We start from the raw sequence: 126,701 nt of genomic DNA, 5'->3' as shown, positions 1-126,701 counted from the left end.
ACCCGGAGGCTCCAACTGAAATGCCTATAGGTCTCTGACCCACACCAGACCTTTCTTCCCACCCGCAACTACAGATCATACTTCTGTTTAATGCCGCAATTCTCCAACCCATGAAAGCAATAGAAGTGGTAATTTGCATATTCTACCCTTCGCTCCGCATGGACGGTTATATTTAAGATGAAATTACAAAGAAGAAACATAAGCAAGGAAATAAACCTCACTCCCCACAAATGGTTTTGTGCTGACTTGGATGTAGAAAGACCCATTTTATTATTAATGTTTAAGTGAAGCCTTTTGGTGCAAAAATTAACCAACAGATGAAGCCAGTGAAAGGTTTTCCAACTCCTGAACCCACTTGGCCCCTCTTTTGCCGTTTGTAACCATTGGAAGAGGTGTGAGTTCTAGTGTATGGTCTATCATTTTTCTGAGCTTGTGTCCCTGAAATACCCATTTACCTCTCCAAATCTCTCCTTATCTGTGGAAGGGGAATGACATTGCCCAACATTCAGACTCAGGGAAGTTGCAAGGATAAAATGAAAAAAGGCGGGGGGGGGGGGGGGGGGGGAGGGGGGTAGGAGAGAAGGATATGCAGGCAGCTTGTACATGCAGTTACCGTATACTACACACAGTTACTACCACAATGCTGTTGGTATTTATGGGAGGGCATAGTCACTTTTAACAGGGATCTTCAGAGAAGGGTCTGATGACTCCAACTTTATTATTTTTTTTTTAATTTTTTTTTCAACGTTTTTATTTATTTTTGGGACAGAGAGAGACAGAGCATGAACGGGGGAGGGGCAGAGAGAGAGGGAGACACAGAATCTGAAACAGGCTCCAGGCTCTGAGCGGTCAGCACAGAGCCCAACGTGGGGCTCGAATTCACGGACTGTGAGATCATGACCTGAGCCGAAGTCGGATGCTTAACCGACCGAGCCACCCAGGCGCCCCAGATGACTCCAATTTTATTTTATTTATTTATTTTTTTTTTTTCAACGTTTTTTTTTTTTTTATTTATTTTTGGGACAGAGAGAGACAAAGCATGAACGGGGCAGGGGCAGAGAGAGAGGGAGACACAGAATCGGAAACAGGCTCCAGGCTCCGAGCCATCAGCCCAGAGCCTGACGCGGGGCTCGAACTCACGGACCGCGAGATCGTGACCTGGCTGAAGTCGGACGCTTAACCGACTGCGCCACCCAGGCGCCCCCAGATGACTCCAATTTTAAAGAAAAACCTTCCACAGAGACCATCAGTTCTCAGCTTTTGGTTCGTTGCTAAGGTCACCCTCACCCCCAAGGAAAGGGTGGAAATGAACAATTAAGTCCCCTCTCACCTCACACAGATGTCTTGAGCTAAATTCACTTCTCTGGTTTCCCCGAGAACGAAAAGGAATGTTTTTTGTGAAACCCAAAAAGGAAGGCACATTAAATTTTCATCAGCCCGTTTTTATTAGTTACACCATTTTAAAGACAGGTTACATTATGTTCAATAGACTTTGTAAAAGAAAGGCGGGTGCTGGTAATATATCTTAGAAACATTTTGGTAAAAGATGTCTTAAACATTTGTTGCTTAAGAATACTTTTAGCAAAAAAAAAAAAAAAAAAAAAAAAAAAAAAAAGAGACCTCTGTGTGCCTCAGTCTCCTCATCAGGAAAATGGGAGATGATCAGTGAGCCCAACATGGGGCTTGAACTCACTAACTGAGAGATCATGACCTGAGCTGAAGTCAGACGCTCATCCCTCTGAGGCACCCAGGTGCCCCGGCTTTTGTAAAGCTCTTAAAACAGTGCTGGATGCCTTGTAAATTCTATGAAAGTGTTAGTTACTATTTTCTGTTTATTACTTCTTTCACCTATTTGTTTTCTATGTATTTTCTCAGCGATTGTGTTTGATCTCCAAGTGATTGTCCTGTCTTTGAAATGATAAAATGTGATTAAACATTATATATAGTGAGAAAGTGTAAGTGTGGGGAGAGAAAAATTTATTTTTATGAAAATGAAATTAAATGCATTAGAAATACTTCATAAAAAGCAACTTATGCATATATATTTTTTTAAAAAACAACTCAGGGGTGCCTGGGTGGCTCTGTCAGTTAAGCCTCCAACTCTTAATTTCAGCTCAGGTCATGATGTGGTTTGTGGGATCCAGCCAGATGTTGGGCTCTGTGCTGACAGCGGGGAGTCTGCTTCGGATCCTCTCTCTGCCCCTCCCCACCAAAATAAATAAATGAACATTAAAAAAATAAAAATAAAATAATAGGGGTGCCTAGGTGGCTCAATCCGTTAAGTGTCTGACTTCTGCTTAGGTCACGATCTCACAGTTTGTGAGTTCAAGCCCTGTGTCTGGCTCTGTGCTGACAGCTCAGAGCCTGAAGCCTGTTTAGGATTGTGTGTCTCCCTCGCTCTCTGCTCCTACCCCGCTAGTGCTCTCTCTCGCTCTCTCTCAAAAATAATAAATAAACATTTAAAAATAAAGTAAAATAAAATGCTGTTAAATGGTAGGCACGGGGTGAGAATCGTAACAATGGAGCATGATTCTACATTCAGTTTGCTTTTCAAACGTTTTGTTCCCCCTCTATTTTAAAGGAACCCAAATTAGGAATCATAGCGGAAGATTATCTATGTGGAAGAAATCTGAGGCAGAGGACCCGCATCCATATAAAAGGCCTTAACCCTGAAGATAGACATGGAGCACATGAATAGATACAGCGTGTGTCTGTTGTGTTATCAAAATTTCATAGGCAATGGGAGGAAGGATGCTTTTAGGATAAAAATAAAAGTCTGAAAAAGCTCTTTAGTGAGGGGTGCCTGGCTGGCTCAGTTGGTAGAGCATGAGACCCTTGATCTCAGGGTGGTGATTTCAAGCTTCACGATGCGCATAAAGGTTACTTAGGAAAAAAGGAGGAGGAGGAGAAGAAGAAGAAGAAGAAGAAGAAGAAGAAGAAGAAGAAGAAGAAGAAGAAAGCTCCTTAGTGAGAAATAGTGATTTATAAGGGATCTTTAAAAAATAATGTTTAGGGGCACCTGGGTGGCTCAGTCAGTTAAGCAGCCAACTCTTGATTTAGGCTTAGGTCATGATCCCAGGGTCATAGGATCAAGCCCCGTGTTGGGCTCCACACTCAGCAGGGAGATTCCCTCCCTCTCTCTCTCTCTCTCTCTCTCTCTGCCCCTCACCCCAGCTTGAACTCTCTCCTGTCTCTCTAAAAATAAAATAAAATAAAATAAAATAAAATAAAATAAAATAAAATAAAATAAAATAAAATAAAACAAAATATTAATAATAATGTTTAAAGCATATGTCATGATCCCTGATTTATTTAGTTTTTCAATTAACCCATCAACCACTATCCTGGTCTGGTCAGAAAAGAGGGCTCTCCTGTGTGGCAAGTGCAGCAAGCATAAAGGAGGATGGGTCTAAAAAAAGAGGAAAGGATTCACAGAATCCTTTAGACAGCGTTCAAGCTGACTATGGGAGAATGAATACAGATTTGCTGGATTGATAAGACTGAGACAGGCTTGGGGGAACAAGGTATGAGAAAGCAATGTGTATGAACGGTACTACAAGTAATTCAGTTCTGCTAAAGCTTAAAGTATAGACAAGAGAATATAGATAGATGAGAGTGGACAGATAACCAGAGGAGGGCCAGATATTAAACAGCTTTACTTAATAAGAAAAGGCATTTGGAATTGACCTTATAGGTAAAGCCAAGACATCAAAACATGTAGACTGTGGCAGTGACACGATCAGATCTACACGCTAAGAAGATCATTCTGGTAGTGGTGTGGGATTGATGGGTCAAAACAAAAGGAGGGAAATCTGCAAGAAAGTTATTTCAAAAGTCTCAGAAATATCGGGTGCTGAACTAGGAACGTGGGCAGACACGGCAAGGAGGGATATGGTGACCTTTATTAGTTTCCTCCCCACTTCAATCCCTCTTGGACCCACCCAAAGGGACCCAAGGATTGACTCTGCCCCCAACTGTCAGGGTCGGTCCTGAGTAACCTAAGCCAACCAAGGTATCACATCATTCTAAGCATATGTTTGTTTCATGGATGGCACATATCTCTTCTAGGACATTGGGGTTATAGAAAATATTTGCTGGGTGCTTCTGGGAGAGCAGCTTTTTCTCTCTTCTGCTAGACATGAACAGAGAAGCGTAAAGACCTAACTGTGGTTGGCAATCATGGGACAACCATGAGCTACAGTGACCATTTTACTTCCCATCTCAAACTAGCTTACAGGTGAATGAAAGTCAATGCTATAAATAATTACGTTAGGACTTTAGGATGAAGCAAACACTGTTGAAAGCCACAAGGAGATTAAAAAGAAACTGAGGCCCTCATGATATTAACTACTATTTCAAGCTTCAATTAAAGTCTACCTCATCTCTGAACTTCTTAGTTTAAAGTAAAAATTCCCTTTGTTTTAATTTCTCTTTAAGTATTTAAAAAGCATAAAGATAGTAGAATGAACCCTCATATTCCGCAAATCCAGATTCAACAATTGTCAAGATTCTGCTGCAATTCTTCATCTATTTTCCTTTTCTGATGAAGTATTTTAAAGAAAATCAAGGTATCACGTCATTTCTGATTATTTCTGATTATTTCAGTAGGCATTTCAGTGTGGACATGTTCTAATGTCACGTCATTGTGAACCTAACAAAAATTGTTGATAGCCTTTTGTGTTGTCGGGGAGGAAGACTGTCCTCTGCCTTTCACAGTTCTTCTAGCTGGACTTGGCATCAAATTGACATGAGACGGATTAAGAGGAGAAAATCAAATTTAATAGGTGTACGTATGAGGAATCCATACACACATCGAATTCCAAAGACAATGAGGCAACATGAAGTTTATATGAGCTAAGGAGAGGGGTAGGGTCTGAGGAGACAAAAAGTAGGAAGGCCACTAGCAGGAAGGTGAAAGGAGATGTTTTGGAAAAAGTTTGCTCTATTATACAGGTAAGTTTCTTAGGTAAATGGGAGTTTCTGTTAATAGCTCCCTTTCTGGTATGGGCTCTTCTTTCCAATGTATATCCAGGCAGTTGAGAATCAGGAAGAGGGCTTTTCCTCCATCTGCTGTGTTCGGATTATATTTAACTCAAAATAGTGTTCATGCCAAGGAGACCCACCTTGGGGCAGCCTGCCCTTGTACAGCACAGTGTCATCTAATATCCAGTACTTATCCAAATTTCCCTGATTGTTACAAAAAAAACTTTAAAATAGCTGGTTTGTTCATGTTGGGATCCGAACAAAATCCAAACAAACATGCAGCCGCTGATGTTTATGTCACATTAGTCGCATTTAATTACAAAATCCCTTTCCTCACATTTTTCATACCATTGACTTGTTGAAGAAACCATCACCCTAGTTTTAAGCCAGGTTTTAGTGGGATTTTCCATATTTGTCACCGAAGTAGTCTTACTAATCCAAGGGGAGAAATCTAAGGAGTGAAGAGATAGTGTCAAGAAGACAGGGGATTGAGCAGATAGAAGGGAAAAGGTAAAGGGAAGAGTTCGAAGTGATTCTTAGATTTCTGCCAGTGGCAACTACTGGGGTAGGAAAACACATATAGAACAAAAAGAAAGAAAGAAAGAAAGAAAGAAAGAAAGAAAGAAAGAAAGAAAGAAAGAAAGAAAGAAAGAAAGAAAGAAAGAATTAGACTCTGTGCACACCAAGACTGAGAAAGCAGATGGGAGGAAGGGAGAGAAGGAGGAAACTACAAATAAAAAGCCAGAAAGGTAGAAGAGGTAGAAATCAGGAGAGAGTGGGGTCATGGAAACCAAGGAAATTTCAAAAAGGATGAAACAGTGGAAAATGCCAGATACCTGTAGGTAAACCAAGTAAGATGAGGGTCTAATGTGCCCATTGAATTTGACAAGTAGGTATGACATAGGCAGGCCAGGCCCGAGGACCCAGAAGGGGTCCCATAGGACCAGCCAAGGGGGTCCTTGGCTTCACGTAGGATAGAAATCAAACATCAGCTTGAAGGAAGTGAGAGCATTTCTTTATTGAAGATAGAGAAAGAATGCAGATACAGACAGAGCATCTGGGAAATTGGGAAAGGAAAGGAGAGTGAGTCTCTCCTTTGCTTGGGGTCTGCGGGGTTTTTTGAGGATTGTGGTCTCATGTACGTGTCCTCTCAGGCAACCAGGAACAAAGACAAGCATCTAGGCATCCTCCATAAGTCATTTATGTCCTGCAGCCGGTGGTGGTTGTGTCAGGTATCTGGAGTCAGGGGTCTGGAAAACACACATGACAGTCTTAAAGTGACCTGGTCACTCCTCAGATGTTATCTACTGTGCTGGAAGCTTCCAAAGAAATCATGAACTCTTTGACCCTTACAAAGAGGACATACCTATTATAAGGCATGTGGGGGGGGGGGGGGTGCCTGTCCCAGCAAAAAAAAAAAAGGCAGGAAAATGAACAAAAAAGCAATTCTTCATGGAGTCCCCTTAGTTTCCCTATCTCAGGGAAACTTGTGCTCACTTGTGACCAGAGCAAAAATAGTTTCATCCATCACCTCCCATCACACACTCTAGAATATTCTAAAAAATATTCTTTTTAAAAAAAAGTATGAGTTGAGCAATGTGGAATCCTATTCCCCTGTGCACTGATATCAGACAGTTTACATAGCACAAAGAGAAGGCAAAAAACGAGTTAATTTGGATTTTATCATCCATCAGATGATTAGTTTTTTAAAATGACTATTGCTCACTCCATGATGGCTTGGATAATTGCTACAAAGTTCATCCCTTGGAACTTAAGTAGGAAGACAGTGAAATACTCTGCCTTCTTCCCCGTAATAAAATTCACTGAACTACCTAAGGCAAAGAAATACAGCTGAGGCGTGGTTTCAGGACTGTATTTCTAATCTGATAGGAGATTTTAAAACCAAAGAAATAAGCCTCCAGGAAGTCACTAGGGGATAAGCCAAACAAAAACGCATTTTCAGTTTTTCGCTTCAACACGTATTTTCAGTTGACTGACTGCCAGTAGCTGGAAAGCTGGTTCTGGCCTATGTCAAAGGCAGTGAAGTAAGTGCCCTTCATGGAGGTGTCCACTCATGGAAAATGGGAATCTACATCATGTAGGCTCGTCTAATGGTCACCCAGAGCAGCTTCTGCTGTTCAGGTGCCAGCTAGAGATAATCCCATGAAAGAAAAGCTGGCACCCGTACACACATGTTATTTTCTGGAGCCAATTTACATTTTGTGCTTTTGTCTATCTGAGCCAGAACAGCATAAACAATGCCAAACCCGGTTTTCTGATTATTTTCAGGCTGATTGAATCTGGCACATGACATGGTTTTATCTAATTAACCCACATGTGGTACAAAACAAAACAAATTTGAAATGGAAAGCTCTTTCTGCTTTTATTGAAAGACGGAGGTGAATATATAATTATTTTGTCCTTGTCTCTCAGCCAGATTTATAGTTGAGAGAGGAGGTCTTTTTCTACCAGATAGCAAAACAAGTTCTTTGTATTACCTGACTATTATAATTAGAATTTATTATGTTTGACATGTTCCCGAATCTGGCCCTTCCTTTTTCTCTCTCTGTTCCAAAAGGAGAAGAAATGTGTGGAAGACGTGTTCCTAATTGTGGTATAATAAGAAATATAGTTGATCTTTGCCCCTGGTTCCTGTCACAGATCTCCTAAAACCCTTGGAATTGCTTCAGCAATACAGAGGAGCATCTCTTGCTATCCAAACTGAGCTGCTTTGGAGCAGCCTGAGTTTATGCTAATGAGTGGCTTAGGGTGGGGTCCCTGGATAGCCTCAGGATAAGGGGGTCACAAAAACCAAGTAATTAGAAGGTTGCAAATTTCAGCCCCACCCACCAACCTCTGCGTAGGAGAAAGGGGCTGGAGGCTGCACCTTAGGCTGTTAAAAAGTGCTGAACTAGGAGATTTGATGAGCTTCCAAGTCGGTGAACTCAGGAGCATCCTGCACCCCAGTTCTAAGGGGATAGAAACTCCTGTGCTTGGCACTCTTCTGGACTTTATCCTATGCACCTCTTTATCTGGCTGCTCATCTGTATCCTCTATAGCATCCTTTAGAGGAAACTGGTTAACAAAAGTAAATGTTTCTCTGAGTTCTGTGACTTACTCTAGTAAATTAATCACACCCGAGGAGGCAGTCTTAGGAACCTCCAAATTCTAGCCAGTCTATCAGAAGCACAGGTAACAACCTGGACTTGTACTTGGCATCTGAAGTGAGACTGAGGTTGCAATTTTGTGGGTCTGAGCCCTTGGCCTATGACAGGTACAAATACGAAAAAGGGAAGATCAGAAAAACCCTGTGGTATTCAATCAGAATCAGTGTAAATTCCGTTTTATATTTACCTCATAGTCTATCTGTATAAGTTTCTATTGCTACTATAAAATTACCACAAATTCAGTGACTTAAACAACACTCATTTATTAATTGGCTCTTAGTTCTGTAGGTCAGAAATCCAAGGGAGTTCAGTTGGGTTCTATGTTCAAGGTCTCACAAGACTAAAATCAAGGTGTCCGTCAGGCTAGGCTTTTATCTGGAGGCTCTGGGAAAGAATCTGTTTTGGTCAGGTTGTTGACAGAATTTAGTTCCTTGTGGTTGTAGGACTGAGGTCCCTGTTTCTTTCTGGCTGTCAGACAGGGCCATTTTCAGCCACTGGAGGCCACCTGCATTCTTCAACATATTGTCCCTTCATCTTTATCTTTAAGCCAGCAACATTATGTCAAACCTTCTTGTGCTTCACATCTTTGACTTCTCTTCTGCTTCCAGCTGAAGAAAACTCTCTACTTTTAGAGAACTCACCTGAATAGGCAAGACTTACCTACCTGAAGCATCTGATTTGGGGCTTGACTGATATCTGCAAAACCACTTAAGAGCAGTACCTACATTAATGTTTGATTGAATAAATGAGAGACAAGAATCTTAGGGAAGCTATCTTTAGAATTCTTTTTTTCCCCATATTGTTATGGGAATCATGGGAATTAATCCCAATGGATTAAAATATCTTTATGGATGGATATGGAAGAGTGTGTGTGTGTGTGTGTGTGTGTGTGTGTATTTCCTATACATGTCTTTGAAAAGAGTTTAGAAACAATGATACCCCAGTAAAAATATATACACCTTGCACTCAAATGGTTTCTAAATATCATTCCTCACTAAATGGAGAGAGGGTTTCTTGGATAATTGTATGGTTAAAGCAGGAAAAGTACAAGATAAGCCTGGAACATCTTGTAACAGAAAGTAAGGAAGTACTCAAAAAATCATGGGGACATGTCAAAAGTATCAGGAGCCAGCATGAAGGGATTTCTCATTGGCCAAATGTGACAATCTAAATAAATAATGATAATAATGGATTATAACCCATTGAATAAAATAGATACCCATGAGTCCTTATTTGTATAAATGGATATATAAGGGAAAAGAGAAAACTCTTCCTTAAAGCAGAATGTCACCTAATAAGTGTTGAATAGATGATGGAGCCAGAGATTAATTTTGCAATCACAAATGACTCAGGAAAAAAATATCAGAGAATGTTAAAACCAGTGTGTAAAAGTCTGATGAGGAAAGGGATATTTACATAGTCTCAGAGTATCTTCCCACAAATGACAGACCAGTTGCTTATTAATTATTCATTAAGTATACAATGGAGAAATTGAACATGTACTATTTTCAGCAAACGATAATAGCATGACCAATATTGGAATAAACTGCCATAATACATTTCCCAATCTGATGTACTGAGGAAAAAAGACAACCTCTGTTGTATTTCTGCCAAAATGCATAGCTTTATTGGAATCTTGAGGAACCATCAGACAAACCTTTGCAAAGAACACTGCAGAATTACTGGCCTGTACTCTTCAAAAAATGTCAAGGTATGGGGCGCCTGGGTGGCTCAGTCGGTTAAGCGATCGACTTCAGCTCAGGTCACCATCTCGGGGTCCGTGAGTTCGAGCCCCGTGTCGGGCTCTGGGCTGATGGCTCAGAGCCTGGAGCCTGCTTCCGATTCTGTGTCTCCCTCTCTCTCTGCCCCTCCCCTGTTCATGCTCTGTCTCTCTCTGTCTCAAAAATAAAAATAAGGGGCACCTGGGTGGCGCAGTCGGTTAAGCGTCCGACTTCAACCAGGTCACGATCTCACGGTCCGTGAGTTCGAGCCCCGCGTCAGGCTCTGGGCTGATGGCTCGGAGCCTGGAGCCTGTTTCCAATTCTGTGTCTCCCTCTCTCTCTGCCCCTCCCCCGTTCATGCTCTGTCTCTCTCTGTCCCAAAAATAAATAAAAAACGTTGAAAAAAAATTAAAAAAAAATAAAAATAAATAAATAAATAAAAATAAAAATAAAACGTTAAAAAAAAATTCAAAAAATGTCAAGGTCACTAGCAACAAGGAAAAATTGGGAACAGGTCTAGCTTGAAAGAGACAAGAGGCACGACAGCTAGATTGTTCTAGACTGGATCTTTGATCACGAAGAAAGGGGGCATGGGGAAAACGTTTGCTCTTTGTTTGCTTAGTTATGAAGGATTTTTTGAGGCAAGTGGTAAAATTTAAGTGGAATATGTGGCCTAGATGGTAGTATGTTATCGATGTTAATTTTATGATTTTTATGTGTATACTATGGTTATGTCCAAGAGTGTCTCCATTTTTAGGAAATGCATGCTCAAGTATTTACGTGTAATGGGGCTGTGTGTTGCTGAAGGTTGAATTGCGATCCCCCAAAGAGATAATGTTGAAGATCTAACCCTATCCCTGTGAATGTGTCCTCATTTGGAAATGGGATCTTTGTAGATATAATCAAGGTAAAATTGAAGGCATACTGGTTAGGGTGGGCCCTAAATACGATGACTGGTGTCCTTATAAGGAAAGAGAGATTTAGAGGCACATGGACACACAAGGAAGGCCATGTGATGGCAGAGGCAGAGATAGGAGTGATACAGCTATAAGTCAAGGATTTCCAACAAATACCAGAAGCTAGAAGGCAAACACAGAACACATTGTCCCTCAGAGTATCCAGAAGGAACCAACCCTGTCAACACCTTGCTTCCAAGCTTCCAGCCTCCAGAAATGTAAGAGAATACATTTCCGTTGCTTCAAGCCACCCAGTTTATGGTACTTTGGTTACAACAGCCCTAGGAAACTAAGATAAATCAAATCACTTGCTTGCTATTAACAGCAGCAGCTTATGTATATGATTTTCTGAACTTGCATATTTAAGAGGAACTGAAAGAGCTATACAATAATGTATTTCCATGTACATGTAAAAATATTTGTTATTTCCCTAGGCACATATCTTTTATCCACATACCAATGGAAGTCTTGCAAGTGATGTCACTGTGTCTGCTGTGGTCAGAATATGTGTGTTAGGGTTGAAATCCTAACCCCCAAAGGTGATGGCATTAGTGGGTAGGCCTTTAGAAAGGCAGTTAGGTCATGTAGGTGGAACCCTCATGAAGGGGCTTAGTGCTTTTATAACAGAGATTGACAGAGCTTTCTTCGCTCCTTTTGCTATGTGAAGATACAAAACAAGAACTCTTACCCAGAAGGCCCTCACCTGACCATGCTGGCACTTTGATCTTGGACTTCCAGGCTCTGGAACTGTAAGCAGTACATTTCTGTCTATAAGCCACCCAGTCTGTGGTATTTTGTTATAGTAGGCCCAAACGGACTATGACAGTATCTTTTCATTTTTATTTTCTTACTGGATAGTATCTCCTTTAAAATGCCCAATACGATGAAGCAGAGTAAGATAGTGCAGAGGGTAGTAGAGAATTAGAGGAATTCAATTTGAAGCCCACTTTGGGAACTGACATAACACAGGTAAAAATGGCTAACCATGTATGACACACAGCAGTATGCACCCAGTAAATGTATATGTAAATATGTGCGCGCACGCGCACACACACACACACACACACACACACACACGTGTGTGTGTGTGTGTGTAAGAATTCTTATGCAATAGTTCTGAATTGCTTGCTTGAAATTAAAGATCAAGAAACTAACATTCTTCACAGGTTGTGTCAGGGTAAATAATGAGATAATAAATGGAAAATTTCTTTTTAACCTTGAACCTCTCCTGCAGAGAACATTTACATTATCCATAAAAATGCTACCATCACACTACTGCATGCTTACAATACTATTTATAGATCCAGATTATTGGGTATGCCATTGTTAACTTGTTAAGTAATAACTATATATATATAAAAAAAACCTTTATGATTTCCAGTGCAGAAGGATCGCATTTGGCCCTGAAGTCATGTAAAAGCAAACGGGGAAGAGTGGTTTCACACAGAGGGAAACAGGTTCAGAGAGTCGCATAATTCGCTCAAGGTCATGCCGCTTTTAAGAAGAAACAACATGGGGAACTTTCTTGTTTAAAATTCCTAAAGTACCCATGTCAGTCATCTCTTTGGAACACATCCTAGCCAGAAGTAAACACCTGGTTTGAAGCACAGATTGTTGATGGTACCAGAGAACGAATCCACCTATTACTATCATAACAGAATACTTTTGTTTGCTTCATTTATTTTCCCAGCGGGTTGAACATTCCTCTTGGCATATTCCGTAACTCAGGAGCATGGTTTTTTTTAAATTTTTTTTTAATGTTTTTTAATTTATTTTTGAGACAGAGAGAGACAGAGCATGAGCAGGGGAGGGGCAGAGAGAGAGAGGAGCATGTTTATTTTCTTGGATTAAATACACCCCCTAGAAGGGAATAACAGCATGATGATGCAAGGCCATTTGCGTCTGAAAAGCATTGCTGACACACACAACTAGGAAATACAAAACATTGGTTTTTTGTTAGGGTCCCGACTTCGTGTTTTGTGGCAGCCTCTGTGTGAGTATGTGAGGTTTTGAGACCAAATCTACTGGGTTGTTTTAATCTACCTTGAGCAGTAAAGAACCCCTATCTAGTACTGACAGAGTACGAATTGTGCCACTTTCCACACATTTTTCTTGTTCTTCCTACTTTACAGCCGTGATAAGTTATTGAATGCACAAGGGAGTATGGCTGATGTGGGCTTGCTCTTCAAAATACTTTTATTTCTATAACACTGTGCCACAAAACTCATGTCATCAAGCTGATGTCCCCATATTCCAGCCACAAGAACAGTGTGAGCTTCTCAGGGTCAGCTGCACGGGGGCCAAGCAGAACCCACAGAATCTCTGACAAACAGATTTCCCAGATGTGTGTTCAGAAGGAGTTTTGAAAGCACTGTCGAACCAGAAATTTCTTACATCCATAAACAATGTTTATATCCTTACCTTTTCCACATTCTCTTAAAAATTGTCAGGTATTCCATTCACGGAACAGCCTGTGTTTTAGTACACTCTGTGTGCATATTTTGTTATCCTTTGTTCACAGGCCAGCCGATGAGTCTGCTCTATGTGGTACAACACCTACTCTATCACAAACCTCAAAAAAAAAAAAACCTGAATTGTTGTTCTGCGAGCAGCCAGCACCTAGTCTAGGCCTAATGTTCTGAGAAATGACCTACGGGAAGCAATACAAAATATAAGTTCAAGACTTCTCCCTATATATATATATATTTTTTTTTTCAGTCTTCTAAGCTGTTGTTTTGTTACAGTTTAGTAACCTCTCTGTAATGTCCTTCTGGACAAAAAGCAAGCCAAGAGCTGCTCCTAAAGGAGCTGATAAGGATGCCTTATGAACTGTGTTCATAAGTGTTTTTCATCTACAGTGTTGATTCTCAACTGTGGCTGTACATGGAAATCCCTGGCAAGTATGTAAAACCCCCAGTGTCCATGCCGTACCCCAGACCAATGAAATTGGAAATCTGGGGTGGGACCCAAGCCTCAGTGATTCTAAAGCTCTCCAAGTGATTCCAAAGTATAGCCAACATTGAGAATCACTGAGCTAGAATATAAAGAGTTGGCACATCAACTGCAGTGTTGGTCAACAGCTTTTCCACCTTGTCTGTGATTGTGTTCCTGATCGGACTTGAGTTTCGGAGGTTCAGGTATGTCTGTTTGTTCTTACACTCTCAGTGTTCACCCCAACCACCAAAACATTGGCCTGACTCACTAATGCCCACTCCTGGATACCTATACATTCTTACTAACTCATGGGCCTAGATCTGGAGTAAGCAGGGAGAGAATTCTAGTTCTCCTTCAATATTGATGTTTCTCTTCCATAGTGATAAAATTCCTTCTATAATTTAAAACTAGGGAAAAGGACACCCAAATTCTCTTTTCTGTTTAAACTCACTTTCTAGGTAGTCTCATCCAACCACTTGACTTTAAAAACACTTTATAGAAGCCAGTATTACTTTGATTCCTAAACCAGACAGAGACCCAGTAAAAAAAGAGAACTACAGGCCAATATCCCTGATGAATATGGATGCAAAAATTCTCAATAAGATACTAGCAAATCGAATTCAACGGCATATAAAAAGAATTATTCACCATGATCAAGTGGGATTCATTCCTGGGATGCAGGACTGGTTCAACATTCTCAAATCAATCAACGTAATACATCACATTAACAAAAAAAAAAAGAGAAGAACCATATGATCCTGTCAATCAATGCAGAAAAGGCCTTTGACAAAATCCAGCACCCTTTCTTAATAAAAACCCTTGAGAAAGTCGGGATAGAAGGAACATACCTAAAGATCATAAAAGCCATTTATGAAAAGCCCACAGCTAACATCATCCTCAACGGGGAAAAACTGAGAGCTTTTTCCCTGAGATCAGGAACACGACAGGGATGCCCACTCTCACCGCTGTTGTTTAACATAGTGCTGGAAGTTCTAGCATCAGCAATCAGACAACAAAAGGAAATCAAAGGCATCAAAATTGGCAAAGATGAAGTCAAGCTTTTGCTTTTTGCAGATGACATGATATTATACATGGAAAATCCGATAGACTCCACCAAAAGTCTGCTAGAACTGATACATGAATTCGGCAAAGTTGCAGGATACAAAATCAATGTACAGAAATCAGTTGCATTCTTATACACTAACAATGAAGCAACAGAAAGACAAATAAAGAAACTGATCCCATTCACAATTGCACCAAGAAGCATAAAATACCTTGGAATAAATCTAACCAAAGATATAAAAGATCTGTATGCTGAAAACTATAAAAGCTTATGCAGGTAATTGAAGAAGATATAAAGAAATGGAAAGACATTCCCTGCTCATGGATTGGAAGAATAAATATTGGGAAAATGTCAATACTACCCAAAGCTATCTACACATTCAATGCAATCCCAATCAAAATTGCACCAGCATTCTTCTCGAAACTAGAACAAGCAATCCTAAAATTCATATGGAACCACAAAAGGCCCCGAATAGCCAAAGTAATTTTGAAGAAGAAGACCAAAGCAGGAGGCATCACAATCCCAGACTTTAGCCTCTACTACAAAGCTGTCATCATCAAGACAGCATGGTATTGGCACAAAAACAGACACATAGACCAATGGAATAGAATAGAAACCCCAGAACTAGACCCACAAACGTATGGCCAACTCATCTTTGACAAAGCAGGAAAGAACATCCAATGGAAAAAAGACAGTCTCTTTAACAAATGGTGCTGAGAGAACTGGACAGCAACATGCAGAAGATTGAAACTAGACCACTTTCTCACACCATTCACAAAAATAAACTCAAAATGGATAAAGGACCTGAAGGTGAGACAGGAAACCATCAAAACCTTAGAGGAGAAAGCAGGAAAAGACCTCTCTGACCTCAGCCATAGCAATCTCTTACTCGACACATCCCCAAAGGCAAGGGAATTAAAAGCAAAAGTGAATTACTGGGACCTTATGAAGATAAAAAGCTTCTGCACAGCAAAGGAAACAACCAACAAAACTAAAAGGCAACCAACGGAATGGGAAAAGATATTTGCAAATGACATATCGGACAAAGGGCTAGTATCCAAAATCTATAAAGAGCTCACCAAACTCCACACCCGAAAAACAAATAACCCAGTGAAGAAATGGGCAGAAAACATGAATAGACACTTCTCTAAAGAAGACATCTGGATGGCCAACAGGCACATGAAAACATGTTCAACATCGCTCCTTATCAGGGAAATACAAATCAAAACCACACTCAGATATCACCTCACGCCAGTCAGAGTGGCCAAAATGAACAAATCAGGAGACTATAGATGCTGGAGACGATGTGGAGAAACGGGAACCCTCTTGCACTGTTGGTGGGAATGCAAATTGGTGCAGCCGCTCTGGAAAGCAGTGTGGAGGTTCCTCAGCAAATTAAAAATAGACCTACCCTATGACCCAGCAATAGCACTGCTAGGAATTTACCCAAGGGATACAGGAGTACTGATGCATAGGGGCACTTGTACCCCAATGTTTATAGCAGCACTCTCAACAATAGCCAAATGATGGAAAGAGCCTAAATGTCCATCAACTGATGAATGGATAAAGAAATTGTGGTTTATATACACAATGGAATACTACGTGGCAATGAGAAAGAATGAAATATGGCCTTTTGTAGCAACGTGGATGGAACTGCAGAGTGTTATGCTAAGTGAAATAAGCCATACAGAGAAAGACAGATACCATATGGTTTCACTCTTATGTGGATCCTGAGAAACGTAACAGAAACCCATGGGGGAGGGGAAGGAAAAAAAAAAAAGAGGTTAGAGTGGGAGAGAGCCAAAGCATAAGAGACTCTTCAAAACTGAGAACAAACTGAGGGTTGATGGGGGGTGGGAGGGAGGGGAGGGTGGGTGATGGGTATTAAGGAGGGCACCTTTTGGGATGAGCACTGGGTATTGTATGGAAACCAATTTGACAATAAATTTCATATATTAAAAAAAAACACTTTATAAGCTAATGAGTTCCAAACTTGTATCATCAGTCTGGACATCTTCCTTGAACCCACACTTGAACTTCAACAGCTTACTCTACTTGGATGTCTAAACTCGACATGTCCAAAAGTGAGCTCATGACAATACCCTTCCTCACCACCAATACCAGAAACACCCGTCTCACAGCCTTCCCTAACTTCATTGATGGTAACTCTATCTTCTAAGGCTGAAAACCTACATATCATCCTTGACTCTTTTTCTACAAGTCAAATCCAATCTGTTTCTGTTCATCCTACACTTAAAATCCTGTTCATTATACTTTTAAAATATATCAAGAATCTAGGCATTTCTCACCACCTCTACTGTGTGTGTGTGTGTGTGTGTGTGTGTGTGTGTGTGTGTATGTGTGCACATGTGCATGGTACAAGCCAACATCATTTCTCATCTGGATTATTGCAGCTGCCTCTCAACTTGCCTCCCTGCTTCTACTCTTGCTTTCCTTCCTATCTATTCTCAAAATATCGGTGAGAGTGACCTTGTTAAAACATGCTATATCATGTTACTCCCCTGCACCAAATCCTCCAAATGCTTCCCATTTCACGCAGAGTAAAAGCCAAAAGCTTTACTATAACTTAAAGGACCCTATATGGTCTGGCCCCATATTAGGCTTTTATCCTCATTTCCTAGTACTCTCTCCTTCTGCTCACATCAAACTTTTTGTTGTTTATCAAAGACAGACATTCTCTCACTTCAGGATATTTGACTATATTCCATTTGCTCAAGGCTGAAATTCAGCTGGGTTTCAACATGGGGCCCTAGGGAATGTTTTTGAACTGTATTAGCCTTTATTGGGTGGGACATATGCTGTGATTGGTCAGTACCTGTGTCATATTGGTTGTTCAATGTTTTGAGTATCAACACGTTCTTCCTGTACCCTTGCATCCCTGAGATCCCTATTGAGAGGTCACAAGAAGATATTCCCTGGCCACCCTATCTAAAATTTCAAACAAATTTTACTTCCCATTCAATTTCCACTTTAATTTTTCTCCTTGTACTTGTATTAGTTATCCATTGCTGCATCATGTATTACCCCCAACATATAGTGGCTTAAAAAAAACATTTAGTATGTGTTTCCCCCAACAGTTTCTGGAAGGCAGAAATTCAGGAGCAGCTTGGCTGTGTGGTTCTTGTTCACATTGCACCAAGATGTCAGCTAGAGTTAGAGTCATCTTGATAGGGGCTGGAGGTTACACCAGATGGTCGTCTTCAAAGTTGGAGGAAACTACTTAAGGGCAAGAAGAGCAGAACACAAGAATCATTGGAGGCCACCTTGGAGACCAGCTACCACAATACGACCACTGGTCCCCACAGGTTCACATGCAAGTTATCCTCATCTTCTCCCAAGACCCCCTCCCCCCAAGTCTCATGCCATTACAGCATCAGCTCAAAATCTAGACTCTTGTTATCTAAAGCAAGTCTGGTGCAGGTGAGACTCCACACATGTAGTTCTTGTGTATAGCTCATCCAGTATGGTTTCTCTTGACCCGAGACCTGTGAAGTAAAGGGTCAAGTTATCTGCTTCCAACATATCCCACATAAAATGGTAGGATGTGCATAGGATAACCAGTATAGGTGTTTACTCAAAGGGGGAAAATGGGAGGAAGTTGATGCCATTTGGCTATAGCGATTCTAAAATCCAGCAAGATAGGGGTTGGTACTTTCTTGATTAGGACTCAAGGCATGAGAATAATTGTTTGTGGCATTTGGCTACACACTGTGGGCTTTAAGTTCTGCCCTTTGAGTTATCTTTCCTTTTCCATGAAAAACAACCCATGTATGTGGTTGCTGGTGTTCCCCGCCTGATCTCTGTCATAATGAGACTTTTCATTTCATCATGAATCTGTCCCTTTCAGTCCAAACTGGTGGTATTTCTGAAAATGCAATTGTCTTAAAAAGTCTGAGGGGTTTTTTATAAATCTTACTTGGGCTTATCCCATTGGACAAAAACCATATCTTCTCTTCTGTCTTCTTTGGTCTTCTGCCAGACTGTTAAAGGACAACATTTATAAGCTTCTGAAAGTTTTATTCTTTGACTGAATGGTTCCTTGAGATATTTATTTCCTTGGATCGTTCTGATGTCTTAACAAAGGAATTAATAGCCACTCTCGCATTTTCCACTTTAAATCAGGCTTTCATGATGGTTCTCTGATTTGATCTCTTCCTGGAGCCAATTCTCAACCTTAGCATAGTTTGCCATTTACAGAGGTTGAGAACTACCAAAATCAGCAATTCCTAGCTCCTTTTGGGGCAATAACCTTTCATTTAGGTTATCTCTATCTTCCCACATCTTACTATAAGCAGCAAGAATGAATCAGGCAGTACCTTCCACCTTCTGCCTGGCTATCTCCTTACCCAGCTCACTTAGATCATTAGGTACCTTTGCTTCCCATGTCACCACAGGTAACGGTGCTGCTATCTAACACCAAATAACAGGGACCCCTTCTATAGTGTTCCTAAACTTGTGCCAGCATTTTCCTCAAAGACTTTCCAGCCTCTGCCCTCAGACCAGTTCTGAAGCCAAGCCCATGTTTTCATTTTAGACTGCACCACACTTCCAGGTGCTATAATCTATAAGTTGTTTCCTGCTGCATTACAATTTACCCCAAATTTGGGGTAGGAAGCAAGAATCACTGGAGGCTGGCTTGAAATCTGATTACCTCAGTATTTAACAGTATCTAACACATTACATATTTTACTTACTTGCTTTGTGAGTTGCCCATCTAGAATGAAAGAATGTGGCAGAGGGATTTTTTTTTAATGTTTATCTATTTTAGAGACAGAGAGAGACAGAACAGGAGCAGGGGAGGGGCAGAGAGAGGGAGACACAGAATCTGAAGCAGGCTCCAGGCTCTGAGCTGTCAGCACAGAGCCCAACGCGGGGCCGGAACTCACAAACTGCGAGATCATGACATGAACCAAAGTTGGACACCTAACCAACTGAGCCACGCAGGTGCCCTGAGGGATTTTTGTTGGGTTTATCCACTACTGTAGCCTCAGTGTCTGGTTTATACTAGATACTCAAGAAATGTGTGTTAGGTGACTAAAGTAAGACTACACTTCCTGGCCTTTCTTGTAACTAGGTGTAGCTGTGCAACTAAATTTGACCAGTGAAGTGTGAGCAAAAGTGATGAGTACAATCTCTGGGTTGTACACCTAGAGGTAAACTCGCCCTGCAGTTTCCCTTTCTCCCTCCTCACTAGCTGGATTATTTATGCATTTGATGTAGATAAGGGAAGCACCCTAGAGAAGGCAGAGCAACACAATAGAAGCCTGGACCCTTGACACCATAGTAAGTAACACCATCACTGTGCCAGCCCTGGTCTGCGTGTGCTGGGACTAGCACCTAAGAGACAATTTCTAAGCTGCTAAATCACAGTTACTTTGAGTCTCGACTATTGCGGCTGAACCTGTAGTTTAATCTAGGTGACGTGAGTGAGAGGGGCTGGATAGAAACACCATCATGCTGAAAAGAGCTTGAGGAAGTAAGAGAAATGGCCAACTAGCCCTTTAGGACGACGACTATAGAACTTCTCATATGTAGTATTACACTGTAGGAATATACCACCATTTATTCGTCGGTTATCTTGTCTTTGCCTTATTTCGCGTAGTTTTCTGGTTTTGTTAAGATATAATTGATATCCGTCGCTGTATAAGTTCAAAGTATACAGCAGGATGGTTTGATTTACAATCCATCTACTATTGATAGGTATGTAAATAGTTTCTGTTTTAAACTCTGATGAATCAGGCTTGTACTGGACTTGGTGAGCACGTGAACAGTGGAATGTCTAGGTATGAAAATACTCGGCCTTAGAAGGTTCTGCCAATTTTCCAAAAAGGCACTAATTTACCAGTCCTCTAGTGGAGCACCAGAATTTCAGTTTCCCATCCTGATGCATGGTAGCTTTTTTTTTTTTCATTTTAGTAATTCTGTTGAGTGTATAGAGGTATCTCATTGTAATTTCAGTTTGCATATTCATATATTTACTAGCCATTTGGCTGTCTTCTTTTTTTTTTTGAAGTTTATTTACTTATTTTGAGGAGGGGGCAGGGGCAGAGAGAGAGAGAGAGAAAGAGAGAATTCCAAGTAGGCTCTGTGCTGTCAGCATGGCCCAACGTGGGGCTTGAACCCACGAACCCAGAGATCATGACCTGAACCAAAACCAAGAGTTGGAGGCTTAACTGACTGAGCCACCCAGGTGCTCCTGCGAATTTAAATAGTATTGATCATTATATTTATTGAGGATACCATGTTGGATACATGGTACTGAGCACTTTATGCTTACCTAACATGTATGACAACTATCTTCAGTAGGTTTAGAACTCATTCCATTCTATAGTTGAAGAAACTGAAGCCCTGAGATGTTCAGTGGTTCGCCCAAAGTCTCTCGTGTTATAAGTAGTGGAGACAAGATCTAAACACAGGTCGATCTGACAAAGCCTGAAGAGCGCATGCTGAACCCTTGTTGAATAACACGGGATTCACTCCCTTTCTTCAGACTGCATGAAACTTCATTATTGTAACCATTTTCATCACCCTCCCTTTGTCAGAGATTGTTTTACTGGAGCCCCAAAAGAGAAGCCATATAGTTGGGTGGCTGCTGAGGACTACTCGGGAGAGTCTTGAACTCTAGCCGCTGTGGTATGCCTGCAGGGAATTCCTACCCCACATCGCACTCTTGGAAGCCTGCAAGGCCAAGGGAATTTTCTAACATGACTCCTTTCTACAAGTAAAGTAAAATAGGAGGATCCTAAGTTTTATCCATAGAAATGGAACTCTTGTTGGCTGCCAGAAGATATTAGGGATGGAATACTGCCCCAAAATGTCTACAGAGTGCTCAGGGCCTTCCAGTTATGCCAACGGAATTCCAGCTTCACTGGGGACTGTACTCCTGTGACAGGCGTTTATATATTGGTAGGTAAAACTATATACTGCTTTATTTCTATTCTGAAAGGGATTTCAAGATAAAACACACTGAGGATATAGCTCTATGATGTTTTAGCAATTGAAAGCTGGGAGCTGGTAGAACTAAAGTTAAGAACTCTTTGAGGACAAATTTAAGTATTATTGGAAAACATAAAGTGCTTGCATTGACAGCTCAAAAAAAGCCACAACACGATCTTCCATTTGTTTTTTTTTCAACGTTTTTTTTTTTTATTTTTTTTTATTTTTATTTTTGGGACAGAGAGAGACAGAGCATGAACGGGGGAGGGGCAGAGAGAGAGGGAGACACAGAATCGGAAACAGGCTCCAGGCTCCGAGCCATCAGCCCAGAGCCTGACGCGGGGCTCGAACTCACGGACTGCGAGATCGTGACCTGGCTGAAGTCGGACGCTTAACCGACTGCGCCATCCAGGCGCCCCACGATCTTCCATTTGTATGGCATCAAGGTGCAATTTACGAACCACTTCCACAAATGTTATCTCATTTGGCCTTCACAAACCCCCGAAGGTAGATTGGACAGCTGGTCTGATTATGATTAATATTTCATCTTACAAATGAAGCAACCAAAGCTCAGAGAGTTTCAGTGTTTGCCCGAGGTCACAGAATTCTTAAATGGCTCTGCCAGGTCTCAAGTTCAGGTCTTTCTGCCCTTTGCCCCTATGCCATACTCTCTGTTACATACCTGGCTATACTTACAAAGGATGTGAATACCCACAGGAGTTGGCTTGGAGTTAAGACGTCAGGACAGTCAGAAGTTCCCTAAGAGAGGGCATTTTTGGAAAAGGCATAGTGGTGGGGTTTAAAATGGGTAGTGCTATGGAAAGTTTCTGTTTGGTTCATTTATCATGGCTAAAGAAACTCTTCAGGGGAATTTCTCTCCCATGCCACTGACAGAGTCTTCAGAACTTTCCCCAGTGAAGGGAAATTTCTTTCATCCCTGTAGCCAGCAGAGGTCTGGTGACAGCTACCATACAGTGTGACAACTCAGAGATGGAAGCTATTACGCTTTCCTCAGATATGAATTTATAAACAAAGAAATGCAGCCACCTTCCGGAAGATCGCAAATATTATTAAAAGCACATTTCTCCTCATTTCCCCAAGTGACAGTATTCATTGTCATCAGAAAAACAGAGCGAACAAATGTACATCTTTCCGTTTCTACACTATGAAGCTCACTATTTTAACACAGTTAAAGAAGAGGAATTCTAACCCAAATTTAGCATGTTTTCTATTCACAAAAATTTGACAAGTTGTACAAAGCACTGTCTATTGTAAAGATTATTTGACCACATAATTATAGGGATGAATGTTGGAGTGCAACGGTTTTTATTAATGTTGATTCTAATAGGTTTACAGACTTTGCCATAACCGTTCTGGGAAATAAGACACAGCTGCTCGTGGGGAAATTATAACAAATGAAAAGCATTCCAAATTCTGGATTTTGTCAAAAGATATATATTGTCACAATCATCTTCCAAAATGTAGAAAGCTCTATGTGGACTCAGAAGACCTAAATTCGGTTCTGCCACAAAGTTGTCACACAATACTGGAAGTCACTTGACTTCTCTAAGTCTCTGTTTCCTTCTGTCTAAAATGAGGTGATCTTAATCAAGGGGTTAGCATAAGAAGGTTCTGTCTGTTCCCCACTGTAGCTGCTGGGTCTGATGGAGTGAATGGTCTGTGCTTATTATTAATAAATATTTATTACCTGAACTTAAGGTGACTTATAATTGTAGCATTCCATGATTTATGGCATAAATTTAAAGAATTTCCAAAGAATGTGATATTGCCACAAATATGCTCTTATGCAAACACACACACACACACACACACACACACACACACACACACACACAAAATGAGGAGTGCCTAGTAAAGTAGTCACTGATTCACGTAGATCCTTTGTTGAAAGAGAGAAATGAAATCTTTAACTGCTGTCCTCACCCTACTGGATTAATCTAACTTTTTACTGCAGAATCAAATTTAAGGAAGCATGACTTTTTGGAATTTTCAGAAATTAAGATCTTTCTTTCTTTCTTTCTTTCTTTCTTTCTTTCTTTCTTTCTTTCTTTCTTTCTTTCTTTCTTTCTTTCTTTCAAGTAGGCTTCATGCCCAACACAGAGCCCAGGGTAGAGCTTGAACTCAGGACCTTGAAATCAAGACCTGAGCTGAGATCAAGAGTCCAATGCTTAACCAACTGAACCACCCAGGTACCCCTAGAAACTAAGATTTTCACTGAGACATTTTATGACAAGAAACAGCTGAGAATCTATGTCTGTATTTATTCACACTAATGAGAGAGTAATCAAAGGCAACTAATTTAAAAACCAGATATGTATCTTCATTTAGATCCTTGGAAGATAAAAGACATACTTGGATATGTTAGCATAAGCCCAAATAGGTGAAGTTTCTTTTTGATTTCATCTTATCTTTAATCTTATCCTGGCACGCTGGGCTAAAACTGCTCATTGTAGCCTTGAATTGCCATTTCCTATCAATGTCTCATTTTACAACGTTTTCCTTTGTGTATCCTTTTGAATCCTCTTTTTCTTTCTACTTTAGCTTCCCTCTTCCCCAACCAAAATATCTTTTGCTTAGATTAAACTCCTTTACCTAAGGAATGAATAAATGATTATTTCCCAGATGCAGTTACATTTTAAAAGAAAGCCATTTCCTACGGGAATCTTTAATTGGCCAAATTTCAGGCCATTTAACCATCTCCCTAGATTTCAGGTAATCCCCCTTGTCCCTTAAAATATACAGGTAATTGTCTAGTACAATGATTCCTTGAACTTTCAAAGCCATGGAGCTCTTACTCAAACAAAATCAGGTAGCAATCCAGTAAATAGAAGAGATAAGGGCTGAGGCAGGGGTGGGGATCCAGAATCTTCTCCACTCTCCCTATTTCTCTCCACTAGCCATTGCTGCAGAGGCACACATCTCTGAGCAACCCTAGTAAAAGGCCAGCCTATATCTTCACACAAATACACAGACACATAAGGTGAAAGAATATGTGATATGCAAATAGATAACCCACTCTCAAGTATCTTAAAGGAGCCTGTAATGTCTACTGCAATAATAAGCCACATTCACATTTTTTAACACTTTAGGAATGTAGCAAAATGACAAATGAACAGAATAAGCAATCTAGATTTTGCCTATTATCCTCTATTTCTATTTCATGTTTGAAACTTGGGTGTGCTACGCGGTCGGGTTTTAAAATAAATACGGTCAACCGAGTGTATTCCTTGAAGTCAGCATTACTCGTACTAGTTCCTTTAGAAGAACTGATTTTCCTTTATTCAAACTTTGAATTGAATCCAATCACCAAAACAACTTCTTTCTTATCCTCTGAAATAAAAGTTCCAGTGGTATTTTCCCAGTAGTTGACAATTTGAAGAAAATTGCCTCCAGGAAGATCACCCAGATCCACTTTTGGGGGGACTCTGGAACTGCTTTTCTCACCCTGCAGGCACCTACAACCCGGAAGTTCCCCAAAGTCTTTCACCCTTGCCAGAAACCTGTCCCTCCTCTTGGTTACTGATGAATGGTTCCACTTTCCTCTTATACACAAAGATAAAACCTTATAGTTACCATCAAACAGCAACCATTAAGTTACTGGGACTCTAAGCTAGGCATATTACCTAGATCAGGATTTTCCAACCTCAGCACTATTGACTTTTTGGGCAGGATGATTCTCTGTTCTGGGAGGCTGCCCAGTCCATTACAGTATATTTAGCAGCATCCCTGGCCTCTACCCACTAGATGCCAGTAGACATACCCCTCTCCCCCTTCTAGGCTTCACAAAAAATGTCTCCAGGCATCGTCAAATGTCTGCTGGAGGCAAAATCAACTGCGTTTGAGAAGCATTGATGTGGATTGTCTCTTTATTCCTCACAGTATCCCACAAGGTACATATTGTAACTTCATTCCACATAATGCAGATCAGGAAACTGGGCCTCTAGGGAATTGAGTGATTTGTCCTTGGTCATGGGGCCGGTATGTGGCAGAGCTGGGTTTCAGAGTACTGTATAAACTGTCTCCCCATCTGTCCCATTTGCTACCTCTGGAGCTCAGGTCCCTTCTGCATCTAGTTTTTTTTTTTTTTTTTTTAATCCAACTATGTTAACCTTTCATTTGGAATGTCACGGTTTTGTCCCCTCTTTTCTATTTCCCATGCTGTTGCCTTAGCTCAGATTTCCCACCTAGATTATAATAACTAGGCTTTTAGTTTCTCTCTCAGATTTCAGCCTCTTCATTTTTCAATCTGTCTTTCACATTGCTGATAGAACTTTCTCAAACATATTATTACATAACTGCCCTACGGAAAAACCTTCTGTGCCTCCCACATTGCCCACAGCAGGGTTCTCAAAAGGTGGTCCCAAACCAGCCCCATAGGTATCTCTAGGAAACTTGTTAGAAATGCAAATTCTTGGGCAAGCTGAGGGCTAGGCAGCAATGATTCTCCAGGCAGCCTTGCTAAGTAATTGATCAAACATTCAAGAAGTATTAATTTCATACCCGGTCTGTGCAAGACACTGGGCAATGATTCGACTATGGAATGGAGATTTTTTTTCCTTCCAAATTTGGACTTGCAAGACTCTGTATCTGTAGGTCTGGGGGGTGAGTCTCAGCATCCCTATTTTTAGAAAGCTCCCAGACGATTCTGATGTGTAGTGGGTTGATCATGACTGTCCTAATGCTGGCTATACAAAAATGAGAGAAATCTCTTCCCTCCCATAACCTATGTGGTAGGAGACACGTAAACAAACGCTAATGCCGCCATCATAAATAACAAGAGCTTGCTTCCCCTCTTTTGGGCTTTCTTTGGCTTTTGATTTCACTTTTGGCTTTTGATTCCACTTCACATTTCCTTTAACTTGAAAGTATGTGCACAACAACGTAAGGCAAAATTTTGTTCAGATGATTTCATTTATTCACCTAATCTCTGGCGTTCCAAGGTTAATCTATTGTTCAGGGTCTCAAATTGCCAGCAGTAACCTCAAATTAGGGGTTACCTATTACACAGCCCTAAAGTATCTTTGAGGGTTCTAGTCCCCTTGCGGCTACCCCCTCATCAGGCGTCCGTGGTTGATCACAGGTCTCTTCATTATCCTCTAAGGTGCTTCGAGACCTTGAACCACCACGGGTAGGGGCGGAGCAGGCTCACTTCTCCCCGCCAGGGCGGCGCAGCGAGAGCCTTCACCCGCGCTGAGGTCAGAGGGCGCCCGAGTGGAGCCCGAATGGGGAAGTCCTCCGGGGGCGGGCGCACCTGCCGCTGCTGGCGGGAAATCGAAACTCAAGCTGTTGAAACCGCTGCCCCTGCCCTTTCGAATCTCATCTCGAGACTCCCGAGCCGTCCCAGCCCGCGTCCCCGCCGCAGCGGCGGCCGGGCACCCGCGGACTCAGAGCTATGTTCACCCGCACTCGGGTGGTGGGCTCCGGGCTCGGCGCCCCCCCGGCCCCCCGCCCGGCCCGGGACCCCCCCGGGCGGCCTCGGGAGCCGGGCCAGCTGCAAGGTCCCAGACCGGGTTCGCAGGCGACCGCCCAGAGCCCTTCGCAGGAGAGCCCACGGCTCGCCGGCCAGCGGTGGTAAGTACTTAACAACCTGGCTTGGGGGCGGAAGCCCAGACCTCAGACAGACTCGCGAGCACTTTCTTGATCATCGGAGTTGGAAACCACGGGGGCCCAGTAACGGGGTTTCTGAGAGAGTGCAGGCTCGTTTGCCTACCCAAAAGCTTTCAGGAATTATTACCTTATAAATTGAGTGTGCCAGTCTGCGGTTCTTTGCTAAATAACAGCTCTCGTTCCTTTCAAGAACATTGCTCCCCCGATTCTCGTGACTGGCTACAGGATTGAAAAGACGTGTGGAGAACTCGCCTGAGCTTCCTACGAACTTTACAGGTGTCTCCAGAACTCATACTCTTTAGCATGAATTATTGTTTTCCTTCCTGGTTTAAACCATCGATGCCCTTAAGTGGTGTCTCCGCGTCAGCTGCCAGGGCAAGGGCGGAGAGGGAATGTGTTATGGGGTAGATGCTCCAATTGCTGGCTCTGGGGGCACGCTTGCATCTCAACCAAGTTCCCAGATAAATGACCTCTTAGGACCAGAGGAGTGGGACCGGGTGAGGTCGAGAGTGGCCGCAGGGTTTCCTGTCATATAGGTAACCTTGATCTTGGTCTTTGGTTCAGAGTCTACAGTTGGTACCCTGAAAACGTTTGTTACCCCGCGTCAGTGATCCTCGCTTTCCTCCCAATGGAAGGAGCTTCTTTAACAGGGTAGTATGGCTACACAGGGCTCCGGAAGTGCTGCTTCTGTGCATTGGAATCCTCTGAATAGTTTCATTTTCAGTTCCCCCTTTCCATCAACTTGTAGTCGCACAAAAGACCTGCTGGTTGCCAAGGAACAGTGTATCACCATATGACCGGTAAACAGTAACTTTTCTTTCATCCCTTAACTTTGAAAGAAGTCATGAGTACTGGGCTTTCGATATTATTCCACTTAGGGTTGCCCTTAGATGGGGTGGGGTGACCCGGGTGGTTGCAGTTAGAGATTGCCGCATTTGTCACCTTTGCGGAATGAGAGGTGTCTTGCTACGATAGAGGTTCATTAAATTCAAGTAATCTCGGGGGCGCCTGGGTGGCGCAGTCGGTTAAGCGTCCGACTTCAGCCAGGTCACGATCTCGCGGTCCGTGAGTTCGAGCCCCGCGTCAGGCTCTGGGCTGATGGCTCGGAGCCTGGAGCCTGTTTCCGATTCTGTGTTTCCCTCTCTCTCTGCCCCTCCCCCGTTCATGCTCTGTCTCTCTCTGTCCCAAAAAAAAAAATAAATTAAAAAAAAAAAATTCAAGTAATCTCAGTAAGCTGTAGCATTTAATGTAGCAGAGGTCATGGGCATACAGTCTCAGGTTGATGATGAACGCCCTTTACATGCCTTTTTGTTGTTAAAGAGCATCTAGTTAGATACAATCATTTATTTGCAAGCTCATATCATCTCATAAATATTAGCATTTGCATCTATCTGTTTTTGCTTTTCTTTTTTCTTTTTTTTTTTTTTTTTGGCTGTCAACATCCCCAGAATCTTGCTGGACCAAACTGCTCGGAAAGGGGCGGTTTTCTAATTCATTGTCCAGGCCTCAATACCTGAAGACCTCACTGCATACTATTTTGTGATTTTTAAGATTTGCCGATAGACCACTAGAGAGTACATGGGAGAGTTGGCTTTCACAGAGCTCTTTTATTTATTTTTAAAAAATGCGAACCGGTTGCAATAAGTAGAGCGTTATGAGAGTCATTCCCTTTTAGGTGTTCAGTAGAGGAGATCCTGTTTGGACCACTCCGAATTCTTACATCTCCATTAGTCCCTTCTATTGTTTATTCTCACTTATATCCTTTAATGGAACTGGAAAACCAAGGAAAATGGTTGAATGGTAAATAATATCTTAGTAAAATGCACACACAAACCCTAAAAGAGGGCTTTCTTCTTTTTTTTTTTTTTTTTTTTTGGAGCAGAATTATAGCATTTTCTGGTGGGAAGTAGAGAAAAAGGAAGGATGAAGTGCTTAATAAGCTTCATTTGTTAATTCTCAATATGTGCTTATTTACATGACAAAGGATTGGGATTTAACCTTGTATTGTGCACATCTTTCCATTAATTCCTTAGGGAAGTGCCAGTGAGGGCACAGGAGCATGGGCTTTCATGCCAGACTCCATGTTCTCATTCTGCCATTATTTGCTCTCTGAACTTCAGCAAGGTGCTCAAGTACTTTATGCCTCAGTTTCCTCATTACTTAAAATGAGATAATACTAACCTCTGAGGGCTTCTTTATTTGTGTGTAGGTGTATGCGTAGAACAGAACTTCATGCCTGGCAGGAAGGAAATGTCCAGTAAATGTGGGATGCTGACAACCTTAAATTCATTTAACAGATGTTAATTGATCAAGTACTGTGCCATCACCCTGAAGCGGAGTATTTGTGCATTGTAAAAACACACTGGTTTAAAACACCTACTTCCATGTGGAGATGTTAAGGCAATCTCTTAATATTTTAAATGACTCCTGAGAACCTCCAAATAGACTCTAAGGCAAGGCTGTGTTCTTGACTATGTTTGGATTTAAATAATTATAAGCGCTAATTCATGTTGGGTTTCCCAATTATTTTTAGTTGGTGATTTTTATCTTGTCCCTAGGTATCATAAGCAATTTACACAGACTTAAAGAGAAGAAAGGCTTATATATACTTCGAATCCAAAGTAACAATTTACCTTCACTGTCCCTTTCAATATTTTGCTTTTGTAAAAAATTTTTTTTAAATGTTTATTTTTGAGAGAGAGTGAGAGAGCACTAGCAGGGGAGGGTCAGAGAGAGAGAGAGAGAGAGAGGGAGACACAGAATCCAAAGCAGTCTCCAGGCTCTGAGTGTCAGCCCAGAGCCTGACATGGGGCTCGAACCCACAGACTACAAGATCATGACCGGGGCTAAAGTTGGATGCTTAACCAACTGAGCCACCCAGGCGCCCCAATATTTTGCTTTTTTTTGTAAATGTCTCCCACTCATTTATATAACTTCTAGATAAGTATATGATTAAAGCATGGGTTTAATCTTATATATGAAGAAGGAGATTTTTCACCTGACTTTACCCAATTCTGGGCAATAGACTCTTGCTTGTGATAGCAACACAGGGTTCCCTCAATTCAGGTACTTGTCTATAATCATGCCCAGAAATAGTCCTTTAGCTTGATGCCATTTAAAGTAAATAAAAAGATATTCTGAAAATGAACCTATAATGTGGAATTTTGCTATACAATTTACTTTAACATCAGGTGAACTGAATTTGTATATAAATTAACATATTTGTGGCCTACTTTATGCTGAGAACTGAAGAGAGTTAAAGATAAGCAATAAAATAACATATGTAACAGTTAACATGTGAAAGTGTGTTATGTATATTAACTCAGTCCTCACAACAATCCTGTAAGAAGAGAGGATCTCTAGCTCTGGATATTTAATTACGAATTCAGGGACAAGTAACTACTCAACAAGAGATAAGCCCTTATATGGCTTATAGTCTAATTGATGGGGTACACAGTTATTAGATAATTATAGGAATAACAGTATATGCACTATAAAGGAAAGCCAGGGTCTGAGTTCGTCTTGGGAGCAGGAGAAGCGTTACCAAGAAGTGATGTTTGCGCTGCAGTCTACAGGCTGGTTAGGAGGCGTGTGGTTTTTTTTTCTGACATCAAACACATTATTCCAGCACCAACCAGCTTCAGTTCAGTTCAGTTCTGACACTACCCAGAGTTAGTGCAGACCCCACAGGTTAGAGCTCAGTTTCACAAAACTGCCCCTGTTTCAGACACCAGCCACAAATGGGGTCCCTGAACTACCCACACTTCTGCCTGGCTGACTACAGATGTGGGGGTTTCCATGACCTCTCTTCCCCTAGTTTTCTAGAATGAATCAGAGAAATCATGGAAACTGTTGTACTTACGATTACAGTTTTATTATTAAGGATACAATTCAGGAACAACCAAATGGGACAGATGCAAGGGTAAGGTAGGAGGGCGGGGCATTGCACAGAACTTCCATGCCCTGTTTAGGTGGGCCACCCTCTCCGCACTTGGATGTGTTCACCATTCTGGGAGCTCCTCAGTCCTTATTCAAGAATTTTTATTTAGCTCCATTACACAGGCATAGTTGATTAAATCATCCTCTAATCTCATGGTTGGTTTTCCTGGCAAATCACTCCTATCCTGAAGCATTCTGGGGTCCTCTCGTTAGCATATAATCAACACTCTTATCATGTGGAATCCCAAGGATTTTTGGAGATCTGTGCCGGGAACCAGGGTTAAGGTCTAAGTATTTATCTTTTATTATACCACAGGAGTTTATGTGGCCCCTATAACAGCCAGGGAAACTTTCTGTTCAGATGTCCTTCAAAAGAACTTACTGTGGGGAGCATAGTCAACTTGTAGCCCCAGCTGCCACCGTCCATTATGCCCTTTGTTTTGAGAGTACTCTTATTCTGCACCCTTCCAGCCAGTGTCCAAACTTTCCAGGGTACTCATGTAATTATGTTCCTGGCCTATGTGGGACTTCTCTATTGGGCAGCTTTTGCCAGAAGACTCCCCACTGAACTCTCAGAGATTTTCATAGAACTATACAGCAGTCGGAGGCTCTTCCCGCTCAATCCCCGCCTCCCCTCTCTCCTTTCATAGGTATCAGACCTGCTCATGTTCTTGAGGCTTTCACTGCCTACCCGTGCGCATTCCACTTTGGTCCTTCCTAAGCGTTTTCCCCCAAAACATCTTGCATGTCTAACCCTGTCCTGATGTCTTCGAATTGGAGGACCCAAGCTGACACAGCCTCTCAGATACACCACAGCCCTGATTACTAACTGCTTAGACTCGATGCTGTTGAAGTGCTATATGAGTATACTAGGGAAACCCACTCCTTTTTCTTATTTCCTCCCTTTGCAGTTCTAGTTCCCTCATTTCCTCACGCAAAACTTCAATACTTTTCCCAGTTTGCTGTGCTCCAGGGAAGGAAATAAACCTGGTAACTCATACCCTTTGTCCTTTTCCCTTTGTCCTCAAAGTCTCAAGGAACAGTGAAGGGAAATAAAGGATGGCTTGATAAGACCACTTATTAATGGCCACTTCCCAATTTTTCTCTCTTTTCTCCTTAAAGAACACTGTGAAACATTAGTATTAAGCATTTTATAGATATAGGATGGGGTATAAAGTGGAATATATGATCATATACTCATTAAGTTATAGCGTTCAATTTTTATGAGCATCAGTATTGGAATAATTGTTGAGTATATTCTGAATCCTGAAATATAATGTCTTAGGTCTAAGACAGATCATCAAAAACTTATGTTCTTGACTCACCTCACTTGATTCTGAACTGGCTACATAAAATAGTCTTAAATTAAGTACAAGTTTTTACAAACTTATAAGAACTGCTTTCACTATTTCTTCTTCACCGCAATGCCCCAAATTTCTCTTCTGAATCCTCATATGACTCTGAGAAAGTAAGCTTTTGTTTATAGATGTTAAATGGCATGAAAGCATCAGGTTATTATTCCTCCCTGGGAATGGAGAGCTCCAGGCCCTTTTAGTACTATGAAATAATAGTACATGGGAAGAGAAAAATCTATGATTGATTCCGATGAGTGATCTTCTTGACGGCTCAATATAGATGGCTATTCATTAGAGGACTATAACTCAATCTTCAGGCAAGGCTCATAAGCATTCAGAAAGTTTGTAAAACAACAGTGTTTAACTCTTAATGATAATTATATGGCTCAATGAGCTTGTTAGGTATCTCAATGATTACCATATTCTACTAGCAGACTAATCAGTAGAACTCTGCCTATCTGACTTATTTTTGAAATGAGCTGTATGGCAAAGCATTCCAATACTGTGGTAGCTTAAAGTAAATTACTTGTGACCTAGAATAGTCAAAGTGGGCACCCCGAGAGAATAAAACCGAAATAACAATCAATAGCTTGAACTCTTATGTCTTGAACTCTTAACCATGTGCTAGACCTTGTACTATGCATGTCCTATAATTGCTTTTTCTTGATACAGTAAACACTTTGCCACTTTACAGTTGAGGAAACTGAGTCTTTGGAGATTAAATGATGTCCCGGAGTCTCATGGCTTTTTTTTTTTTAGTAAAAGAAGCAGCACTCAAACCTGAGTCTATCTACCTAAGTCTAGATCCTGAACATGATACAGAGCTGGAAAAGGAGTGGGAGTGCAGCTAGCTAAGCTTCCATCAGTTGTCATATTTTCACATCAAGAAAATAGAAATTCTGTAGGCTAAAGGGAGTGGCATTGTACAAACGGTAATGTGACCTTTATGTACAGCTTTAAAATTATTTGGACAAAGAAGTCGTTTGCAAGAATGAAGCTTCTGTGGGGGTTCTCTTGTCTCTGCTGCTTTTCTTAAATGGCAGCTTGGTGGGCTTGCATTAAAATAATTCTCTTACTGTTTCTGTTTATGAGCAACCTAAACAGCATCCTGCCTTCCAGTGATCTTTCAGACTTCTGACCAAAGGCTAGTGTATGCAATGCATCTGATGTTCATGATCTGGTACAGGTGTGGGTATGTAGGAGTTTATATATAACTGAAGAATCTTCACAAAACAACTCTCACCTTTCTTCTATGTGATGAACACTGACCTTTTCTACACTCATTTGTTAAAAATAAGCCCATTAAATTGGTTTCATGACCCATTAGTGAGTTACCTGTATAGTGTGAAAAGCATGGTTCTGTGCATGGCAGAAGAGATTGCTAGAGTGGATGGAAAGGAGAGACAGTCTGGTTTGCTTAGATCCACTTTCTCTTCCTGTTTAGACAGGAGGATCGAAATTATGGTTGTGTTTAGAAGGAATTTCCAACTTTTCTGCACTGGATTTCACCCCTCGGTATGGAATACATCTGGCAGTCCGCCAAGTCTTGGGGCACAATCACTTTTGCTCAAATACAATATCAAAAATGAGTGGGCATTTCTCAAAAAGTCTTTGACAGCTGAAACAGTGAAACAATAAATCAACAGGATGATGAAAGCCTGAAAATATATAATACCTGCAATAATCAGTAGACGCATAGCAGAAATGAGAAAAAAGAAACTTAGTTCAATTACACAGTAAGGTTACTTAACTCAAAGTCAGTAGAATGCTGTAAGGTTATACATATTGTTAAGGTTAATTGCGTCTATTCAGAATCTATTTGAATCTGAAAGAAAAGCTTAACAGGAAAAAAAAATCATCAAAGATGAAGACTGCTTTTGAAGGGTCTGTTCTGTATCAGAGAATCAGCTAATGACGATCTTCCTTTGTTCTGTAATGTTCATAATTTTTCCCCCCAAATATGAAACTTAAAAGGCAGTCCGTTAAAATCCGATAGAAAAACTAAAGACGTTTATCATCATTAAAACTCAAGGGCTAGTATTGCCCAGTGTATATTTGACTGGTGCACCAGAGAGTGGAAATCCTATGCCACCTAATCTTGTAAGCAAATCTGAGCCCCTGCTTGAAGTCTTAATTTTAAACATTCCCTCATTGAAAAATTCTTTTTTTTTGGAATGTTTCCCCTGATTGTAAAAATAAAGTTATGTCTGCTTATTATAAGAACTCAAACATTACAAAAATAATATACAAAGTGAAAGTTCCCTGCAATTCTAATCCTTAGAAATAAACACTTCAAATGGTTTGATATGATGACATTTTAATTAATTAATTAATTAATTAATTTTAATGTTTATTTTTGAGAGAGAGAGCGCATGAGTGGGGGAGGAACAGAGAGAGGAGACACAGAATCTGAAGCAGGCTCCAGGCTCTGAGCTGTCAGCACAGAGCCTGGTGCGGGGCTTGAACTCATGGACCGTGAGATCATGACCTGAGCCGAAGTCAGATGCTTAACCAATTGAGCCACCCAGATGCCCCAAGACATATTTATTTTTAAAGTGTAGGCTGTGCTTTTTGACTCTTTAGGCCAAGTAGAAATTCTTAGAGCCATTATGCCTTCTGATTTCTATTGCCAATAGAAGGTGACAGGCAGGAGAAGATATGTTCTCCTTCTAATCTTTATTTTAAAATGTGATTGCCCACTAACTTACAGGCAGATTCTATTCTCACATTGATTTATTATTTAGTTGTTCAAGGAAACAGTCCTTGTTCTAACAATGGAATCTTAGATAATATCTTTTATGTAGTACTCTTCCCCCACGTTTCACCTGACTATCTAATCATGAGGAAGTCATCAATGTTTCACATTCAGATTGTGAGGCATTCTATAAATTCTATTAGACAGTTTACCTGGTGTATTAGGGTTCTCTAGAGAAACAGAATAGATTACATATATGTACTATATATTATATAGATTATCATTATAAATATATAATATTTATTACATATATAATATGTATTATATATGTAATATGCTTATATATTATATATGTTTGTATTAAGAGATTATTATTTCATATATATAAAGAAATTTATTATAAAGTTATAAGGTATTGGCTCACATAATTATGTAGGCTGAGAGGTCCCACGATCTGTCATTTGCAAGTTGGAGACCCAGGAAAGCCACTGTGTAGTTGGAAGTTGTAAAACCGAGAGAGCCATGATGTACATTCCCCTCTAAGTGTGAAGGCCTGGGAACCAGGAGTACCAAGGGCAGGAGATCAATGTCTCAGCTCAGCAGTCAGGTTGAGATTGGTTTCCACCTTCCTCTGCCTTCCTTGTTCTGTTGAGGCCCTCAAGGGACTGGATGATGCCCCCCCCCCCCCCGCACCCCAAGAGGAAGGGCCATCTGCTTTACTCAGACCATGGATTCAGATGCTTACATTTTTCAGAAACACCCTCATGGACAACCCAGAAATAACGTTTAGCCAGACACGGAGGTATCCTGTTGCCAGGTCAAGTTGACACACAAAGTTAACCATCACACCTGGACTCTTCAGAATTGTTAGTCATGAAAGGAAGAAAAAAATCAAGGAAACAGTCCTGGATTATAGGAGTCTATAGAGACTTGTCAAAAAACAGGCATGTGTAATCCATGATTGGATCCAGGGTGTGGTGGGGGTAGGGAAGAATACTGAAAAAATTGGAACAGTTTAGAAATTTGTACAGAGACTACATAGTAATATTAATTTCCTTGGGTGTGATAGTTTTTAATGTGTAAGTAAGGGAATGTCTTTGTTCTTGAGAGACACAGGTTAAAGTATTCAGGGTTATGCATTAATGACTCTGAAGCTTGCTTTTATATGGTTCAGAAAAAATAAACATGAAGGGAGTGAAAGAAATATGGCCAAATGTGAGCAATCAGTAAATATAGGTAAATAGTGTATGGGTTTTCATTTTACTAATATTTTAATTTTGCTTATAGGCTTAAAATTTAAGACAAAAAATAATTTCAGGTAATATTCTAAAGTTTTTTATGCCTCTCTCTTTTTTCCTTTATTCTTTTGGAATCTGGATAAATTAAAAGGAAGTTTGTCATGGAGCTGTATACTTAAGATTTGTGCAGTTTGCCTAAAAATATTATATCTCAATAAATAATTTAGCAAAAAACCTGGGCTCAGAACCATGCTGTCTTTTACAGAAGACTATATACTAATCTTTAACGAGAGATTTATCAACACTACTTTGTTTCATGTAGTGGTTCTTATGACTCCTAAGACATGGATGAAAGGAAAGAATCAGGAACTAGGATATAGATGTGAGTGGCAAATGCCAGAACCAGGAGGTAAAAAGACAGAAAAACTAACTCACATACGTTGTTGAAGAAGATGGGGCAAAGAAATGGAATCGCAGCATATGATTCAGGGCTAGGTTTTATTACATATGGTAAAAGAGGTGTCATATTGCACATAGGTTATATGTAATTATTATATTACAATTACATATAATACAATATCTCCAATTAGGTGCCTTGAGCAGAGATGGCTTTGTCTATTTGTTTCTCGCCTATGAGAGAGGTCTGAAAGTAGCTAGCCTACGGGTGATGTAGTACAAATAACAGGAAGCCATAATAGAACATATATTTTCTAGCATTGTCCTAAGTACTTTATGTCTGTACTCTAAGAAGTAGGTAGTGGTTAGCCCCATTTCACAGGTGAAAAAAATAGAAAAACTTAGTAATTTGCCCAAAGTTGTAGTTAGAACGTAACGGAATTAGGGGTTTTTTTTTTTTAATGTTTATTTATTTTTGAGACAGAGAGAGACAGAGCATGAACAGGGGAGGGTCAGAGAGAGGGAGACACAGAATCTGAAGCAGGCTCCAGGCTCTGAGCCATCAGCACAGAGCCCGATGCGGGGCTCGAACTCACGGACCGCGAGATCAGGACCTGAGCCGAAGTCGGCCGCTTAACCGACTGAGCCACCCAGGCGCCCCCCCCCCCCCCCCCCGGAATTAGGGTTTAAAGCCAGGCAGTTTGGCAATAGATTACCACTAATGTGGAGGTTTTATAGTCCCAGAGCACCAGATTGCTTTTGTCTTTCTGTTTTGCCATTTTTAAAAATGTTTATCTATTTTGAGAGAGAGAGCGAGAGAGAGAGCACGCGCATGCACACGTGGGGGAAGGGCAGAAAGAGAGGGAGAGAATCTCAAACAGGTCTGCACTGTCCATGCAGAGCCCGACACTGGGCTGGAACTCCCAAACCGTGAGATCATGACCTGAGCCAAAATCGAGAGTTGGATGCTTAATTGACTGAGCCACTCAGGTGCCCCTCAGTTCTACCATTTCTTTTCTCTTTTTTTCATTTATTTTGATAGAGATAATAGCGAGTGGGGGAGGTGCAGAGAGCGAGGGAGACAGAATCCCAAACGGGCTCTGGGCTGATGTGGGGCTCAAACTCAGGAACCGTGAGATCATGACCGGAGCTGAAGTCAAGAGTCAGATGCTTAACTAGTTGAGCCACCCAGGTGCCCCATTTCTGCCATTTCTGATGCATATCTTCCATATTCAAGTTGCCTCGTCGACCAAGATACCTGTCTGAGCACCAGCTACCACTTCAGCCTTCCAGGTAGGAGAAAGCAACAAAAAAGCTTTTCCTGCCTGTTTCCATTTAAAGGAGCTTTCCTAGAAACCTTTCTCAATAGCTTCCCCTTACATTTCATGTTTCCCAAACTTAATAGCATGGTCACACCTAGCTATAAAAAAGGTTGTGGACTGTAGTCTTTTAATTGGGTACTTTGTGAAGCTGAATAATACAAAGGTACCATTTAATAAGAAGGAGGTGAAAAATCAATGGTTGGGTAGGGCCAGCATCTCTCCTAGTTTAAGAATTGAGGAGAGTCAGGCACCAGAACAGAAATTAATCATTTGATCATACTGTTTCTGGGATTTTGGAAATGCAAATGAGATAGCTAAGGAAGAAAAATTTAAATGTCCACATTCCTGTTCAAAGTATTGATTTTTGAGGACTATTGTTTATTTATTGTTTTAGAGTTTTGTTCTGGTTAATATTCCGTGCAAAGCTGTATTTTTATGCTTTGTACATGGTGCAGTATTGTTTAAAACTGTGAACAATTGAAACACCTGACATAGTTGAGTGGCTACATTATGATGCATCCATGTTGTGAAATACTATGTAGCCATCTAATAATAAGCTTATTACATGAATAGTTGGGAAAGCACCTACAAGTGAAAGTAAGACATAAAATTGGACTTAAGATATGTTTGCAATGGTGTAATAATATGTACAGAATATAGATTGGACTGAAATTCACTCAAATGAAACTAATTGTAATCTCTGAGGCGTGGGATTATGAGTGCCTTTTAAATACTGAAAAATATATTTTGTGATTTTCTTCTATAAGCATATGTCTTTCAAAATCAGAAATAAAAGATGAATTTTGTTTTTAAATGCTTTATGCAGAGATTTAGATAAAAATCCCTCATGCCTTGCATTTATCTCTGACCCAGGAGTCTCGTGGCTTTTGCCAGTATCTATGAGACAGTAACATGGCTAAGGTTAGCTTGTTAGGTTAAACAAGTAGTTTGCAAGTAGGCTCAAATCAAGTCCCAGATCCAACATCTCTATGTTCTGAAAATATGAATTCAATTTCATACATTTTGCAAGTATACCTAACAGTTGGTCCCCATCTCCACTCCCATCATTAGTTTTTGGCCTCTTAAAGATGGTGAGTCTCAATGATACTATGTTTCATATATATTCTTTGTATCTTTAGAGTGAATCCTTCTTGCTTTTCTCAAAGCCCTTATCATTTATGTCTGTATATGTGTTTTAAGTGATGAAATGTGACATCTTTCAGGTCTACCCTGTATGGTTGTGCAGGTTGGTAACTACACAAACTTGTCTGGCGAAGGTAGTAATTTGGAGCTGAAATACATACCAAACCATGCACCCTAGTGTAGGGTTACCTCTACCTGAAAGAAGGAGCACTTTTTTCTCATTTGCATAAATTTACCATATCCCACTAAACCATGAGCCTACATAGGAATGCTGGGATGGAGGGTGTGTGTGTGTGTGTGTGTGTGTGTGTGTGTGTGTGTGTGTGTATACACCTTTTCGACTTTCCATAAAGTTATTCTATGCACAAAGGTGCTGATGACCTGTGGTCTCTTGCGTATCTTTTCCCTCTGGGTGTCTGTTCTGCCCTCTGGGTATCTATTCAATTGTCCACCAGAAGCTGTGAGTTCAAGAACTAACTTGCTTCACATCAGCTTCTTGGATGTGTAGACAATGTTTTGGGCTCTGCAGATTTTGAGGTCAAAGAATTCATGAGCCCTTCCTCACTGGAGTTGTGGAGTCCTGGATCAGGGTTGGTGTAACAGGTGTAGTGGTTAAGTATGATTTACTCAGCCGGATCTTGTTATTTTTTGTTTTTCTTGGGAATATGGTCTGTTTATTAAACTTTTGGAAACCTGAATGCTTCAAGTTTTGACACATGTTGGCTAAAAACAGTAAGCTTCAGATGCCTATATTGAAGGTCATATAACAAAAACCAATATGGAAAGCCATAGCACGAAAATCCAGTGCCTTTGATTAACCAAAAATCTTTTTTTTCAAGTCCATGCAAGGTTAAGGTTTTCTTGAACTGAGAAAACCTCAAACTAGTTTTTTGAAGAATGGTAGACTTTACATGTCTCCTATACTGCTTGAAAAGATCTGTTTGTTACTTAATCTTCTGTTTCTGAATTTTTGCTCCTGTGTTTCTTTTTCAGTCAAACCAGTGTTGTTCCTAATTAGAAATTTAAATTACATCTGCTGCAGTTTGTACACACCAGGGGATATATTTATGTAATACTTTTAGCCAGCCAAGATATTTTTCATAACTTCAGCATAACATTTTCATAGGGCGCTTATTGATGAGATGTTATAAAAATTGTGCAAGAATGGACACGAGAGAAGCAATTGTGTAGCTCAGGAGAGACCTTGCAAGAAAACCATTTCTTAAATATATTTTTCTTCTCTCTCTTTTTTTTGTATGGTGCAAGAACACATTTTCTCTTTGTCTTCTGCTCTTCTTTATATGTTCTCCCTCAGTATGTCTCCTGGATGTGTGCTGTTGGAAAGTGAAAATAATCTTACAAATTGTGAGATTTCATTAAATTTCAATGAGGTAATTAAGGAAACTCATTTTCAAAGATATACATTTACTTCAGTGGCTTGAATGTTGCTTAATCGGGAAATGCCCAGAATACTAAATATAGGTAGGTTGGGCTTGTCTGGATCAGCATCTTTGAGAGTCAGGCTGTTGAAAGGGAAGACATGCAGGTTAACACAGCAGAGGCCCTTGCTGTGGGTGGAAATTAATTGGCTGAAAACATGAATAAGTTATACTTGTTATTCATGTCAAGAAAAAGGGAGGAGAGAAGGGACAGATATTTGTATCTACCAAGGCATTACTCTCTGCCACATGATAATAAAAAACCTAAAAAGCAGATCCTTAGAAGTAGGCTCCTCTTTCCATAGCAAGTCAGAGGACTAGAAGCCCAAATACTTGCCATGCTTTCTTCTGAATATTATGTTTCAGATTTGGCAATTTCAGCCGAGAAAATGTTACTAAGAAGGTTACTAAGGAATTCTCTAACATGAAACATTTATTACTGGGACCTCTCCTTGAGCCTGGGGTTATGTTAAAAGGCTTTCAAGTTAAAAGGCTTTGAATTTAGGGTTGGATAATTCTTTCCCTCTTTTCATGGCCCCACACTGTAGGCTACACAAATTGCAATAGATTGACCGCAGTTCTATTCCTAAAACTAAAGATGCTACTGTGATGTTATCAGACTTGAACATATTCAGATTAGATATTGTGGAATAAGATCTTTTACCTATAGAATGATTTTTCTTTTCAGATCTTTAACGAAATTTAAATTTTAGGCATAAGGGAGGCCCGTGGGACTTGGAAAATTCTCTGTGAAGCTGCTCTTGGTAAAGCCCTAGCAAAGGAACCCTTCTTTGGCCATTTCAGACCCTGTCTTTTAAACCTCAGCTGGCTATACTTCTCATTTCTTTCCCTCTGTGACTGTCCCCCACCTTGAATTTCTACTTAATGTCCTCTTACTTTGACACTTGTTTGGATATTCTTGTGGTATGCTCCAGAGGCTTCAGAAATTGTTCCTAACTAAAATATAAGCTCCATTAAAGTGGTTGGTCTGCTTTTTCATATCTCCCTTCATTCTTCATAAACCCCTTAATGTGAGTCCATAAATAGGTGCTCAGTAAAGTAGGTTACTTTGGAAGTCTATCAAGAGGCTGGAAATGAGTGACGATCATATCTTCTACTCTCTGTGTCAAGCTGAAGGGTTAGCTGCAAACACCCAACTAATCTAAAACAAAAGTCCTGCATCTGAGTCTGAGTACCAATGCTTAATTAACCTTGTGACCTTTGGTGTGTATCTGTATCTATATCTTTATCAATGATTTAATCCCTGAATTCCCATCAGTCTAAATGTTCAAATATAACTTGATTGATCTACAGCAGTGGTTCTCATAGTGTGGTCCCTAGATCAAGAACATCAACATTGGGGCACCTGGGTGGCTCAGTCGGTTAAGCGTCCGACTTCGGCCCAGGTCATGATCTCGTGGTCCGTGAGTTCGAGCCCCGCGTCCGGCTCTGTGCTGACAGCTCAGAGCCTGGAACCTGCTTCAGATTCTGTGTCTCCCTCTCTCTATGACCCTCCCCCATTCGTGCTCTGTCTCTCTCTGTCTCAAAAATAAATAGATGTTAAAAAAAAAAAAAAGCACATCAACATTACCTGGGAACTTTAAAAATGCCAGTTCTCACCCCTCGCCCCTGCCCCCAGACCTACTGAATCAGGAACTCTGCGCTTTAACTGACCCTCCAGGTGATTCCGATGCGTGCTAAAGTTTGAGAACTGCTGATCAGTGTAGAGTCAAATCCCTGGGATGGCGAGAAGCTCTGTGCCACGATGTTGAGTAGGGTCAAATCCCTGGGATGGCGAGAAGCTCTGTGCCACGATGTTGCTAGACTTGAAGGATTGTGCAATCATGTCATGGCGAGCACTTAAATCCAGTACCTTGCGTTTAATCTTTAAGGCTCTGTACAATGGCTCACCATTGCATCATATTCAAGTGTGTAGCCATTACCCACAGAATTGCAGCTCCCAAGCTCCTATGAATTGAGGAGTGAAAAATCTTTCTTAGGGTGAACAAAGAATATGCAATGGACAAGGGATTAATTTTCAGTAGCAGCCTCCTCATTTTGTATTCATAACGTTGTATGCATGTGAGGCTACAAATGCAATGTCTGCTGATATATGTTAGGTAATTGGGCATCTTGCAGCCCCATTTGCATGCAAAGGTGATTGTACACTTCCCATTTACAAGTCTAAAATTAAAGCCCAGTTTGAAGCAGGCTGAAGTCTCACTGCTAGGAAAATAACAAGATAAGGAAGAAATGATTTCTGTTAATCAGCACTTTTGGCCTCTACTGTTCAATCTTTGCTAATTTGTCCTTTGAAATTGTACATTCTGTGTTGAAGAGAGAGAATTCTAAGAGTATCTGGGGTTTTTAAAAAAAAACAACCTTCACTTACAAGCTGATTATTCATAGCATTCCCCTTAAAATTGTACCCACACATATGCTGCAGTCTGTTGCTCTGTGAGGTATTGGTGCTCTTGTGGGGCCACATCCATCATCTCAAAGAAGAGCCTCTCTCCCCCTGCCAAACAGATTTACAGACTGGGTCTGTGGCATCATTTCATTTCAGTTCAGCCCACAGTCATCAAGCAGGTACCCTGTGCCAGGCATTGTGCCAGAGGCTGGGTGTGTACAGATCAGTCCAGTTCCAGCCCTCAAAAGCTCACAGTATTTTAACAGCCTCCTGGAATCTCAGTGTTGTGTATATTTGGTTAAATGCCATCTTCCCAGATCCGCACCCCATGAATTAAAATGCTTCAAGGATGCTGCTCTGAGCTCCTGATTCTGTTCTATCTGTGTCCCCAGGGGAATAGGAGACCTAGTAGATCCATGCCTAGGAGAGTCAAAGCCTGGAAGCACAAGATGTGGCCACATGGCCACTCAGATGGGTCATGAAGAGAAGGTGGCTGCGTTGCAAGTGGCATGTATTTCCAGTTTGTAGGAACAAAGAATGCATGAATGTTTTCTGTACTCCCAATGTGGGTCATGATGGAAGAGAATGCCCGGCCAAAGCCATCTCAAAGGGACTTGCCCCTGAGTGCCACCTGGAGGAACGGTGGATCCCTACAAAGACAGTTTACTAGAGCGAACTGTGAAGCAGTCCCTTGTCGGTCTTGATCAGTTGCTTTATATTTCCATATTTGGCCATGTGTACTTGTTTTACTTGACAACTAGATTGTAACCTCCCAGAGAACAGAGCTGGGTCTTAAGAAGATTATCTTCCACAGTACCTATTTGATGGTGATGATCATAAATACAGTATATTAGCAGCAAGAATGTCTGGAAGTTATATGTATTAGTTTCTCATGATAATCAATTTTTTTCCTCTTTATTCCAGCACAGGCGCATATACTTTGATAACACCAAATGAAAACCGAAGAAATCAGATACAAAGGAGTATGTATATTTATTCATTTAACATTCAGAATGCTTCTCATTTTTTTTTTTTTTCAACATTTTTTATTTATTTTGGGACAGAGAGAGACAGAGCATGAACGGGGGAGGGGCAGAGAGAGAGGGAGACACAGAATCGGAAACAGGCTCCAGGCTCCGAGCCATCAGCCCAGAGCCTGACGCGGGGCTCGAACTCACGGACCGCGAGATCGTGACCTGGCTGAAGTCGGACGCTTAACCGACTGCGCCACCCAGGCGCCCCAGAATGCTTCTCATCTTATAGAGTAGGATTGATTTACTTTGGTTTATAGTTTTATTTTCTGATATGTATAGACTCACCAAATCTTACAGAGTTTTTTCTTTTTTTAACTTTAGCAGCTTTAATTATAGCTTTTAAAATTATTCTATTGTTAATCCTTCTAAATTAGTTTCTCTATGTTAATAGCAGAACTCATAGCACAATGGCAAATCTCAGATTTCTGTTGGACTTAAACAATTTCACATCTACTGCCAATAAATTATCTAGTTCCCATGAAATTGGGTTGACTGCAGATATTTTTACAGGACTATGAATACTTGCAGAGCAGATGAATTATATATGAAACAGATCATGTAACAGATCATGACATAATTTGTCCCTTTCTTGATCTGTCCTGTCCCATCCCTTCTTAATGGAATTTTTCTTTAACCTCTGTGCTCCCATAATTTTGTAAGTATCGGAGTCTGCCCTCAGCTGTTTTTATTTGAGAGCGTCCATTTCCTTGTTCTAGATTACAGCCTCTTTGAGGGCAGGGACTACACTTTACTCATTTTTGTCCTCCTTGTACCTAGTGGGTGCATAGCCTATTTGAAGTTGTACCGTAAAATAAATGCTGCCATTTAAATTACAGCATTATAACTTAGAGGTAGATGGAGAATTCAAGTTCAACCAGTTCACAAAGAAGTTATGAGGCCTGTTCAATTCAAGCTGTGGGGCTAGCACTGACATTCTGTGCTCTCGTGTATTAGATCTTTTTTTTTTAATTTAAAATAATTTTTTTTAATGTTTGTTTATTTTTGAGAGAGAGAGAGAGAGAGTGTGTGTGTGTGTGTGTGTGTGTGAGTAGGGTAGGGACAGAAAGAGAAGGAGATACAGAATCTAAAGCAGGATCCAGGCTCTGAGCAGTCAGCACAAGAGGCCAACACGGGGAACAAACCCATAGGCCGTGAGATCGTGACCTGAGCCGAAGTCAGACGCTTAACCGACTGAGCCATCCAGGTGTCCCTCTCCTTTATTAGATCTTGATAGGAAATTTAATATTGTGGCTAAGAATGGACATACAGGCACAACAGGGAAGCAGGTGTCTAAATTAGAGACTTGACTCTCCACCAGACATGTTGCACCCTGGGTGGTACACCTGCATCAGTGCAGAGTATGACGGTCACAGCTATGCAGACAGAGACTGTGGGTATTGCCAGCAACTGAACCAGCGACCCAACTGAGTCCCAAAGGTTCTCGCATTTTACGAGCTTGTGATTTAAATACTTTCCAGGAATTTATGCCTTAGTGTGGTCTGGATTTGGGGTATGTTTCAGAAGGTTTATTTCCCCCCCTCTAATTAAAAATACTACATATGGTCATTTGAAACAATGGGGTCTAAGGTGGGGGAGATCTGGATGCGCACTGAAGAACAGAATTAGTATCTCGGGCGCCCCCTGCTGTCATGCAGAGTGTGTATTTGGGCAGTGAGCACTGCTCCACCTAGAGGAGGCTTTCCTGGCTGGTGGTATGGAGTGCAAGGGGCTGGAGCCCTCACCCCTAGTTGCGGTAAGCTTGGGGGACGTTCAAAACACAGTGCTGTGGGCATCAGAATTCTCTGGGGCTTTGCTTACTGTGTGCAAAGAGTTCTTACTGACATACGAATATTCTAGTTTTATACACACTCTATAGAAAATTCAAAAAGCTAATTGGATCTAGGGTTTTAAAAATGCCAGAATGAGAGGAAAAACAAAACTCCTTTATTTTAGTAAGAGGTCAGGATTTTCCAAATTTGGACTTTCAGTTCATACTCTTGGAGAGAGAGAGAGAGAGCCTCAGGGGTGGGCGCAGCGTCGCCCCAAAGGGTGCCTTCCTTTCCTGGCTATTTTGTGCACTCATGCTTGCATGGAGTTAATTGCCCTCTGATGCTTGTTTCTTGTGCTATCTACGGAACTGTTTTCTTTTCACATTCTAATAATTGATGATTTGACATTTCTCACCTGGCTTAGTTGCTGAGAAAGAGCTGGAAAATCTTGAGAAGTGGAAAGAACAACAGCGAGCGAAGCCTGTTACCCTGGTCCCAAGGCGCTTAGGTAAGCCAGTAAACCAGGTGCCTGGATCTGGGGAGACAGGGCCACCCAGGGATCCTGTTAACGCCTTGCCTGCATCTGTCTTTGAACGTGCGTTATTGGTTTGGGGGTCATTGTGCTGCTTGGAATACAATGCATTTAAACTTGAAACTCTTAGGTATGCAGGTATGTTGTTTTGGATCTTCTGCGAGAAGCAAATGTATGATGCCCCAGTTATGTGGGAATAAAGTGATGGCTTAATTGCTGAATAATTTAGAGTCTCTTAGAGGATCACTTCTGAAGAAAGTACCTGGGACGCTGCATATGCCTTTTCATAGCACTAGACAGGATGGGAGTAAAAGCTATCACAAGCATATTAATCCTGGCAGTATTGAATGCTAATGGGAAAAAAAAAAAACAACAGATGGAGATTCAATTCTAAAATGAAGATGAGAGTGAGCTGGGGACACGGTGGTGGGTACAAAGAGAACTTCACCTGTGTTTTCATTCTACAGATAGAGACCTTTGGGCCCCCAGAGCACATGCCAGTGTGATGAATTGTGTGGGCTGCCTGTGCCTGGTGTTTGAATCATTCAACAGGGATGCCACCTAATGGGAATCATTCACATCCTTTCTTCGCTTTTCCTTTCTCCAGCAGCAGCTGGGAACTGAAAAGACTGGATACACGGTTCCCACAGATTTCGTTAACAACAAATGCATTAGAGTCAGGGGCTACTTACTGTCACAATAGTTTTAGGAAAGTATTTTTTCCAGGACAAAGGTAAAAATAAGCTAATTCGGAAATGATTTAATGGGTGAACATAATGGTATTATCACTATCATTCCATTGTATTTCATGAGCGCCTGGGAGGTAAAAAAGAAAATCCTAGAATATATGAAACTTTGAGATGAGTTTGGAACAAAGCCTTCACATTCTTAGACATCTGACTTTCATTATTTCTTTTTTTAAATGTTTTTATTTATTTTTGAGCGAGAGACAGAGCGAGCACATGCATGAGAGCATGAGTGGGGGAGGGGCGGGGGGGGGCAGAGGATCTGAAGCAGGCGTTGTGCTAATAGCAGCAAGCCCCACGTGGGGCTTGAACTCACAAACTGTGAGATCGTGACCTGAGCTGAAGTCTGGATCTCAACTGAGCCACATAAGAGCCCCTTTCTTTATTTGTTTTAACTCTCCACTCCTCCCCTATTCACCTACCCTTTAAAATATTGGAATAGTTCCAGGAGATACTGACAGTAGCTGTAACATTAGATAATAGCTTCCATATTCCTCACTGTTTCTTTCCCTTTCCCCAGTTCCCCACAACAGAGACCGAAGGGCCACAACCGACTAGGCCTTATATATCTTTGGGGACTCAGAATAAATGTCTCTGTGGTGTGTTTATCAGTTCAATTACAAAAACTACAGTGAATGCAAATTGTTTTAATGCATCTTCTGTGCGAATGAATCTTTCAGAGAACTGACACTTTTAGTGACCAAAGCACCAGAGAATCATTTCAAAGGAATCTTTATAATACACATACCAAGCTTGCATAAACACCAAGAAATCCCTAAACGGCAATTCTTAGATGATTGGCAAGCTGCAAGGATTTCTGTCCCCGAATTATTTTAGGTTTAAGAGAGAATAGGCAAATAATCTCACTTCCATATTTTTCTCTTGAATACCTCAAGAAAGAAAACTAAGGGGTATGGATTGACAGTCACTAACTAAAATGTTAGTAGTTTTAAAAACCTGGTTATAAAGACTATGTAATTTTCTGGTGGCAAGACCCCTGAGGATATCCTACACTATGCTACTAAAGAATGAGGCAGTAGGGTCAGGAGAAGACAAGACAAGCAAAGCAAAGCATCATCAGCCTGAGTAGGCTAAGGAATGGCCATCCTCAAGTAGGAGGAATGTTCTAGAGTATTTTTTATTTTAACATTTTATTTATTTTTGAGACAGGGAGAGACAGAGCATGAACAGGGGAGGGTCAGAGAGAGGGAGACACAGAATCCGAAACAGGCTCCAGGCTCTGAGCTGTCAGCACACAGCCCGACGTGGGGCTCGAACCCACGGACTGCGAGATCATGACCTGAGCCGAAGTCAGCCGCTTAACCGACTGAGCCACCCAGGTGCCCCTGTTCTAGAGTATTTAAGACCGGCACTATTTAGCATGTACCTTCAGGTGTAAATTCAGTCTAAGTGAAGACGTGACTACCCACATGACTGAAAACCTTTGTAGGATTCTCCTCTTCTTTTAGGCATATGGTTCCATGCTCTGTCCAGAGCATGTTTCTCTTTTAAGAAATTCCCATCCTCTAATGTCTTGTTAAGAAAACTGTTTATATCCTCATTTCCAGGGGCATGAAAATGTTAAAGAAACTCATGGCGTAGACTTATCATGTATTAATTAGTCTCTGATGGCTGACATTTCAGCTTAATATTCATGTTTCACCTTTGTGACTTTTTTCCCCGTAGGTGGAAGCCAATCGGAAGCTGAAGTCAGGCAGAAACAACAACTCCAACTGATGCAATCGAAATACCAACAAAAGGTCAGAATCCATCTCTTTTAGTTCAGTTTTGGCAAGGAATTTGAGTACTGGCACTTTCAGTCGCCATGAAATAATACATTTACCAAAAGCATAAAACCTTGAAACCAATTACAAAAGGAAACTCTCAAAATCAAAGAAGTCAGGAAGTAAGAAATGAAGAGACGACTCTCTAGACTTCTTATCCAAGCCTTACATCAGTCAGCAGGACCCTTCACAAAGGGATTTATTTTTTGTAGTTCAACCCCTGCCACGTTTTGAAGGTTTTGCACCAAGAACATGGGTTTGCACAAAAGTAGTACAGAAAAGATTGAAGATGCCAGTGATGTTTTAAAAATAATGAGGCATGTGAGTTTTATAATAAGGAAATATCATCTGCTGTCTCTCCTCCCCAACCTGGGTGGGTGGGGTGGGAGGACAGAGAGACAGAGACCAAGGAAGAACCATGAGAGAAATGTCACGGACAGGAGATGCAGCCTGACAATTCTCTGTGATCTTAGTAGTGGGAAATGCCAGCCTATCATCATGGCGAGGTAGAACACAAACAATACTGTAATTTGTCTCTCATCATAATTTCGTGTTCCAGAGGTTCAGACTGAAAAATAGTAACTGTTTTTTGTCCTCTGTAATTTCAATACAATTTAGCTAAAGAGAGAAGAATCTGTAAGAATCAAGAAGCAAGTGGAAGAGGCCAGAATACAACAGATGAAGGCAGTTCAGAGACAGAAGGTAAGATAGTGGCGACGATGGTGAGCTACCACTGACTGAAGGCTCCCTGTGTGTGCCAGGCTGTCTTCTGCACACCGCCTGTATGCAAATTCGTTCAATTCTCGAAACAGCCTTACGAGTATAGATTATTCTTATTACTTGCATTTACAAATGAGGAAACCGACACAGAGAGGGTAGGTAACTTGCCCAAGGGTTCACGGCCAGTAGATAGGAGAAGTAGGATTCAAATACAGGCAGACTGGCCTCAGCGCTAGGTTTTTGTTTTTGTTTTTGTTTTTTTTCCTGTGTTTGTTTAGTTCTTTTGAGAGAGAAGGAGAGAGGGAGACAGAGGGAGAGGGAGATGGTGAATCCCAAGCAGGCTCTGTGCTCTCGGTGCAGAGCCCAACGCACAAGCACAGCTCAAACGCAGGGAACTGTGACATCGTGACTTGAGCCGAAATCACGAGTTGGATGCTTAACCGACTGAGCCGCCCAGGTGCCCCTCAGAGCTGGAGTTCTTAGTGACCACACAATCTCATCTCCCAGGCAAGTGGTCAAGTAGTGGCTGTGTATTTGACCAGAAGGCAAAGCGGTTAGTAACACCAGCAATTCATGGTGCACTGCCTTTTCCAGGGTGAGTGTTAGATAGGTGAATATGCCTCTCTTACCGGTGCAGGAAAAAGTGTTTTTTTGCATTTGCATTTGCATTTGCATTTGCATTTGCATTTCAGTATTAGTGACGTGATAAAGCTCACAGTGATGTGTTTAGTTTTGATAACTCTTTCCGGAGCTTGGCAAAAAATATCTCTTAAAACATGCTTTTCTGCTACAGAAGAAGGAAGAATGTAGTGTTGTTCTACCCCCACCCTTCTTCCTCCTCCCATTCCCACAAGGTCCTAAGCTGTAGTAGGTTTTAAGTATTGGAGGTATGGGGGCGAGGGGTTGGCTCATGATACTGACCACCAAGTATGGCACCTGCTGCAAATATAAGTCATGGAAACGCACTTCCTATTCTTGCTGTCCTCCTGCCTGTCTGTCTGTGTAGCTCTTTCTCCCTCCCTCCTTCCCTTTCATTTTTTCTTTTAAAGATTGAGTGTTGGTCAAAATTTAAGCCTGGTTACCAAGCAATGGATATTTTTACCACAGTTAATGAAGCCGAAAGGTGATGGCCTGTAAAACACATGAGAGTGTATGAGCCTTACCTGCTGTTTACCTGGCTGGTGAGCAGACTGTCTTTCTTTATAAGGTGTCTTGTTATGTTGTATGATCTCGGGCAGCTCTCTGCCATGCCTCTACACTAAGCCCCACCTCCTCTTCTTCCCTCACGGCTCTGGGAACATCTGTCAAGTGCAGAGATGTGGGCTCTAGGGTAGAGAGAAGACTGGACGTCTGCATGTGGAACTGTAATGAGATGCTGGAGGTGTAAGACAAAAGAATATAGGAACTTTGCTCACAAAATTTGATTTGGCAGTCTGTTTCCAATTGATCAGCTATTACACCTTCACTGAAAAGATTTTTGTGACACTAATTTGTTTTTGATCTCTAAAAACATGATTTCGTCTTTCTACCTCTCTGTCCCCCGTTCTTTTTCATCCAGCCGCCCCCTCCCAATTTTTCTTCAAAGGGAAGTTCACACTTTGGTCTTGTGATTGTAGAGGAGACGGCCCCTTTACATAGTCCTTCTGCATTTCAGTTGGAACTAAGAAAATCGTCAGATCATCACCAGGAATTGAATTAAGAGTCTTGTAGATCCTGAAGAACTACTGTGTTGCAACTTCTTATTCTAAAAGCCATTTACTAGTTGTCATTTAATACCCATAATTAGCTGACTTGTGGGTTATTTATAGCTCATTTCTTCATGGGATCAAATAATGTATACTATTCAGAAATGTTAGTGGCCGAAATGGTCTTCATTTTTTTTAAGCTTGTTTATTTATTTATTTTGAGAGAGAGAGGGGGTGGGGGAGAGAAAGGGGGCAGAGAGAGGGAGAGACAGAATCCTAAGCAGGCTCCACACTGTCAGCACAGAGCCCAACGAGGGGCCTCAACTCAGGAGCTGGGAATTCATGACCTCAGCTGAGATCAAGAGTTAGATAGATGCTTGGGTGGCTCAGTTGGTTAAGCGTCAGACTTTGGCTCAGATCATGATGAGCCCAGCATTAGGCTCTCTGCTGTCAGACTTATGTCCCCAACTCTCGCTCTGCCCCTCCCCTGCTGGTTCTCTCTCTCTCTCTCTCTCTCTCTCTCTCTCTCTCAAAATACGTAAATAAACTTAAAAAAAGAATCAGAGTCTTAACCAACTGAACCACCCAAGTGCCCCTGAAATGGTCTTATTTAACATTGAGTAAAAGCAGCATTTTCCTCTTTCCAAGTTGTACTATAACACTAGGTGTATAACAATCATTAACTACAGAAATCTTAATTGGATTTGCTTTTCTAATGTGATAATTGTAATGATTATTGGTATAATTTTGTCCAAAAGTGAGAGATGGGGAGAGAAAGTTGATATGTTGATCCTTCCCTTTCAAAAGATGTTCCTTGAACCAGCCCCATGGGCATCACTTGTTAGAAATGCAGAATCTTGAGATCCCCAAACCTTTGAACCAGAACCTGCATTTTAATAAGCTTCCCAGTTTATTCTTGTGCATATAAAATCGAGGAGCATTAATGTAATCTACATAACAAGATAAGGAGCAGCCTCCCCTGGTCCTTCTACGGACCTGATTTCTTTGGTTAATTGCCCTGCGCTGCCACCGTGACCTAGCTGTTCTTATTGTACATAAATCTGTGGCTTTTCATAGTAAATGTGAGCCTATTTAGTAGCATGTGTCAGATAAAAGAAAAATGGACATTAGCCATCTAGAAATGGCATACTTCACATTGCCGGTGTGAAAATGGCCAAGGGAAGCAACAATGGCTGTGCTTATGGAGCATTTATTCTTTAAAATGCACGGCAAACACACATATGGACACCAGCCTGCAAAATACCGCCCTCCTCCCCAGGCGAATGGCTACTGTCCAGGAACTCCGAGTCAAGTAGAAGCTGAGCAGCCTGTTGCCACCCGAGAACCCCTAGCTTGGCCTCTTGTCTTGACCCTGTTGCCCTTCAGTTTTCCCTTCTCCCAAGAGGGGTCATCTCCCCCCTCCCCCCCAACCCTGGGCCTCTAATTGCTTACCACCTGTGTGTGGGTGAGGGGCGAGTAGACTATTCTCTGCTAGCACATGGGGGTGTTCTTTGATCCTTAATAAGCAGAAGGTTGTGGAAGGCAGCCAGCCCTTTAGTATCCGGTGTTGTCAATGGGCTCAGGAAGAGTTAGCCCTATAGGTGAAGGGGAAATTTGGAAAGGGCACTAGGATACGTTAGTCAAACTTTTATTCCCAGTCCTAGACTAGGTTGATGTTATGTATTCTTCCCCTGGTGTACGAGAGCCTCCTCAAATCCACCTGTGAGAGTGGATTGTTACGTTTTCAGGATTTTTGTAAACTAGTTGACTTCACTGTGGTAGCTTGAAACCCTCCCTGTTGGGAGTATTTTCACCACGGAAATCAGTAAACGCTGCAAGTCAACCTCCCCCTCCTCCTCTTTGCTAGAGGAGGTTGCTGAATTTATCAGTATACCCCTGCTTGGCCCTAAGCGAGAGAGGGCCTCGCTCACCTCCCCCCACCACACATTCCAAAGCCAAGTGCCTGGGGGCTAAGGAGGGCAACAGTTTCGTGAAGTATCTGGCATATTATATGTCTGATACTTATTGACTTAAAACTAGATTATAGCCCATGTGGTAGGCAGAGTAATGACCCCTCCCCTGCCCCTCCATTCTAATCCCTGGAACCTAGGACTATGTTACGTTACGTGGCAAAGTGGAGGGATTACATTTGCAGGTGGAATTAAGATTGCTAATCAACTTACCTTCAGGTGGAGCTCTGCACTCTCCAGGTGGGTCCAGTGTAATCACAAGGGTCCTTAACTTGGAAGAGGGGGGCAGGAGATTGAGAGCATGAAGAGATGTTAGCAGGGGGAGATTTGGCCTGCCGCTGCTGGCTTTGAGATAGAGGGAAGGGACCACAAGCCAAGGAATGTTGATGACCTCAAGAAGCTAGAAGAGGCAAGGACAGAGATTCTCCCCTGGAGCCTCCAGAAGGAAAGCAGTCCCGCTGACGCCTTGATTTTAACCCAGTGAGACCATCTTGGACTTCTGACCTCCAGAGCTGTAAGATTATTAGTAAACTCGTGTTTTTTGAAGCCACTAAGTTTTGGCAAATGCGGCTTCATAATGATGTTTTCATTTCTCTTCCTGGAATTCCATGAAACAGAGAGAATACCTCGAAAATTAGAACGTCAGAGTGAAAGGAAGTCGTTACATAAAAGCAGTGTACGAGTACTTTGTACATACGACTACACATACAGGGGTATAAGTACTTTCTTTGCCACTGGATCCTGCAACATAAGTAGACAGATTTTCATAATCCTCCCAGAAAGCCTTTTACCTACAATTCTGCACTGTGGGAGCAGACCTCCACTGCGGTTTCCCCCCATAATCCTATTGATTAATTAGGTAATACTTCGATTCCTCCTCCAACCCCCCCCCTTTCATAATACCCACAAACTTGCAAAATGAAAACCTTCCGGTTCCGTGTTAAAGAACCTCCCTACCTCCCGGATTACTCTGATTCTGCCTTTGTTCTACTTCTGTTTGAAATAATATTACACAGTGGCATCTAGTTTGTAAATACTTTCACTTAATACACAGAACCTCCTGGGGTCTCATAACGTCAGAAAGGGCAGAAGCCAGCCCGAGATCTGAGTGGCACCTGATGACTCTCCTTGTTTTTTTCCGCTCAACCAAAAGTCATAAAGCTGATAGTTATTTGGAGCACCGGGAGTCACTGGGTTTTATGCCGGCCCTGAGAAACCTTGTTAGTTAATTTTCATGCTGTAAACTGAAGTAGGAAGCAACGAGTAGAAAATAAGTAGATGCAGAGATGCATACTTATACATATTTTTAAGGAATCATGTGTCACTATTTCTAGCAAGTGTGTAATAGCAAGGGCTAACAGTTTAAGACAGATTGCAGGGTAAAGCCACACTGAGGAACCACTTTCAATATTGTCTTTATAAATTAGGAAAAATGTCCATTTCTGACATCTCAAGGAACACTAGTATTTCCCAGAAATATGGTTCCTATGTTTTGCATTTCATGGTGGATGAATTAGTGTGGGCAGTTAGCGCCTATTGTTAAAATCTAGTAGGATCCCGTTAATCCCCTAACGTTGGGATGTATGTCTTTGAAATATAGAGGTGGTACTAAGAAGGTAAGCTGTTAGCTTCTCTATGCCTCACTTCCCTTATCTGCAAAATGGGTACAGTAATAATACAATGGACCGGAAGGCTTAGAGGATACAGTATGTGCAAAGCCCTTAGTACAACGCCTAGTACGTAGTAATCACCGACTAGGGGTTCCTTAACCTAACTCATTGTAAAGGAAAAGAAGTGCTTTAACACCATCTCGTTTGACTCTGTTGTATCAAGCTGTTTTGTGGAAGGCCAAGAATTATTCTTGTGTTACATATGAATTGGTTCCATTTTTTCATTTTTACTAAACCTACACGAACGAGGTTGCTGGCGAGAAACAAACACACATGACGTGTGTGTGTGTGTGTGTGTGTGTGTGTGTGTGTGTGTGTTGTAATTTTGCCCCACCAGATTTGTGGGCTTCCCGCTCATCTGGGTCTCTAATAATACCTACTCTGCATTCCTGGCCCACCCCTAAGTACCAAGATCTTCCTCTCCTCATGTTCTTCTTACTGTCTTCTTTCATTTTCAGCTCACGATCTCCTCTCTCACTTGCTAGGCAAAAAAGTCCATCAGGCATAAGCACCTTTATCTTCCTGTTTCCTTTACTCTTCCTTCGCTGTTTTTACTTCTTTCCCATCTCAGGAGAAATAAGAAAGTGTTTTCTTCACTGCTACGATAGATGCTTCCACCTGTGTTTGTTTTCTCCTCTTTCATCTCCTCAGGAACCTTGCTGCCCATCGGTTAAGCCTTCTTTTGTCCTGTTTTGTCCCTGTCCCACCCCCACTCCCTCAGTCTCTTGGTGTAAAATCCTGCTCAGATCTCTTCTTTTAAAAACAAAGGATCTCTCCCCGTTCTGGTTTCCTTTCAACTCCTCTGTGCCACGCATCGTGGTTCAGCTGCTTGAAGGCCTTTCTACCACATTTGGTTCCCAAGTGCCAGTCTGTGAACTGACTTCTAGCAATCACCTGAACCAAAGAATCTCTTGTTTTAAAAAAAAAAAATGTCCCTTAGCTGATGCTGAGCGCAGCTGGCCTAGGAACCTGCTGTCTTTGTGTTCTCCCCTCTAATTGTTCCTTGGTGGACTGAGTTTGACTTCTGTCTCTAGTACTCCACGGTATTGATCTAGCTAAGAACACCAGAGGTGCTCTTAATTGAAAAAACCACCACCAACAACAACAATGGAGACTCTTTAGTTCCTACCTTACTTAAACTCTTCGTAATATCATAACTGTTAAGTACTCTGTCCTTCGAATTCCACCCCTCTGGATTTCCAGATCCGTTTCCCTCATGTTTTTCTGCTACTGATGTTCTATCCAGGTGCCACCTGTGGGGTCGTCTCTCATCCCTGTGCCTGTGCCACCATAGTCTTAGGTAAAAGTCCTCACTTTTACACATTTAAGGATTAGTTATTGCTTGTGCTGGCGATTTTTGAAATCTGTATCTCTAGCCCATATTCCTGAGTCCCAGAACCATGTATTATACCGTATGCTCGATAGTTCTTTCCAGATGTTCCCCAGGTAGAGCTCAAATCCAGTAAGTTCAAAATGAAACTTCTGTTCATTCTGATACTCTTAATGGCCACCCTGTACCATTCCCCCTTGCCTCACCCATTCTCTATGGATGTAGTCCACCTCCTCTTCTTTTCCCCCTGTCCTATTATATCTGGCCTCTGAATGTTTCTGGAATTTGCCCGTCCTTTTCTGTCCCTGTTGCCTTAATTTGGGACTCCTAATTTATGGGCCGATTACCGTGAGAACCGCTCCATTGGTTTTTATGTTTGTGGTGCTTTCTGCAGCTCACTTGTCTACACTGCTTCCAGAGTAAGCTGCTTACTGTCCTGCTTAAAATAACATAATGGCTCATCATTGCCTTTACTGAAGCCCAAACTCCTTCACTTGGCATATAAATTCTTTTGTAACCACCCCTTCCCTTTTCCTCAACCTTATCGTCCACCGTGTCACTACGAACACCTTTTAATTTATCCATGAGCTGCTCCAGGCTTCCTTAAATTGGCTAATTCTCTCATGCCTTTGTGTATTGAAAAAATTGTGAGTTATGGGAATATCCCTTCCCTCTCCGGGGCCACCACTAGCCCATCATTGCCTTTGTGCAAATTACAAGCAGATTCTTCGTCCAGGTGGTCAGTTCTGTGGGTGCTCAGGTTGGTGATTGATAGTACTTTTGTGGAACATAGAAAAAGATACTTGTGCTGCGCTGAAGCACCCTGTGCTGGGATCTAGGGTTTGGTGAGCTGAATGCCAGCCCTCCTTTAGCCTCCCCAATCCCTTTGCCGGCCCCATGGGTAGTGAGCAATCTGTACAATGGAGTTAAGTTAAGCCCTGTTCCCATCACCTCGTCCTCCTCCTGGAAAACTTGCTTAGATCAGTCTAGAATTTCTACCTCTCGTTAGACCATGGTTCGTATCCTTTAATTTGGTCATTAACCCCTTGGTGAATCTGAACAAAGCTATGGGTGAGCCCACTCTCTGTAGAAATGAGTATACTCTTTTTTTTTTTATTTTTTTATTTTTTTATTTTTGGGACAGAGAGAGACAGAGCATGAACGGGGGAGGGGCAGAGAGAGAGGGAGACACAGAATCGGAAACAGGCTCCAGGCTCCGAGCCATCAGCCCAGAGCCCGACGCGGGGCTCGAACTCACGGGCCGCGAGATCGTGACCTGGCTGAAGTCGGACGCTTAACCGACTGCGCCACCCAGGCGCCCCTAAATGAGCATGCTCTTAACACAGAGTTCATCATGAACCTAGAGGTTAGAAACTACATTTTGAATGTCACTCAACTTGGCTCCTGTGCCCAGGGTGGGGTCTGCCACTTAGTAGACACTGAATGAATGTTCATGGAACTGTTGAAAGAGTACCTACTTCCGTGCTTTTTCTCTGTTCATATTATTTGCAAACCTCTAATCCCCCAACGTATTTTACAGACTGTCATCGTTGGTTTCTTGTCTGCGTTCCCAGCCAGCCTCTGAAATTTTCCAGAAGAGGCACTACTCTGCTCATATGTATTCTCAGCATCTAACATAGGACCAAGCATATAATAGGCATTTGATAAATGTTTGAGCAAATGAGATTTGGTAATATTAAATGATTTGTTTAAGGGCACTCAGTGAGGATGGATCTAGAGCTGGTTACAAAATTTTTTCTTTTAGACCCCATGCTTCTAGACATTTTATACTTGTGTATATATGTAGAAGTATGGTTGGATGACTTCTTAACTCTGTGCAAAATGAAAAGACCTAAACAGTATGACCAAACTTAAGTATTTGGATTATTATACTAAAACAGCTCCTATGTTGTTAGGTATTGAATATAATTTTTTTTGCGGATACTCTGGTATTTTGCAGTACTTCTCCATCCACCTCTGAGAGATAAACAGACCTTTGTTGGACAGAATTTAGCTACTGAATAACTCATGAGTTAAAAGTTATCAGTTATTCATGAGTTGAATTCAATGCTAATCTATTAGTGACAAGATTAAAACTGACTTTCCATTTTGTGACCTTGCTAAAGGAGCCCCGGTCTCCAGATCCTTGTGTGGTTTTCTTGCCATTTTTGAAGCAGCATTTCTAACGGTAGTCTAATGAATACCTACTGCTTGCTTACTGTCTTTTACTGCCCCCCACTTTTTTCCAGAGATGTAGGGGCTCCTCACAGTCCACCATTTTGGTCTCATGAGTCAGGATTTTTTTCTAGGTTGAGATCCTGTTGATTTATTTTCACAATTCTCTATTTGTTTGCTTCCTAGAACTTGTTTAATTAATAATCCAATTGCTTTGTATTCTAATTGGTTCCTTTGGCAGTAAATTTCGTTTCTGTTTTTTTTTTTTTTTTTTTTTTTTCCTGAAACTGAAATCCTCTGTTTCATTTTTCAAAATGGGACCAGTAAATGGTTCTGTGTGAATGAAGACTTTCATGGAAATGAACAATATGAACTGTTTTCCCCCCTCTTTGAAAGATGGGAGCCAAACTAATGTCAGGGTTTAGAAATGATGAGTTCCATTATTCCCTTTTCACAGGTCTTCCTGCCAGGAAAATCCAATTCCTTTTATTAAAGCAAACCCAGCTGCTTGCTGTCTCCCTTGGATTCATTTAAAAGTTCAAGTCTCTCCTGTGTTGTAGAATTTGTTTCAACTCCCCATTAAGCTTGTTTTCTAAGAACTTTACTTGTTTTTCATAGGCAAGTTTTTAAAAAAACACAACAGTTTATGTCATAGTGAACAAAAAGCTCCAGGATTATTTAAATTGGATTAAAATATGCCAGAGCCTTGGTGACTGTAATCTCAAATATGAAGTCCTTTGTTTCTAGATTCTCCAAACAACTAATTAAAAAAAAGAACTCTTTTCCATTCCATTTTTTATGACATTTGCTGTTCAGTCTCTCAACAGCTTTAAGTATATGATTCTGAGTCAGAAGGGACTTGAGTTGGCTTACTGAAAATCTTTTTCCGAATGCTTTAGTGGGATGTGGGTTTATATGTATAAATTTTTTATGAACTACTTAACCATTGCTTATAATTTTCATTTAACATACTTGGTGTGGAAATTTCATGTTTCCCTTAAAACATCTTGAAAACACTTCTTAAAATATAAATGTTGCTATCATTTGAAGTAAAGAATGAAAATGTGAATACTGATTCTGCGATTATACTAATCAGGTTGGGAGAGGGGAACCATGGAAGGAACTTGGGACTCCTCGCTTTCAATAAATAGTGACGATGGGTTGAAAGAGCACATCTGGGAGCAAACCATAAGAGACTCTTAAAAAACTGAGAATAAACTGAGGGTTGATGGGGGAAGAGGGGTGGGAGGGAGGGGAAAGTGGGTGATAGGTGTGGAGGAGGGCACCTGTGGGGATGAGCACTGGGTGCTGTATGGAAACCAATTTGACAATAAATTTCATACTAAAAAAAAAAGAAAAAGAAAAAGGGCACATCTTGGAAGTCCTGGTAGGTACCGAATTGAATAACTGAGGCCGCTTGAACCTAAGGATTTGGGACCTTGGGTAACTTTAATACCACGATTGTGCCTCAAGTTTCCCTAATAGATTGCATTTTGATACTTGCAATTTCAGAGCAATAAACTAGAGGAGAAAAAAAGACTTCAAGAAAACCTCAGAAGAGAAGCATTTAGAGAGCACCAGCAGTAGTAAGTTTGTATCTTCAGAACTTTGTACCTTTATAGACATTGTTTACTCTGCTTTTGAATTCTAGGTAACTTTCCAAGACCTCTGGTATTGGATTATGGGCTGTTATATTAATTATATAATTGAACTCTGTCATTATGTAAGGTTTGAGTTTGGATACCTCTGTAGCCACCAGAGTATTCTTCATTGATTTGAAATAATACTGCTAAATTTGAGAAATCCTTGATTCTAAATAACTTGGAGGGCTGATTCTTTGGCAATCCAAGGTACTTCTGATAATGTTGACTTTCAAAACACTGATATAAGGAAGATAATATTTGAAAAGAAGCACTCTCAACAATAGCCAAATGATGGAAAGAGCCTAAATGTCCATCAACTGATGAATGGATAAAGAAATTGTGGTTTATATGCACAATGGAGTACTACGTGGCAATGAGAAAGAATGAAATATGGCCCTTTGTAGCCACGTGGATGGAACTGGAGAGTGTGATGCTAAGTGAAATAAGCCATACAGAGAAAGACAGATACCATATGGTTTCACTCTTATGTGGATCCTGAGAAACGTAACAGAAACCCATGGGGGAGGGGAAGGAAAAAAAAAAAAAGAGGTTAGAGTGGGAGAGAGCCAAAGCATAAGAGACTCTTAAAAACTGAGAACAAACTGAGGGTTGATGGGGGGTATGAGGGAGGGTAGGGTAGGTGATGGGCATTGAAGAGGGCATCTTTTGGGATGAGCACTGGGTGTTGTATGGAAACCAATTTGACAATAAATTTCATATATTAAAAATAAATAAATAAAAAATAAAAAAAAATAAAAAAAATAGGGATGCCAGTATCTCTCCCATAAGCCATTTGTAAGGATGAAATAAAATAGTTTACATAAATGGCTTAAAAGTACCTGAATTCTATGGAGACAGAAATGAAACTTACAGGAGTCCTTGTTGAATGGGTCAGACAACTTATATTTTGTAGAGACTGGGTAGTGATTCTGGTCCCACCCAGAATTGGCAATTGGCTTCCACTTTCAGATGGATTATCATCTGACTTCCTCCTGTTCTCTCTTCCCATTATTGTACCTCATTTTCAGAATTTCAGATCATTCTAATGTGGGTGTGAGCATATGTGATGCCCTAACACGTGTTGCTCTTCTAAGTACAGGGTCCTCTGTTTTTCTCCTTGTGCCGCAATTATCCTGCCTCTATCCTCAGCAGCTCCTCCTTGCTTTGAGTCTCAGAGAGAGGAGTGGGAAGAAGTTTCTCAGGGCTTTACTTTGCTTCTTGGCAAATTAGGTTACTTGGCCTCTGCTACCCAGGCCACAAAATGGGAGATGGGGTGGGTTGGGGACAAGTGCCAATGAGTAACGTCATCTTTTTAAAGTTAAAATAGGCATTGCCCTCATCTGAGTCATTGATTCCATAGCGTGTCTTTCCCCGCTGTTCTTCTAAGATAGGCATGGGGGTGAGGGAGCTAGTGGGAAGCTAAACACCAGGAAAGATGAACTGTCTTAGAGCTGGCAGGAGGGAGGCAATAGATTAAGGGTGTATTATTGCCTTTCCCTTCATTGCTTAGAGGATGGATGAGTGTATTTCTAGGCCAACCAGAGGAGTTGAAGGAAATAAGGGTACAGTTGTAGCCTAGAGACACAATAAGAACAAATGTATTTATCCCCCTGTCATTCTAGTTTTAGGCTGGAGAAGGGAAGGCCTGCTTGCCAACGAGGGGTCTTAAGTACAGGACAAGGAAGTTGAACAAACCCATTCTCTGGAGAGTTTTAAACATGGTAAAGTGGAGAATAAGAGGTTCTCAGAGTCTGAAAGGACATGGGAGGTTGTGATACTCAGTCACCTTTCTTTCATAGTCCAGCTTTTTTTATTTTTATTTTTGAGAGACAGAGAGGTGGAAAGAGGGAGAGGGGAAGGGGGAGAGAGAGAGAGAACCCCCCTCCCCCCCCACCTTATGTGTGCACAGGGGAGGGGCAGAGAGAGGGAGACAAAGGATCCAAAGCAGGTTCTGCTCTGGCAGCAGAGATACCCGTGCGGGGCTCAAATTCACGAACTGTGAGATCATGACCCGAGCTGAAGTCGGACGCTTAACTGATTGAGCCACCCAGACGCCCTGTCTTCCAGATTCTTGAGGTGTGTTTTACTAAACACTGGAGATCAATCACCCTTTTTCTCTGAAGAAAAAAGTTTTACCCTTAGCCGCCTCCTATACCATCAGTGGAGCTGAATTCAATTACACGCACATTTCACTCTTGCTCTTTCTTCTGCTTATCATGAAAGTCCCAGTTAACCAGGAAAAAGGAGTTGAGCAAAAATGAGAAGTATCTCAAATTGATTTTTAAAGCGTATTGAGAAACGTAAAAAATATATGTGAGGGTTTTTTTTTTGAAGAGTATTTTGTTTTGAACTACTTTTGAAATTAAAAGACTAATAGCTCATGAAATGAATGATCATTATATAGCTAGAAATATGAAAGGGACTCCTTGGAAAACATGGACCCTCTGTATAACAAGCCTTTATCATACCTTCTTATAATCGATTTTTTATGGTACAAAAATTGTCTAGGAGAACTGTTAGGATTGTTTTTTAAATTTTTTTTACATTTATTATTTATTTTTGAGAAACAGAGTGAGACAGAGCGTGAGCGGGGAAGGGGCAGAAAGAGGGAGACACAGAATCTGAAGCAGGCTCCAGGCTCTGAGCTGTCAGCACAGAGCCTGAGGTGGGGCTCAAACCCACGAACTGTGAGATCGTGACTTGAGCCGAAGTTGAACGCTCAGCCGTCTGAGCCACCCAGGCGTCCCAAACTGTTAGAATTTTAATAGCACAAAGATTTCACCAGACCAACCAGGCTACTCTCCATTCCCCAATGCGCCCTTCCCGCACCAAAAAATTTACATTATCCTGAAGCTGTCAAACCAAGGAACACAAAATAGAACACAGCTAAAATTCTTTGAAACCCGTCAATACCTCATGTCCTTGCTAGTTTCAGCATGCTGTGATATGTGGTTCAAATAGCAGACCAGGAATGGTGGTATATGTGTGTGTGTGTGTGTGTGTGTGTGTGTGTGTGTGTGTTGTAGAGGAGTGCATCCATGGACTTGAGCAGACTATAAATCTAAGCTGCTGGAGAAAAAGCTCACGATAGTATCCTGGGGCACCACCATGAGAATCTTAATGTGCTCTTTCTTAACACCTTATTCCTGACTTCGTTCATTTGCTTCTGATTATTTTTAGTGTTGTCAATTATTTAGCTAACAGGCAGAAAACTAGGCTTTTATTGACATCCAAAGGGACTCTCCTGAGTGTAATAATGAAGGCAGTTTATTGAATGCCTGTGAGGTTGCTTTCTAATTGTACGCATTAATCTGCCCATGCAAGCTGGCTGGAAATACACAAGCAGATTGCGTGTGCAGATGGAGCACACAGGATGGCTTTTGTGAAAAGACCTCTGGAATGTACTTCTGCAGTACTGTCTTTTCCTTAAAAATCGAAGGACTGTGACTATTTCAATTGGCAGCTGAGAGCAGACCAGATTAATGGTGCATTAAGTCTGCTACTCTGGCTGGGGACAGATTCATTTCACAATTTAGAATTAGTTCTAGGATTCTTGAGCATGAAAAGCAAAGGGCAAAAATAGGCATCTAACCTTGGTGTAGTTTCCCCCATTATTTTTACTCTCTGTAACTACCTATAAAAAGTCAAATGTGGCACTTTTCAGGAAGGCCTTTTCTATTAATCATTATTACTGGTGGATTTGAGGGTTCGAGGTGATAGTTAATAAACTTTTGATTGTGCTTTTTAAAAAATATCAAAGGGAGGACGTTGGGATATAGGTGATTTAAAACACAGAGTAAATACATCTCCACATTTAAAAATTTGAATGGTAGCTGATTTGGGGGGTTCTAGTCGTTTTTCTAATTATGTTTTTTACATAGATATAGAGACAAGTTTGTATTTTGAGCCTATTTAACCAGTGGCGGGGGCTTACATAGGGTGGGAGCAATGGGATACATTTTGTGTGTGGGTCTTAGGAAAAAACAAGGTTCTCTTAAGGATATGCTGGAGAGCTAACAATTGGGTATCTTCCAAACATTTGAAATGTTAATTCATATCTAATAACCATTTAATGTAATAGATTATACATTTGCACAATTTTTTTTTAAATACAAAATGCTTGGCTCTTTGAAATAAGCAAAATAATAATAAAAGCTGCTGTATTGCTGAGAGCCTCTGGAGTATCAGGAGTATTAGGTATATTATATGCATTTTTTATTTTTTATTTATTTATTTTTTAATTTTTTTTTTAACGTTTATTTATTTTTGAGACAGAGACAGCATGAACGGGGGAGGGTCAGAGAGAGAGGGAGACACAGAATCTGAAACAGGCTCCAGGCTCTGAGCAGTCAGCACAGAGCCCGACGCGGGGCTCGAACTCACGGACCGCGAGATCGTGACCTGAGCCAAAGTCGGACGCTTAACCGACTGAGCCACCCAGGCGCCCCTATTATATGCATTTTTGAATCTAACTTTCAGATCAGCCCTATGAGGGGTATATCCTCCTCATTTTACAGATGGAGGGTTGAGTAAATTACCTGAAGTCCCTAAGACCATAAGTGATGCAGCCAAATCTTGGTCTTGAGATTTGGGGGTCCAGGGGGGCTGGGGAAAAATAGGTCATTGAGAGGCATGATATAGTTGGAAGGTCAGGAATATCTGGCTAGGGTGGGGGGTGATAAGCCCTGGAGTTAAGTGGGGGGTAAAGTTCAGTTCAGAGAGCAAGATTTGGCCAGTGTTGACTTCTGTTTCCTTCTACCAAGATGTACATTTTGCCTAGGGTAGGTGAAAGAAAAACTGAGGAAATAAGTTGATTCTCTCTGATTTTCATCATAGATGAGTGCTATCCTTTTCCAGTCCCAACACTGGGTTAGTACCACACTTAAACTTACTGTAGGGTATGTGGGTTTTTGTGATCTTTCCAGGCAGTGCTCTGCTCCTACGTACTGTTTCCAATATTTCTAGGGGATGGGGCGGGGGGGGGGGGGGATGCTTAGTTCTTTAAAAAACTAGTTGAAAAAGCTCTTGGAACCAAGCTCATTCCAAAACAGGACCTTCCTATTCCTAAACTGCCAAGCACTACCTTGAGCTCAGCCGGTCGATTGAAATGTTGGGAAGTTTACTTCATTTCCACCATCGGAACCATGCATCTCTTTTATTTCCATTTGAATAATAGTGTGATTAGGTCCTAAGAGGCACATCTTCATCTATTTTAGTTTTCTAAGAATGGAGGATCTAGGCAGGTCTGCTGAATATGCACACTTAGGCCCCAAGTTTGCCTTCTAATGTGCTCACAAAACTTCTAATGCCCTTCATGGGAGCTTGCAAAAGACACTTAAGGGCTAAATCAATCCCTTATCCATATGGTAGGCTTAAATCCAACTTCACATTTTATAATCCAAGTAAGGTGAATTGAAAGTCATCCTATTCATAACTTTCTATCTTATGCTAATGAAGTGAACTTATAGATACAAAAATCCCCTATCTATTTTGTTCAGAATAAGACTGAATATTTTATGGGAAATCTGATCTGAGAGAATCCTTGCCTACTGAATGTTAAATCATGCTGATGGTTAAGACCGTATCAATATTTCTACCACTGTCCATTCTTCCTGTGGATGTCCCAGCACACATTAACTTTTTCATTCCCACTGCCACCACCTTCCGATAGGTATTCCTCACATTCCACTTGCATTATGGCTTCTGTCTCCTTGTCATCCCCTGGCATACTCGAATGGCTTCATTGCTGTCTTCACCAACTGTCTTTTTCTGTCAGTTATCTTACATGTTTTGTTGGATTTCATTTTCTTTTTTTTTTTTTTAATTTTTTTTTTTAACGTTTATTTATTTTTGAGACAGAGAGAGACAGCATGAACGGGGGAGGGTCAGAGAGAGGGAGACACAGAATCTGAAACAGGCTCCAGGCTCCGAGCTGTCAGCACAGAGCCCGACGCGGGGCTCGAACTCACGGACCGCGAGATCGTGACCTGAGCCGAAGTCGGCCGCTTAACCGACTGAGCCACCCAGACGCCCCTGGATTTCATTTTCTAAAGCACGGCTTTCATCATGTCACTACCCTATTCTAAAAGGGTATTATTTCCCATTGCTTATAAAATGAATTCTAAACTTCTTAGCTGCATCTTGGGGGAGCTGTGGGCCACCTTGGTAAGAAGATGTCAGAACATGCTAAGATTTGGGCCTGTGTCAGGTGACTGCAGGAGACTTTGTGGAAACGGGGCTTCATTCTGGGTTGAACGTTATCAGGAGGCAGGGGTGATTGTGATTAGGTATCTTTATTTTATTTAAAAGGAGGGAAGACCTGAGTGGTTAATTGCAATTGTAATGTAATTGATAAAGAAGCACTGTCACACAAATCAGGTAGGAATTTGGGGGTGTTTGGTCACTTTGGTGGTTTAGACAGGTTCATGTATCTTTTTTTGCTCAGACATGTTAATGAGGGGGTCTTATTTTTGTCAATATCCATCACAGCCCCAGGGTGACTCTTTTGATGTTGATACTGTGTGAATTGCTTTCACCAGGAGAACACCAAGGCCTAGCTCTGAGTGCTAGACTAGCTCCTGGATGTCAGGGACAGCTTCTAGCTTTCGCAATATGTAATTAATAATTAGTAAAAGGTGAGAGTTGACTAATGTCTCTTTTATAAACTAGTTTCCCTTAGTTATCTCATCACTGTGACCTGGTATACCTGGGGGGACATGTGTGCACCTCCCCTCCATCCTTCAGAAAAGCTGGCTGCAGAGCCAATTTTATCACTTCTGTGTGAGTTCTAAGATCCTTACTGAAAAAAAAAAAATTAACACCAAATGAACTCCGACCAAACAAAGAATGAATCCAAGAAAAAGGAAGGGAGTAGGTATTAGAACAGTTGTGAACAAAGAATATAGTGACATGTATAGTCAGGTATGTGATAGACTTTTCTCTTTTCTAAAAATTAAGAATAAGCATGATCAAATTAATATAGAGGATTTTAGTGCTAGAAGAGGCACAAGGAAGAGGAGATAGGAAGTAACGTTGAGTATTTTTTTCTTTGTACGAGTGAAGGCTTGTGAATTCCGCATATTGTTAGAAGACTAATATGTGTTTTATGTGTTTAATTATATGGGATATAGGAAATATAAAAACAGGTGAAAAATACAGTGAAATACAATGAATACAACGAAAATTTGATCATCGTAACATAAGGCAGAAAAGAGGAAGAACTATGAACAAGTCAGCAATCACAGAAAAGGTATACACGCCAAATCTCCTTATTAAAAGAAACACTCTCGGGTGGCATAAAAAGATGAAATTCTAGCTATCTGCTGCTATAAGAGATGCCATAAAACAAAAGAGATGAAAATAAAGGAATGGAAAGTATAACCATAAATGCTAACAATAGAAGGCAGATTAATTAATATCACTGTTAATAGGAGACAAAATTAAATTCAAGGTGAAAAGCATTCAACAGGATGAAGAGTATTTTATAGAGATAAAATATGTCAGCCAAAAGATAATGTGAATAATGGGTCTTTATCAATTTGAAACCTATAAAACAAACTGCTAAAGTCTGTAATATAGATAATGGATTTGTCACATTCTCTCTTTTTTTTTAAGTTTATTTTTGAGAGTGAGCAAACATAAGCAGGGGAGGGGCAGAGAGAGAGGAGACAGAGAATCCCAAGCAGGCTCTGTGCTGAGCCCACAGAGCCCGATGCAGGGCCTGAACTCATGAACCGCAAAATCATGACCTGAGCCGAAATCAAGAGTTGGACGCTTAACTGACTGAGCCACCGAAGCACCTCACATTTTCCTTTTTACTTAACTAATCCTCCATTGAAATTAGCGGATCATGCGAACCAAAAAACGATACAAGGAATAGAAGATTTGAATAACAATCACTCAGTATGATTATATAGTTATAAAGTGTTGTACCTAGTTTATGAAAATACAAAATCTTTACAAGTATTGACGTAACTACAATTGGCCTTGACTAAGGTTTCAGAGTTTCTCAGAAAATCCCCCCAGTACTCCCAAATCCTAGAGAACCACCATTCCTAAGGAAAATGTAATAAAATCATAATTTAAGCAATAAGAAATGTTAATGTCAGGGGTGTATGGCTGGCTCAGCTGGAGGAACATGTGACTCTTGATCTCGGGGTCAGGAGTTTGAGACCCATATTGGGTGTAGAGATTACTCAAATAAGCAAAAAAAAAAAAAAAAAAAAAAAAGGAATTTAATGTCTATTCACATAAATTTTTTTCTAATCACTTTTCTGAATGACTGTTAGGGTACAAATTGAAACCAAAGCTGAAATTACAAATTACTTGGGGATAAAAGAATACAAGTTTGAAAGTATCCCATATTATATAAATCTATAGAATGTGGCTATAAAATTATTTAGAAAATAGTTTTAAAAGCATTTAGTAAAAATAGAAACAAACTAAACATCGTATTAAGATAGTAATAGAACAATAAAATAAGTACAAATAGGTAGAAGGAAGGATAATGCAGGAAAAAAAGTTTTAAAATGTTTATTTATTTTGAGAGAGAGCACATGTGCAAGTAGGGAAGGGGCGGAAAGAGAGGGAAAGGGAATCCCAAGCAGGTTCCGTGCTGTCAGCACAGAACCCCACACGGGGCTCAGTCTCAGGAACCATGAGATCATGACCCGAGCTGAAATCAAGAGTCAGATGCTTAACTGACTGAGCCACCGAGGCACCCCCACCCCCCAAATTTGTTTTAATGATGTAGAAAACGAATTTATCATCTGTAAATTAACCCCAAAACTAGTTTTTTGCTTTTTTAAAAAAATTCTTATAAAATTTCAGGCCGATTTTGAACTTGTCTGATTTAAAAATAAAAAAAGAAGAGCCCCAAGGATAAGAAAGGAAGTACAACCAGAATTCTGGAAGAGCAAAATACTCCTAATTATCCTACTTCTAATTGTTAATTTTTTGTCACCCAGATTTCCTCATTTATTTCCTGGGGAAAATATACATGACTAGACTTGAAGCCTGAATAGAGTGATAACTAGAAGTGGAAGAGAAAATACAGTTTGGCTTTTACCTAAAAAAAAAAAAGCCCAATTGGGTTTTTGTTTTGTTCTGTTTTTGTTTTTGCAGTGAGTTCTACTAAACCTTCAAGGAAGGTGTTAGATTTCATTTGAAATCCTAAGAAAGAAGCCAGCTTTTCCAGTGAAGTCTGGAACAGGGTGATGAGAATGCTTGTTATTACTGCCCTGTAACTAGAGACTGTTTCTATTTTTAACAAAGAAATAATCTAAATATTGCAAAGAAAGAGATCGGTGTCTCTGATTATCCGTCTAAACCATCCCGAAGGGATCAACTAAAAAGTTACTGGACCTAATACTAACAGTTCAACTAACATGAATGAATCTAAAGCCAATATGCAAATATTTGTCTATCTTCTATACCATCAAAAACTCATTAAAAAGTATAATTAAAGAAAAAGCCCATTTAAAATTATCATCCACTGTAAAACAGGTGGGTCGAATAGATAGATCCTACATAAGATACCTAAAAGAAGATGAAAATAAATGTAGACCATTAACTCTAGAAGGAAAAAAAAGTCAGTATTATAAAGATAGTTCTCCTGAACAGGACCTTTTGTGGAATTTGATAAATCAAGTTTAAAGAGAAAATACTAAAAAAAACGATACACTTGAAAGAGAGAAATTGAATAGGGTTGGGAGAGGCTTGTTGTACCAGGTATCATGTGTATTAATATAAAAGTATGGTAGTAATAAAGTGTTATCAGCATTATAATAAATCTATTCAGTAAAGAATCTAGAAGCAGGCCCATGAATATAAGGGCATTTAGTATTTAGGACTTCAGCTATTGATAAAAGTATCCTTTCAAATCAGTGTCAAAAAGACAATTCGACAAATTGTATTGAGCCAACACAATTAGAATATGATGAAGAATGTTTTTGGAAAGGAGATTCTACCCCCAAAATCATAAGTCACACACATAACTCAGAAGCCATAAGGAAAAATACAGATTTGACTGCAGGAAAAAATTGTGGTAGGTGACAACAGTGAACAGTATTACAAGTGAGTCTAGGAGAAAATATTTGCCTCAAGAGTAATGGACAAAGGCTTAATTTCACAAAGAACTCTTATAAATTAGTAAGAAAAAGACAACTCTAGAAAAATTGACAAATGGCTTGAACTAGCAGTTCAAAGACAAGAGATATAACATCAATAAAAATATTTAGCCTCACTGATGATCAGAGAAACATAAAAAATTTTATTTTGACACTGGCCAAAATGTAAATGTATTGATAGTAGCTAGCATTAGGCAACGGGCTTTCATGTATTCAACTGTGAGCACCTGGTATAGATCAAGCACTATACTAGGTTACTAGGTTCTAGGCATGTATGATGAATAAAGCAAATCTAGCCCCTGAATTTGGTTTATTTCTAGTGTGGAAATTCAGATAATAAACCAGATGACCAAGGAATATATAGGATAACAGACTATAATTCCTATGAGAGAACATAGGGGAAGATAATGATCTCTACCAGTGATCAAGAATACTGAAACTGGGAGGGGAGAATGTAGGGGAGACCTGCATCTCTGAGAGAATGACAGTTGAGTGGAGGGATGAGAAAGGAACGAGTCCTGCTGAGAACCAGGGAAGTGGGTCCTAGGCTGCGGGAGCAGCACCCAGTATATTCGGAAAGGAAGCTGATATATTTGGGTTGAAGTGGGGGAAGAGAGATCATGAAGTTGACAAGATTGATAGGAGCCAGAGAAATCATGCAGGCCATGGCATATAGTTTGGGTTTTATTTAAGCTACAGGAACAAACCTCCAGAAGCTGTTTTATTGTTTTTAAAGAAGTGATTACTGTTTGCTGTGTCAAGAATAGATTTGAGGAGGCAAGAATGGAAATGGAGAAGCTAGAGACAACATCATGGCGGTAGTCCAGGCAGGAGTTGGTGTTGGCTCTGGTCAGAGTGATGTCCGTGTTCATGAATTTCATGTGAAGCCTGTCTACACCCCTGCCCCCATCCTCCTCCATGTCTACCATCCCCAAACACCTGATAGGTTATTTTTCCCCAAGTTTGATTCACTTGCTCTGGTGCCCATGCAGAGAAAGCAGATGGTCGACTTTATCTTAGAGAGTCAAAGACATTTGTAAAGGAAAGATTATAAAAATGCACTGTGGGCTCTAAGCTGCACAATAAATAGAGATGGGTAGGAACTGATGGTGAGAAAAAGGGAGGAATGATGGCTTGGAAATCCCAAACCGGGCAGAAAATGGTTGGAGTGACGATGTTTGTGCCAAGAACACGGAATGATAGAAAGCTCTGTCCAAGAGTGGTGTTTGTCAGTTCTTCTGTTGGAGGGAGGATACTTGTTCATGACGGTAGAGTTTAGGGTAGGACTCTAGGAGTGTGGCTGAGGCAGACTGAAGAGGTGTTGGAGATGAGAAAATAAAAAGTGGAGCCTGGGAGCTGGAAGGCAAGGAGGAGATCCGGGACATCCATGTCTCCAACGGTAGTTGAGATGGGGAGGAAGCCTGGTCGTGATGAATGAGAGATGCTTCGGACCAGAAGGTTTGGAGTGTGTAATAGCAAAGAGGGGAGAAGAATGTAGGGTATACTGATGTCAAGGGCACTAACCGGAACAGACTTTTTTTTTTTTTTTTTGCAAGTGATGGAGGGAGAAGTCATTGTCTGAAGTAACATGAGGAGCAAAGAAGAGGCCTGTGTTCCCACCCCCCCTCCAGGCACTGAGGAAAATGTATGAGAAATAAGATGCCTCCATTTAGGGAACTAGGAGGCAAATGCTGTCTTTAGGTTTTGTCTTCTCTTGGTTTCAGGTAAGGAAGAGAGCTGAGGGAGATTCCTTTTTTTTTTTTTTTCTTCTGAAATAATTTTCAGCTTAGAGAAAGGTTACAAAAATAGTACAGAGTTTTGCACTGAGACTTTCTAGCTTCCCCTAATGTTAATATCTTGTATAAACCATAGTACATTTATCAAACTAGGCAATTAAGATTGACACAATAAACTACAGGCTTTATTAGAATTTCACCAATTTCTCCTCAATGTTCTTTTTTCTATTTTAGGATCTGATTCAGGATCACATAATATAATTAATGGTCATGACTATTTAGTTTCCTCTAGTCTGTGACAGTGCCTCATTTTTGCCTTATGTTTCATGACCTTGACACTTTCAGTCAGTACTGGTTAGTTACTTTGTAGAATGTACCTCTAATTTGGGTTTATCTGATATTTTCTTATGATAAGATTGAGGTTTTAATTTTCAGCATACTAAGAGGTGATCCTGTGTCCTTGGAGCATCCTATCAAGAGGGTATATGATGTTGATGTCCTCATTACTGGTGATACTAACTTTCATTATTTGGTCAGGGTGGTCTCCACTGTAAAGTTAATTGTTTTTTTCCCTTTGTAATTGATATTTTGTAGTTGGTGGAAATACTTTAAGACTATTCTAATATCCTGTTATCCTCAGACTTTTCCCCACTGATTTTAGCTTTGAGTGCTTATAAGTATATGAATGTTTTTTGTTCACACCCACTTATATGAAACTGACTCAGTCAAAACCATCTCAGTTTAGTTTATTCGATAACCCATATTACTAAGCACAAAGCAGAGACTGAGGAAGAATTTGTTGCTGGCGCAAATGCGTATGTGAATGTAAGAATGATTACTTGCTCACCTAAACCTCACAGTGGCCAAGTTCAGGTTTGTGAAGGTATTGTGAAAGACAGGAAGAATGTATTGTTAGTCCTCCTAGAGAAGGATTCCTAAGACACGCTAAGATTGTGTTTCCAAATGTGTGTGATAGCATGATTTAATCATTAAGTCAGAATCATGTGGACCTCAGAGAATTACGCATATTAAATATCCATCGGTACCTCTATAGTAGATCCCAAGATCACCAGGGGTGCTTTTGAGAAACACGGGTTCCCGGATCCGATACCAGACATGCTGAATTGGAAAGTTTAAGTCTTGAGTCCAGGGCTTAACAAGAAGCAGCGTGGATGGTTCTTATGGTGTCAGCCACACGTGGGTCTTCCTATTGGCATTTTGGAAATTATTGCTCTAAGGAATCCAGAATGGTATCTGCAAAACTTTTCCCCGTAAGCACCACAATAGTGTGTATGCTTTTTCTCTCTTTGAGAAGCATTGCAAAATCACAGAAAATATGTATCAATCACTAAGGTCACACTTAGGATTTTGCCTACATTTGTTTCATTTTTAAAAAAGAAATTAGGGGCGCCTGGGTGGCGCAGTCGGTTAAGCGTCCGACTTCAGCCAGGTCACGATCTCGCGGTCCGTGAGTTCGAGCCCCGCGTCAGGCTCTGGGCTGATGGCTCGGAGCCTGGATCCTGTTTCCGATTCTGTGTCTCCCTCTCTCTCTGCCCCTCCCCCGTTCATGCTCTGTCTCTCTCTGTCCCAAAAATAAATAAAAAATGTTAAAAAAAAAAAAAAAGAAATTAAATGGTATAGTGATGGCTAAAGTGTTAGTTAGCCTTTCACTCTCATCCCTTCCCTCTATTTTTTCTCTAACAGCAACAGTGTTCTGGTGTGTAACATTTGTCAGTGCCCTTCAGCAGAAGACCACCAGGGACATACCTGTAGTTGAACATTATGGGTTTATTACAAAAAAGGAAAACATGGGACACCTGGGTGGCTCAGTCGGTTAAGTGTCAGACTTCGGCTCAGGTCATGATCTCATGTCTCATAGGTTCAAACCCCACGTCTGGCTCTGTGCTGACAGCTCAGAGCCTGGAGCCTGCTTCGGATTCTGTGTGTTCCTCTCTCTCTCTCTCTCTCTCTCTGCCCCTCTTCTACCTGTGTTCTCTCTCAAAAACAAACAACTAAAAAAGAAAATAGGGAAAACACACGCTGTAAGAAATGGAGGGATATCTCAGTAAGAGTGTTAGAAATAACTGATGAGGATTTAGGTTTCAGTTAGGTAATTTGGGGAAGGGTCTAAAGGAGCAGGAGATTGCTCTAGATTGTGTGTTGTCAGCATGTGGGGACAATTCTGTGATTGGATGTCTCACTAAATGTTACCTATAGGGAGGACAGCCTAGATGAATATGACACTGTAATTGGTAAGGAAGTCTGCATTCATTTAGCAAGATGGGGGATATTTGGTAATTTGTGAGGTCTACTTGGGTAAAGTGGATATTCTGTGGGACCATTTATGTCCATCAGTAGAACAACATGGCTTAGCTGTAAACATTGGATTAGTTTGTAATAACATTGAGATTAAGATGTGTCAGAACAGTTCCTAAATATCTTGGGCTGCTTTTCTTTTTCTCATCATGTACATTGTTCCAATTTTATTACATATATGTGAATCCACACAAGGTACAGACTGTTGTTTTATGTCCTTCAGATACTTTGATCACTGTCTCATACCTTTACAACTCCTCCCTCCCCCCCGCCCCGCATCCCAACTGGATACTGTTTTTTGAGATTTCACCGTATCGATTCTTCAACGTTTTTAATTTATTTTTGGGACAGAGAGAGACAGAGCATGAACGGGGGAGGGGCAGAGAGAGAGAGGGAGACACAGAATCGGAAACAGGCTCCAGGCTCCGAGCCATCAGCCCAGAGCCTGACACGGGGCTCGAACTCACGGACCGCGAGATCGTGACCTGGCTAAAGTCGGACGCTTAAACGACTGCGCCACCCAGGCGCCCCTCACCGTATCGATTCTTGATGTAGATCTAGTTCATTCTCTTCTTCCTTTCCATTCTCATCTTCCCCTCACCCCCACTCCACATCTTTCTATCTCTGGGACTCTCTCTCTCTCTCTTTTTTTAATGTTTTATTTATCTTTGAGAGTGAGAGACAGAGCACTAGCAGGGAAGGGAGCAGAAAGGGAGGGAGACACAGAATCCTAAGCAGACTCCAGGCTCTGAGTTGTCAGCACAGAGCCTGATACCGGGCTGTGAGATCAGGACCTGAGCCCAAGTCAGACGCTTAACTGACTGAGCCACCCAGGCGCTGCCCCCCCCCCTTTTTTTTAAAATTCTATATCTGGGACTCTTACAGCAGTGCTGGATTAAATGACCTTGTTCAGGTGTCTTTAAATACCTATGCAAGAGTTTCTCTAGAGTTGGTACCTAGGCATTATGCACATATTCATCTCTACTAAGCACTGTCAAATTACTCCCTGAAGTGGTAACACCAATTTTCCCTTCCATTAGCAATTTATAAGAGGACCAGTTTTGTAAGACACCCTCCCCAGTATTTGGAAGGTTCATGCTTTTTTATGCTCTGAGCCTAGGTAGCTCCTAGGCCTAACAGGAAGACAGCTCCAGAATGAAGCCCCTTTCCCACCTTCCCCTCCCCTGACTAAAGTTCTGAAATAGCTGTTTAGCTGAATCCTTGAGAATCCTTGTTTCTCATCTTCCTCAACTCTTCTTGGCTGCCTCTTACACTTTTGGAATTGATCACTTAATTGAGAAATGATTCTCTTGTACATACTTCCTTTCTTTCTTTTTGTTTTTAATTTACATCCAAATTAGCATATAGTGCAACAATGATTTCAGGAGTAGATTCCTTAAGTGCCCCTTACCCATTTAGCCCAGCCCCACTCCCACAACCCCTCCAAAACCCTCAGTGTGTTCTCCATATTTATGAGTCTCTTCTGTTTTGTCCCCCTCCCTGTTTTTATATTATTTTTGTTTCCCTTCCCTTATGTTCATCTGTTTTGTCTCTTAAAGTCCTCATATGAGTGAAATCATATGATATTTGTCTTTCTCTGACTAATTTCACTTAGCAAAATACCCTCCAGTCCCATCCACATAGTTGCAAATGTCAAGATTTCATTCTTTTTGATTCCCGGGTAATACTCCATTGTGTATATGTGTGTATATATGTGTGTACACACACACACACACATATACACACACATATATACACACATATCCACAATGGAGTATTACACTATATATATACATATATATATACACACACACACATATACACACATATACACAGTGGAGTATTACAATATATATATATACATATACATATATATATACACACACACATATACATATATATACACACACACACACATATACACACATATACACAATGGAGTATTACTATATATATACATATATATGTATACATATATACATATATGTGTGTGTGTGTGTATATATATATATATATATATATATATATATATACACACACCACATCTTCCTTATCCGTTCATCCATCAATGGACATTTGGGCTCTTTCCATACTTTGACCATTGTTAATAGTGCTGCTATAAACATTGGGGTGCATGTGTCCTTCAAAACAACACACTTGTATCCCTTGGATAAATACCTAGTATTGCAATTGCTGGGTCATAGAGTAGTTCTATTTTAGTTTTTTAAGGAACCTCCATACTGTTTTCCAGAGTGGCTGTACCAGCTTGCATTCCCACCAACAATGCAAAAGAGATCCTTTTCCTCTGCATCCTCGCCAACATCTGTTGTTGCCTGACTTGTTAGCCATTCTGACAGGAGTGAGGTGGTATCTCATTGTGGTTTTGACTTGTATTTCCCCGATGATGAGTGATGTGGAGCATTTTTTTCATGTGTTGGTTGGCCATCTGGATGTCTTCTTTGGAGAAGTGTCTATTCATGTCTTTTGCCCATTTCTTCACTGGATTATTTGTCTTTTGGGTGTTGAGGTGATAATTTATTTATAGATTTTGGATACTAACCCTTTATCTGATATGTCCTTTGCAAATATCTTCTCCCATTCTGTCGGTTGCCTTTTAGTTTTGCTGATTGTTTCCTTAGCTGTGTTGTACATATTTCTTATGTTATTAGGGTAGTCTAGGGGTTGTGACAGACTTTAAAGTATAGAATAGTTTGAATACTATGTTGTTTTTTTCTTGCTCATTTAAGGAATGGGTGAACAAGTTTGGGTGGAGGCCCTCTCCACTCAGATATTCAGGCACCAAGCCATATGGGCTCTCCTACCTTCAATATACAACCTCTGGGTTTGTGCTGGGGGTTGTCTTTACTCCAGCCAGCCAGAAAGAGAAAAACATATGGAGGTGCATGTGTAAGAAGTTTGTAATTAGTCCTGGAAGGGGTGTGCATCACTTCCTTTCACAGTCTATTGGTCAAGACTCAACCCCGTGGCCAACCTTAACTGAAAGGGAGGCCAGGGTATGTAGTCAAGTTGTGTCACTAGAATAAGAGAACATGAATTTGATGGACATTTAGCAGTCTCTGCTGCATCTGAATTGTATGGAAGTGAGGTTAGGATAAACTATGGGAATCACCCTAACAACAAACACAAAGTACCCTTGAAGATCTTAAGTTGGATGTGAGTGAACTAAATCTTCTAAACCAAGTCTGACTTAATTGGTTCATCCACTCTGTGGAGAGTAAAGGAAGGAGTCCTGTATTTATGCTTATGTCAGAATGATGAACAAAAAAGGGTCATCCCTTCTATAGGTGGCAGAATCACAGGGATGACAAAGAGCAAGAAACTCCCAAGGGAAAGGTGACCTAGTGCTGCAGTCAGGGTTCTCAGTCTTGTTGGACTTCCCACCAGGAGATTCTCCTGGGGGGAGGGGCAGAGAGAGAGAGGGAGACACAGAATCTGAAGCAAGCTCTAGGCCCTGAGCTGTCAGCACAGAGCCCGACGCGGGGCTCGAACTCACCGACCATGAGATCATGACCTGAGCTGAAGTAGGATGCTTCACCGACTGAGCCACCCAGGCACTCTGAGATTCTCCCACTTTTGCCCTCAAGAAGGTTCTTCTGTATTTTATTTTTATTAAATGTGACCATAATTGCCTATAAGTATCCCAGTTCAGTTTAGTCAATATATGGAAATTACATTCTATACCTAGACCTATACTGACAGTTGAGAAATACCAGTCAGTTAGTTTAGTAACTTGGAACGTGGCTTGTCAATATGGTTCATCTTTGGAATAATCCACATTCTCCACAGACCCGTACTTGAATTCCTGTGGCAGTCCTGTGGCCCTGTCATTATGATTTAATCCTGTGGCATAAGTGGGGCAGTGATAATTGGTAGAAGGGCCAGGGCTAGTGGTTGGCTACGCAGGCAGTTTTGTCCTAGGCACCAGCAGGTAAGAAACCACTGTCAGAACACAACGTGAGGCTGCCCGTCAACTTGGTCTGAGGTTCTTTCCTTGTTTATCGCAGTGTTTCTTTTTCACCGCTTTTCCTAGGTCTGAACTCAGGATATTCAGAAATCTCATCCAAACTTCTGGCAACTCTCTTCTTTGAACACTTTTGACTGATGACTTCATAAAGCCCCAGACAGTGGGGCAGCTTCCAGGCTCTGAGACTTCATTAGTCTCCTTGTCTATTCTGGGCAAGATAAGCAATCCTAGACAAATGGAGAGGCTGTTTGTCTCCAGTGCCGAAGCCTTATGTTTCTCAGGGTGATGTACGTCGCTTACCTTTTTGCTCTTCCTTTCCCAGCTCAAGCTTCTGACCTTGTTCAAATGCCATGTTCTATCTAAGTAATTATTTGAAGTGATGTTGGAATCCCTGTTTAGTTTTGAATTCCTTGTTTTGATTTTCCTCCACTTGGATACCATTTATTTTTACCAGACCATTGATGCGTTTTTGGGTGTCCGTATCTTAAGTGCTTGACAAGTTGAGGACTAAAATATCAGGGGGGAAGAAGGGGGGTAACTGAGGGAAGGAGGCAGGCAGTGAGAGGGCTGCAAGAGGCTGGTGCAGTATGCATTAGGCCTCCATGAATGAAGTATTTGGTTGTGCATCGGAAATAAGGGGGGAAAAATCCCACAAATTACATGGGGAAAGGACAAAGAAACGGAGATCAGTGGTAGGCCAAATGGGGAAGTCACTGAAATGAGGTCTAGGGAACAATTCTAGTGTTCTCTGCTTGACATAGGTGAGAGGAGAAATTGGGGTGATGGTTTGGGGTTTTTAAGGGAAAAACAAAGACCTTCTTAAAACTGAGGCTATTTCTCGGCCAATCTTTCTGAGCTAACAAGAGATGTCGGAAATGCAGGCCAGAACCAGCAGCATTTCTTACCTTCCATGGAAGGTACAAATCAAATGCGAAGGTGTGTATGTGTGCATGTGTCTGTGTAAGGGGCCATAACTGCTTTCAGAATCCCATAGGGGCTCCACGATCCATATGTGGTTAAGAGTTACAGGATTGGAGGGCCTGTATCCCGAGAGCAGCCAAAGCCATGAGGGCAGCGAGAGGAGAAAGCGGGCGAAGGGCCACAGGAAACCAGCGTGGAATGCGGTCTCACAGGGGACCCAACGTGCCACGGCTCTATCGTGCGGTCTGAATGTCAGGCTTTAAATACTGAGACGGGAAGTTAGGACCCCACACTGTAGAATCTGAGGGAGCATGTATCTCCATGTCAAGGAGATAGAAATGAAATCCCAGTTTCACATGCCACAAACCTAATTTTATACTTTTCAGATGAATGTTCTTCAACAAGGCGGTCTTATGGTAGCATTTTATTTTGGTTTTCTACGCGACCTTGTTCTCACACTAACCTTTTGTTCTACCCAGGACACTTTAAGTCATCACCCAGTGAATGTCTTGGCTAGTATCCAGAGGCACGATAAGTGATGATATTTCTGTTTTTATGAAGGCCCTAACACCTGTTTGTGTCCCTGCTAGCAAAACTGCGGAGTTCCTGAGCAGACTGGACACAGAGTCGCCAGATAGAAGTACCTGTCAAAAGGCTCTTCATGACCCACAGTCTTCAACTTGGGTAAGTGGGAGGCCATGCAGGGTTGCTGTCCGGTACTTTATAAAGAGGCATTTGGTGAATGAAGGCTAAGGGCACAGAGTGAGCTGTGTATAATAGATGGCTGGAACTAAAGGCAGATGGACCTGATCTGAAACTCAACTTCAGCTGTTGCTTCCTTGAGCTATAAAACAATGCTTGCACTTGGTTATCTACATTACGGGCACCTGGACTAAACACCACCCTTTGAAAAGCCTTTGATCTCATCCAGTCATCCATCCATTTATCTGTCCTCCAAATTTTATGTTTACGTAAGGTCACGTAAGGTCTACCATGTGCATACAGTTTCTGCCTGGAAGGACTGTAATTTGGGTGGGACAGTCATTGTCTGGGCTGCCGTGGGTACTGCAGGATGTGGGCACAACATGCTAGAGGTGTCCCCCAGACATCAAGACATCCAGAAATACCTCACATGGGAAGCCAGCAGAATACCACTGCAGAAATTTGTATGCTGCATTGGAGATCTTGGACCTCATTCTGTGAGTGCTGAAGGCACTAAAACTTTTCAAACAGGGAAGGTTCAAAGTCAGGTTTGTATTTTAGTGGGGTCACACTGGTAACCATGTGAAGGATGGCTTTGAGGGAATGGAGAGGCAGAGAGGCCTCTGAGAGGCTCTGCGTTAGTCCAGGTAAGGAATGATAAAGACATGAAATAGGGCAGTGGATGGGAGGATGGAGATGAGAGCACAGGTCAGAGAACCGTTTAAAAGGTGAGTGGAGGGGCGCCTGGGTGGCGCAGTCGGTTAAGCGTCCGACTTCAGCCAGGTCACGATCTCGCGGTCCGTGAGTTCGAGCCCCGCGTCGGGCTCTGGGCTGATGGCTCGGAGCCTGGAGCCTGTTTCCGATTCTGTGTCTCCCTCTCTCTCTGCCCCTCCCCCGTTCATGCTCTGAGTCTCTCTGTCCCAAAAATAAATTAAAAAAAAGTTGAAGAAAAAAAAAAATAAAAGGTGAGTGGAAAGAGCCTACATGTCCATCAACTGACGGATGGATCAAGTAGATGTGGTTTATGTATACAATGGAATACTGCTTGGCAACGAGAAAGAATGAAATCTGGCCATTTGCAGCACCGTGGATGGAACTGGAGGGTATTATGCTAAGTGAAATAAGTCAGTCAGGGAAAGGCAGATACCGTATGTTTTCACTCATATGTGGATCTTGAGAAACTTAACAGAAGACCATGGGGGAGGGGAAGGGGGAAAAAAAAGTTAGAGGGAGGGAGGCAAACCATAAGAGACTCTTAAGGACTGAGAACCAACTAAGGGGAGATGGGGGCTGGGGGAGAGGGGAAAGTGGGTGATGGGCATTGAGGAGGGCACCTGTTGGGTGAGCGCCGGGTGTTGTATGGAAACCAATTTGACAATAAATTATATTAAAAAAATAAAAGGTGAAGTTGGCAGGGCCTTGGTTATTGACTGGTTAACTGGGGACAACAAAGTAAGTATAATTCAGGATGCCTCTGGAAATGGTTGTAGCTGAAAGAAAGGATGGGTTTAAGTTTTTAAAAGTGTGCGCTTTAGTGACCATGATTTAACATGTCAAGAAGCTATTATGACACTCCTTGGGATAAGTTCATTGTACTCTTACTTACAAATGTTTAAATGTTCCTCCCCCCACCCTCGTCCCCCACTTCTAAGGTGGTGCTCCAAAGTCTAAGATTTGCCATGGGTCCTGTCACATCTGTCCTCTCTCCTCTCACTGCAGGGCATGAAAGGACAGACTTGAAAACTGTAGGTAGAGAGCTAAATCCTGTGTAGGGACAGTCCTTGACGTCTGTCCAGATACCCTGTGGCCGTGAGGGAGGGAGAGAAGACAGGAATTGGATAACTTTATCAACTGGGTGCTTGGCTGCCAGGATGGTCTTGACTCTGTTTGAAGGCTTCCCGAATCCTATGAAACACCCGGCAGAATGTGTGTGCCTGGCCTATTGATTTTGGTTTGTTTCTTCAATTTAACAAGATCATCCTGAATTTTAATATTGTCCATAACATGACTAATGTCTCCCAGGACTGCATTTTCTGTGGATTGATTAGTGCATTAGTCACAAGATCCTCAGAGCTATTAATAGAAAATATGGAACAGCATTGGACCCAGGATGATTCTTTATGAACTGCATTCAATAGCTGCTCCCATTTCGACACAAACTATTAATAATTTGTTGGTGTTCAATATATTTAAGTGACTTTTTTTTTTTTACCAATATTGTACTCTTCTTCTGTCTAATCCATCTGCATAGAATTCCTCTGAGAATGCTTTGCAGAACCATTTCTAATGCTTTAGGAATGACACGCCTTTACAATGCACTTTTGTAACATGGAAGGAAGACACCTGTAGTTTGCCTTAACTGTGGTCAATGTATAGAATGTCAACGCTGTGTGACCCCCATTTCTATGGGGGTGTGATAAGCTACAAGCTTTCAAGTTTTTTTTTAAAAATTTAATTATCACATAATGTACCTTTTCAGAGAAAGTTGTTCTTATTACATTTATTTACGTGTGGATCTTCCATGGGCAGCTGGGAATTTAATACATACTCTATAATTACATCAGTGGAAAAGACGGCAAGAATATTCCTTTAAGCGATACGGAAGAGAACTTCAGACCAAAGATACTTACAGTGTTTACTTACACATGGATTGATACAGTTCTCTGTACTGTGTGTGTGCCTGTGAGAAGTGCCAGAAAATATGCCCCCTTCCTCAGTCATAATCATTGAATATTTCTGGTTGTACACTAAATGGTTTCCAGTCTGCTTTGTTGCCTCTTGCTGCCTCCTCTACAGCGAATAGTCGTTTAAAAACATCTCATCCGGTTGTTCCACTGCCCGTGGCTCCCTGTATCTTCAAGGAATAAAGTCAGAATGCCTTAGCTTGAGCACAGAGCCCTTTCTGCCCTCTGCCTTCCTCCCTTCCCTCACGACTCCTTTCTGTACGTAGAATCTAGGTCTTGGCTGCTCTAAGTAGGGTCCATGGACCAGTAGCGTGGGCCTCACCCGGGAGCCTAGAGGGGTGTAGATGAAGCTCAGGCACCACTCCAGTCCTGAGTATGAAGCTGAATTTTAACACGGTCTGTGGCGACTTGTGCACACATTAATGTCTGCGGAGCGCTGCTCTATAGCTTGTGCCTTTCCAGCCATTTCCTCTCACTTCTGCTTGGAACTCCTCGTGCGGATGGTTTAATTTTTATCCACATGCCACATGTTTTTTCAAAAAAAGCCAACACTTGAAGGCCTGTGTCCCTTGCACTCCTTTAATCTCACTCCCGCTCCCAGTATTTTAAACTCTGTGTATTAATTTCCCATTGCTTATAAAATAAGGCCTGGGGGCGCCTAGGTGGCTCAGTCAGTTAAGCGTCCGATTTCGGTTCAGGTCATGATCTCACGGTCCGTGGGTTCGAGCCCCACGTCGGGCTCTGTGCTGACAGCTCAGAGCCTGGAGCCTGTTTCAGATTCTGTGTCTCCCTCTTTCTCTGACCCTCCCCTGTTCATGCTCTCTCTCTGTCTCAAAAATAAATAAATGTTAAAAAAAAAATTTTTTTTTTAAATAAATAAAATAAAATAAGGCCTGGCGATGTAATGCACAGCCTGTGGCCACAGTTAACAATACCGTACTGCGTATTTGGAAGTTGCTAAGAGAGATCTTAAAAGGTCCGTCACAAGAAAAACACTTTTGTAACTACGTGTGGTGATGGATACTAACTAGACTTATTGCCGTGATCATTTTGCAGCACACACGAACGTTGAATCATTATGTTGTACACCTGAAACTAATATAATGTCATGTCAGTTATGGCTCAATAAAAAAATTTTCCATCGCTGGTGTAACAAATTGCTAAGGACTTAGTGGCTCAACACAGCACAGATGTATTGTCTTATAGATCTGGAGGTCAGAAGTCTGGAATGAGTATGAAGGGGGTAAAATCAAGGTGTCAGCAAGGCTGGCTGCTTCTGGAGACTCTAGAGAGGAACCTGTCCCTTGCCTCTCCTAGCTCTCCTTGGCTGCGGGCACTCTCGCCCCCTGGCATGTGGCTGCGTCCAACCTCTGCCCTCCTCCTCGTGCCGCCTTCTTCCTGCTCTTTGGCTTTCTTGCCTTCCTCTTACAAGGACCCTTGTGATTCCACCCGGATCATCCGGGGTCCTTTTCCATCTCAGAATCCTCAATTTCTGCAAAGTCACCTTTGCTAGATAAGGTGACGTTCACAGCTTCCAGGGATTGGGAAGTGGGCATCTTTGAGGGGGCCATTATTCCTCCCACCACACTCGCCTAAGCGGTTTCTTTGTTATGTGGATCCACGTACCTTTCAATGTATGTATTGCTGTTGCTTGGCTAACCAAGTTCAGATCTTGTTAATGTATGCCTTCCCCTCCATTCCCCTAATTATTCAGTATTTCAGGCTTTCTTTTACTGTAATGACTACATGAATTTTTTTCTCACTGCCAAGCCAGTTAGTATACTTCACAGTTTCTTTCTGTTACGACTTCTTAAAATTTTTGCTTTAACATTTGCTTGGTTTCCTCTGAACGTTTGATTGGCTTCCTTCAGATTTTGTGACCGTTCCACAAAGTGTCTCTGATGCAGATTTCCATACAGTTTTCCGTCTTGTGTCTGTCAGGTAACTTGTCATTTCCGATTTCTTTCCCTTCTGGAAACATCCCTCTTCTGCCTTAACCTGGCTGGTGGTTCATTTGGCCTCCCACACAGCGGTTGTTCTGGGACTTTGCTTTCACAGAATGGTTCTCAACCTCCTCTACACATCGGAATCATCTGGGGGACTTTAAAATTCACTGATGCCTGGGTCGTACCCCCAGAGATCCTGCTGTATTGTGGCCTGGGCTTCAGGGCTTTTAAAGCTCCCCCGGTAATTCTAATGTGCAGCCTAGGATGAGAATCATTGTTTTAAAGTCATCTGGGGAATTGTTCTTACTGCTTTCCTATGTTGGGTCCCCTGATTTCTAGGCCTCCTGTCTTCTATTTTCTTGTTTTATTTCCTTGTTTTGATGGAGCATATTATTTAGTAGCTTCCCAGGAGAAGATGTATGGTCAGGTCATTGCATATCTGAAGGTATCTTTATTCAGCCCACACACTTAGCTTGTAATTTGCTGGTAAGTAATCCAAATTGGGAATCATTTTCCTTCAGAATTTTGAAGGCCTTTCTATTCTACTTTTGAGTATTTGTTCTTGAGAAATCCAAGGCCCTCTGAATTTCAGTCCTTATATATAAGGGCTTTTCCTTGCTTCCCCTGGAAATATTTTAGTATCTTCTTCTTTTTTCTGGTATTCTGTAATTTCATAATGACATGCCTTAGTATGAGGGTCATTAATAATCATTTTCAGTCTGGAAACTCATTTCTAGTTCTAGGTGATTTTCTTGTGTTATTTCTTTGATTTATTTCTCTTCATTTTCTCTAAGGAATTCTTACTGAAATCCTAGGCCTCCTGGATTTATCTTCATTTTTGTGAAAAAAAATTTTTTTTCTCCTTTAATTTATCTCTGACATTTTTTTCTACTTCTTGGCATATTGGGTTAGAAAAAAAAAAAACCCAGTCCTTTCCCCACTGAGTGTCTCCTTTCCTCTCACATGACTACTACATGCACACTTTTGACAACAGATGTGGGGGGACTTGCTTTACCCCGAGTAATTCTGTGACACCAGCTGGGGATCCTACAATTTAATTCAGTTCTGACACTGTCTATCTGGAGGTTCCCAAGGTAAAGGGACCCGCAACCCTGCCCTCCCCTTAAGATGCCAAATTACAAGTAGTAGGTCCCCAGGTTACCCACAACTTCTGTCTAATATGGCTACAAACTGGGGGTTCCCATGACCCCCTCCTGGGTTCCATTAATTTGCTAGAGTGACTCACAGAACTTGGGGAAACTTTTACATTTACCAGTTTACTAGAGGATATGATAAAGGATACAAATGAACAGCAAGATGAAGAGATACCTAGAGCAAGGTCTGGGAGTGTCCTGAATGCAGGTGCTTCTGTCCCTGTGAGTTGGGATATGGTGACCCTCGCAGTGTGAATGTATTCACTTAGCTGGAAATTCCCACCCTCAAGTACTTTTGGGATTTTGTGAAGGCTTCTTCACACAGGCAAGATCAATTATTAACTCCATATCCATCCCCTTTCCCCTCTCTGGAGGATTGGAGGGGATGGTTGGGTCTGGAAATTCCAAGCTTCTAATTGTGGCTTAGTCTTTCTGGTGACCAGTTCCCATTCAGGAGCCCACCCAGTGAGCCTCATTCGAACAAAAGATGCTCCTACTGCCCTGATGGCTTAGGAAATCACAAAAGTTTGAGGAGCTATGTTCCAGGAACTGGGGTGGAGACGTGTGTGTGTGTGTGTGTGTGTGTGTGTACATACATGTATATTTTTTTCTGTTTTCTCACACATTTTCTTGAGTATCTCCTAAATATTTTACTGGTCACATTTTTGTGAGGGGAGGGAAGATCTTTTTATTTTCCAAGAACTTCTTTTTTCTCTGTTGCTTCGTAAAAAATAGAGACCTGTTTTTGTTTCATGGATGCAATGTCCCCTTCTAGCTCTCGGAAGGAACCGTGCGGGGAGCAGAAGACGACTCCAGAGAAGGGGGCCCAGAGGCTCACCACTTAGTATGCAGCATTTTATACAGGCCTTTCATTCTCAACCTGGGTGTAACCACTGTGACCTTCTGTGCTAGGTGTGTCCGATTTAGTTTATCCAGAGAATACACTTCTGATTTACTGTCTGGGTTGGGAGAATTAGCGCCTGAATTCTCAGGGTGGGAGCTGGCGTAGGTACTTTCCTATCATCCATCTGTCATCCTTGATAGCTGTTCCATGCATGTCTTGGGCCCTCATGTTGTTCTGTGGAGAATATTGGCTTCTTGTGGGTATCCTACATCCCTACCAGAACACCTTCTGTTTTGCTCTTTTCCTCTTAGTCACTTACTATTTCTTCATCTACTTTGTCTTCATAGGTTTTTGTCTGAGAATACAGATGTCTCTTGGTTTCTGAATGTAGAGCTTGTTTCATTTTCTCTTCTGTTTAGCATAATTAAAAAAAAATTTTTAATGTTTATTTTTGAGAAGGGGGGCAGAGAGAGGGAGAAACAGAATCTGAAGTAGGTTCCAGGCTCTAAGCTGTCAGCACAGAGCCTGACGCAGGGCTTGAACTCAGGAACTGTGAGATCATGATGACCTGAGCTGAAGTCAGACGCTTAACCTACTGAGCCACCCAGGTGCCCTAAATTTAGCATAATTTTCGAGAGAAGGATGGTGCAGAAACATTTTTACTCCACCGTCTTGAAGTGGGGACTTAATGTTTGTCAGGGGTTGATCTGTGATCTCCCAGGCCATCTCAGAATTCATATGTTGAAGTCCTAACCCTCACTACCTCAGAATGTGACCTTTCTAGGAGATTGGGTCTTTATTAGAGGTAATCAACCTCTAATGAGGTCATTAGAAGGGGCTGTAATCCAACAGGAAAGATGTCTTTATAAAAAGGGGAAATTTGGGATGGACACGCATAGAGGGAAGATGATGTGAAGACACAGGGAGAAGGTGGCCATCTACATGCCAAGGAGAGAGGCTAGACCCTTTCTTCACAGCCCTCAGGAGGAACCAACAGCACAGATACCTTGATTTTGGACTCCAAGCCTCTAGAACTGCGAGACGATAAATTTCTGTTTTTTAAGCCTCCTGGACTGTGGTACTTCACGGCAACCCTTAACAAACTACTGCAATGCTATTTTTCCTTTGTTCACACACTGCCCCCCCCCCCCACTTAGTCTGTTTCCTATTCACTCTTTAAAACACAACTCAGTGTCACCCACTTTGAGGAGGTGTTCTTGATCCAGTTTAATTAAATGTCCTTTTTAGCTTCTTCTGTCAGAATACCCATCACGCTGTGTTTCAATCCTCAGTCCTCCTATCAGCCTTCCACACTAGGCTATTAGTGACTTGCTGTCTGAGAGATCATGTCTTATGACAGTGCCTGCACATAGAGGCTTAAATGTTACTTGTTGACTGGACGTATTATAAACATAGCTTTTGGGGTAAAGCAAGTAAAAACATGTATTTTAATTGAATAACAAAAATTTAGTATTAGTATTACACTAATACTTAGTGATAGTGAATACAATGTTTTCAATACAGTAATACTTCGTGTAGGTGAACACAATGACAGAAATTTCTGGGATTTAGAACTGAGAAAAATAGTGATCAAAGGTTTTTTCCCCCCTGTATTTTTGAGCAGAAACTTCCTGTCCTGCCTGGGAATCCTACCTCGGTAAGCCTTAAGATAGCAGGTAACTCTGAACTCTTCATAGTTGATGTGCCATGTGACTGCCCTTTTAAATGACATTTTGTGTCTAATCCCTCCTTTTTTTCTTCTGAGTCAAAAACTAGCACCCATATTCTGATAAAAGATCAATTAAGTGGTTAAATTTTTTGTTTTTAATTTTTTCATTCGTTTCGTTTATTCATTTTTGAGAGACAGAGTGTGAGCAGGGGAGGGTCAGAGAAAGAGGGAGACACAGAATCCGAAGCAGGCTCCAGGCTCCGAGCTGTCAGCACAGAGCCTGACGCAGGGCTCGAACCCGCGAACTGTGAGATCATGACCTGAGCGGAAATCAGATGCTCAACTGACTGAGCCACCCAGGGGTCCCTAAGTGGTTAACCTTAAAAGGAAGGTATGCAAATAGAATTTAGGTTCTCACTTAAGTCATCACATCTGCTTTCACCAAGTATTTTACTGCTGCTTTTAATCTCTTGAGTAGAAGTTGTGTCCCCTGGTCCATTTTCCTCTTTGAGGTCGTATATGGAGTATTTGTGGCAAAGACTAGCTTTCTCTAGTGTAAAGTGAAGAGGTCATTGGAGAACCACTCTCCGCTTTCAGTGTCTTATCACAGTCCTCCTGTGTTTAGGACTTAGATAAGAGAAAATCCGAGGATATGTTTGTCTGTCCCATGAAGCAGGGTTTGAATGTGTGAGGACTTTCTGAACACAGCTGGAGTTCCAACATTCCAGTTGGTAGTGCTGTAGATGATCCCATTCCGAAAGCCTCCCCTCTTTCTGGCAAGTGCCTATTATTTGATGGAATATGGGTTTTTACAGTGACATAAATGGGGGAATGAATTAAGAAGTGCTTGAGAAAAATTATAGTAAGGAAAAAGGCGGGAACCAGCCTTCATAAGCTTTATGGATTATTAGTGTGAAGAACTAGGCCTGAAATATGTGGTCTGCTGCCATGATGCCTGCTGGTAGTTTTATGACAACAGTGGAATTTCCTACGTATTAGCTTATCAGGCTGCCCGCAGAGGGTGGGCTACAAATCACTGTGAGCAGAGAAAGCATATGACAAATGAACAAACTACTTGGAATCTCATAAATTCCAGAATGCATGGTCACTTTGCCAGTGTGTGAAACCGCGCCATGGTGGGTCAGTGGGGCTGAAGGACACCTTACTGCATGTGTTGGTCCTCCTAAGGCCGCCCCTTGAGACTCTAATTCAGCCAGAAGTAATGACTCCTGTGTTCCTGAACAGCCTTTGTTTTTCTTCTCAGAAATAAAAATAAGCTTCAGGTACTGCTTAGGGAGGAACAGACTTGGAAAGAAATGCATCTCTGGAATTCTATGGTATCAGTCACCAGTTGACAAGCTATTTGATAGGGTACCATTAATGAGCAGTAGGCATGTCAGTGCTTCTAAAGTCACTGTCTCTATTGCTTATCTCTGATATTAAATGATCAGCTACTTGGAATATATATATATATAATATATATATAATATATATTATATATATATATATTATACACACACACACACATACACACACACACACACACACACACACACACACACACACACACACATACAGAAGAATATAGCTTTGCTGGGCAAGGCCCACCTTCCAGAATCTACATGTGTGAGGCATTGTTTGAGTTCTCTATATGTTGGATGCAGCAGCATTTTAGCTGAGCAGCAAAGCAGTACGAAGGGCTGAAGGAAGGACATTCCAGGCAAGGATGAGAACAGTGGATTTGGGGCTTCAGCGTCAGATAAACAGGAGTTTTAGATCCATCTTCGCCTCATGATCTTGTCAAGTTGTTTCACGTATCCAAGTCCATTTCCTTATTCACAACATGAGGATAATATCTACTTCATAGAATTTAAAGGTTAAATAAAATAATAGAAATAAAATGCCTGGCAGTTTATTTTATTTTATTTTTTTTAAATTTTTTTTTTCAACGTTTTTTATTTATTTTTGGGACAGAGAGAGACAGAGCATGAACGGGGGAGGGGCAGAGAGAGAGGGAGACACAGAATCGGAAACAGGCTCCAGGCTCCGAGCCATCAGCCCAGAGCCTGACGCGGGGCTCGAACTCACAGACCGTGAGATCGTGACCTGGCTGAAGTCGGACGCTTAACCGACTGCGCCACCCAGGCGCCCCTAAAATGCCTGGCAGTTTAATGCACTGGCACTGCCGTAAGTGATGTAAAGTCTCCTCTTCCTTGGTTAGCTTATTCTGAGTCCAGTTGGATCTCTGTGCTCTCTCCTTACCAGAGTCTAGTTAGAATTGTTGCCAGTTAGTTGGAATATCCTTGAAAAACATATTTAACTTTCCTCTGTTTCAATCCTTATCACTAGAAGAATAAACCATGTTGATTATCTCTGAGGGGACATTTTTTTTAAGCTTAATTAAACAAACATTTAGATCATCCTTTAAAATGTGCTGGATGATTATGCTTATACTAGCCTTCTTTTTATATATCCCCAGGGACATCTTCAGACGATATGCATAAATCACTCAGTAAGCAAGTGTGTATGGAGAGCTTAGTGTATGCTTAGTACAGAGGTTGAGTTATTAGAACCAGTCCCATGGTAGGGAGACTAGTAAATTGTGGTGGCCATGTTTTTTCCTATGATTTCTTTTTCTATACATTCACAGGCCAGAAGCTGGGCTTACAAGGATTCTCTAAAGGAAGAAGAAAATAAGAAATTCCAAAAGATGAAGGAGGAACAACGTCAGAAGGTAGTCACAAGACCTTATTGCTCACTGCTAATTGTTTGATTGTAGTACTAGATAATTTTTAAGGTTTTCTGAACAGAAATACTTATATATATGAAAATTGTGAAAAAACCCATTAAATATAAAAGGTGAGATTTTGGTGTGTTTTAAGAGTATGGTGGGGTGTGGTCAAAACTTTGGGTCAAAACTCTCATGACACTTAGCCTCATGGGGTTTGCCATCTAGTATGTGTGCTGGAGGGAGGCCAGCAGTTTGCAGAGAAGTTCTGATTTGCAAAATGTGATCACTGTCACTGCCATTTTTTCAAATCAAAGATGTATGAAATTACAAATCATGTCCAGAGAATAATGAATAATAGATATCCATACAAAGTTATGAAACTGGCTTAAATGTTCACCTAAAAATACACCTGTTATACAACAAAAGATACTCCACACATATATACGAATTTGTGAGGTATTCCAAATTATTTTGAGCAACAGAAATCAGGGAAATGAAGGCAGAGCTTCGTAAGAAGAGCACTTAAAGGGTAATTCTCATTAGAATCTAAAACTTCTGGTATGTTGACTGAAAACATTCAATGTTGTGACTTGATGGTCATACCTGCCTTTCCTACATCTGCTCAGATGGGGCCAGCGGCTCCTCAGCAAGGGATCAGATGATGATCAGTGGTTAGCTCCAAGGCACCACCTCATTCCAGATCCTTTAAAGAAGCAAAATAGACTATTCAGCTAGTTGGACACCATTACCTTCCCCATCATTATTTTCCAACTTGCCATATTGGTGGCTGATAAATCCTGTCCTTTCGTCCAGAATCTCTCTCAAAGCCATTTCTTCATTTGTACAATTAACTTGACTTCTAACTCCCATTTGATTTCCTTGATTCAGTTCAAATTATTTTCCTTATGCCTTTGCTGCACAACATAATTTATTATAGCAATTGTGTGTAAAATCGTTTTATGAAATAGGCTGTATGTATCGTCACTGCTATAATTTGACCCTTCTAAGTGCTACCCTCCTTCCAAGAGTGGTCCACCCCTTCCTTGTTTGTTGTTTCTGCCAGCATGCAGTCTAAATGACTGTGTCACTCAACTGCTTTGTGCATAGGAGGTAATAATTAAATCATTGAAGGAAATAATGTAAGTTGTGTATTTAGTTATTAAGTTACTATGTAAAAAAGGAAGAAACCAGAAAACATTTTTATTCCTTGGTGTTTTTTTAATATCTTTGTTTTGACAAAGACCTCATAATGAAAGCACAATTAAATAATATTATAGTAACAGTCAGCAGTAATTAGCACATAGAAGCTAAGTCTGGTATATACTCGTGGTGTATTTTCAATAATGTCTGTCAAGTGATATGTAAATGTTAGTCTGTTTCTGTGACCTTCGAAGTCAATATCAAGTCCTGAGGTGTTTAGATACTGATGAGAATGTTGTGAAGTCAGCGTAGGATATGATTTATATAAAAATAACTTCTAGTGAATTTTAAATAGTGCTTTATAAAGTTTGGGGGCATATTTGGAACGTGAAAACCATTAAAAGTAGAACATTTCACAAAGAGAATGCTCAACAGATTAGAAAATCAGATCTGGGATTTAATTTTCAGGTTGAGCAGTTATTTTAAACAGTGAGAATTAAGCTTTTTATTTCTTAATCTTGTTTTTCTTCTAGAGTTAGACAAATATTGATACATACATATTTTCTGGTTATTGACTGAGCGTATGTTTCTTTTGCATAAATTATTTCCCTTTACTTACTGTAGCTTTCAGTAAAGTGAATAACTTTGACATACACATAATTCCATCATTAGAGTTTTCAGTATCAGTAGAATACATAAGGGTATTTACCTTATTTTTATTTCTCTTCTTTTTTCCACTCTATTATTTACATGTCCACAGAAGGGCATTTCTTGATTGGTAGAGTCTCATTCCGTATCACTTCAATGATTTAGCTTAAAAAATAAGGATCATGTTTATGGTAAGAAGATACAGGAAAAAAAACATGTATAACATCACATCTATTCATGTGTTTGTTCTTTTCATTCATTCAACAAATATTTGTTGAATTCCCGCTATGAAGTGAGTCATCAGCAAATAACCTAGGTTAGGTTGAGATGATAGCACATTTATTTTGTTCTGTGTCTCTTTCATATTCTTTCATTACTCTGGGAACAGTAGGTTCTTCCTTAAGGTTACCCTTTCAATATTTTACATTTGATTCAGTTTCTTCTAGAAATTTTTTTATAATTCCCCCTTCCTCCTATACACTCAATATGTTCTTCTCTTTTCACTATTTTGTGTGTGTGTGTGTGTGTATGTGAACAGTTACACTTACTCTTGCCTTTCTAAAATAACCCCTTCCTTGATTCTGCTATCCTCAAGATACTATCTTTTCTGCTTCTACCAGAAAAAAAAGACAAAGACAAAGGTAATCTTCCTGTAATCACATATTTATTAGCCATTTTGCCCTTTGTTCCTTATGTTCTGGTTTATATTTAGCAATGATCATACTGAAACTGCTCTCCAAAGGTAAATCCCTTCTGACCATTCAATTCAGTGGTCTTTTGCAATCCCTGTCTCTCTCTCTAACTCTGTAACAGTATTTAATACCACTTTAAAGCTTTCCTTTTCTGGCTTTTTTTTTTTTCACTCTATTACTCTGGCGGATCTACCTCAGAGTAATCTATCCCAGTATTCAGCCAGCCAGCCAATCAACAAACATGTATTGAGCTCCTATTATATTTGGAGTCTTTTGTAAGATGCTAGAGCAGGATAGACCAGAACCCTAACCTCCCAAAGTTTACTTTTTAATGGAGGAGATAGACAATTAAAAGGAGACAGAGAAATAAAACACTGTATTTTTAAATTTATAGTGATCATCACTTTGTAGTAATGAATGCTGTGAAGGGATAAATTGTGTGTTGTGATAACTTCAGGGTGATGTATTGAATGCTATCGATTGCCTGCCTTTCTCTTAAAACACTGATTTTTTTTTCCCTCAGTATACATTTTACTTGGCATGGGCCATGTTTCAGAGAAGGCGGGCACTTCCCGGTTCCAGGGATCTAATCCCAAAAGGTCTAACTGCTCCTGGGAATTCCATTCTCCTCAATGTGATTGGTTCAGCTATGAATGTAGGAAATAGTTCCAACCAATGAGACTTACAGGAAACCTGTCATTTAGTTCAGATTTTTATCAATATGAAATGGACTAGTCTTCCTATTCGGTGATTTTCAGCTTTATTTCTTTTTTTGGCTTTTTATTTTGTCTGATTCTAATATTTTCTCTGCTAGCTTTTTTGTTAGAATTTGGCGATACCTTTTTCTATCACTTAATTTGAACCTGTCTGTGTCATTTGGTTTAAATTATATTTCTAGTGATAAAAAGTGGCCGATTTTCTTTTTACCCAGTATCATAGTCTCTTTTAATTTAGTATATTCTCATTTATTGTGATTACTAGTGCTTTTGCACATATTCTTGGTACATAATTTAGTTGGTAGCTATATTTTCTTGTTTTCTGTTCTTTATTTTTTTTTTTGACTCTTTGAATTTTCTCTGTTCCATTTATTTACCTTTCCTCTTTTCTTTCCTCTCCTCCTTCCTTTCCCCTGGCTCCCTTCCCCAGTAGTAAGAAATTTCAGTGTTTTTATTATTTTATTTTTTACTTTCTATAATTTATTTATTTTTCATAATTTACATCCACGTTAGCACATGGTACAACAATGATTTCAGGAGTAGATTCCTTAAGCCCATTACCCATTTAGCCCACTCCCCCCCACACACAACCCCTCCAGCAACCCTCTGTTTGTTCTCTATATTTAAGAGTCTCTTATCTTTTGTCTTCCTCCCTGTTTTTATATTATTTTTGCTTCCCTTCCCTTATGTTCATCTGTTTTGTATCTTAAAGTCCTCATGTGAGTGAAGTCATATGATATTTGTCCTTTTCTGACTAATTTCTCTTAGCATAATACCTTCTAGTTCCATCCACGTAGTTGCAAATGGCAAGATTTCATTCTTTTTGATTGCCAAGTAATACTCCACACACACACACACACACACACACACACACACACACACACCACATCTTCTTTATCCATTCATACATTGATGGATATTTGGGCTCTTTCCATACCTTGGCTATTGTAGATATTTCTGCTATAAACATTGGGGTGTATGTGCCCGTTCGAAACAGCATACCTGTATCCCTTGGATAAATACCTTGTAGTGCAATTGCTGGGTCATAGGGTGGTTCTATTTTTAATTTTTTGAGGAAACTCCATACTGTTTTCCAGAGTGGCTGCACCAGCTTGCATTGCCACCAGCAGTGCAAAAGAGATCCTCTTTTTCCGCATCCTCCCCAACATCTGTTGTTGCCTGACTTGTTAATGTGAGCCATTCTGACAGGTGTGAGGTGGTATCTCATTGTGGTTTTGATTTGTATTTCCCTGATGATGAGTGATGTTGAGCATTTTTTCATGTGTCGGTTGGCCATCTGGATGTCTTCTTTGGAGAAGTGTCTATTCATGTCTTTTGCCCATTTCTTCCCTGGATTGTTTGTTTTTCGGGTGTTGAGCTTCATAACTTCTCTATAGATTTTGGATACTAACCCTTTATCTGATATGTCCTTTGCAAATATCTTCTCCCATTCCATCGGTTGCCTTTTAGTTTTGCTGATTGTTTCCTTCACTGTGCAGAAGTTTTTTATTTTGATGAGGTCCCAGTAGTTCATTTTTGTTTTGGTTCCCCTTGCCTCTGGAGACATATTGAATAAGAAGTTGCTGCAGCCAGGGTCAAAGAGGTTTTTGCCTGGTTTCTCCTCGAGGATTTTGATGGATTCCTATCTTACATTTAGGTCTTTCATCCATTTTGAGTTTATTTTTGTGTATGGTGTAAGAAAGTGGCCCAGGTTCATTCTTCTATGTCGCTGTCCAGTTTTCCCAGCACCACTTGCTGAAGAGACTGTCTTTATTCCATTGGATATTCTTTCCTGCTTTGTCAAAGATGAGTTGGCCATACGTTTGTGGGTCCATTTCTGGGTTCTCTATTCTGTTCCATTGATCTGAGTGTCTGTTTTTGTGCCAGTACAATACTGTCTTGATGATTACAGCTTTGTAATACAGTTTGAAGCTTTGTAATACATTTCTATTTTTTGGAACAGCTGGGATTGTGACACCGCCAGCTTTGGTTTTCTTTTTCAACACTTCTTTGGCTATTCAGGGTCTTTTCTGGTTCCACACAAATTTTAGGATTGTTTATACTAGCTCTGTGAAGAATGCTGGTGTTATTTTGATAGGGATTACATTGAATATGTAGATTGCTTTGGGTAGTATTGACATTTTAACAATATTTGTTCTTCCTATCCAGGAGCATGGAATATTTTTCCTTTTGTGTGTGTGTGTGTGTGTGTGTGTGTGTGTGTGTGTCTTCTTCAATTTCTTTCGTAAGCTTTCTATAGTTTTTAGTGTGTAGATTTTTCACCTCTTTGGTTAGATATATTCCTAGATATTTTGTGGGTTTTGGTGCATTTGTAAATGGGATCAATTCCTTGGTTTCTCTTTCTGTTGCTGCATTAATGGTGTATAGGAATGCAACAGATTTGTGCATTGATTTTATATCCTGAAAGTTTGCTGAATTCATGGATCAGTTCTAGCAGTTTTTTGGTGACATCTTTTGGGTTTTTCATATTGAGTATCATGTCATCTGCGAAGAGTGAAAGTTTGACCTCCTCCTGGCCGATTTGGATGCCTTTTATTTCTTTGTGTTGTCTGATTGCTGAGGCTAAGGCTTCCAGTACTATGTTGAATAACAGTGGTGAGAGTGGGCATCCCTGTCTTGTTCCTGACCTTATGGAACTGAGACCTTAAGCTCTTAGTTTTTCCCCATTGAGGATGGTATTAGCAGTGGGTCTTCCATATTTGGCTTTTATGATCTCGAGGTATGATCCTTCTATCCCTACTTTCTTGAGGATTTGTATCAAGAAAGGATGCTGTATTTTGTCAAATGCTTTCTCTGTATCTATTGAGAGGATCATGTGGTTCTTGTCCTTTCTTTTATTTTAGTATATGTGCTGCCGAAGCGAGCACTGTCCTTTCTTTTATTGATGTGATGACTCACAGTAATTGTTTTGTGGATATTGAACCAGCCCTGCATCCCAGGTATAAATTCCACTTGGTCGTGGTGAATAATTTTTTTAATGTATTGTTGAATGCAGTTGGCTAGTATCTTGTTGAGGGTTTTTGCATCCATGTTCATCAGGAAAATTAGTCTATAGTTCTCCTTTTTAGTGAGGTCTTTGTCTGGTTTTGGAATCAAGGTAATGCTGGCTTCATAGAAAGAGTTTGGAAGTTTTCCTTCCATTTCTATTTTTTGGAACAGCTTCAAGGGAATAGGTGTTAACTCTTCTTTAAATGTTTGGTAGAATTCCCCTGGAAAGCCATCTGGCCCTGGACTCTTTTTTGGCAGATTTTTGATTACTAATTTGATTTCCTTACTGGTTATGTGTCTGTTCAAATTTTCTATTTCTTCCTGTTTCAGTTTTGGTAGTGTATATGTTTCTAGGAATTTGTCCATTTCTTCCAGATTGTCCATTTTATTGGCGTATAATTGCTCATAATATTCTCTTGTTATTGTTTGTATTTCTGCTGTGTTGGCTGTGATCTCTCCTCTTTAAATCTTGCTTTTTATTTATTAGGGTCCTTTCCTTTTTCTTTCTGATCATACTGGCTAGGGGTTTATCAATTTTGTTAATTCTTTGAAAGAACCAGCTCCTGGTTTCATTGATATGTTCTATCATTTTTTTTTTTTTTTGGTTTTGGTAGCATTGATTTCTGCTCTAATCTTTATTATTTCCTGTCTTCTGCTGGTTTGGGGTTTTATTTGCTATTCTTTTTCCAGCTTTTTAAGGTGTAAGGTTAGTTGTGTATCTATGACCTTTCTTCCTTCTGTAGGAAGGCCTGGATTGCTGTAAACTTCCCTCTTATAACTGCCTTTGCTGTGTCCCAGAGGTTTTGGGCTGTGGTGTTATCATTTTAATTGGGTCTATGTACTTTTTAATTTCTTCTTTAACTTCTTGGTTAGACCATTCATTTCTTAGTAGGTTGGTCTTTAGTTGCTAAGTATTTGTTACTTTTCTACACTTTTTCTTGTGGTTGGTTTTGAGTTTCATAGCATTGTGGTCTGAAAATATGCATGGTATGATCTCAATCTTTTTGTACTTGTTGAGGGCTGCTTTGTGTCCCAGTATGTGATATATTCTGGAGAATGTTCCAAGGGCACTGGAGAAGAATGTGTATTCCACTGCTTTAGGAAGAAGAGTTCTGAATATATCTGTTAAGTCCATCTGGCCCAGTGTGTCATTCAAAGCCATTGTTTCCTTGTTGATTTTCTGTTTAGATGATCTGTCCATTGTTGTAAGTGGGGTGTTGAAGTCCCCTACTATGATGGTATTATTATCAATGAGTTTCTTTATGTTTGTGATTAATTATATATTTGGGTGCTTTCACATTTGGAGCATAAATGTTTACAATTGTTAGGTCTTCTTGGAGGATAGACCCCTTAATTATGATATAATGCCCTTCTTTATCTCTTTTTACAGTCTTTATTTTAAATTCTAGATTGTCTGATATAAGTATGGCTAGTCTGGCTTTCTTTTGGTGACCATTAGCATGATAGATGGTTCTCCATCCCCTTACTTTCAATCTGAAAGTGTCTTTAGGTCTAAAGTGGGTCTCTTGTAAACAGCACATAGATGGATCTTGTTTCCTTATCCATTCTGTTACCCTGTGTCTTTTGATTGGAACATTTAGTCCATTGACATTTAGAGTGAGTACTGAAAGATATGAATTTATTGCCATTATGTTGCCTGTAGAGTTGGAGTTTCTGGTGGTGGTCTCTGGTCCTTTCTAGTCTTTGTTGCTTCCCATCATCCCCCTGCCCCCCCCCCCCCAGTCTTTTCTCCCTTCAGAGAGTCCCCCTTAAAATCTCTTGCAGGGCTGGTTTAGTGGCTGCGAACTCCTTTAATTTTTGTTTGTCTGGGAAACTTTTAATCTCCCCCTCTATTTTGAATGACAGCCTTGCTAGGTAAAGAATTCTTGGCTGCATATGTTTCTGATTCAGCACATTGAATATATCCTGCCACTCCATTCTGGCCTGCCAGGTTTCCGTGGATAGGCCTGCTCTGAATCCGATCTGTCTTCCCTTGTAGGTTAAAGACTGTTTTTCCCTTGCTGCTCTCATGATTCTTTCCTTGACTGAGTATTTTGTGAATTTGGAAGTGATATGCTTTGTTGATGTTTGGTTTTTGTTGGAATTAATGGGAGTCCTCTGTGCTTCCTGGATTTTGATGTCTGTGTCTTTCCCTAGGTTAGGAAAGTTTTCCTCTATGATTTTCCCTCATAACCCTTCTACCCCTTTTTCTCTCTCTTCATTTTCTGGGGCTCCTATGATTCCGATGTTGTTCCTTTCTAATGCCACTGATTGCTCTAATTCTTAAATCATGCTGTTTTGCCTTAGTCTCCCTCTTTTTTTCTGCTTTATTGTTCTCCATGAGTTTGTCCTCTATATCACTGATTCACTGCTCTGCCTTATCCATCCTTGCTGCTGCAGCATCCATGGAGATTACAGCTCAGTTATAGCATTTTTTATTTCATCCTGATTAGCTTTTACTTCTTTTATCTCTACAGAAAGGGATTCTAATCTGTTTTCAACCCCGGCTAGTATTCTTATTATTGTGATTCTAAATTCTGGTTCAGACATCTTGCTTGTATCTGTGTTGATTAAGTCCTTGGCTGTCATTACTTCTTCCTATTCTTTTTTTGGGGTGAATTCCTTCACTTTGTCATTGTGAAGGAAGAAAAGGAATTAATAAGGTAAAAAAAAATTAAAATTAAAAAATTAAAAACAACACAAAATAAATCAAATAAAGGATGCTTGATCTTAGGTGTGTTATGGTCTGGTTGTTGAAAGGAGCTTGATAGATTAGAGAATAAAGGGAAATATAAGAAAAGGAAAAAAAGGAAAATGTTTGAAAATTTGAAAAAATGAATACAGTGTAATAGAATAAAATGAAATTGTGGCAGTATAAAAATAGAGTTTGAAATATTTACAAAAAAGGAAAACATTTAGTGGAAAAAAATTAAAGAAAAATATTTTTAGTAGAAATGGGAATAAAAAATAAATTTTTTCTCTTTCTGTATTCAAGTATAAGAAAAGAAAAGAAAAAAAAATTGAATAGACGGACCAGCAAACAAACTGAAGTACAATTGAAATTACATCAATTTCCCCTAGAAGTCGAACTATGAAGCACTTTGTAGTCCATAAACTAAGCAGGTGGAGAGACTTGTGTTGTTCCTGAAGAGCACGGTTGGCCAAGTTGGGCAGGGCTTAGTGTAATGGCTCCATTCTCCACTAGATGGTGCTGCTCAGCTTACTGGGGTGGATTGTTGTGGCGCCTGTAAGATGTGTATGCGCATGTGTGGGAGGGGGAAAAATGGCGTCACCCAGCTACCCAGTCTCTAGTATTAGAACTCTTTGCTCTCCTCAACCAGCAATCATGCTCTTTTGTCTCTGGCTTCCATCCACTCCCCGCTTCTACACTGTCTGTGACCAATCTGTTAGGCTGCCAGGCGGCACTTCCCTCCTAAGTTTTATCTCAGCTGCGGCTGAGTTTCCCAACCCCTCACCTCTGAGGGACTATGGCTTTGACCTGCTCAGTCCCTCTATGGGAGCGTCTCACTAAGCAATAGCCGAGTACCAGCCAACCCCCAGGAACATTTGGGAGACCGCGCTGCTGATGTCCAGAGACTGCGGCTGGGTGCTAGCCCACTCAAGAAAAAGTTCCACGATCATGTAGCAGCGGTGTTTTGGGGGTTATGGAAAATCTCAACACACATCTGGTGCCAGGTTTCCCCCTTAATGTCCTTGTTCCAGCACCAGGTAATGTGGCTGTTCTCTGGGGTTCACTGGGACCTTTGCCTGTGGGGCTGCTGAATAGCCTCTACCAGATACCCTCCCAGCAGGGCAACTGCCTCTGCCCGTGTGGCCTGAGGACCCCTCGGACCTGGCTCTCTGCTCCTGGAGATTTGCCCTTCCCACCAGAGCACCACCAGTATCGAGCTGCGGAGTTTCAGACTCTGCACTCCCTGTTTATAGAGTCTTAATGGGATTTAAACTCTCTCCTTTCTCCTTTCTCCCTTTTTTTTCCAGTGCCTTGTGTATTCTTTCTTTTCTCTCTAGCCGCTTTCGGGTGAGGGGCGGGGGGGTGGGGGGCAGTGAGGAGGGTGCTTTCCATGCTCACCCCTCTCTCTGTCCTCTCTCTGCAAGCAAAAACAGGTCCCTGCCCTCTGCGGCTGTCTCCCCTGGTTCACCTCTCCATGCTGCTGGTACCTGCAGAGTTCTGTGGTTCAGGTTGTGCAGATTGTTGTGTTAATCCTCAAATCAGTTTTCTAGGTGTGCCGGATGGTTTAGTGTTGATCTGGCTGTATTTCAGGGATGAGAGACACACAAAAAAAAACTTCCATGCTGTTCTGCTATCTTGGCCCCTCCACCTCAGTGTTTTTATTTTTAATCTTGTATGACCTTTGACCCATTTAATTTCAAAATATATATCTCACTTTAGGGAAATGTCTCTTTTATGTTTATTCTACTCTATCGTCTCTGTTCTTTATTTCTGGGATGTGTATCAAATGGATTTTGGAAATCTGTTCTTTATATATCTTAATTGTTTTCCTGATACTTTCTGTCCATTTGGCCTTTTTCATTGCGTTCTGGGAGAAATCTTTGATTAGATCATCCAGCTCACTAATTTATTTCATAAGTTTCCATTCTGCTTATTTGGCACATGTATTGAATTTGTTTCTTTACCAAGATTGCTGATTTGTTCATGACCATGTTATGTTTTAACAGTGCCATATTCTTTCTAGTCTCTTCATTGAGGGTAATTACACCAACATTAAAGTTTTCGATTTACTATTTTAACTGTACTCTTTTCCTTTCCATTTTAAGTTTTATCTCCTGTGGTTTTCTTTCTTAAATGTACGATTCTTGGTTATCTTCTTTCTTTGGGCGTGCTGTCAAGTGGGGTATGTGGGAGCTCAGCTTCTGGGAGGAGTAGCCTCTTTTCCTCCTATAGTCAGTAGGCGTCAGGGACATCGTCCCGTTTCTCTGAGCCCAGACACCCCTCCTCTATTCACTGGTTAGCCAGTGGGCCATGTCTGTGCTGTCTCCTGTGTAGTGCAAGTGTGGGAGGAGAAAGGGCCCCATTCCCAGCTGCTCTCACTGCACTTCTCCAACTCATCCTCTTAATGACCACCTCAGTATTCCCTCCTGGAGCTCTTTCAGAAGCACAGCTAACTCAGTCCAGTTTATCCTACACACTTGTTTCCCTGTGTAAGTTATCCTGCCTCCTTCCTACCATTCAGGAACTTAAACTTCTGATAGGCCAGTTGCACGTACCGATTTTGCATGTTTATTGACTTCTATGTAGCCATTTGGAAAGTAAAAACAAGCCAAAAAGTAAGAAAACACTGAAATAATTGGGTGGCAGAGAAAATTATTGTAGAATATATCAAAAAATTATGAGAGCATTTTATGGGGCGTGCTTGCAAAGTTGTATTTTGAGATGTTGTACTCAGAAAGGAAAAATCATAACTTTTAAATCCAATCAGTACTAAAAAAGAAATGAATTAAGCACCCAATCTAAGAATTTAGAACAAGAACAATAAACGACACTGAAGGAAGTAATTAAGATAAGAAACATAAATTAATAACAACTTCAAGAAACAGCTGTTATAAAAATCCAACAGTTTGTTTTTTGATAAGGTCGCAAAATGAACAAATCTATGGCAAGTCCAATCAAGAAGAGATGAGTAAAAATGCAAATACGCAACATTAGAAATGAGGAGCCAGGACCGTACATTTGGAAAAGATTAAGCTTATATTACTAGAGATAATGGTATGCTAATAATTTGAATATGTGGATTAAGTGAAAGGTTTTATAGGAAAATATAAAACTCTAAAATGACTCAGAGTTAAAATACATACAGACAATTGCAAATGCATGTGATTTGTAAAGTTTTATGAGAATTACTCTCCCTCAACAAGCTAAACTTGGAAAATTTTACAGGCAAGTTCATTGGAATTTTCAAGGAACATTTTTTTTTTTCCTATGCTTTACAAATGGTTTTTGAGCAAGGAAAGAGATTAATGTAGAATTAATATTGAACTTGAATCTCTATATGTCACAGCCTGATAAAGGGAGCACAAACATGGAAACTTGTAGAAATTAACATTTGAAAGGAAACTTTAGTTAATGATATTTTTTTCTCTTAGATAATTTACCAAGGCAAAGTAAGGTTTATTCTAAGAACATAAAGATGACTAGCTATATGTTATAACTTTTTATTTCTTTTCCCTCCGGTAGGGTAGGTTATGAAAGAAAATCCATTGGATTTTAGCAACAACAACAAAAAAAAGCATTGATAAATTTTAATCTTTACTACTAATTAACAAAAAAAATTATCATGAACTAGATATTTAAAAGATTGTGTTAACATACATATAGTTTTCCAAACCAATAACCAACATTAATTCAATGGTGAAATATTAGAGCACTAAACAGTATCAGGATATCTGCAACACCTACTACCAACCAGTATTGTTCTGGAAATTCTAACCTAGTGCTTCATGGGTTAAAGTTATTTGATGGAAAAAAAAATTTTTTTTTAAGCTGAAAACTCTTAACATAGCGTGGAACAAAGTTTGGGAATTGTTTTAGCTAACTTGATAAGGCAAAAATACAAAACGGACCTTTTCTAATTATTGGAAATAAGTTATTATTTTTGGGTGAGAGCAATTTCCTGTACAGCCTAAGACAGTCTACTGAAAAATGATTAGAACAAATGAAATAAAAGAATTGGTTATAAAATAGAGGAATCAACAACTTTCTCAAATATCAGCAAACATTAATTAGAAAATATAATAGAATAAAAAGTCCTTATCAAAAAGCAACTATGTAAAGAAATTACTCCATTCCCTCCCTTCCAAAAAAAAAAAAAGTGAATAAGCCAAGAAAAAACCCCAGAACTTTCCTATGATCGTGTCAGTTTGAATAATATAGAGATGGGTGATGGTTCCGAGTGGTAAAATTCAATATTGTCATAACTATAGTTCTGTTCAAGTTAATTTGTGAGGTTAGTGCAACTCCAATAAAATTTTCAGGGGAATGAGGTGGTTTGGAAAGACTGTTTCTACATTTCAACCATGAGAATAATCACAAGACTAAACAAGAAACTTTACAGAATATGGATAATAATTTGTGTGTGTGCTGGGGCAAGGAGAGCTTAAGGTATTAGCTGTTTAAAAATATCTGAAACTCCCTTGTACTGCTGTACATAAGAGGTGAACTGAAGGGCTCTTTGACAATATCAAATTATAGTTTCCTAAATGTGAAAGTATTAGGTATAAAAGAGGTGTAAGTTTGTTGTGTGGAAATAATCAGAGGTCAGAGATGAACACAAGGTGTACATACAGTGTTGTTTATTTTCAAAATGATATTACTGGAAAGTTTGAGGATTTGAGGATTTTGAAGTTCGGAATACCACGGCGCAACTGCTGTGGGTTTTTTTGTTTTTTTGTTTTTATTTAAATTAAAAAAAAATTTTTTTTCAATATATGAAGTTTATTGTCAAATTGGTTTCCATACAACACCCAGTGCTCATCCCAAAAGATGCCCTCCTCAATACCCATCACCCACCCTCGCCTCCCTCCCACCCCCCTTCAACCCTCAGTTTGTTCTCAGTTTTTAAGAGTCTCTTATGCTTTGGCTCTCTCCCGCTCTAACCTCTTTTTTTTTTTTCCTTCCCCTCCTGCAACTGCTGTGTTTTAATGACATGGGAATGTGATCACCCATATAAAAATGAAACAAATAAGTTTTATTAAAAATAGACTCTGGGTGAATTTTGAAGGCTGCCTCTTCTTCTTGTACTTTGTGCAGATTATTTCATCCCCCTAAGTTTTATTATGTACGAGAGTTATTTGCCCTGTGATACTGTTTCTAGGGTCAGCGGAGAGAAAGCTTGTAGAAAGTTTATCTTAATGCCTGGCACGTGATGAGCACGTGATAATGCGACCTGGCGTGCTGATAGGAAGTTATAATCTGTGTGTATAAATCAAGAGATGAAGGAAATACACTGACATGTTATCAGTAGAGAGATTTTATGAGTGATTATTATGTCTGGCTTTATCGCTTCTGTACTTTCTACGCTTTCTACAATGAATAAGTAACTTTTATGAGAAATATTTTTTTAAAAGAAGAAAGTTGACAGGCAATATTTCTGGGCTGAGAGAGAGCTGTGTGATTCAATGATTATTAGTAGCTGGAAGTCCATATGTCTTTAGATTAAAATGCTAGAACTAACAATAATTAGTAAAAGGGGAATGCACATTATTGCTATTTTTTGACTCCCCTACTTTACCCATTAATATTTACTTCCTCTGATTTGGTTATCTCCTCTTAATTTCTTGAAGTAGTTTCCACTTTGTTCCCCAGTGAAGGCCATCTTTGCCCTTCTGGGCAAAGGTATTCCTGTGGGGGGCCCCAAAAGCAGGAGTTCTCTGAACTGCCCCCTCCCCCTGGAGCTCTCTCTCTTCTATTAAAAAACATTCAAAGGAAGGGGTTCTTTAACATTCATGACATCACCTCTCCTGCTTCCACTGTCCTCTTCCTCTTGAGTTGAGAGAACATCCTCTCCTGGGAAAAGTTTGTCCTGGCCAGGAGATGGCACTTCAATGTTTACATAAAGCAGTCAAGCTGAACCATGTCGGAACGCGCCTCACTGGGATTCAGACATGATTTCAAAATGACCCTATCTTCGTCTTCAGTTACTGTACAAGAGCCTTTCCTCTGGAGTATCCCTTTCCTTCTGGCCTCATCAGGTTTCTCCAGTGCCCAACTTTCACACACCTGGCTGTTGTGTGGTTGACCCTTTGGTTCAGTGGACCACAGAGAAGTGATTTCTACAACCTCTGGCAGGAAGTGGTGAGCCCTCTACTTCTTGCTGTTAGCTTGGGCCCCGGCACTGATCCTTAGAGCTCCCCAGCCCCGTAGCCCATCCTCTGGCAAGAGCAACCCCCCCGCCCAACACACACCCCAGAAGCGTGAGCAAAGGGAGAGGCATGGATGGCTGTGTTGTCTGCATTTCCTCCCACCACTTTGGCCAATGTTCACAGCAGATTCTGCTGTTAGCATCTCCAAAATGGTATTTTATTTATCCTATTACTTTAGTGCCCTCTTAAGATGGAGCTCTGTTAACGTAGGGAGACGTGGGAAGCGTGGGGAGACGTGGTCTCTTTCCTCTGGGAGTCTTCACGACATGCTTGCGTTGTTGAGCCACACCCAGCACCATTTACTCCTTGTTTCTCGGCATCCCTTCCTTTGTAGCCCCACGCCCTATTGCTTGAACTGGTGTTCAGCAATACATTTCTTTGGGCTCTGTTTCATCGTTGCTTCTGGGTCTGTCTCCCTCACTGCACTTTGGCTTCCTTCAGGGTGGAGCTGTGTCTGTTTGCATCTGTACCTTCAGCATGAATCCAGGTGTCTGGAAAACGCTCGCTGCTTAGCAAATCGGTGTGGAGCGGGACAGGACTTGACAGCGCCTCAGATGCCGTGTGTCACATTCCTCCTGCTTAAGGCATTTTGATTTCCTTAACGTCCAAAGCTCAGCCCTTGGAACAAGAACCACTTATTTGTATCTGTCCAACTAGATATTGCACTTCTGTATGAGAAGCCAGTAAATGAACCGAGGATGTGTTTATAAGGCACGCAGATGCATCTGCAGTGGCTATCAATTCAGCAGAACAAATGAATTAGTCGAAATTATCCTTCGTGGTACCAAAGGAGAACCAGCCTCTTCCTAGTAAATACGCTTTGCTAGATATAGAATAATAACCCTGAGTGCGGTGACGCCAGAGCCTCCCCGCTGCCATCTGGACCAATGTTCTTGCATGGTGATGCCTCATCAGCTCTGCCCTGGTTTCCCGCCTGCTCTGGGTTTTCTCCTCTCCCTGGCCTTGCTCTGTCATAGGATGATGCGTGTCACTCTCTTCCCGTCCCCCTTTCTTCCTGCCTGGCAGTTCTTGGCTTCGTAAGGTAGTGCTTTTGCTTTTTTGCACCTTCATGTATTGAAAATTGTATGAATTGATGAGGATTTTTTTTTAAAGTTCGTTTATTTATTTTTAGGGAGAGAGCTGCGGGAAGGGCAGAGAGAGAGAGAGAGAGAGAAGAGAGAGAATGCCAAGGAGTGCAGAGCCCGAAGTGGGGCTTGAACCCACAAACCACGAGATCATGTCCTGAGCCAAAGTTGGACTCAACTGACTGAACTGCTCAGGTGGCCCTCATTAGGATTTTTAAATAGAGGAAAACCTACAGAACCGGAAATGGTCTCCCACACAGATAAACCTCTGTGGTTGGTATGAGAAAGTAATATATGCACATGGATTAAAAGTCAGAAAGCAAAAATTATATACGATGTTAAAGCTTCCTGCCCTGCCCATGCACTCCACGCTTCTCTCCCCAGCGATAATCACAGTTAACATTTTGGTGTATGTTTTTTTTTTTTATAAAATTGTCTTAAATATAATACACATCTATAGATAAAAGTTGAAATGGATATATGTGTGTCTTTTCTATTTACGCGGAACAGTCCCAAGAAAAGTGCTCTGAACCTACCTTTTTTTCTATTTATTTTATTTATTTGTCCCATAAAAAATTTTTTTTGAGTATTTGACACACAATGTTACATTAGTTTTAGGTGCACAACTTAGTAAATTGATAAGTTTATAATGTTATACGTTATACATTACAAGTGTGGCCACCCTCTGTCCCAGTACATCACTATTAAAATATCATTGACTGGGGGTGCCTGGGTGTCTCAGTTGGTTAAGTGTCCGACTTCGGCTCAGGTCATGATCTCGCGGCGTGTGAGTTCAAGCCCCGCGTCGGGCTCTGTGCTGACAGCTCGGAGCCCAGAGCCTGCTTCGGATTCTGTGTCTCCCTCTCTCTCTCTGCCCCTCCCCTGCTCACGCTCTGTCTCTCTCTGTCTCTCAATAATAAATAAACATTAAAAAAATTAAAAAATATATCATTGACTGTATTTTTATGTTGTACTTTTTATTCCCATGACTTGTTCATTCCATAACCGGGAGCCTTCACCCATTTTGCCCAACCCCAAACCCCTCCACTCTGGCAGCCATCAGTTTGTTCTCTGAACCTTTTATTACTTAATGTATCTTAAAGATCCCCCCATAGGTACCTCTCCTTCTCTCCCATCTACCTTATTCTTTGTATCTCCTGCATAGTATTCCATTATGTAGATGGTTTAACTTTCTGGTCCAGTTCCTTATTAATGGGCAGAGACTTTCTCTTGAACTTTTACTGTTTCAGTAATACAACTGTGACTATCTCTATATGTATATCTTTGAACAGTTCTTCAAAGGATGTGTATGTTTTACATTGATTGTTGTTGCTAAATTGTCCTTCAAAAACTAAATTGGTTTTCACTAATTTAGATGTACCACCAAAGTGCTTGAGTGTACTTGATTCCCTGTCAATCTTTTCTAGTTTTTGCCAGTATGATAGAAAAGTTTTCTCTCCTTGTTCCGATATTTCTTGGATTGTGTGTGAAGATGATGACCATTTTGAATTTATAAGCAATCTGTACTTTGTGAATTTTCTCTTCCCATCCTTTAGTTCTTTTTCTGTTTGGTTGTTGTGTGTTTGTTTTTTTTTTTTTTCTCATTAGTTTAGATGAAGTCTTATCAACCTCCTCAGACCTTTCTTGAGCCTTGATCTAAAATTGTAACTGAGTCTCACCTCAGTGTGTTCAATCCTCTGCATAGGATTACAATGGATATATTTCCCACTTGTTTGTGGGTTTCTCTTTTTCTAGAGTAGAAACTCTTAATCATGGATCTCATCTGTCTTGTTCATTATTGTATCCCCATCACATAGATCCACACCTGGCTCATGATAAGCATTCAGGTGTTGTTGAGTGAATGAAAGAATAATTGAATTAGCCTATATGGGTTATAAAAATTTTTTGTTTGTTTTCTAATTTTGTTTATGGAATTTTTCCCAGTGGCAGCTTTGAATTGTTTATGCAACCACATTTATCAATAATTTTCCTTAATGATTTCAGAAACTTCCTTGTTCCACATTTATAAATAAATTTACCTCTGCCTCCTTTAAAGACTGCTGTGGCTCCATCTTTTAAGTTCAACTGTTAGACCTCTATAAAATTTATTTTGATATTTTAAAAATCTAGTTTTAATTTTTCTCACAACAGTTGGCTAGTTCCTTGTCATTCGTTGAATTGGCTCTCCTGCATGCATTTAGCATACAACTTTATGGTAAACTACATTTCCACGGGTTTCTGGCCTCAGTCAGATTGTTTTAATTGCCGCAGTTTCATGATATGTTTTCATATTTGGCGAAGCTGATCTCTCTCCTTTCTTTTCGGTTTTTCATGGTATGATTGCCTATTAGCTTTTTTCCAGATGAATTTCAGAATCATTTTGCCAAGGCTGAAAAAATATTTTAAAGCAATGCATAATAGTATTCACATATACTCAGAATATATGCCTTGTATAGTTTTTGTCTCATGTTTCGAGCTGATGAAAATTTAATTTGTTCAGAATTCATGTTATTAAACTTAGGATGGGCTGGATATCAGAAGTTGCTTGTTGGAGAAATGCATGTGAGAAGAGTTGGCATCCTTTGGCAAGAGGGATTTTGATTTAGGCTGGATATGCTCTGTTAGAACTTTTGAGTGTCAGTGGGTGCTATATTTCTGGGTGTGGCGTTTATACTTGAGTGTGATGAACTCCTGACGAGTTATCCTTAATCTTAACTGCCTGTTTTGGATGCATCTTGCAAGAGACACTAGATACAAAAAAAGCCTAAACTTTAGTTTTTATTTTGCTACTAATGAGCCATTTAGCTCTTGATAAGTTAAACTGAGTTTCTGATCTTGTTCCCTCATCTGTAAAACGAGCATAATCTGCACTCAATTCATTCACTCATCAGATAATACCTTATTTTTCTGCCTACCTTTGGGAATTACTGTAAGGAACAAATAGCAGAATTCTGGTAACATTTTTGTTTGAAAATGTTAAGTCCTGGTTAAGCATTGTTCCTTGAAAAACTTTTCATTTGCTTACCTCCAGTCCCCCTCTCCCCAAATCCCATCGAAAAGATGATAAAGGGAAAAAAAATTAAAGCCATAAGCCAGGAAGAGCAAAACAAAACAAAACAAAACAAAACAAAACAGGCCAGCAATTGCAGCAAAGAAAAGAAATCGGCAGAATTTCGGGAGCTGAAAAGTAGAGCAGAAAAAGCCAAAACCCATTTGCAAGATGTAGTGAGGTGCCAGTTGAAGCAGTCCCAGTGCCATTCTGGAATTGGAGGCACCTGGTGCGTCCAGAGCTGGGGTTGAAAAGATGATGATGAATTGGAAGTCTAAATGAGGACCTGTAGGACCCCAGGAGCCCCTCCCTTGCCACAGTGAATGTTGGAAAATGTGGTAAAGATGAGGGCTGAGGAAGGTGATGTACTTGGGAGGGGAAGTTGGGACTGGGATGGGGGTAGTAATAGAGACATAAATCTTCTCCCATAGCAGGAAGTCAAAAGATATGTTTTTTAAAAGTTAAGACATAGAAGACTTTGCATGCTATTAAGAAGGAGGCAATTGAGAGGTGAAACTACACACAGGAATTGAAAGTGATTCTGTGGGAGGGGCGCCGGGGTGGCTTAGTTGGTTTAGCGTCTGACTCCGGCTCAGATCACAGTCTCGTGGTCTGTGGGTTTGAGCCCCATATCGGACTCTGTGCTGACAGCTCAGAGCCTGGAGCCTGCTTCGGATTCTGTGCGCCACCTCCCTCTGCCCGTCCTGTACTCACACTCTGCCTCACTCTGTCTCTCAAAAATAAATAAATGTTAAAAAGAAAGAAAGAAAGAAAGAAAGAAAGAAAGAAAGAAAGAAAGAAAGAAAGAAAGAAAGAAAGAAAGAAAGAAAGAAAGAGATTCTGTGGTTGATGGGGAGGACAGGAGCTTCTTCTTTTTTTTTTTTTTTTTAAGTTTATTTATTTATTTTAAGAGAGACAGAGACAGGGTGTGTGGGTGAGTGGCAGAGACATCAGGGGAGAGAGAGAATCCTAAGCAGGCTCTGGGCTGCCAGTGCAGCACCCAATGCGGGGCTTGAACTCAAGAACTGTGAGATCATGACCTGAGTCAAAATTAGTGGGTCGCTTATCTGACTGAGCCACCCATGTGCCACCTTTTATTTTTGTATAAGCCTTGGTAGTATTAATAACCAGCACGTTGCTTGGTAGACTTTTAAAACTAGGTACATGTATTATAGTGACAAAAAATAAAATGAAATAAATGACTTCATGCCATTGTAGAAAAGTGAGTCTCTAGCACAAGGCTTGCATAAATGCCTGTAGAATAGTTGAGTGAATATTATTCAGTTATTTAGAAAACTCTTTTTCCCTTGTTGATGGTGCTAGATAGGAATTAGAATTAAATAGTGTTCTTTATGGATTGACAAGTAATATATGTGGAATATCACAGTATATAAAACCAGTCTCTTTATTTTGAGGACTATAGCATGTCAGAAGGCCTTTGAATAAAGCTAAAAAAAATACAAAATGTCAGTCTGGACTTTGGATTTACTTTATACTTTTAATTAAGGAAGTTTTAGGGTTAAAAATACATGTGTTGGTATGTTTTTATCAAGACGTGTCAGTATTTTCTCTACCAGAAAATTCTCTGACTCAGGCATTAATTTATGACACAGTCCTGATAACTCTCTTCCCTTTGCCTTTTTCTGTTTTTGAGAAGAGGTTAAAAATCAGTCTGCCTCAAGGAAGGCAGTTGAGTACTGGAGAAATCCTGGCACCTAGTTCTTTGGTTTAATATCAGAAACAGAGTAACAAAGTTTGGAAGTTGCCTCTTCTAAGAGAATAATTGGAATGTCAGAAGCAGAGATCTAGTTGTAGTAACATGATCTCCTACCTGAAGCAAAGTACCCCTTCAGGGAGCCCTAAGTTCTGCTGGTATTAGAAGTAACGAGTCAATAATTGGTAAGTTGGTTATTTTCCAGGTTGAAGGATGTTTTACCAATGGAATTGTACTACAAAATTGAGTCCAACATTTATTTGCAAGTTACTATAATTTTGGGGGAAAGAAATGCTAGAGAAATACGTGGAAATAGTACTGTGTGGCATTTCTTCAAGAACTAATTTGATTTTTCTTTGTAAGACACAGGTGAGTTTGACTCACATTGCATTTTCCTCTGTGTATGTTGTACCTATTAGTCTAATATCTTGAGCACGCACACTGGCTTTTTAATCTTACGATTTTACACTCACAGAGCTATTGTTTGACTGAGGCACAATCATTTTTGCTACCTAGTTATATAAGAAAATTCACATGGAAATGGTACTTAAGTAAAAGTTTCAAAAATGAAATATTATACCAGCTAAGGTTAAATATGTAATTGATTTGGGTATCTTCTGTACAACCATGTTACTTGAAAGCCATATTTTAAAACTTTTATTGTTCGTAGAGTGAATTACTGGAATTTAACCGGCAGCAACAGGAGGAAGAGAGAACCAAAACCCACCAGGCTGAACACAAGAGGTATAAATGGCTAATAAAATTAGCATCTTTGGTTAAAACAATTACTTATAAAGTTTCTGCAGTTGTTTTAAGACATCACTATAGTTATATTGAATGTGTTTTAGAACGTGTATTACCTTTTTAATCTTTATATTATTGGGGTATTATATGTATATGAGGATGCCCACTGTTACGCGCATGTGCGCGCGCACACACACACACACACACACACACACAATCCAGTTTTTCTGGATAGGTGGCATAAATTCACACTAGAAAACAGAATCATGCTCTCAAGCTATTTATTTGGGTTATACTTAATTTGCCTCCCAGGGAACAAAGCATTTTAATACTTTGAGATGATCCTTTACTGTTTGTAGACCATTTTAGAATAATTGAACTCATCCAGATGGTGAGATACTCGTACGAAAGCTCAGACAAGAACTATCTTATATTGACTAACATATTGGGGAAAATAGCTTAAAATAGAACCACGAAGCAAATTTCAAGTACTCTCTGTCTTATTCCTAACACCCAGTAAAATATCATACTGATATTGGCCTGGTATACTGACTCACATTGGTATACTGATATGATAGATACCTGCTATCTAGGGATAGATACCAGATACCAGATAGATATCAGGGATAGATACCTGATATCTAAGGATAGATATCTATCCTTATTCTAGGATTCTCCTGGGGGCACTTGGCTTATCCTAGTTTACTGCAGTGTGGTTGAAGATCTCAGAAGTATTTAATGTAGAGGCTCTCATGATCTAAAGGAGCAAATTCTTTTTCTAAAACCGAGTGCTTTCACTTACAGGTTTAACCTTCCCACTGTTGCTAATGTGTGGTTTTAAATTGTGGTGCTTTCATTTTGTAATTGAGACTTTAAAAAGTGTTCACGGAAGCTCCCGATTCTGCTGGAGTTGTGAACTATGGATGGGTACTCATATTCTTTTGACTGGATTGTTGTGCTTCCATAATCCAGTCAAATAGTTTTAAAATGTCAAATGTGAATTTATATGTTTTTTTCCAATTAAAAGAAAACATCAAAACTCTGAGACACTGGTTAGGCTATTTTGTTAGGTAAGGGGTAACGGTTACTGCTACCTTTGTTTTTGTTTTTATTTTAATAAGGTAGGTTATAAACTAGCTTAGTCTCTTATTGGTTTTTCTCATTTTCTGTTTAAAATTCTTTCTATTAAAAAAACTAAATAGGGGCGCCTGGGTGGCTCAGGTGGTTAAGCATCCGACTTCGGCTCAGGTCATGATCTCACGGTTTGTGAGCTTGAGCCCTGTGTCAGGCTCTGTGCTGACAGCTCAGAGCCTGGAGCCTGCTTCAGATTCTGGGTCTCCTCCTTTCTGTGCCCCTCCCATGCTCATGCTCTGTTTCTCTCTGTCTCTCAATAATAAATAAATAAACGTTAAAAAAATTGAAAACTAAATAGTGTATTTCTTTAACACCGGTTGTTAGTGGTAGCCAGCTATTTCTCTTTATTCCCCCCCCCCCCTTATTTCTCTTTATTTCTGAGGACTGATTGGATTGTAAAGCTTTAAACATCTTAAAGATAGTGTGATATGTCACATTAATAGGCCCTGTTGCTAAGAAATTCATCTTCAATGGGCCTCCAATAAAAATGCAAGTTATTTGATCAGAGGTAGAAAGGATTACTTTCTTGTTATAGGAAACTTGGCCCTCATTCTTTAAGTGTATTTCCATACTGCTGCATCCCTAAATATTGGGGGGGGACTATTTATTTTCTATACTTTATTTTCTCTTTTTATGGATTCTAGTTAAATATAGATACAACTTTAATAGGAAATCTCTCTGGGCAATAAACTCAGTAACCAGTTTTGAGATAACTGATCAAGGTTTTACACACATATTTTATGTTCTCAATCAGTTTTTGAAGACAGTGTGTGTTTGTATTGGGCTTTAGAGTTTATAGTGAGCTTTCCCATATTATATGAAAATACTCATTTGGTAGTCTTATAACGAATAAAATGCTGTGACCATTTCTGCTGAGGGCAGCAACACCAACTCTGTGTGTGTGTGTGTGTGTGTGTGTGTGTGTGTGTGTGTGTGACATAAGTCAGATTTTCTCCAGGGACATAATTTTATTGGAGTCAAAAAGACAATGTGCTTTCTACTGTTTAGAGGTGAGTGTTATAAGAGAAAATTTATGGTATTCCTCACAAGTTTTTCAGTGTATCCAATACTGACTGAGCTTGGCTGCACCTGACCTGACCCATCATAACTTTTTGAGTAAGAGAAGAAAGTTGAAACCTCAGAAAGAAAAGACAGAGCATGAGGGTCAAGGACTTGAAAGGATCTGGGCCATGAGCTGCAAACTGGAGTGAATTGAATCAATTCATTGAAACTTGAACCATCCTTAAGTAGTTTTTATACACACATATATATATATATATATATATATATATATATATATATATATATGTGTGTGTGTGTGTGTATATATGTGTATACACATATAAAATATATATATATATATATATATATATATATATATATATTTTAAATCTTTATTCACTTTTGAGAGAGAGAGTGTGAGCAGGGGAGGAGCAGAGAGAGAGGGAGAGACAGAATTCAAAGCAGGCTCCAGGCCCTGAGCTGGCAGCACAGAGCCTGACGTGGGGCTCGAACTCACGAACTGTGAGATCATGACCTGAGCCGAAATCGGACGCTCAACCGACTGAGCCACCCAGGTGCCCCGGTTTTTATCGATATTAACCCTTAGAAGAAAATCCAGAGTACTGCAGTAAAGGGCATGCACGTTCTAATGCTAGTAAACAAAACTATATAAGCAGGTACTTTTTCTTTCGTTTGTTTTTCTTGATTCCTATTGAGAATTCAATCTCTTTAGTAAGTGATGTCCTCTTAGTAACTGGTGCTCAGAGGTGAATCATACCACTTGCATACATGACAAGCCATCAGTCCTCCCAGTGTGTGAGCAAACTGAGAGCAGTGGACGACGAGCTGTTCTTCAGCCTGTACTCACCACCTTTGGGGGTTTCACGATGCAACTGCAGTCATAGAAGCAGACAGATGTGGGGACCACGCACCTGCATGATTCATGTATTCACCTTTTACGTATCAAGGCACACTGTGTGAAGGCTTTGTTCTAGGCACTGGGAACAGGCGTAAAATAGCAGAGAACATCCCTGACTGCATGGAAATTACAATCTGGAGAAGAGAAATAGAAGTCAACAAGTTGATAGCAGTGGTATTTCAGACAATGATATGTACCGTGAGGAACACATCCGGGGTGAGATTAAGGGATAGATTGGAGGTCATAGTTCCTCCATGAAGAGGTAACATGAAAGGACAAGAGACCATCACATAGAGATTGGGGTCCAAAGTATACACTTAGATGTCCCCTGTGATCTGGTATGGGAGAAAATGCAAAGGCCCTAAAGTGGGAGTGACTTTGGAGTTTGAGTCTTTAGTGATTGGATTGTAGATGGTGAGGAAGAGAATACGGTGAAATGAGGTTGGCGGGAGCCAGGAAGTACAAGGTTTTGGAAGCCAGCAATTTTATTCTAAGACTAATGGGAAATCACAGGAGGGTTTGAAGCAAAGGGAAGGCATGATCTCTTTTTTAATTTAGTCAGGTGGTTGTGTGGAGACCAAATTATAGAGGGTGGGAGTGGAAGCAAAAGCAAGGCCTGAGAGGATAATGATTTGGACTAGAATGATGGCCATGGAAAGAAAGGGGTGAATTCAGGATGTGTTTAGCGGGTAGAGTCAACAAAACTTCTAGTGGTTTGGATGTGGAGTGGATGGGGGATGTTGAAGGAAAGCCCATCTTTGCTGACAAAAATACTAGATGAAAACAGTCCCAGGCACATGGGCAATCCAGAATACCCTTGGTTGTGTGGTTAAGGAGGATGAGGATCAGTTTTCTCTCTCTCTCTTTTCTTTTTCATCATGATAAGTATACTCTTTAATCTCTATCATCTATTTTATCCATACCCCACCCACCTCCCCTCTGGTAACATGTTTATTCATGATAGTTAAGAGCTTGTTCCTTGGTTTTCCTCTCTCTCTCTCTCTCTCTCTCTCTCGCTCTCTCTCGGTCTCTCTTTTTCCCTTTGCTTGTTTTGTTTCTTAAATTCCACATATGAGTGAAATCACATGGTATTTGTCTTTCTCTGATTTATTTCTCTTGGCACTATAACTCTACCTCCATCCGTGTTGTTGCAAATGGCAAGATTTCATTCTTTTTGATGGCTGAATAATATTCCCTTATGTGTGTATGTATGTCCATTCATCTATCAATGGACGCTTGGGCTGCTTCCATAGTTTGGCTATTGTATATAATACTTCAATAAACATAGGGGTTCATGTTTCCCTTTGAATTAGTGTTTTTGTATTCTTTGGGTGAATACCCAGTAGCACAATTACTGATCATAGGGGGTAGATCTACTTTTAAGGGTCGGATTTCTCTTAATATTCAGGTCTCTAGCTCAGTAACATACTGTTCAATCTGCATGCTGAGAAGTCTAGAAAAGGGGACATAAATGTCATACTCTTCAGTGAACCAGGCTGACTAGAATATGGCACTTGGGTATACTTTATGGTGAGAGAGGAAAAAAGAAAAACCTTTCTAGCAGCTAAGATGTGACTACCACCTGATAGGTCTTGAAGTTGTTGAGAAAATAGCAACCCAGTAAGCCAGAGAGAGCATTCTGGGTCAACGTGCAGTTGGCACTTTAGCTAGCACTGAACATTTTAGCTAGACACAAAACAAACCCAGCCTCTGGCTTTGCCACCCAGCAGTCATTATCCTCAAGGTTCCCAAATTCCCCAGCCATTGACTTATAGCCACCTACCATGACTACTTTCTGTTAATCTTCATGACTGAAAAGGAGGCTGTGAATGGGGCCTGCCTACCCTTCCTTCCATAAACATATATTGATCTGCTGCTATGCATCAGGCACCGTGTTTCTTTTCTGTTAAAATATTTTATTATTTTGGGGAGAGCACAAGTGGGGAAGGGGCAGAGAGAGGGGGACAGAGGATCTGAAGCTGGCTGTGCACTGACAGGCTGACAGCAGTGAGCTGGATATGGGGCTTGAACTTACGAACTGCGAGATCATGACCTGAGCTGAAGTTGGGTGCTCAACCGACTGAGGCGCCCAGGTGCGCCAGACCTGTTTCTGCCAAGAAGCTTATGGTCTTAATGACGCTATTCCTCAAGAATCAGTTGACATCATAGGGTACCTATTACAGCATTGTTTCTTCAGCTCCCATGTCCCAGACTCAACAATACATGGGCAACTGAGAGCATGGTGTTGCCTTTAATTTACTTTTTTTTTTAAGTTTGTTTGTTTATTTTGAGATAGACACAGTATGAGTAGGGGAGGGAAGAGAGAGGGAGGGAGAATCCCAAGCAGGCTCCATGCGGCCAGCACAGAGCCCAATGTGGGGTCCGAACTCATGAATCATGAGATCATGACCTTAGCCAAAACCAAGAGCTAGATGCTTAACTGATTGAGCCACCCAGGCACCCCTAATTTACATTTTTTAATTCAAAAGTTGTAATATGTAACACACAGGAAAGTCCATGGATTAATTATAGGGGGAGCCTCTAAGTAGCCAGCTCCAGAAGTAGAATACAACCATCACTGTATGGTTATTCTGACCTTTATGATAATCATTTTCTTGCCTTTCCTTAAGGTTTCACCTCCTATGTGTTAAATTTAATTTCTGAAATCGGTTGCTGCAAGTATCACCAAACACGAGGGAAAGCTCTGCCCATTCTTTCTTTTGAAAGGTCGAGTTTCCCTCTTCTGATATTTCCCCTTTCTTATACTCTCTTCCCATTTTCCTTCTACTCTTCACTTACAGGATTTACTTTAGTGAGACTGACAGTGGGGTACAGGGCATATGGGAGGGACATCTGTGTTGCAGCAGCAATGCCACAGAGCTACTTCGGGTTCCCCTTCACGTTTTAGGTCTTGCTGAAGCTTCCGTCTTCCTTCAGCCTCCGGAGCTCACACCTGGCATGGCCCTCAAGGAGACAGTTGCTCAGGAACAAAGCTCTTGTTGAACTGGTAGAAGATGAGGGAATGAAGCTCTGAAGTTCAGAACTGTTCCCCCTCTGCCCACATCTGGCACCAGCTCCAGCCGATGGCTCTTAACAGCCTGTCATATTGTCATACGGTTAATGTGAGAAGAAGTTTCTATAGATTTCTTCTAAGCGGTGGGGGTAGGGGAAAGCAATCCCCATGGTCAGTTCATACAGCACCTTAGGTTCTCAAAAATCTCTCAGCCCTGTAGCATGCTTTCCACTTACACACATTTTTCATTGTTTTAAAGGGTAAATAATGCTTTTCTGGACCGACTCCAAGGCAAAAGTCAACCAGGTGGCTTCGAGCACTTTGGAGGCCATTGGAATATGAATAGTGGTAACAGCTGGGTGAGTTTTTTCTTGTCTCTTAAAAAAAATCTTTGAAAGTTGAAAAGTAAAAACAATGAGAATTTTAAAAATATGTTGGGCCTTCTCCCAAGATATTATTTTTTTGGTGTGCTGTTCAGCTGTGTGATGGGCAGTCAGCCAGGGTGATTACTGTAAATTCCACAATAGTTTCTAGAGAGAAGGAGAAAGTCCAGGTTTCAGCTCTGGCCAATCACAATAAAAAATGACACCTGCCCTTTGCTCTCAGGGTAATTGCCTGGACTGTAAGGATTTTTTTTTATCACCCCTTTCCCAGACCCTACAACAAAAACAAATGAAAAAAAATTTTTTCAAGAAGACTTTAAGTGCAATATGGTTATAAAAATAGTAAGCATTCTCTAGTAATATAGTCTTTCGGTGAAACTACCACATCAAAGAAACCAGTATTTCATTTTTCACTACAAAATGATTTTTAAAAAACCCTACAGCAAAAGGCACTTTCTGAGAATGAAATGCCTTTCTGGGTTTCTGTGAAGAAAACATTGCAACTGTGTTGTAATATGTGTTTAATGTGTTTTGCGTGTACAATATATCATTGAACCCACACCAGATCTTCTGAATGTATGATTGCAGGGTTTGCAATGCATACAGAATCAAAACTAACTATAGTGGGTTTTATAATTTAATTTAAGCCAAGTACATATGTACCTACTAAAAGAAATGGAACAGGTAGAGATCTTTAAACTGGTAAAATACAACAAAACAAGTGCTTGCTGGCCCGGAAACTCTAGAGATCACCCTTTAATAAATATTTGATGGACAAAAGATAATTTTTGGGAAGACAATCTGTTGGAAATCTTATGGATGTTTTCTTGAAAGGCGTTTAGTAGTTAAAATTGATGGATAGATCTAACAGTTCTCTTCAGTGTATACACTGGGCATGTCTTTCCATGACGCGTGCCCACGTGTATCACTGTGGCATTGAGAATAGGGACAAGATGGAAGAACAAGAAAAGAATCAACACACAGTATCTTTCCATCATGAATTACAATTTACAAATTATTGACTTCCTTGTAAGAATATGTGAGTAGGAGTCATGTGGAAAATGGGGCATTGTGAGTGAGTTTGAGACGTTATCCAAATTCGTGGAATTTGTATGTCGTGAAACACAACTGGAAGTTTGATTTTGGACAGGACTTGGGAACTCTCTGCACGTTCTCTCCTCTACCTACCAACTCTCAAAATTTAGAAACTACTTAGAAAAATACCTGGGATTGCGGGGAGGATAATGGGAGAGAGTAAATGAATACCACATGAACTGCTGTTAAGGGAATGAGAATTTGGGAATCTGGTTCACTACCGACCATTGGTAGGCCTTATGGAAGTGAGCTCTGAATCTCTGCTTAGATTCTTCATGGGTAAAAAGAAAGGAACACCATTTTCTCATGATAGGAGTGAAGGCTATTAAAGTTTCCTTAGTAGGACAATCAGAACCAAGTCCAAAGTGGTTATCGGCTCTTCCCTTACTTGAAGGAAGCTGTGACAAAGATGAGAGTTTCTTCAGGCTCCCAACTCCACCTCCCTATAGACATCCTTACCTATATGCCTGTTTTTCCTTGGAGACCAGATTCTTACTCCTCCACCTACTGAGGGACTTTGCTCTAATGACACTCCCCTCTCTTCTGAATCATCAAATATTCACCTCAACTAGAAAAGTCCCATCAGCATAAAATAGAGACACAAATTATATTGATATCCCCCTCCCTCTTGCTACTGTTCTATTTCTTTGTTCCTCTTTCAAGCAGAACTCCAAGAGGTATCTGTCCTTCAGCTTTTCTAATTTCTTTGTTCCCATTTCTCTTACACTTATTTAAATCAGAATTAAGACCTTATCCATCCAACCATAATGCTCTTGTCATGGTCATTTACAATGTCCACATTACAAAGTCCGGTGGTTATTTTTCAATCTTCGTCTTTTGATGTACCAGCATCATTTGTCACGGCAAGTCATTCCCTCCTCTCTGAAACTGTTTACTTGGCTTCTGGGGCACTCGTCTGTCCTGAGTTTCCACCAACCTCAGTGGCTACTCCTTTTCATTCTCCTTTGCTGAATCCCCTGCATCTTGTCCTCTCACCTTTGGAGCACCTCAGAGATCCACCTTGGACCGCCTTCTGAATTTTATGTTCACTTAATACCTTGGTGGCCTTATTGGTTATCATTACATTAAATACAATTTTTGTGCTTATTACTCCCATGTTTCTTTGTTTTTTTTAATTTTTTAATGTTTATTTTTGAGAGAGAGAGCAAGCACATGAGCAGGGGAGGAGCAGAGAGAGCAGGAGACACAGAATCTGAAGCAGGCTCCAGGCTCTGAGCTGTCAGCACAGAGCCTGACCCAGGGCTTGAACTCGAGAACCGTGAGATTATGACCTGGTCATACTAAGTGTCATACTTAGTCAGACACTTAGCCGAATGAGCCACCCAGGCACCCCTTATTACTCTCACATTTCTAATTCCAGCCTCTACCTCTTCCTTGACTCCAGACTTGCATTATCGATTTGTCCACGCAACATCTCTACTTGTATGTCTAATGGACATTTCAACCTTCACATGTCTAAAACTTGGTAGGACGTGATTGTCCTACTAAGGAAACCTTTGATCCGCTCTACCCAAAGGCTCCATCTGCTCTCTTTGCTGTTTATATAATGGTACAACCCATCTCACATCTCATAACTGATCCATCAACAGATCTTTTTTTCTTTTCCTTCAAAATATATACAATCCAGTAGCTTCTCACCACTGCCACCACTATTACCCTGCTTCTAACCTCCATTATGTTTATCTAGATTCTTGAAAAAGTCTCCAAGATGGTTTCATTGCTTCCACACTTAGCCACTTAGAACCTATTCTCAATATAAGAGTGATCCCTTTGGAACAGAAGCCAGATCCTGTCACTTTCCTGCTTGAAATACCCCAGTGGCTCCCATGACTCTCTAAATCCAATGGAGTAAAAGCCAAAGTCCATATAGTCACCTACGGGGTGCAACCTGATCTAGACCCCACTTTACCCCACTGGTGCTCTCCTGCCACTGCCCTTCTTTCTCATTCCTCTCAGCCATGCTAGTTTTCTTGCTTCTCTTTGAAAACTTAAGGACCTGGGTGCTTTCACCTTAAGGCCTTTGCACTGGCTGCTCCTTCTGTACCTTTCTCCATATGATTTATTCTCCAAGCATTTTGTAGAATTCCACCCCATTGAGGTTTCCTTGGCCATTTATTTAATGCTGCCACCTGTGCCCTCATCCCTGGCTCTAGCCATACGTTTTCCAACCTCCACTTCCTTTTCTCTGGCACTCTGCAATTTCTTACATCTTTCTAATATTATTTGCTTATATGTGTTGTTGACTGTTTACTCTTAGTCTCTCCCTGTGATAATGCATGTTCCGTATTGTGTCAATCAGGGTCCTTTGATTGTTTTGCTCACTGATGTATCCCAAACATAAAACAGTAATTGGAACTTAGCACAGGCACAAGGAAACAGGTGGCTGTGATTGAAGGTTGGCCAAACAACAAAGATTTAGGACCAAATGATTTGATATATCAAAATGCTTAGATACCAAATTGAAAATAGCTATGTATAAAACATTCAATGGACCAAATTTTGCATTTGAGACAATAAGGGAAAACAAGAGACAAAGACAAACAAAAAGATTTGAAAAAAGAACAAAATAGAACTTCTAGGAATAAAGAAATTTAATCTTTGGAATTAAAGCACTCAATGAACTCATCACAATAAAAGGAATTCGAATTAGGAACTAAATCAAAATACCATTTCTCATCTATTATTTTGGCAAAAGAACAAAAGTTTGGCAATATACTCTGTCTGTTGGCAAGGCTGTGGGGATAAAGGTTCATTCACACACTGTTGTTGAGAATTCAAAATGATGTAAACACTATCTAAATTAATTTGTCACTGTCTTTTCATAAAATAAAAACCAGACCTAGACATATTGCAGAAAAGTTGTACGAAATGTTGAAGGAACAGATAATTTCAAATGTCTAGAAAGTTTTCCAGATAAATGAAAAAAAGAGAAAATATTCTCTCAAAGGATTAAGCAAGTGAATATAACTTGAATCAAAATTACACAAACACTATACAGAAAAAAAATGTATGTAAGCTCACTCATAAACAGATTGAAAATATCACAAATTTTGACAGATATATCACAAATTAAAAAACAAAAAAACTGAGATGGTTTATCTCATAAATTATAGGAAAAATACCATATGATCATCTCAATAGATACAGGAAAAAGAAACAACTTGATACATTTCAATACTCATTTGTGGTAAAATTGCTAACAAAGGAGGAAGAGAAAGGACATTTCTTTAGCTAATAAACTGATCGAAATTCTATAATAAAAATACATCAAAAGCATTTCCTTTAAATCATATATAAAGGTTGAAAGGAAAAGAAACATTTATAATTAATAGATGATACAATCATTTACTCAGAAAATCTGAAGGAATTGATATTTAAGTTATTAGAATAAACAAGGAGCCAACAATGTTGGTAGATGCAGGATCAATATGTAAAAACTCACTTCATTTTTATACATTGTGAATAAACAAAAAATTTAATAAAAAGATAAACCAAAAATGCACATAACCTTTAAAAATATATATAAATTTTTTATAGAAAGACCCTAAGGAACAAATGAATGAAGAAGTTATACCTTGTTTAATGGGTAGAAATAGGAATGAGCTCTCAAATTATCTATAGATTTCATTAAATCCTAATCAAAGCAAAGAACCAAGAATAGCCAATTCACTCCTAAAGATAAAGAAATATGTACGGGGACTTAGTTAAATATTTAATATTGTCTGGAATTGGCCCAGGTGGACCCAGCCATTTCTGGAATTCTGATGTATGACAGAAGGCAGAGCACATCATTGGGGGAAGATGAACTGTTTAACAGATTGCTGGCAGGACAAATTGAGAACCCACATGGCATCATAACCAGTTAATTCCAGGTGGATTAAGGCTTATAAGTAGAAATGAAGACTTTTTAAATTTTAGAATAGACTACAAAATGGAGGATTTTGTAAGACCCCAGGTATAAACCAAAAACTAATGATAAATATGCATTAAAATGAAACATCTGTTCATCAAAGGACACCGTACAAAAGAAAGAAGAGAAGTCATATATGAAGATTTTGTAAATAAGTGGACAAAACGTTAGTATACAGAGGTGTTTAGACTGTGTCATTTATTTAGAAGTTGGTTGCTGACACTTGAGCTACCCTGGGAATGATTGAGAAGAGCTCACAGATAGGGCTTGGAGGAAATACTGGAATCAGTAAAAGGCTCAAAAAGAAGAAAAGGAAGAAGGCAGAAAATATGACAAAACAATAATGAAAGCCAAAGAGAAAAAAACTTGATTTTTGAAACATCATATAAGCACTTAAGTAGTAGGCCTTTAATAAGTATATTTTGGGTAGACAAATGAGATTGATCTTTATCTTTAAATCTTTAACATTTAAGTCACATTCTTCTCATATTGCTTTATATATATGTATTTTTTCTTTGATAATTTAAAATTGCTGTTACATTTAAAAACATTTTGGTTTTCTCGACCCCTCTACTTTTCATGAGGTACGTAGGGTAGGATGTTGAAAGAATCACTTCAAATTCTCTTTGATGTCAGTAGGTGAGACCCTTTGAAATGCTGTGGAACCCTAAATGCTATGTCTTCAAGGGCATTTGAGCATTTGCCATGACCTATGAGGCAACCTGAGATTTTAGTTTCCCAGAATGTTAGAACAGCAATAGTCTGAATGCCAAGTGTAACTTGGCCCCAGCATTCTGGAAGCCTGATAGAGAATTCTTGATCGTTTGCACATGGTAGGGGGCAGAGGGAACTCATTTAGTCCATCTCCCTAACTCAAGGTCCCCTTAGAAGTCAGCTTTCTGCTGTATAATATGGCGCCATTCTACTCCATACATTTCCATTTAAATTGTTCTGCTTCACACTGTGCTTGTCCTGTCCTTGCTGTAACTATGGAGGTGGGTGACAATATTTGTGAACACTATTATTTGTGACCTATGTTAGCCTATCTCTAAGAACACAGCTGATGAGCTGTCATTCAACAAGCCATTACATTGTTGACAGAGACTATTTTGTGAATCCAGTGTAATGGGACTTGAAAATTAAAACATGTCACTGGGACATTAAATCATTAAAAAATAGGCATTAAACTCAATATAGTAAGAAGAGTATTCTTTGAAGGAGCTTCAGATTGGACTTTAAAAGGTTTTGTATTTTGTTTTGCTGCTTGCACTAATTTTTGTTTTCTTTTGCTTCCAGGATGTATGAGAAATATTTACTTACATCTGTCCTTTGTCAACGGACCTTGAAGAACATCACTCAATGCTTTTCCTTCATGCTGCTTTGTTTATCCTTACTGTTTTCACCTTGACTTCAACTGCCCACTCACTCAGCTGAACACGTGGGAATGACCTGTTTTCCCCTGTCATTATTTACACATGCTTGCAGGAGCTGATTGCTGAGCTCATACTTAATTTCTACTGCCAGTGAAATGTTGCACTGTTTTTTTCTCATTGGTTTCACATCTTATTGGAAGTATAATTACAGCCATGTTAGTAAGATGAAAAAGGAGGGAATCATTTGCTGCTTTCAGGTGTGTAAGAGCTATACGGGTGCTACGGGCTTATCTCTCTGAGTAGCTAACTCTTATGTAATTCTCAGATCAGGTTTGGGGAATCTTGGGCATTTTTTTGGATTTTAAGCTCTACTTAATGCAGGGTACAAACTTGAGAAAAAGATAAAAAATAAATCTTTTATATTCTTTTGAACATGCTTTTAAATAAATTTTGAAATACTTTTGTGTAAATGGTTTGTTTTATTTTTAATGAAAGACTCTTGAGTTTTTCTCGCTTGATGGGTCTCATTTTTATATTCTTCTTTGTAGTTCATATAGATTAATTGTAAGACCTTAATCACTATCGGATATGCCTTTGGTCTTGATTTACTTACTAATACTGTTCCTCTGCTTTTTCATAGAGGTTCAGTTAATTCCCTGAAAGGATGTTGTTTATATGAAAATCAACTAGATACAAATGTAGATACAAAGTGTGCTTTATAGGTGTTTGGGAATCCTGTCTTTTCTCTATGCAACCTATTTATTATTTATGATAGCTAATTCAGTAGGCTTCTCTATTCTACTTTTATGACCTTTAACCAAGTTAAAAAACCTTAGAGTGTAAGAATATTGGTTTTCCATGCTTTATGCTCCACCCCACTCCATGTTATATAGGAAAGCATTGCATTTAGTCTTAGAATGAAAGTTGGAAGAGCAAA

At 40.4% G+C, this 126,701-nt stretch overlaps 1 protein-coding gene across 3 annotated transcripts; it reads left to right on the top strand.

Annotated features, from left to right (window-relative positions):
- The first annotated feature begins 27,068 nt into the window (after positions 1 to 27,068).
- Positions 27,069 to 126,234, top strand: EPSTI1 (epithelial stromal interaction 1). 3 transcript variants are annotated; one of them, XM_058684314.1, is made up of 12 exons: positions 27,070 to 27,373; positions 44,271 to 44,329; positions 46,574 to 46,657; positions 49,114 to 49,187; positions 49,830 to 49,913; positions 60,274 to 60,347; positions 80,080 to 80,173; positions 88,444 to 88,476; positions 91,139 to 91,222; positions 112,841 to 112,914; positions 119,242 to 119,341; positions 125,688 to 126,234. In XM_058684314.1, exons 1-12 carry the CDS (start codon positions 27,195 to 27,197, stop codon positions 125,694 to 125,696), a joined length of 948 nt encoding a protein of 315 aa, XP_058540297.1. In that variant the 5' UTR covers positions 27,070 to 27,194; the 3' UTR covers positions 125,697 to 126,234. The 3 variants fall into 3 exon arrangements, with proteins under 3 accessions (XP_058540308.1, XP_058540297.1, XP_058540313.1); XM_058684325.1 differs by lacking the exon at positions 88,444 to 88,476 and having other exon boundaries at positions 27,069 to 27,373; XM_058684330.1 differs by lacking the exons at positions 88,444 to 88,476; positions 91,139 to 91,222 and having other exon boundaries at positions 27,072 to 27,373.
- Positions 126,235 to 126,701: the final 467 nt, after the last annotated feature.

The sequence above is a fragment of the Neofelis nebulosa genome, chromosome 1 (genome assembly GCF_028018385.1).
Source record: "Neofelis nebulosa isolate mNeoNeb1 chromosome 1, mNeoNeb1.pri, whole genome shotgun sequence".
In the NCBI taxonomy this organism is placed as follows: Eukaryota; Metazoa; Chordata; class Mammalia; order Carnivora; family Felidae; genus Neofelis; species Neofelis nebulosa.
Note: the sequence above shows the minus strand (reverse complement) of the source record. Positions and strands in the feature narration are given on the sequence as shown.

Bases quoted from the DNA above. Each gene is read 5' to 3' on its own strand.
- EPSTI1 (XM_058684314.1), top strand. From the start codon at position 27,195: ATGTTCACCCGCACTCGGGTGGTGGGCTCCGGGCTCGGCGCCCCCCCG. The intron at 49,914-60,273 runs GTAAGATAGTGG...TTGCAATTTCAG, and splicing joins AGGCAGTTCAGAGACAGAAG to AGCAATAAACTAGAGGAGAA. The intron at 60,348-80,079 runs GTAAGTTTGTAT...TGTCCCTGCTAG, and splicing joins TTTAGAGAGCACCAGCAGTA to CAAAACTGCGGAGTTCCTGA.